The sequence below is a fragment of the Schistocerca gregaria genome, chromosome 9 (assembly GCF_023897955.1).
Source record: "Schistocerca gregaria isolate iqSchGreg1 chromosome 9, iqSchGreg1.2, whole genome shotgun sequence".
Lineage (NCBI taxonomy): Eukaryota > Metazoa > Arthropoda > Insecta > Orthoptera > Acrididae > Schistocerca > Schistocerca gregaria.
In genome coordinates, this window is record NC_064928.1 from 105,215,906 (window position 1) to 105,360,084 (window position 144,179).

Genomic DNA, 144,179 nt, shown 5'->3' on the forward strand with positions numbered 1-144,179 from the left:
GAATAGCAAGAGTAATTGAAACTTTCTATAATTAAGGAACTTTGTGCATTTGAACTACTTTCAACGGAGGGCGGCCCTTAATCTTGACCACTGTAGCAGAGCAAACTAAATACACTTTCAGTACACTAGAGAAACAAGTACTTAGCAAGCATGAACATATAACTCTCAACAGTTGCGGTTCTGAACTTTTACTGTAGCGAAACACAAATTTGAGATATTCGTTACATCCTTTCAACAAACAGTATAAATTTTAGTACACTCTGTTTCTATATCAATTTTAATATGCTTCCAATAAAGTACACTCGGTAAACACTTTAGCGTGGGAGAGGCCCTAAGTGGATATGTGACTGAGGATAAATCACGGTAGGTACAATGGTTCGGTCAAATTTTACCTTATATAAATTGCTGGACTCTGTCATTTCTTAGTGGCGATGATAGATATCAATTCCAGAATACACTCCTGGAAATTGAAATAAGAACACTGTGAATTCGTTGTGCCAGGAAGGGGAAACTTTATTGACACATTCCTGGGGTCAGATACATCACATGATCACACTGACAGAACCACAGGCACATAGACGCAGGCAACAGAGCATGCACAATGTCGGCACTAGTACAGTGTATATCCACCTTTCGTAGCAATGCAGGCTGCTATTCTCCCATGGAGACGATCGTAGAGATGCTGGATGTAGTCCTGTGGAACGGCTTGCCATGCCATTTCCACCTGGCGCCTCAGTTTGACCAGCGTTCGTGCTGGACGTGCAGACCGCGTGAGACGACTCTTCATCCAGTCCCAAACATGCTCAATGGAGGACAGATCCGGAGATCTTGCTGGCCACGGTAGTTGACTTACACCTTCTAGAGCACGTTGGGTGGCACGGGATACATGCGGACGTGCATTGTTCTGTTGGAACAGCAAGTTCCCTTGCCGGTCTAGAAATGGTAGAACGATGGGTTCGATGACGGTTTGGATGTACCGTGCACTATTCAGTGTCTCCTCGACGATCACCAGAGGTGTACGGCCAGTGTAGGAGATCGCTCCCCACACCATGATGCCGGGTGTTGGCCCTGTGTGCCTCGGTCGTATGCAACCCTGATTGTGGCGCTCACCTGAACGGCGCCAAACACGCATACGACCATCATTGGCACTAAGGCAGAAGCGACTCTCATCGCTGAAGACGACGCGTCTCCATTCGTCCCTCCATTCACGCCTGTCGCGACACCACTGGAGGCGGGCTGCACGATGTTGGGGCGTGAGCGGAAGACGGCCTAACGGTGTGCGGGACCGTAGCCCAGCTTCATGGAGACGGTTGCGAATGGTCCTCGCCGATACCCCAGGAGCAACAGTGTCCCTAATTTGCTGGGAAGTGGCGGTGCGGTCCCCTACGGCACTGCGTAGGATCCTACGGTCTTGGCGTGCATCCGTGCATCGCTGCGGTCCGGTCCCAGGTCGACGGGCACGTGCACCTTCCGCCGACCACTGGCGACAACATCGATGTGCTGTGGAGACCTCACGCCCCACGTGTTGAGCAATTCGGCGGTACGTCCATCCGGCCTCCCGCATGCCCGCTATACGTCCTCGCTCAAATTTCGTCAACTGCACATACGGTTCACGTCCACGCTGTCGCGGCATGCTACCAGTGTTAAAGACTGCGATGGAGCTCCGTATGCCACGGTGAACTGGCTGACACTGACGTCGGCGGTGCACAAATGCTGCGGAGCTAGCGCCTTTCGACGGCCAACACCGCGGTTCCTGGTGTGTCCGCTGTGCCGTGCGTGTGATCATTGCTTGTACAGCCCTCTCGCAGTGTCCGGAGCAAGTATGGTGGGTCTGACACACCGGCGTCAATGTGTTCTTTTTTCCATTTCCAGGAGTGTATATTAGGAACACTACGGATGTAGGTTGTGGACAGTTGGGAATGTGAGTCTCAGGAAAAGCGTGCAAGGAATAAAGCCCTGCAGTCACGCTATCCTTTGTGCCCTCGGTGGCTCTGATGGATAGAGCGTCTGCCATGTAAGCAGGTGATCCCGTTTTGGACTCCTGGTCGGGGCACACATTTTCAGCTGTCCCCATTGAAGTATATCAACAATACCTGTCTCCTGCTAAGGGTTTCGATTTAGTCTGAATTATTTGTCGAGAAACTTCAAGCAGGTCCTTTCTGATAGTTTCAATGCCACATCATCAACGTCGCTAAAATTCTTCTACATCTACATGACTACTCTGCAATTCACATTTAAGTGCTTGGCAGAGGGTTCATCGAACCACAATCATACTATCTCTCTACTATTCCACTCCCGAACAGCGAGCGGGAAAAACGAACACCTAAACCTTTCTGTTCGAGCTCTGATTTCTCTTATTTTATTTTGATGATCATTCCTTCCTATGTAGGTTGGGCTCAACAAAATATTTTCGTATTCGGAAGAGAAAGTTGGTGACTGAAATTTCGTAAAAAGCTCTCGCCGCGACGAAAAACGTCTATGCTGTAATGACTTCCATCCCAACTCGTGTATCATATCTGCCACACTCTCTCCCCTATAACGCGATAATACAAAACGAGCTGCCCTTCTTTGCACCCTCTCGATGTCCTCCGTCAATCCCACCTGGTAAGGATCCCACACCGCGCAGCAATATTCTAACAGAGGACGAACGAGTGTAGTGTAAGCTGTCTCTTTAGTGGACTTGTTGCATCTTCTAAGTGTCCTGCCAATGAAACGCAACCTTTGGCTCGCCTTCCCGACAATATTATCTATGTGGTCCTTCCAACTGTAGTTGTTCGTAATTTTAACACCCAGGTACTTAGTTGAATTGACAGCCTTGAGAATTGTACTATTTATCGAGTAATCGAATTCCAACGGATTTTTTTTGGAACTCATGTGGATCATCTCACACTTTTCGTTATTTAGCGTCAACTGCCACCTGACACACCATACAGCAATCTTTTCTAAATCGCTTTGCAGCTGATACTGGTCTTCGGATGACCTTACTAGACGGTAAATTACAGCATCATCTGCGAACAGTCTAAGAGAACTGCTCAGATTGTCACCCAGGTCATTTATATAGATCAGGAACAGTAGAGGTCCCAGGACGCTTCCCTGGGGAACACCTGATATCACTTCAGTTTTACTCGATGATTTGCCGTCTATTACTACGAACTGCGACCTTCCTGACAGGAAATCACGAATCCAGTCGCACAACTGAGACGATACCCCATAGCTCCGCAGCTTGATTAGAAGTCGCTTGTGAGGAACGGTGTCAAAAGCTTTCCGGAAATCTACAAATACGGAATCAACTTGAGATCCCCTGTCGATAGCGGCCATTACTTCGTGCGAATAAAGAGCTAGCTGCGTTGCACAAGAGCGATGTTTTCTGAAGCCATGCTGATTACGTGTCAATAAATCGTTCCCTTCGAGGTGATTCATAATGTTTGAATACAGTATATGCTCCAAAACCCTACTGCAAACCGACGTCAATGATATAGGTCTGTAGTTAAATGGATTACTCCTACTACCCTTCTTGAACACTGGTGCGACCTGCGCAATTTTCCAATCTGTAGGTACAGATCTATCGGTGAGCGAGCGGTTGTATATGAGTGCTAAGTAGGGAGCTATAGTGTCAGCGTAATCTGAAAGGAACCTAATCGGTATACAATCTGGACCTGAAGACTTGCCCGTATCAAGCGATTTGAGTTGCTTCGCAACCCCTAAGGTACCTACTTCTAAGAAACTCATGCTAGCAGATGTTCGTGTTTCAAATTCTGGAATATTCCATTCGTCTTCCCTGGTGAAGGAATTTCGGAAAACTGCGTTCAATAACTCCACTTTAGCGGCACAGTCGTCGTTAACAGTACCATCGGCACTGCGCAGCGAAGGTATTGACTGCGTCTTGCCGCTTGTGTACTTTACATACGACCAGAACTTCTTCGGATTTTCTACCAAATTTCGAGACAATGTTTCGTTGTGGAACCTATTAAAGGCATCTCGCATCGAAGTACGTGCCAAATTTCGCGCGTCTGTAAATTTTAGCCCATCTTCAGGATTTCGCGTTCTTCTGAACTTCGCATGCTTTTTCCGTTGCCTCTGCAACAGCGTTCGGACCTTTTTTGTGTACCACGGGGGATCCGTTCCATCTCTTACCAATTTATGAGGTATGAATATCTCCATTGCTGTTGCTACTATATCTTTGAATTTAAGCCACATCTCGTCTACATTCGCATAGTCAGTTCGGAAGGAATGGAAATTGTCTTTTAGGAAGGCTTAATGCGTTTGACATTCTGCTGCTCACTAGAAGAACAGTACAATACCTTTAATGAGTGAATTTACAAGCCTGTCTCTTCCCACGTCAGAAACATATTTTATTGTGGAGGTTTGAAAAGTAAGCTGGTACATTCTGAAAGGTGTCTGGCACAGTGTTTTCATTTAGTTTCGGTCTTAATCTAACAATTTTTTCAGTTCTCCTGAATCGTAACTGTCAGTTCAATCCAGTACTTTTCTACTTAGAATGAAAGTTAAATGTATTTCACTAACTAACAATTTCTCACTGAATTTTGAATAAAAGAAGTTACTGTTTTCATAGACAGTGGTCTTTCTATTAATTGTTATTTAGCATGGGCATAATAGACAAACTGTGGATCCTGTTACACCATTAATATGCAATTTTAATACATAAGAGGAACCCAATATTGTACAGAGTCTGATTTGAATAGCAAGAGTAATTGAAACTTTCTATAATTAAGTAACTTTGTGCATTTGAACTACTTTCAACGGAGGGCGTCCCCTTAATCTTGACCACTGTAGCAGAGCAAACTAAATACACTTTCAGTACACTAGAGAAACAAGTACTTAGCAAGCATGAACATATAACTCTCAACAGTTGCGGTTCTGAACTTTTACTGTAGCGAAACACAAATTTGAGATATTCGTTACATCCTTTCAACAAACAGTATAAATTTTAGTACACTCTGTTGCTATATCAATTTTAATATGCTTCCAATAAAGTACACTCGGTAAACACTTAAGCGTGGGAGAGGACCTAAGTGGATATGTGACTGAGGATAAATCACGGTAGGTACAATGGTTCGGTCAAATTTTACCTTATATAAATTGCTGGACTCTGTCATTTCTTGGTGGCGATGATAGATATCAATTCCAGAATACACTCCTGGAAATTGAAATAAGAACACCGTGAATTCGTTGTGCCAGGAAGGGGAAACTTTATTGACACATTCCTGGGGTCAGATACATCACATGATCACACTGACAGAACCACAGGCACATAGACACAGGCAACAGAGCATGCACAATGTCGGCACTAGTACAGTGTATATCCACCTTTCGTAGCAATGCAGGCTGCTGTTCTCCCTTGGAGACGATCGTAGAGATGCTGGATGTAGTCCTGTGGAACGGCTTGCCATGCCATTTCCACCTGGCGCCTCAGTTTGACCAGCGTTCGTGCTGGACGTGCAGACCGCGTGAGACGACGCTTCATCCAGTCCCAAACATGCTCAATGGAGGACAAATCCGGAGATCTTGCTGGCCACGGTAGTTGACTTACACCTTCTAGAGCACGTTGGGTGGCACGGGATACATGCGGACGTGCATTGTTCTGTTGGAACAGCAAGTTCCCTTGCCGGTCTAGAAATGGTAGAACGATGGGTTCGATGACGGTTTGGATGTACCGTGCACTATTCAGTGTCCCCTTGACGATCACCAGAGGTGTACGGCCAGTGTAGGAGATCGCTCCCCACACCATGATGCCGGGTGTTGGCCCTGTGTGCCTCGGTCGTATGCAGTCCTGATTGTGGCGCTCACCTGAACGGCGCCAAACACGCATACGACCATCATTGGCACCAAGGCAGAAGCAACTCTCATCGCTGAAGACGACACGTCTCCATTCGTCCCTCCATTCACGCCTGTCGCGACACCACTGGAGGCGGGCTGCACGATGTTGGGGCGTGAGCGGAAGACGGCCTAACGGTGTGCGGGACCGTAACCCAGCTTCATGGAGACGGTTGCGAATGGTTCTCTCCGATACCCCAGGAGCAACAGTGTCCCTAATTTGCTGGGAAGTGGCGGTGCGGTCCCCTACGGCACTGCGTAGGATTCTACGTTCTTGGCGTGCATCCGTGCGTCGCTGCGGTCCGGACCCAGGTCGACGGGCACGTGCACCTTCCGCCGACCACTGGCGACAACATCGATGTACTGTGGAGACCTCACGCCCCACGTGTTGAGCAATTCGGCGGTACGTCCACCCGGCCTCCCGCATGCCCACTATACGTCCTCGCTCAAATTTCGTCAACTGCACATACGGTTCACGTCCACGCTGTCGCGGCATGCTACCAGTGTTAAAGACTGCGATGGAGCTCCGTATGCCACGGCGAACTGGCTGACACTGACGTCGGCTGTGCACAAATGCTGCGCAGCTAGCGCCATTCGACGGCCAACACCGCGGTTCCTGGTGTGTCCGCTGTGCCTTGCGTGTGATCATTGCTTGTACAGCCCTCTCGCAGTGTCCGGAGCAAGTATGGTGGGTCTGACACACCGGTGTCAATGTGTTCTTTTTTCCATTTCCAGGAGTGTAGTTGCAGCTCTTTATCCATCCATTCGCGACATTGGAAAGCGGCACGGAAAGCCTCTCTCGGCACCAGCACTATATACAACTGTTGCATGTGCAGTTCACAGTTTGGTAGCTCGTCCCCGACTGATTCTTTGTTCCACATTTCTATCCGTGCCAACCACAATTTCGCGCGCTGCATGCTTGCACTCCCAAGGGAAACCACAACATTTTTTCACATGTAAAATAACTAAGAAACCGAAGTGAGGATCAGCAATTACTTAATAACAACCAAACATATTAATTGAAACAGAACATTTGCACATATTGGTGTTTCCACAAAAAATTATTTAAACAAAATTACAATTATATTCAGTAAGTTTTGTCTCCCTCCAAGTGAGACAAAGAATTTAAATGATAGATACACTACATTGCATAGAATCAAAGCATGACATCACAGTTTTTACAAAGGAAAGAGCGAACACATTTGTGCTACTAATGAAATCAAACAATATTTACTATATCCTAATGATAGAAGGTAGTACAGACAAAACATAAAAGTTTATATCAATAGATCATGGACCTCTGGTGTTACAAGTTCTTCGCGGTATGGCAGAGGATACTTTTTCTGAACGACTCATCTTTTCGGACGAATCGACGTTTCAGTTATCACATAAAGGAAACCGCCATAGTGTAAGTATTTCGAGATCACAAAATCCTAGCGCCGCTGTCGAACACGAAAGAGACTCAGCGAACCTCAATGTGTTTTGTGCCGTTTCTGTTCACAACGTTTATGGACCTTACTGTTTTGCGGAGGCAACTGTGACAGGAATGTCATACCCAGACGTGATGAGAAATTGTATACTTCCTCAACTTTACGAAGACTCCAATGATTTAATTTCTACGCATGACGCCGTCCTGCGTACCTTTCACTTTGAGGTGCGGCGGTATCCTAACAACACCATCTCCCAACGTTGGATTGGAAGATGTGAACAACAAGCTCTTGTTCATTGTTTGTAGCCCCCTGGGTCACAAGACCTCACAACTTGCGATTTTTTTCTGTGTGTGCGTGTGTGTGTGTGTGTGTGTGTGTGTGTGAGAGAGAGAGAGAGAGTATGCGTGGAGGGTGGGGGTGGGGGAAGGTGGGGTGGTGTTACATAAAAGAAAGTGTGTTTGCCTCAGTTATTACGGCTCTCTACAATAGCTAAGAAATCTTCTGGGTCACAAGACCTCACAACTAGCGATTTTTTTCTGTGTGTGTGTGTGTGTGTGTATGTGTGTGTGTGAGAGTATGCGTGGAGGGTGGGGGTGGGGGAAGGTGGGGAGGTGTTACATAAAAGAAAGTGTGTTTGCCTCAGTTATTACGGCTACTCTACAATAGCTGAGAAATCGTATTGTTGAAGCTGTTGGTCCAGTAAACAGGGTAAATTAAATGGACTACCATTTCGAAGCGAATTGGAATGTGTGGTATAGTGTTTATCTATCCGGTACAACGAGTAATGTGTTTCTTTCTTTCACAGTTTGTCTATAATAAACACGTTAAATCTGTTCTTTCTTTTTCAGGCAGCCTGTATTTTATTCTCTGTGAAAGACTGTGTTTGTTCATATACTCCCTCCTTCAATTAGTATGCAAAATGAAGAGCGAGCATGCAACTACCCGTTCTCTATATCGCACAGGGTACTTCACAGGGCACTTCACAAAGTTACAGCGACTCTTTCCGTAGCTCGCCTCATGACTCACTGGTGACACACTATGCAGACACGTCCAGATGGTGTACACTCTCCACAATGTACGTTAGCACTACGTGGAATGTAGGTTGTTGTTGTTGTGGTCTTCAGTCCTGAGACTGGTTAGATGCAGCTCTCCATGCTACTCTATCCTGTGCAAGCTTCTTCATCTCTCAGTACCCACCGCAACCTACATCCTTTTGAATCTGCTTAGTGTATTCATCTCTTGGTCTCCCTCTACGATTTATACCGTCAAATACAAAATTGGTGATCTCTTGATGCCTCAGAACATCTCCTACCAACCGATCCCTTCTTCTAGCCACGTTGTGCCACAAACTTCTCTTCTCCCAAATCCTATTCAATACCTCCCATTATTTACGTGATCTACGCATCTAATCTTTAGTATTCTTCTGTAGCACCACATTTCGAAAGCTTCTATTCTCTTCTTGTCCAAACTGTTTATCGTTTCACTTCCATACATGGCTTCACTACATACAAATACTTTCAGAAACGACTTCCTGGCAATTAAATCTATACTCGATGTTAACAAATTTCTCTTCTTCAGAAACGCTTTCCTTGCCATTGCCAGTCTACATTTTATACCCTCTGTACTTCGACCATCATTAGTTATTTTTCTCCCCAAATAGCAAAACTCCTTTACTACTTTAAGTGTCTCATCTCCTAATCTAATTCCCTCAGCATCACCCGACTTAATTCGACTACATTCTATTACCCTCGTTTTGCTTTTGTTGATGTTCATCTTACATCCTCATTTCAAGACACTATCCATTCCGTTCAACTCCTCTTCCAAGTCCTTTGCTGTCTCTGACAGAATTACAATGTCATCAGTGAACCTCAAAGTTTTTATTTCTTTTCCATGGATTTTAATACCTACTCCGAATTTTTCTTTTGTTTATTTACTGCTAGCTCAACCTACGAATAATACTAACACAAGAAACGCATATGTACAGAATCTACGCAAATCTCTGTACACAGTCCTGCAACTATACGGTAGTGGCTGCGCTCTTCCAGATGGGGGAACTTCCTCCACGACTGGAGCAGCTCGCTTTTCAGTTGACAGACTGTATTTACGCAGCACTTCTTGTCGATTTCTCTCATGTGAATAGGCAAAACAACTGCACTGGGCTCGTGTTTATGAACAGGAGCTCTTTTCGCTTTATCACTCGTAACTGAGTATTTCCCTGTAGTTGATAAGTGAGCTATTACGTAAAAGAACGCAACAGCTGCAGCTTTCAGTTGTGTACCACACTGAACAGCCTGCCCAGAGTGTAAATTCTGCCAACATGCATACGACGATGCCGATTTCATTGTGTCCACTATCAGTGGCTGGGTTACTTTTCGTAGCCTGAGGGTATCAAACGCATTACGCCAGTTTCTGCTCTCCCAACGTCTGAAGAAGCCCAGGCGCGTAATTTGACTCCCTCTGCAACAGAAGTACGTCAGCTAGGTGTTAGGAAACCCCAGATATTTCAGGACGAGCTATGTATTTCAGCAGATTCTGTTATATAGTTAATGAGTAGTCATATTTTATCACGTTGACAATCGAAATGCCGTGGATGTGTAGTAAGTTCTTCCACTCAGTGAAACCCACTCAATAAGTCCCAGAAATTCCTGAATGGAAGAGATTTATGCGGTCTACTAGTCACACAATTCATGGTGAGGGAAGAGCAGTTACTTTCTAGCCAATCATTCATTCAACGTCAAGTGAATTCATTATGGTCACACAACTTTACGGTGTGTTGTGAATGACGGACAACAGCAAGATGTCGCATTTTCCAATCCAATTCCTTTCCCACGAACACTACATAGGTCACTGCAAACATCTCACTTACAGAATGAAATTTTCACTCTGCAGCAGTGTATCCGCTGATAGGAAACTTCCTTGCAGATTAAAACTGTGTACAGGTCCGAGACTTGCGCTCGCAATCTTTGCCTTCCGCGGGCAAGTGCTCTACCATCTGAGCTATCCAAGCACAATTCACGACCCCTCCTCATCTACATCTACATCTACATACATACTCCACAATCCACCATACGGTGCGTGGCGGAGGGTACTTCGTACCACAACTAGCATCTTCTATCCCCATTCCACTCCCAAACAGAAGGAGGGAAAAATGACTGCCTATATGCCTCTGTACGAGCCCTAATCTCTCTTTTCTTATCTTTGTGGTCTTTCCGCGAAATATAAGTTGGAGGCAGTAAAATTGTGCTGCAGTCAGCCTCAAACGCTGGTTATCTAAATTTCATCAGCAGCGATTCACGAAAAGAACGCCTCCTTTCCTCTAAAGACTCCCACCCGAGTTCCTGAAGCATTTCCGTAACACTCGCGTGATGATCAAACCTACCAGTAACAAAACTAGCAGCCCGCCTCTGAATTGCTTCTATGTCCTACCTCAATCCGACCTGATAGCGATCCCAAACGCACGAGCAGTACTCAAGAATAAGTCGCACTAGCGTTTCATAAGGGGTCTCCTTTACAGATGAACCACATCTTCCCAAAATTCTACCACTGCCATTACATGCTTGTCCCACTTCATATCGCTCTGCAATGTTACGCCGAAATATTTAATCGACGTAACTGTGTCAAGCGCTACACTATTAATGGAGTATTCAAACATTAAGGGATTCTTTTTCCTATTCATCTGCATTAATTTACATTTATCTATATTTAGAATTAGCTGCCATTCTTTGCACCAATCACAAATCCTGTCCAAGTCATCTTGTTTCCTCGTATAGTCACTCAACGACGACACCTTCCAAAAGATCATTTATGTAGATAGAAAACAACAGCGGACCTACCACACTTCCCTGGGGCACTCCAGATGATACCCTCACCTCCGATGAACACTCACCATCGAGGACAACGTACTGGGTTCTATTACTTAAGAAGTCTTCGAGCCACTCACATACTTGGGAACCAATCCCGTATGCTCGTACCTTAGTTAGGAGTCTGCAGTGGAGCACCGAGTCAAACGCTTTCCGGAAGTCGAAGAATATGGCATCCGTCTGATACCCTTCATCTATAATTCGCAAGGTATCATGTGAAAAAAGGGCGAGTTGCGTTTCGCAGGAGCGATGCTTTCTAAAGCCGTGCTGATGCGTGGGCAGTAACTTCTCTATCTCAAGGAAATTCATTGTATTCGAACTCACAGCTTTAATTCCATCTGTACCTCGTCTCCTACCTTCCAAACTTCAAAGACATTGCAGAACTAGTTTTAATCTCCTAGGAACAACACTGCTGCAGAGGGAAAATTTCATTCTGGAAACATCCCCCAGGCTGTGGCTAAGCCACGCCTCCGCAGTATGTTTTCTTCCAGGAGCGCTTGTTCTGCAAGCTCTGAGGGAGAGCTTCTGTGAAGTCTGGAAGGTAGAAGACGAGGTGCTGGCGGAATGAAAGGTTTGAGGAAGGGTCGTGAGTCGGTCTTGGGTAGCTCTGATGGTACAGTACGATCGCGAAAGGCGAAGATTCAGAGTTTGAGTCTCGGTCCGGCACACAGTTTTAATCTGCCAGGAAGTTTAATCATACTTACAAATTAAGCACTTCTCAGCCATTTTTATAGGAAATTATTATACACAACAGCTCACTTAACAAATGAAAATAAGTGCTCAATAAACGTAAGTAGCTCCACTATATAAACACGAACTTACGAAATTATTTTGTCTACTTACATAAGAGGACGGGAAATGCTGGGCAGGTATAATCTGCAAGTGAACTGAAAAGCGAACAGCGCTCGTGTGGGGAGAGTTGCTTTTCCTGGAACAACACTACACTCCCGTAACTATGAATCAGTTCCTGTGTACCTTTGTAGAATAGCGTGCGAAGAGTTACGTACATTCTGTCCATATGCACTTCTTGCGTTGGTACTATTAGTAATTCCTGTCTATATCCCACGTAGTATGAATACAGTTTGCGGAAAATAAAAGCATGCCCGGACACGCTGTGTCACAAGTGGTTCATAAAGCTACCTTCGGAAAGATCGCTATAATTTTGTGAAACACCCTGTAGTTGCTGTTTGTGACGTAGTGAGGTACAGGAGGGAAGTGCATGGCCACAATCTGGCGACCATCAAACTTCCAACATCCACCCCCTCTTACCACCCTGTTACACCCCCATAACACAATTTATCCCTTAATATGATTCTGCTGCGCTTGGACGCGCTGCCCACATTTAATTTTTGTACTTACGTTTAACAATAAACACCAAGTTTACGATATTATATACTGTTGTTAATAATGAGCGATTTTCCCGTCTCCTGGTGAAAGTTTACCGTCTACCTCCTTGCCTAGGGACGCCAGATGAAAGTTGAATCGAAACTGCGCAACGGATAACTGGGGAGGGGAGCTTGAGAGCGCTACCTAGAGAGCGTGCCCTTTCTGTACGATACTAGGCAAGGGGCTGGAGGGCTCACACGTTGATTCTATATCTTTTATTTTAAATGAATTCCTTTAACTTGACTCCTTTGTGATTTTTACGGTATGTTAAAGATTGATGACAATTGATTACGTATTTATTTTAAACATTATCACTCGATTTTACAGCGATTGCAACAATTGTTCCAGTTTACAGATATTACAATTTTGCAACTAATATCTCGGGTGTATTATATAGGAATCTGCACGCACTTTTCTACGGGCGAGACGGAATTGCGTTGGCCAAATGTATACCACCAAAGCCTCCCAATATTGTACATGGGGCATCCACTATGTGAGGAGGAGAACAGACAAACTGGGGACCAGATACATTAACACAGGGGGTCAAATTTACGAAATTAAACGAGAACATTCATTTCCTTACACAATCCGAAGCTGGAAATAAAAGAATTTGTACAAATATTCAAATACCTCTCTTCCATACGTGAACATCGAGACAGACGCAGTGAGGGCACGTCTGCTCACTTACCCGTCTTCTGTAACACCCCCAGAATATGGCGGGCACCCGGAGGTCTTCCTGGGCCCCGGTGGAGGGGGTGGCCGAACCACTTGGCTGTGACCAACCTCTAGACCCAAAATTTTGGGACACTGGAAAGTCTTGGACCTTTACCTGCCTGTGCTGTCTCTTTGATCCCCTAGCCAGGAGTAAGGTTGCCACTACTATACTACAGAACTACTTCCCAACAAAGATTTGGCCACGCTTTACGGAAAGATGTGAGGAGGATTAGGAAAGTTCATGTGCAGATTCACATCCACGTACAAGAAATGCATGATACACGACAGATATAAATACGTATTAAGGAGCGTGACACGTTTCCTTCCACCCGTCCACATGGGTTCTGTTGCACCCGCGGCCGGCCGCGTCGTGCAATAAAATTGGCTGCGGAGGCGCCTCTGTTTCTATTTCCCGGTGCGAGCGAGCAGCGAAACCTGCTGCTTATAGAGCGGAAACTACTGTACCGTTTCACTGGAACGCGGAAACTGTTAGTCTTAGACGAAAACAATTATTACAATTTTCTTTTGTAGAAAATTTGTTGTAATCTGCTTTTGTACTCGGAAACATTTTCGCTGCAAGCTGCAATTTTCGAGAGATATTCGAGAAAACCTAAAACAGTTAACTTTGAACGGCAACCAGCCCCATGCTCACAACCCACAGACAGAATTTTTTCCACCTGCCGACATTTTTTGGTCTCCGTTGACTGGGCTATTATTTGTGTGTGTTTGTGTGTGTGTGTGTGTGTGTGTGTGTGTGTGTGGGTGGGTGGGTGCGTGTGTTTTTACGTGTGTTTCAACGTTCAATTGTGTGTGAAATCTTATGGGACTTAACTGCTAAGGTCATCAGTCCCTAAGCTTACACACAACGTAAATTACCCTAAGGGCAAACACACGCACCCATGCCGGAGGGAGGACAGCCCATGACTGGAGCGCCTCAGGCCGTTATGTGTGTTTATGAGATAGTGTTGCCTGACAGTTCTTTGAGGGCATAAAACACAGGGAGATTTGTATTCGTTTTATTATTTCGTTTCCCTCAAGTATGGCTTTCTGTATTTGGTAGCTATTCTCAATTACGAAGGGAGTTCAAAAAGTTTTGCACAGTGGTCTCTAATATTTTTTTTATTTTTTGCAGGAGGAGAAGGATATTTTTTGTGAACATACTTGTAACATTTACCTATACATTGCGCCTACTCAATGTAGCCTCCATCAGCCATGACGCACCTGGTCCAACGTTCTTTCCATGATGTAAATGCACTTTGGTAAAATTCTGGGGATTGACTTTTACACCATCGCTTGACACAGGAAATAAGGTATTTCTCACTATCAAATGTTTTACAGCGCAGGTAGGCCTTCAAACGACCAAAGAAGTAAAAATCAGACTGAGCCAAGTCCGGACTGTAGGGGGGATGAGGAACAATTTTCCAAACCATTTTCCTGATTTTCTCCTGCGTCATAAGGGCTATATGGGGTTTGACATTGCCATTGCGTATCATGAGCTGACCATGAAGCTGTGATCTGTGGGTCTCGATGGCACGTCGCAGCTTGTCCAAAGACAAACAGTAACGGTCCCGGTTAACTAAGAAACGAGGTTCCAAAAAATCAATGGAAATGATACCAGGCTGATCCCAGAAGAAGGAAGCCATCACCTTTCGGCCTGCTGGTCATGAAATTCTTGGTCTCTTCTTCCGAGGGTAACCCGGAGGTCGCCACTCCACGGAATAGGGTTTGGTCTCAGGAAACAACCATGTTTCACGAATGAGATTTTCACTCTGCAGCGGAGTGTGCGCTGATATGAAACGGATACTGGCAGAAGTAAAGCTGTGAGTACCGGGCGTCAGTCGTGCTTCGGTAGCTCAGATGGTAGAGCACTTGCCCGCGAAAAGCAAAGGTCCCGAGTTCGAGTCTCGGTCGGGCACACAGTTTTAATCTGCCAGGAAGTTTCAACCATGTTTCATCCTGGGTAATGACGCCGTCAAAACACTGTTACCACTCTTCAGTAAAGGTCTTCATGAGACCCTCGCACACATTCTTCCGCATCGTTTTCATTTCCCTGGTCAATAAATTAGGCACCCAACGTGCACAGATTTTTCTGTACCCTAGTTACTGTAACAGTGATACCACACTACCCAATAGCAAACGAGTCATTTCAGCAAGCTGTCGTGTCGTCACACATCTGTCATTTTACATTGATCAATGGTCTCCTTATTCACGTCACTCGCTGCCGTCGATGGCCTACCGCATCGTGGATTGTCCAGTAGAGAAAAATCACCTCCTTTAAACATCTGCAACCACCGCTGGATACTGCTGCGATCGAGTGTGTCCTCCTCACAAACAAGGAACAAATTCCTGTGAATCGATGTGGCAGAGTCATCGCCGGTCTTGAAGAGGAACTCCATCACCGTTGTCGCAACCTGACATCTACTTCACGGTCCATTATGGCTCACCTATAAATAAAATAAAATGCTTTTATATACCAACTTATAGGTAATGTTCCAAGTATGTTCACAGAAAATTTCGTTCTACTCCTGCATAAAATAAAAAAAAATTATAGACGACTGTGCAAAACATTTTGAACGCCCTTTGTAATAGTTTTTGGGTGATTGTGTATGTGTGGGTGGGGGGGGGGGGGGCTGTTATTGCGTTTGAGAATTTTTTCGTCGGTGTTCATGTCTGGTGGTTTGCGGTCCATAACCATAAAGTGTCCTGCCAATATATAATGAAAATTGTTACTCTTTAGTATGTTTCAGTGTATTCTGTACCTAATACTGAAACTTCTTCTGGTCTGTCTATTATAAATTGGATGGGTCCTGACACGTCAGCTAGTAAGTATCAGATCTTTTGTGTTTCGCTGTTGATATGTTGTTCTTATCTTTCTCTTATTGTGATATCTGTTCTGTATCTTATGGCTGGAGGACAAATGTAAGGATGTAGAGGCTTATCTCACTAGGGGTAAGATAGATACTGCCTACAGGAAAATTAAAGAGACCTCTGGGGAAAAGAGAACCACTTGTATGAATATCAAGAGGTCAGATGGAAACCCAGTCCTTACCAAAGACAGGAAATCAGAGAGGTGGAAGGAGTATATAGAGAGTCTATACAAGGGCGATGTACTTGAGGACAATCTTATAGGAATGGAAGAGAATGTAGATGAAGATGAAATGGGAGATACGATATTGCGTGAAGAGTTTGACAGAGCACTGAAAGACCTGAGCCGAAACAAGGCCCCGGGAGTAGTCAACATTCCATTAGAACTACTGACGGCTTTGGGAGACTCAGTCCTGACACAACTTTACCATCTGGCGAGCAAGAAGTATGAGACAGGCGAAGTACCCTCAGCTTCAAGAAGAATATAGTAATCCCAATCCCAAAGAAATGTGTTAACAGATGTGAAAATTACCGAACTATCAGTTTAATAAGTCACAGCTGCAAAATGCTAACGCGAATTCTGCACAGACGAATGGAAAAACTGGTAGAAGCCGACCTCACGGATGATCAGTTTGGATTCCGTAGAAATATTGCAACACGTGAGGCAATACTGACGTTACGACGTATCTTAGAAGAAAGATTAAGAAAAGGCAAACCTATGTTTCTAGCATTTGTAGACATAGAGAAAGCTTTTGACAATGTTGACAGGAAATCAGAGAGGTGGAAGGAGTATATAGAGAGTCTATACAAGGGCGATGTACTTGAGGACAATCTTATAGGAATGGAAGAGAATGTAGATGAAGATGAAATGGGAGATACGATATTGCGTGAAGAGTTTGACAGAGCACTGACATAGAGAAAGCTTTTGACAATGTTGACTGGAATACTCTCTTTCAAATTCTGAAGATAGCCGGCGTAAAATACAAGGAGCGAAAGGTTATTTACAATTTGTACATAAATCAGATGGCAGTTATAAGAGTCGAGGGACATGAAAGGGAAGCAGTGGTTGGGAAGGGAGTGAGACAGGGTTGTAGCCTCTCCCCAATGTTATTCAATCTGTATATCGAGCAAGCAGTAAAGTAAACAAAAGAAAAATTCGGAGTAGGTATTAAAATCCATGGAGAAGAAATAAAAACTTTGAGGTTCGCCGATGACATTGTAATTCTGTCAGAGCCAGCAAAGGACTTGGAAGAGCAGTTGAACGGAATGGATAGTGTCTTGAAAGGAGGATATAAGATGAACATCTACAAAAGCAAAACGAGGATAATGGAATGTAGTTGAATTAAGTTGGGTGATGCTGCGGGAATTAGATTAGTAAAAGAGTAGTAAAGGAGTTTTGCTATTTGGGGAGCAAAGTAACTGATGATGGTCGAAGTAGAGAATATCTAAAATGTAGACTGGCAACGGTAAGGAAAGCGTTTCTGAAGAAGAGAAATTTGTTAACATCGAGTATAGATTTAAGTGTCAGGAAGTCGTTTCTGAAAGTATTTGTATGGAGTGTAGCCATGTATGGAAGTGAACATGGACAATAAATAGTTTGGACAGGAACAGAATAGAGGCTTTCACACACACATACACAAATAATGTGGTGCTACAGAAGAATGCTGAAGATTAGATGGGTAGATCACATAACTAATGTGGAGGTATTGAATAGAATTTGGGAAAAGAGGAGTTTGTGGCACAACTTGACGATAAAAAGGAACCGGTTGGTAGGACATGTTCAGAGGCATCAAGGGATCACCAATTTAGGATTGAAGGGCAGCGTGGAGGGTAAAAATCGTAGAGGAAGACAAAGAGATGAATACACTAAGCAGATTCAGAAGGATGTAGGTTGCAGTAGGTACTGGGATATGAAGAAACTGGCTTAGGACAGATTAGCATAGAGAGCTGCATCAGTCTCAGGACTGAAAACCGCAACAACAACAGGATGTTATTTTAGTCCTGTTATTTTCAGTCTGACGACAGTCCTGTGGGGCCTTTGATGTCGTAACTGAGTGTACCATTTTGTTGTTGTTGCGGTTGTTTCTTGCTCATGCGTGTTTGCATGTGTGTTCTGCTGTGCCTGGCTGTGTTCGTATGTTGGTGAGATTGATTTGTTGTTGTCTGCCAGGTATCCATTTCGTTTATGTTTTAATTTTTTTGACTCAGTTTATCTCCCTTTTCTTTTACTCGCTGAGTTGAATTTCATTCCGTCTGTGCAGTATTTACTGGAAACTTGCTTGTCTGTGGGTATGCGGGTACTTTAGGGTTTTGTGGATGGCTGCGCTACTATGGTAATTTTCCTGACTATGCAAAATCGTTGATGGTTGTTCTGCCTGTGTTCAGTGAGATCAAGGATATCTAACATTTTATCATTCTCTGTCTCCGCGATGAATTTTAATTTTTTGGGTAGAATGTGTTTATGTTATTGTACAGTTGCTGGTAGAGACATGTAGAAGGTATATCGTTTCATCTACACACGAAGGACAACACACTACCCATAAGGGCATCCACAGGCAGCGTCGATGGGAGCGCACCTCCCCACATCCCCTCCCCCTCCCCCCCCCCCCTACTTCGCAAGGAAAGGCAAATAATAGTGTAGTGAGGTGGTTTTCCTTTCAAGATAAATATTTAAGAGACTGTATGAGGCAGGTTTTTAACAAGGTAGGAACTGTAAATTTTTCACAGCTATTTAAAAGTCGCCATTCATCCTCCAAAATATTAAAAATATTCCATAAGCCCAAATATAGATCCGTCCACCCCATACAAACCATTGTATGTGCGCTCTTGACTACCCTATATTATTTGCGCCTTACAACGGTTTCAAATATTATGTTGTCACTGAGATTAAGAAAGATGGTCGCCAAGAGTCGCTGACTGATGACCCCAAGGGAAGCCCACGTTGTCGAAAATGGAACTGTTTGCCAAATGAGAAGTAGTTTTACTCTGTGTGAGTTGTTTAAGAACGTTTGTTATTTCATTTATGTAGGGTTTGAAAACGTCTTTCTGTCGTTATGCCTTGTTTTCTTAGTTTACAAACAATGTCAGTGCACGTTCATAGCTTTCCCCATTGAAGACAATGGGGAAACCAGAAAGAGTGAAACATATTGCATGCACAGACACCGCCTCCGCTCACACACTGTCTTCCACATACAATATAAAATTTTAAAAATAGTGTATCCAGGTGGAAATCGTCTGTGTAAGTAACTTTCTATGCCCAGTTTAGTATGGTTGTAGATGGGAAACCGTGAAAGAAAACAAAACTGCACCGCAAAATCCACAGCACATGGTAAAAGGTATAAATAAAAATTTTTGTCTGCTCAAATTTGTGAATAATTTATTAAAAACTCAAATGTTTGTACCCAGTACCTATATAGAGATAAGTTAGTGCAATTTTCCTGTTATTTAATAAAAAGAAATTAAGGAGTGTTGTTTATGCTGTAACTTCAGTAAACGGTATCTAGGTAAGGAAAGCAAAAAGTGTTTCCTCAAGACTAATCCCATATAAAAACAAATTTATTTGTAAGCTAACGCGGACACAAGAGCTTAAAATGAATATATTGTAATTGTTGTGATATTTCTTGCCGTTCACATTCGGTCTCACCTTTTCATTTGTCAATATCACTTTTCATATTCCCTGTATGAAACTGAAATCCATGTTTCCTACGAATTATAAAACAGTTACAAGTATAAACACATAAACATATCTGATAACATAAAGTGCATCTAAGAGCAGCCTTCCAGCTTTCTAATTGCTCATAATACTATTTTCCGCTGGGCCTTTCTTGGCTGTTTCAGTGTAGAAGGATGTACGGGATATACATAAGGTCGGTACTACACTAGAAAAACGTATTTTTAAAAAGAAAATTAGGTAATACAACATTGAAATAATTAGTACAAAACATCCGTTTCCCGTAGCACTGCTGGTGTAGTGGTATCATGCAAGATTCCCATTCTTGCGACCCGGGTTCGATTCCCGGGCAGTGCAAGTATTTTTATTCGTAATTCATTATGTCATTTTGTTGCGAATGACTCTTTAATTTTGATTTCAAACAGATTTTAGTACCACGAAAAATATATATATCGTAATACAGTGCACCATCCCTAGCTGTGACGTAAATGTTTCCATTCGATTTTGTGGTTTTCGGTAATGTTTTTGTTTTATTTTTCTCGTCAGGCATTCTTTACCATCCCTTATGAGCTCACTTGAACACTACTGTCTCTCCCGCCGTTTCATTTTCAGGTGTCTTAAAACATATGAAGAAAGGCAGACCTAAATGGCCTTCTTCTTTCGTGCATCTGTGCGAACAATTGGAACCGCCTCACTTTTTGCTATAACAAACGGTGAGCCTCAAAATACGTTGGCAATCGACTGTATTATTCTTTGACCTATTGAAGTACGCCACATTTATGTTCAAGAAGAACAAAGAAGCAAACCACATTCATCCAAGCAAGATAGACATGTGGTGTCACCGCCAGACACCAACCACACTTGCTAGGTGGTAGCCTTTAAATCGGCCGTGGTCCGGGAGCATACGTCGGACCCGCGTGTCGCCACTATCAGTGATTGCAGACCGAGCGCCGCCACACGGCAGGTCTAGAGAGACTTCCTTGCACTCGCCCCAGTTGTACAACCGACTTTGCTAGCGTTGGTTCACTGACAAAATACGCTCTCATTTGCCGAGACGATAGTTTAGCATAGCCTTCAGCTACGTCATTTGCTACGACCTAGCAAGGCACCATATTCAGTTACTATTGATATTGTGAATCATGTACCGTCAAGAGAGACGATCATCATTAATGGATTAAAGTAAACTATTCCACCAGCTACGTCCGTTTTTCTAAATTCTAAATTCCTTGTCCTGTTCCAGACTTCACGCCAGCCTGCGTGAGCTACAACGCGTGCATTTCGGCCTCCTCTAGTAACACGGTGTTGGCTCTTCTGCCAACTACAACAAGAAAATTCTTCCATCTGTCTCAGTCACAACAGAAAAATTTATGTAAGAACGTACATGAGTAACTGCAGGAAGATGAATTATCTGCAGTGAATATTAGCTTCATGATAAAGCATTCAAATTTTCATTACCCTCCAGAACAAGATCGTATGGTTTTAAGTACTGTTAATAAGGAGAAAACATCTGCATCCAGGACGTACCAGTCTTTCCTTTGTAGAGATGTATTTATTTCACATTTCTTTGATGCAGTATAAGTCCTAAACCGAATACTCCTAGCTACGAGAAAGGTGTGTTTTATCTGTTAAAATTCGGTCAGTTGACATATTTCTACCTTCCAGTGTAGATGCAGAAGCGGACTTAAGTACTTAGACACTTTCTGGATCTCTGGAAGAGATTTAGCAAGAGTTCGCTGTCACTGTTGGTTTACACGAGTTGTAGGCCCACATTAAAAGTTGACCCAAGGTATGTAGCACGGAGATATGAAATGGAACGATGACATGGATTCAATGCAACATTATAAGATGCTACTCATTGCTAATATATAGGGAACAGCTGGGCGTGGCAAGTATTTCATGTACACCAGTGTCTTGAAAGGAGGATATAAGATGAACATCACCAAAGGAAAACGAGGATAATTGAATGTGGTCGAATTAAGTCGGGTAATGCTGAGGGAATCAGATTAGACAATGACACACTTAAAGTAGTAAAGGATTTTTGTTACTTGGGGAGCAAAATAAATGATGATGTTCGAAGTAGAGAGGATATAAAATGTAGACTGGCAATGACACGGAAAGAATTTCTGAATAAGAGAAGTTTGTTCACATCGAGTATAGATTTAAGTGACAGGAAGTCGTTTCTGAAAGTATTTGTATGGAGTGTAGCCATGTATGGAAGTGAAACATTCACGATAGAGAGTTTCGACAAGAAGAGAATAGAAGCTTTCGAAATGTGGTGCTACAGAAGAATGCTGAAGATTTGATGGGTAGATCACATAACTAATGAGGAAGTATTGAATAGGACTGGGGAGAAGAGAAGTTTGTGGCGCAACTTGACCAGAAGAAGGGACCAGTTGGTAGACAATGTTTTGAGGCATCAAGGGATCACTACTAATTTAGGATTGGAGGGCAGCGTGGAGGGTAAAAATCGTAGACGGAGACGAACAGATGAATACACTAAGCAGATTCAGAAGGATGTAGGTTTCAGTAGGTACTGGGAGATGAAGAAGCTTGCACAGGTTAGAGTAGCATGGAGAGCTGCATCAAACCAGTCTCAGGACTGAAGATCACAACAACAACAACAATCTACAAACAATCTGCTCACATTTTGTCCGAAATCTTTTACATGGGTAATAAATAACAAACAGCCTTCATTTCACTTTATGACTTTCCGCCATTTACAATCATCTGTGACCTTTCTGGCAGGAAATCACTCATCTAGCCGCATAACTGAGTCCTTACCCCATAATAATGCAACGTGATTAGATCCTGCCTGTGACGCACTGTTTCAAAAGTCCTCTGAAATCCGATCATACGCAGTAGTATTCACTTTGATCATTCTGTACAGTTTTCCTGAATCAGGTACGTTTTGCTTTAATTTAGTTTTTCAGTCTTACGTTATCCCAGAACAACGTATTTAGTAAAAATATGAACTCAGCCATAAAACCTTAGTTGTTCTGGGGACGGTCAGAGGGAAAACACATCAGTATTCAAACAAAGACATATTTTTGTTCAACTTTTTGTGGCGTGAGCCCTTTCGGGGGGGGGGGGGGGGGGGGGCAGACTAGCTATCTTGAGAGTAGAGTAAATGAGACCCTGCTCTGTATGGTTAACCTAGAACAGGGGTGTCCAGCCTGCTGCCCAAAGCAACTATCAAAATGTGGCCCAGGAAGTGGACATCTATTACACGACCAGAAGAAAAATATCATAAGATCCCGTTTATGTGAAGTTATGAGAAATTTAATAATTTCAATTTGAAGCTCGCGCCATACAATGCTGTTCTCTCAAGAGCCTATCCCGTTTTTAACATTGCCATCCATGCTGTACCTGAACCCCTTCTTGTAACCGGTCAATCCCACAGACGCGCTGGTCTTTTATCTCCTGGCTGCTTCAGTTGCTGTGAAACTAGAGATTTATAGACACATAATGAAATTAATTTACGGATATACAAGGAAATTCCGTGTTACTACAGTAAAATTGTGATAAATAACCTTTTTCACCGTAGTTCTGATCACTGTAAGTCGAAAGAAATTACAAAAACTCATGTGGATTGCAATTATTGCCAGTATTTGCTATCTAACAGTACCGTCTTTCTATTATAACAGGTTTAATTTGATGTAAAATACATCCTACAAATAAGAACCACATTTGAACACGAACGTCTGTATAATGGGCTACCACAACATCTTTTTACTTTAGTATGTAAGTTCTACCACGGCAGATGATCGGTATAAATCAAAATGTGTTAGTACTGCACGTGAAGGGGGAAGACATCATGCTTGTTTCTCATCCCATGCACAATAGCGGAAGTTCTTCACAACGTGGTTTACTATACTGTCTGGCAGCAACAGTTTGGCCCCTGTCTCTGGTCGGTATATGTCGGAAGCCATCGTCTTCGAACTACTGCCAATCGATGTGAACGAACAGTGCGTAGATCTGCATTATTACCAGCTTGTTTGAGTTATGACTGAAGATGAGAGACCACTTGTAAAGGTCAGTAGCTAATCGTAATGTCAATGATGCCGCATAGGCTTGTTATTCACAGCAAGACCCATTAAATAATACAGAATGCGGCCAAATGCTGCTTCAAGAAATTAGGTAGGAATTGCAATCGTTGGTACAGCATTCGGTAGCATATAAGAACGTGACAGCAGAGCGATGAAAAGTATTCCGCAGTTTGACCGAAATAATCCACGCATGTCACTAAGCACTCAAGATAAGGAGAGAAGTGTTCTGCTTGAATCCAATTTCCTCATTCAGCATCTCAACTACTTCGATCGAACCTGATACGATACATTGGTTTCCTGAACTAGAAGTCAAATTCCACATTAATTCTACGATTTGTAATTAGCTGTGCACAAAATTACTAATGGACTCTCATATATAAATGATAAATTAAGTCCATTATGTTCAAAGAGTCAAAAATATTGGTTATTTTATTGTGTTAACTACATAGCTCTCATCGTTTCTTCCTTTTCTTTTCTCAGCGGCTATTGTTGGTTTTAAGAACATTATTTACGGCCAAAATATACTCGTCTTCTTCCGCTAAAACATTGGATACGCCTCGCTTTCTTTAAACTCCCGCCGTACGTACTGTAATAACACTTCACGAGTGGTTAAATTGACGGGCAGCGCCTGCAGAACAGTATTTCGGCAACCCGCGAAGCGCGCGTGTTTTGCTGACAGCCGCAAGCCTCTACATGACCTTGGCAGTGGATGAAAACAAGGATAGTGTGTCGTTAATCGCTGGCGCCTCGCACGTTAACGAAATGGTCCGATAAATTACCGCCGAGAGCGCGCGCTCGTTTCAGATAAGTGGAGAAGAAAACACGCCGACTGCGAAGGGACGCCAAACGACGTTTCCAATGAGCCTATCAGCTGCGTGTAGCAACACGGGGACCATTCAGAGCTGTGGGCGAAAGCGACGGGCTAGTCACGTCGCCTGCCAACGCAACTAACTAGCTGACTTATCACTTTCCTTTGTTATTTTTCCGTCACTGAGAACTCTAGAGCCACGGCACTCGTATTTCTCCTGCTTCTGCAACACTCGGCAGTTGTAACAATCTGTATGGGTTACTCATTTATTACCAGCGTCTGTGAAACGCAAGAAGTGCTTGCTCACTTTCTTTTTAAGCGCCCTCTTCACCAGAGGAAATGATAACGAACACGAGCGAACGAGCACTCGTAAACCATTCGCCATTGTTCACTTGTATCCATGGACAAGTAGAAGGAGCGGAAGAGAAATCAAGGTAACGAATCCAAACTATGGTCGCTGCCAATTGTTTTTGGCGTTAATAATCGGTACACAGGATACAGCACTACATACATTGGTGTGTAAAACTTTTGCATGACCTCTTACTTAAAAGTAACGTAACTCAAAGAATCTTGGGCCGTACATAGAAAGCCGACGCGAAGTATAGTACAGAAGGTAAATGAAAGAAATACACAGTGAGACGAACAGATGTGACAGTTTTATTCCGTCAACACCTATATCATCTACTTGACTACTCTGCACTTCACAGTTAAGTGACTGGCAGAGAGTTCCTCGAACCACTTTCACTGTATTTCTGTACTGTTCCATTCTAGAACAGCGACCAGGAAAAAGTGAACACTTAAATCAAAATATTTTCTTATTCCGGTTTGAAAGCTGAAGACTGAAGTCTACTGAAAAGACCTCCCCACAACAAAAAACGCCTTTCGTTTTAATGACTGACATTCCAACTCTCTTATCACGTCGGAGATGGTCTTTTTCCTACTTGGCGATAGTGGAAAGCGATCTGCCCTTCTTTGGTATTTTCCGATGTCCTCTTTCAGTCCTAACTGGTAAGGATACCATACCGCAATGAAATACTTCAACAGAGAACGGAAATGTGTAGTGTACGCAGTCTTCTTAGTAGATCTATTGAATCTTCTAAGTGTTCTGTCAATAAAATGCAGTCATCTGTTTGCCTTTCTCACAAAATTGTCTATGTGATCGTTCAATTTAAGTTGTTCGTAATTGCAATTCCGAAGCATTTAGTTGAATTAACAGCTTTAAAGCTCATTCACTTATAGTGAACCGAAACTTAACGGATTTCTATTCATACTCATGTGGACGACCTCACACTCTTCGCTATTGAGACACAACTACCAGTTTTCGCACCGTACAACAATTGTGTTTCAATTATTTTTAGCTGTAATTCTTCAGGCTTTCCCGGTGATATAATGACATCTTGTGCTGACGGGTGTTCTGCCGGATATCAGCTCCGTACTAGCACGATATTTCGGTAGCGTAATTCGTTATCTTCATCAGATCCGATCAGTCTCAGAACGGACCTGATGAAGGTAACGAATTACGCTCCCGAAATATCGTTTACGTACGACTCTGATATCCGGCAGAATACACGACGACACAAGATGTTATTTTTTAGCTGTTTTTCATCTTCTGATGACTTTACCACACATTAAATGACAGTATCATCTGCAAAAAACCTGAAAGCGCTGTTCAGATTGTCTCCCAAGTCGTTTATATAAATTGGAAACCCAGGATATTAACTCAGTGATGTTCCGTCCATTGCTACGTACTGCGACCCATCTGACAGGAACTCAAGAATCCAGTCGCAAAACTGAAGCGATATTCCATAGGTATGCAATCTGAATAGCAGTCTCTTGTGCGCAACGGTGGCAGCAACGTCATGGAAATCTAGAAAAATCGAATCAATTTGAGATCTCCTGTCGATAGTACTCATTAATTCATAGTCGTGTCTCGTAAGAACGATATTTTCTGAACCCGTGCTATATATCAATAGTAAGTTCCACGTGTTGTATCACTGCCAAGTAACATAATTGGATAAAATTTCGATCACAGATAAAAACAATTGATACAGTATAGCACGAAACGGAACTGAAATAAACACGCAATAAGTCGAACAGAAATCACACTTTTATTCAAAACTGTTGAGGGTATTAGATAAGGAAATGAGGCACTTGAAGTAGTAAAGGAGTTTTGATATTTGGGGAGCAAAACAACTGCTGATGGTCGAAGTGGAGAGGATATAAAATGTAGTCTGGCAATGATAAGAAAAGCTTTTCTGAAGAACAGAAATTTGTTAACATCGAGTATAGATTTAAGTGTCAGGAAGTCATTTCTGAAAGCATTTGTATGGAGTGTAGCCATGTATGGAAGTGAAACGTGGACGGTAAATAGTTTGGACAAGAAGAGAATAGAAGCTTTCGAAATCTGGTGCTAAGGAGAAGATTAGATGGGTAGATGACATAACTAATGAGGAGATATTGAATAGAGTTGGCGAGAAGAGGAGTTTGTGGCACAACTTGACTAAAAAGGAGGGATCGGTTGGTAGGACATGTTCTGAGGCAACATCACGAATGTAGTATTTGAGGGCAGCGTGGAGGCTAAAAATCATAGAGGGAGACGAAGAGATGAATACACTAAGCAGATTCAGAAGGATGTAGGCTGCATTAGGTACTGAGATATGAAGACACTTATACACAGGATAGAGTAGGATGGAGAGGTGCATCAAACCAGTCTCAGGACTGAAGACAAAAACAACAACAACAACATTCAAAAACGATAATTAAACTGAAGTAACTGTGGTTTATAATGGTCGCCTGGATTTTACAAAAAGCGTGGTTCTTAGTAGCGTGTATGATCACGAGGGATGGCAATCCATGCTCTGCAAAGTGCTTTCATGCAGGCAACAAGATTGCCAAGGATTTGTTATGGAAGGGTGTTCCATACATCCGGCAGACGGATTGTCGTTCGTGCATGTGGGCGTGGCGCAACACGTGTCCCCAAGGAATCCCACACGTGCACTGTGGAATTTAAGTCGCAGGGACGGCCAGGCCAGTCCATTCGCCGAACATCATCTCATTTCCTCCAACCGCAATGGTCGATGCGGTGGGGCACTGACTTCGACAAAAATGAAGTTACGACTGAATGCACCTCTGTAAAGACGCGAACCGGGAAGGAGAGCAGTGTTGCAGTAACGTTGGCCTTTAAAATTGCTACACCACGAAGATGACGTGCCACAAACGCGAAATTTAACCGACAGGAAGAACATGCTGTGATATGCAAATGATTAGTTTTTGAGAGCATTCACACAAGGTTGGCGCCGGTTGCGACACCTACAACGTGCTGACATGAGGAAAGTTTACAATCGATTTCTCATACACAAATAGCAGTAACCTGGCGTGAAACTTTGTTGTGATGCATCACGTAAGGAGGAGAAATGGGTACCATCACGTTTCCGACTTTGATAAAGGTCGGATTGTAGCCTATCGCGATTGCGGTTTATCGTATCGCGACATTCCTGCTCGCGTTGGTCGAGATCCAATGACTGTTGGCAGAATATGGAATCGGTGGGTTCAGGATGGTAATACGGAACGCCGTGCTGGATCCCAACGGCCTCGTATCACTAACAGTCGAGATGACAGGCATCTTATCCGCATGGCTGTAACAGATCGTGCAGCCACGTCTCGATCCCTGAGTCAACAGATGGGGACGTTTGCAAGATAACAACCATCTGCACGAACAATTCGACGACGTTTGCAGCAATACGGACTATCATCTCGGAGACCGTGGCTGCGGTTACCCTTGACGCTGCAACACAGACAGGAGCGCCTGCGATGGAGTACTCAACGACGAACCTGAGTGCACGAATGGCAAAATGTCATTATTTCGAATCAATCCACGTTCTGTTCGCAGCATCATGCTGGTCGCATCCCTGTTTGACGACATCGCAGTGAACGCACATTGGAAGCGTGTATTCGTCATTACCGTACTGGCGTATCACTCGGCATGATTGTATTGAGTGCCATTGGTTACACGTCTCGGTCACCTCTTGTTAACATTGACGGCACTTTGAACAGTGTGAGTTACATTTCAGATGTGTTACGACCCGTCGCTCTATCCTTCATTCGATCCGTGCGAAACCCTACATTTCAGTAGGATAATGCAGGACCGCATGTTGTAAGTCCCGTACGGGCTTTTCTGGATACAGATCTCTCACCAATTGGAAACGTCTCGTCAATGGTGGCCGAGCAACTGGCTCGTCACAATACGCTAGCCACTACTCTTGATGAACTGTGGTATCGTGTTGAAGCTTCATGGGCAGCTGTACCTGTATACGTCATCCAAGCTCTGTTTGACTCAATGCCCAGGCGTATCAAGGCCGTTATTACGGCCAGAGGTGGTTGTTCTGGGTACTGATTTCTCAGTATATGTGCACACAAGTTGCGTGAAAATCTAATCACATGTCAGTTCTTGTATAATATATATGTCCAATGTGAGCCAGTTTGCCGTGGCATACGGAGCTCCATCGCAGTCTTTAACACTGGTAGCATGCCGAGACAGCGTGGACGTGAACCGTATGTGCAGTTGACGGACTTTGAGCGAGGGCGTATAGTGGGCATGCGGGAGGCCGGGTGGACGTACCGCCGAATTGCTCAACACGTGGGGCGTGACGTCTCCACAGTACATCGATTTTGTCGCCAGTGGTCGGCGGAAGGTGCACGTGCCTGGGACCGGACCGCAGCGACGCACGGATGCACGCCAAGACCGTAGGATCCTACACAGTGCCGTAGGGGACCGCACCGCCACTTCCCAGCAAATTAGGGACACTGTTGCTCCTGGGGTATCGGCGAGGACCATTCGCAACCGTCTACATGAAGCTGGGCTACGGTCCCGCACACCGTTAGGCCGTCTTCTGCTCACGCCCCAACATCGTGCAGCCCGCCTCCAGTGGTGTCGCGACAGGCGTGAATGGAGGGACGAATGGAGACGTGTCGTCTTCAGCGATGAGAGTCGCTTCTGCCTTGGTGCCAATGATGGTCGTATGCGTGTTTGGCGCCGTGCAGGGGAGCGCCACAATCAGGACTGCATACGACCGAGGCACACATGGTCAACACCCGACATCATGGTGTGGGGAGCGATCTCCTACACTGGCCGTACACCTCTGGTGATCGTCGAGGGGACACTGAATAGTGCACGGTACATCCAAACCGTCATCGAACACATCGTTCTACCATTCCTAGACCGGCAAGGGAACTTGCTATTCCAACAGGACAATGCACGTCCGCATGTATCCCGTGCCACCCAACGTGCTCTAGAAGGTGTAAGTCAACTACCCTGGCCAGCAAGATCTCCGGATCTGTCCCCCATTGAGCATGTTTGGGACTGGATGAAGCGTCGTCTCACGGTATCTGCACGTCCAGCACGAACGCTGGTCAAACTGAGGCGCCAGGTGGAAATGGCATGGCAAGCCGTTCCACAGGACTACATCCAGCATCTCTACGATCGTCTCCATGGGAGAATAGCAGCCTGCATTGCTGCGAAAGGTGGATATACACTGTACTAGTGCCGACATTGTGCATGCTCTGTTGCCTGTGTCTATGTGCCTGTGGTTCTGTCAGTGTGATCATGTGATGTACCTGACGCCAGGAATGTGTCAATAAAGTTTCCCCTTCCTGGGACAATGAATTCACGGTGTTCTTATTTCAATTTCCAGGAGTGTATTTCGTAAAGCACATCAAATACTGACGAATTGATTCCACAGACCGAACGTGAGGAGAGGGGCTATTGTAATCGGTTAATACAAACCATACAAAAGTGCAGGTAAGTATGTTTTTTAACACAAACCTAAGTTTTTTTAAATGTAACCCCGTTAGTTTTGTTTGCACATCTGAACATTTAAACAAATACGTAATCAGTGCTATTTGTTGCATTGTAAAATGTTACATCCGGAGATATTGTAACCTAAAGCTTACCTAGCTTACCACTTAGCGTGGAAATGGTTGAAACATCCGTACTGTCTTCTGAAGCCCCCAGGTTGTGAAACAGACATTCTAAAAAAATATGCCCCTGGCCCTGTAAGGCAGCTAATATCAGGTGTGGATCGTAACAAAAATCATTAATAATGCAGCTGTCACGTACCTAGAATGCATCAACTAATAAAAGTGAAATTTTGGGGTCTATCCTAGAAAGATAACACAGCTGTTCCCTTTTTTACTACGCATAATTTATCAACTGTTGCTTTCAAGGGTCAAGTGATAAACAAAAATTATGTTCAGTTAGTTTTGACACTCAATAACAAAATATTTAATGCTTGGACATATTGAAATGACGCTTATTAAAATCGTTATCTCTAAACATGAAAATTTTTTATCACAGGAAAGAATGATTATTAAAATCCACTTCAGCTCATTTAAATCTATGTTGTCATAAATGGTCAGTGCACTGAGTTTTTGAAGAATATATTTACTTTTAGAACCAATTTTTAAAAAAAAATCATGTACTCAATGTGAGGGTAGGTTAGTATCCTATTCAGTGGTCAAAGCGTAGGCAAATTGGAGTGCAGAATCTAGACTCAACATTTACTGTGGCCTAATGCATGATGGTACTTTACCAAGTGGCATGTGCAACGGCGTTCTCTCCATGCTGGATCTGAAACGCTAATTCCCTACTCTGGCTTTGACTGATTTAACTCAGTCGCAACTTCCCTGCGTTCAATAGAACATTAATCTTTCCCTAGTCGAAATAATGGCTGTTGCACACTCGCTATGGGTTGGAGCGACTTGCACAATTTCTTTGCCCAAAAAAATTCCCAAAGGAACAATTAACTACCACTTTGTTATCTGTCGCCATGATATGTGAAGTGTATCATCCTCGATTTGCAGAAAGCGAAGTTCTCAATGACCTGGGTCGCAGCCTATCCCTGTTAATGACGTGCAGCCACTTACGCTCGGACCCTGCCTTATTTACGTTAAAAGGAATAATGTATTGTTCTGGCCTTATCCTTTTCTGTGCTGAAGCTCACCGTACTCTTCGCCGTTCTCTTGCTAAATGGGATTTTTACGACATCATTAACCACCTGCTCTGTTCATCTCCAAAATGCGTTTCACTTTAGCTTGTTTGTTCTTCGCAGTTCGTATATTGGTAGACATTGTTTTGTTAGTTTTCAGTATAACTGCAGTTGCCTTTTGTTGATACAATATAATTATTATTTTCTAACAAGGGAACCTCCCCACCGCACCCCCTCAGATTTAGTTATACGTTGGCACAGTGGATAGCCCTTGAAAAACTGAAAATAGATCAATCGATAAAACAGGAAGAAGTTGTGTGGAACTATGAAAAAAATAAGCAAAATATACAAACTGAGTAGTACATGCGCAAGATAGCCAACATCAAGGATGATGTGAGAACAGGAGCGCCGTGGTCCCGTGGTTAGCGTGAGCAGCTGTGGAACGAATTGTTCTTGGTTCAAGTCTTCCCTCGAGTGGAAAGTTTACTTCTTTCATTTTCGTGTTCACTGTAATAAGTTTAGTGTCTGAGTTTTGCGACCGCACCGCAAGACCGTGCGATTAGTAGGCGAAAGGACGTGCCTCTCCAATGGGAACCGAAAACATTTGATCGCAAGGTCATATGTCAACTGATTCCTCCACAGGAAAACACGTCTGATATGTTCTATACGACAATGGTGACGGCATGTGCGTCACATGACAGGAATATGTTGTCGACCCAACTAACTTGTACACTTGGCAAATGGGTCAAAAGATTCTTCTACCTTGCCCGATTTAGGTTTTCTTGTAGATGTGATAATCACTCCCAAAAAAGTGATGAAAACATAAGAGTTTGTGACATAAACTGCAACAAATGAATGCAACAGTTTCACAGTCGCACAGTTTTCCCTGTGCTCTGTCAAAACATATGTTTTTAACGTTTTCAAATTTTTCCGTGTTTAGACCGTGAAATCCTGCATATGTCCAAGCAAATCTGAACATGTCCTGGAATTTTGGAGAGAGAAGTTCATTATGTGTGAGTGCCTAAACTTTGATAATTATCTGAGAATAAAAAATTAAACTTTTCCCTGGGGGGAAGATTTGAATCAAGGACCTAACACTCCGCAGCTGTTCACGTTAACCACGGGACCACGGCAATCCGGAACTTACACTTACCTTGATGTTGCCTATCTTCGCATGGACTACTCAGTTTGTATATTTTGCTTATTTTTTTCATAGTTCCATACAACTTCTTCCTGTTTTCTCGATTGATCTGTGTTGAGTTTTTCAAGGCCTATCCACTGTGCCAACTTATAACTAAATCTGAGGGGGGTCCGATGGGGAGGTTCCCTTGTGAAGATGTCATACTGTATCGTCCTGTCATTATGGATCAAGCTCACGTAAGGTCCGTAAAATCCGGACGCCTTACAAGCTATCCAGTCTAAGATAATGTGCCAAAGATGCTGGCAGTGAAGGCTACAATGGAGTTGCAGATAGTTTCGCGATATCACTGCACCGCATGCAACAGTAATTCATAGTAGGCAATGCAAACATGGGCACTCTTGTACATAATTTTAGCCACTCTCTGAGTAACATACTTATTGTGTTGCAGAAAGTCCGTTTTCTCGCCTAGAAGAATGCCTAGGTACCTGGAAACAGTGTTGCATCTTGATGGTGCCACAGTACTGTCGAAACCTGTTTGTACAATCCGACACTTTATGTGTGTGCAGCTGGAGTCACCATGACACACATGTCAACAACGGACCCCACCACCCCCGCAGCCTCAGTGATCTACTAGATCCGCCCCCTGCACACCAGGGTAGCCAAGGCATGATCTCATTCCTGCAACTCCTGTTTCTCCGAGACGACCCATTCCATGTGGTGGTGCATCTGGAGCAGCCATGAGCTCGAGCAGCCATCTTCTCACTGACAATAAGCGCCAGGATCTTACTCGCTAGGAACGGGTGATTAACCGCAAGTAATCGATTAATCTAATTATTCTGATGACTGGTTACGGATATACCGATATTTCTCTCGGATTAGTTAATTTTTGACAGTCGATTACCCTTGCATCTAATTAATTCGATGTTTTCTTCTTTGGTTTGAAGACTGTTGAGTGACGACTTACCATCTACATCATGATTACGGTAAGAAGTCCGATTGGCTCCTAGTACTCATCGTGTAACATTGAAAAGATGGAAACTGTTTGGATTATGCAACATTCTAGATTGTCGCTTCAAGCAGCTCCATTTTCAAGAACTCTTGGCAGTAACTATAGTCACTGAGACATAAAACGCCATTGTTCAGAAGAAGCAGGCGCAGAAAGCAGCCGCAGTCGGAAAATCACGAGTACAGTTACCGGCACCGGAGAACGTGATGGAGCATTCGCGAGATATCAGTTTCAATGCAGCAGGTGGAGAGTTCTACCAGATATACAGTAAACAGTCCGTTTTTAGTCCCTAAAATTCGATTCTATTTACACCAACCTCTAATTGACCGAAAATAATCTGTGTAATTCTGGATAAAATACGAGTAAATCTATCCTATTCTGCACGGTGTGATCGTAAGTATTTGGGAATAGCGCTTGCTTCTGTACCTTCTAAACGATCGATTTCTGCAGAAGGGGAAACAGAAACAACGCGCAATTCGAGAGGAACAAGATTTTTCAAATTTGAGTTCTTCAATCACTTTCTTGGAAACGTCGGCACTTATCATTATTATTATTATTATTATTATTGTTATTATTATTATTATTATTATTATTATTATTATTATTATTATTCTTTATTTTATGGCCTTCATTAGACCATTCTAGTCAAAAATACAAAGTTGTAAACAATTTGTTACATACACAGGGATACAATTCGGCTCAACAATAACTTAATATGATATTTAGGTAATATAATTATAATTATACTAAATTCTTATATGAAAGGTGTTTTGCTCTTCTGTCTGCCCAATATTTCTTCATTCTTTCATATATTTTCTTTATTTCTTCATCTGAGACCACTTTTCCTGTACTCCTTTTATTGATTTTCATTGGTTTACGGATCTTGCAGTATTCTGGTATTCTCTGTCTTGCTTTTTAGGTCATCTACTGTAATATGGAGTTATTTTATATCTTCCTTAATTTCTTTGATCCATTTAATGTCGCTCTTGCTATTCCACAATTTTTGTATTATTTTTTTACTAATTCTGTTTTCTGGAGTTCTCATCAGATGTCCAAAGAATGAGATGCGTTTTTTCCTGATCGTGCTCATGACTGGTTCTATTTTCTTATCTACTGTTTCATTTGATGCTATTCTCCAGCGTCCATTTATTTTATACTGTTTATTTATACATGTCCTAATTATTCTTCTTTCTATTTTTAGTATTCTGTCAATTTCTGCTGTATTAGTTGTTTTGTAGATAGTTTCAGCTGCATACCTTATTTCTGGTTGTGTAACTGTTTTATAGTGTTTTAATTTTGAATCAATAGATAGGCTTTTTTTGTTGTATGTATTTTTGGTAATGTAATTTGCGTAGTTCAGTTTTTTATTCTGTTCTGCCATGATGAAGTCTCATTTAGGTTGTATGTTATTATTTCGCCTAAATATTTAATTTTATCAACAATTTTGATTTCCTGTTCTCCTATTGTAATTTTGTTTGCGAGTGGTGGATCAGTTAGCATAATCTCCGTTTTTTTCAAATCATAGTCTAAGGCCTACTTTCTCTTCTATTTCTTGTAGTGATTTCACTTGTTGCCTGGCTTCTTGAACGGTGTTGGCTAGGAAAATCATCTGCGAATCCCAAGCAGTTTAAGCTAATATCATCTATTGCACTTCCAATTTTTACCATCTTTGGATTGTCCTTGTACCATTCTCTCATTATGTATTCCAGTGCACAGTTGAACAGTAATGGTGACAGGCAGTCACCTTGTCTTAAGCCTGGTTTTATGAGGAATGGTTCCGATATTTCTCCCCTAAACTTCGGTACTTATAAGCATATCTACTACAATATCTGTCTTAAAAACAGCCATGTTAATTGACTTTACTGATAAAAGTGAAATGTATGTATTATCCCTAAAAATAAATATAAATTGATACATAATGATGTGTACATACCTATGAGGACAGTAAAATGAAATTTGGACACCCGCCGTAACACAATGTCCGCGTCACGGGTGGTCCCAGTGTCGTTGCGTTGCAATACTTTTACGTCTGTGGTGGAAACGGCGTAGTGCCACATGAAAGGTGCATCCTGCTCCTGTGTTGTGGCCTTGGATGTTGACGGAGCGTCCAGCTGCCATCGTATCGTGCACTAGCGCCTACATCTCGGCTACCCTTCAACCAGCTGTGTGGCGAACGTTGCCTGCATTCCTCGTCCGCTCGCTACACGGATCTCGGCGATCACATAGGACCAAGTTTCTCGGCCGTGAAACTACAATCGAACGAGACTACGCTTAAACGGTTTGGTTGAGAACAGTACAACACCTTCCGCAAGCCGGTCTCTTTCACCGCGTGTTTTTCACGTCTCTAGCGACATGCGCGGACGTTGGTTTTAGTCTGACGAAGAAGTACAAGACTGGGTGCGTTTGCGGATCCGTCAGCGAACAATCGCGTTCTACGAAGCAGGAATTGATCGTCTCCTCTCCCAGAGGCCGACGTTGTGGCGGGTGTTCGCTTTTCATTCGACTGTTCCTCATAGGTACAGTATTTTACGGATTATAAAACGCATGTTTTTCTTCAAAAAATTTCCTCAAAATTCAGGTGCGTCCGATACTCGAAATCAAAACAAAATAACCAGTGTTTGATTTAAAATTTCCTCCCGTCTTAAAAATGGTAATATATTTGATGCCGCGGTAAACCTACAATTAAACAAGCGCGTCAGATAAAAGAGTCGTTGTCTAAAATATTTCAAAAAGTGCGGCATAAGCAAGACCGTCTAATGAAACTTCCTGCAGATTAAAACTGTGTGCCGGACCGAGACTCGAACTCGGGACCTTTGCCTTTCGCGGGCAAATGCCCTATCAACTGAGCTACCCAAGCACGACTCACGCTCCGTCCTCACAGCTTTAATTCCGCCAATACCTCGTCTCCTACCTGGTAGAGCATTTTCCAGCGAAAAGCAAAGGTCCCGAGTTCGAGTCTCGGTCCAGCACACAGTTTTAATCTGCTAGGAAGTTTCATATCAGCGCACACTCTGCTGCAGAGTGAAAATTTCATTCTAAGGCCGTCTAATGTATGAGGAGGACAACAGTCGACGAAGAGAAGGAAGAACAAAAAGAATGAGAAGAGGAAGAAAATTCAGATAACGATTTTCAGGGATTTTAAAGGTCAGTTCGGTATTATTAACTAAGAACTTTTTCAGTGCGCCTTTGCTCTCTAGCAATCAAAATGGTAAAAACGTTATTATTTTTAAAAAAAAGCTTAAAAATTAAGGTACGTCTTGTAGTCTGTAGCATCCGTAAAATACGGCACATATTTCTGCTAAAAATAGAAAAAAGGCTGACTACTCTGTATTTTACTATACAGAGCGACTATTGTTTGTTACAAATCAAGGAAAAACGTACGATAGCAGGGTTTGTTTTATGGAGAATATTTTTTTGTTACTTTTAAAAAAGTAATTTTATGGGGATGTCTTACGAACCTAAAAATAAATAAACAACGTGACAATTAATGTAATAGTCGATTTTGGGACACAACTAAACGATACGATTAATCACATCCATCTACTAATCGAAAAGATCAATCAACTGACACTTACTCAAAATCGGCCATCCGTAGCTACCTACCCGTTAATTCATTACGTCACCCCTCTACTGTCACGAGACTGCTTTGTCTGTACAGCCCCTTCTGTCAAGCGGTGTGGCAACCAGCGATCCCAACTCGTAGTTCGGGTTGCCTAACCGACAGGGTTTCAGATCATTTGTGTCCTCGGCTCAGAAGAACGCGCACGTAGGTACGTAGCCGCTGGTCGAGTGACGTGGTCTAAACAGGGCGGTACACGAGGTTAGACTCACGTCATCATCATTTTCACCTATCTAAAGCATATACTCCGCTTAAGAAAAGTCCGGGAGATACTGTAAGATTTCAGTTAAATTACATTAATCTTCAGCTCGCGACATCGGTATGTATGTCTGAACGATGGTTGTTTGTGTTGGTTTACTGCCGACTCTGATACAACACCTTATCACTGAATTGTTCATAGTAACACACTCTCTGCGCTACCTTCCTGTTCATAGCGAATCCTACTTCTGTTATACCATCTTCTGCTGCTGTGGTTATTACTGTATATTCATCTGACCAGAAATCTGCTTCCCATTGTACTTCACTGGTCTCTACTATGTCTAGATTGAGCATTTGCATTTCCGTTAGCAGATTTTCTGGTGGTTTAGGTGGTGGTGAGATTCGAACCCGGAACTGATGACGTTTTGATTTGTAGTCAAAGACGCTAGCTCTAGACGGGAAATAGTATTAGTAGGAGGTTTATCGCTATCTGGTTATGGCTCTGTTTTTCGCGACAATACAGATATGCTATCATGAAAAATTAATTTAATCTATACTTCCCTGTATACCTATTCCTTACCTAATGTGTTCAGGATGAGTGTAGGGAATAGTTATAGTGAAATAAAAAAAAGGAGGATTCAGTGGATAAAGGTTCAATCATAAAATAAACGGGAAAGGGCAAATACCATAACCTTGAGAACTATTAACGCTATCCAAGGCTGGCACCATAACATGGAGTACTATTTACCCTATCCAAGGCTGGCACGACACCTAGCGCTTTAATAGCATACTCTGTTAACTCCGACAAGAACACTGCCAAGGTTGGTACCGTTATCCTCTTTGTTAGTTCCAAGTTTTACATGTACATCTACAAACATACTCCGCAGTCCACCACACGGTGCGTGGCGGAGGGTACCTCGTACCACAACTAGCATCTTCTCTCCTTGTTCCACTCCAAAACAGAACGAGGGAAAAAATAGCTGCCTATATGCCTCTGTACGAGCCCTGATCTCTCTTATGTTATCTTTTTGGTCTTTCCGCGAAATGTAAGTTGGCGGCAGTAAAATTGTACTGCAGTCAGCCTCAAATGCCGGTTCTCTAAATTTCCCCAGTAGTGATTCACGAAAAGAACGCCTCCTTTCCTCTAGAGGCTCCCACCCGAGTTCCTGAAGCATCTCCGTAACACTCGCGTGATGAACAAACCTACCAGCAACAAATCTACCAGCCCGCCTCTGAATTGCATCTATGTCCTCCCTCAATCCGACCTGATAGGGATCCCAAACGCTCGAGCAGTACTCAAGAATAGGTCGCACCAGCATTCTATAAGCCGTCTCCTTTACAGGTGAACCACATCTTCCCAAAATTCTACAAATGAACCGAAGACGACTATCCGCCTTCCCCACAACTGCCATTACATGCTTGTCCCACTTCATATCGCTCCGCAATGTTACGCCCAAATATTTAATGGACCTGACTGTGTCAAACGCTACACTACTAATGGAGTATTCGAACATTACAGGATTCTTTTTCCTATTCAGCTGCATTACATTGATCTATATTTAGAGTTAGCTGCCATTCTTTACATCAATCACAAATTCTGTTCAAGTCACCTTGTATCCTCCTGCAGTCACTCAAAGACGACACCTTCCCGTACACCACAGCATCATCAGCAAACAGCCGCACATTGCTATCCACCGTATGCAAAAGATCATTTATGCAGATAGAAAACAACAGCGGATCTACGACACTTCCCTGGGGCACTCCAGATGATACCCTCACCTCCGATGAACACTCACCATCGAGGACAACGCACTGGGTTCCTCCACCTAAGCTGGCGTAGACAACGAAAAGCTAGGAGAGACAAACTTTACACTTCCAAAATTAACTCGATGTGCAAATACAACCCAAGTGATCAAAAAATGTGGATCTTCTACGTCGTAGAAGACTGGCTGTGCAGTGGAGATGCAGCGTGGCACCCAGAAAATAAGTACACTTACACAAAGGACGTATAATTGCGTCCGAAAGCTCCTACCGTTGGAGAAACTGAGTTATCGCTATAGCTTACGAGACACTGCAGTCTGCTCGCCAACGTTCGCCAGGAGCAGAAGTGTGTCCGGTGCACAACCGTAATTGAGCACTTCTCAATAGCAACAGCGCCGCAGTGAAGTACCAGAGAGAAACAGGTTGCTCGTTCATCAAATAGTGGAGTCAGCACAGTACTAAGTAAGGCAGAGACCAGTCACTGTGTAACACCACAGCTCTAATACTCTACTGTTTTATTTTGCCGTTTGTTTTATTCAATGTTACATCGTTGAGCTTCTGTTAATGTGTTTGATTGAATAGATAACACAAAATTGTATACTCCTTTCTTTGTAAAAACTTTGATGTCATGATTTGATTCTATGCAGTGTAGTGTATCTGTCATTGAAATTCTTTGTCCCAATTGGAGGGAGACAAAAACTTACTGTATACATTTGGAATTTGTTTAAACAATTTGTTTTAGAAATGTCAATATGCGCAAATGTTCTGTTTTATTTAAAATGTTTGTTTGCTGTCATGTAAACTGCTGACCTTCGCTTAGGGTTCTTAGTTAGTTTGTATGTTAAATGTAGTGTGATTCTCCTCGGGGACGGAACTGTGTAGCCCGCGCAAATTGTGACAGGCTAGGTAGAATAGGTGGAAACAAGAGTCAGTAGGGGACGAGCTATCAAACTGTGCACTTCCCATGTAAAAGTTGCGTATTGTGCTGGTTCCGAGAGAGGCTGTTCCTGACGCTTTCCAATGCCTCGGATGGATGGATAAAGAGCTGGAACTATTCTCAAATTGGTATCTGCCATCGCCACCAAGAAGTGACAGAGTCCAGCAATTCTACCTGCAATTCCATCTACCAACATGCAATCGCCACCACATTGCGCAATCACTGTAACGGAACACTACAATAATGTACAGTGAAGGATCAGTTTATTGAATGTGTTAGTGTGCTCAAATGTAAGGTAATTTATAACTGAATTTATGTACCTACACCTGATTCTTTTTCCCTTATCATAACACCTCTCAGGTCCCACTCCGTTTGAACTAAAGCGATTACCAAGTGTCCTTACTGAAAGAACATTAAAGTCCAGTGTTTCACTAATTAATGTCTCTTGAACATAGTAAAATGAAATTTAAAGTTAATGTGGCAAGAAAGTGAACTAAAGTTATTGATGCTTGCAGAAAATAATTTTTGTATTAAAACTGCTTATTAATATGTTGTTGCTAACTTCAAAATAAAAAAAAGTTCTTAAGACTGAGGCTTATAAACTTTTGCTTAGTAAATCATCACATTGCTGCTTGTTGCAAATCGAAAAAGGCGAGCCAGTATCTTACAAATATCATAATTTTGTGTCTCACTGTAGTAAAAGTGGAAAACTACAATAGTGGAAAGTTATATACTCAGGCTTGCTAAGCAGTTGTTTCTTTTGGGTATTGAAAGTGCATATTTATAGTGTAATAGCACCCACATGTTATCCTTTATGCTCATGATAAATAACAATTAGTAGAAAGACCATTGCTTATGAAAAGAATAACTTCTTTATTCAAAAGACAGTGAGAAGTAATTTGTTAGTGAAACACATTTAACTTTCATTCTAAATAGAAAAGTAATTAGCTGAGGGAACATAACCTCTGACCAGTTCATAATTCTGCAGTAACCAATATTTACAATTTTTTGTCAGGTAGGAAAATGTTTGAAAGGTAATGCTGAACCTATATCCAACCTATGATTCTACAGTGAATATTAATAGTAATGTTATACAGACAATTCAGGTTGAATAAGCCCTGAAAGTAATAGTGTGTATTGTTATCTGTTATATTTATGTAAATAGTTTGTTCTGCTCTAGCTGTTAGTTCTAATCTTAACGTTAACATAAGCAGGTGTCAGAGTTCATTGAACTCGCGTGTGGCAAAGTATAGGTTGGGATTGTCCGTTAAAGTTACTCATACTTTTTTTTTGAACAAGAATGTCAAACATTCTCTTGCCTAATTAGGCTAGCGACCGTTTTCTTTATTTTTTAAACAGTGGAGCTACGTAAAATATTATTTGTCACTGTTCGAATATTTACATAATTCTGACTTTAATTTCTGATAAGCCACCTCCGTCAGGTACAACACGGTCAACATATCGAAATTGCTCCCAGAGGGTAACATTGCTCTGTTGCGTTATACCATAATTGCTTTAATAAGATAGTTTTATTTCACGACCTGCCTCCAACTTTAAGGTTATGGTATAGCAGTAGCAGACGGTAGTGTTATAACTGCACACATTGCCAGCACCGTCCTAGAGCAGCCTCGCTCTGCGACTGTCCTGTTCGCTTCATCTCACTAGACTAGACCGGACTGCACCCCCGCTAGCAAGCCTCCGTCGACCGAGAGCCCGTTTTGGATACAGTCACTCACGGCTCTCCATTCAACACGACTTTTTCCCACACTCGTAGGATGTAAGATCGCTCTCCAGCCCAACACAGCTCTGCCAGAGCCTTCCAGCTGTTTCTGGAAAGATTCAAGCAAACGCATCGGAGGTTGTAAAGAGTAATGCAACTGATAGAAGTTGCTGGTTACTGAGAAGTAGCACTTACTGAAATAACCGCTCTTTTAATACCAGCAGTAGCTGCCAACAGTGTCTAGTGCCATCTCTTTACCGAAGCTCGTACTACGCTTTCGCGTCATTTGCCGTAAACGAGAGGGATATACCGTTTGGAAGTTGATCTATAGGTCATGGAAATAACTGTGAGACTACACATCATCTGTTCGTATAACTGCGTATTACTCCTTCGTGCTGTCTCACTAGCCACTACTTTCAGCACAAACTAGTTGATGTCAGAGCGGTGGCTGATGGGAACAACCACAAAGGCATTTCGCATGCACGGTCGTTGCCTTGAGCCACCGAGCTGTTTTCCAACTTAGTTTCGGCGGGTAGGACCAATAGCAAGCACAAGGAATTCGAGATACTGTGAGACATCGGTATTTTTCAGTGGCAGTTATCATATTCGCATTCGCTAACAGTTTGTATTCTCTTGGTAGCTGACGGGTTACCACTACAGGTAGCCTAGAAGTTCTTACAGTGTGGCCGAGCGGTTCTAGGCGCTTCAGTCTGGAATCGCGCGGCCGCTACGGTCGCAGGTTCGAATCCTGCATCGGGCATGGATGTGTGTGATGTCCTTGGGTTAGTTAGGTTTAAGTAAAGTTCTAGGACAGGGCTTCCCAAAGTGTGGTCGGTGGACCCCTTAGGGGCCACATTTCACCAAATCATGTAGAATAATGAATAAAATTATTGAATAAAAATGTGAAAATCAAATTCATCATTTCTTTTTTTTCCTGTGAAAAACATGTGTTCTTTTACTTCAGGTCGTATTCCCAAGCAGCCTTTGCGGTTCCTAAGTGAGAACGAATACACAGTTTAGTGCTGGAGAATGCGGCTTCTCTAATCGACTGTTTCGCAACAATGCGGGGATCGTTTGTGCGCCGGCTCACGGCGGTAGATGCGCTGAAACCTTTTACGCATGATCGGAGCGAGCTTTGTCGGATTTATTATGTAAAAATTTGCAAGTACTCCATTGGTTGCAATATCCTGCGGAAGTGGAATAACCAAGAAGCGTAAGTACAACGAAAGCTATTTAGAATTGTGCTTTATGGAGACAAAGGAGGGTAAAGCTGAGTGTGTAATTTGTGCGTGAGTCCTTCTGAAGAGTTCAATGGTTCCATTTAAATGGTTCAAATGGCTCTGAGCACTATGGGACTTAAGTCCTGAGGTCATCAGTCCCCTAGAACTTAGAACTACTTAAACCTAACTAACCTAAGGGCACCACACACATCCATACCCGAGGCAGGATTCGAACCTGCGACAGTAGCGGTCGCGCGGTTCCAGACTGTAGCGCCCAGAACAGCTCGGCCACTCCGGCCGGCGGTTCCAGTTAAATTGCATCGTCATTTTGAAGGTACTCACCCGGATTTCCAGGTTAGACATCGATTTTTTTCAAAAGGAAGAGTGCTGAACTAGCTGCTTCTCAGCGTTGCATGAAAACTCATGCAAAAACAATTAATAAAAATTCATTAAAATCTTCTTTCTTGGTTAGTTATCGAGTGGTAAAAACAGGCAAAACTCATACCATTGCAGAAAATCTCATAAAGCTGTGTGTTAATGATATTGCTGGATAGAATGCTGGACGAATTGGGTACATGGCACGTGGATTAAGAAGTTTCCAGTTCCAATGGGTTTCGCTATGAAATTTAAAGTTACTGTGCTCTTGATTGACGAGCGGTCCGCCATGGATTTTCGACTGGAAAAGGGGTCAGCCAGCTGAAAAGTTTGGGAAGCCCTGTTCTAGGGGACTGATGACCTAAGATGTTAAGTCCCATAGTGCTCAGAGCCATTTGAGCCAGGCATTGAAAATGGCTGTCGTTCAACAACTGTATACTGGTTTCAACATACGATCAAACAATCAACCGGTTGCACATAAACTGTAGGTACATTGACTAGGTTTCGACACCTACTAGGGGTGTCTTCATCAGAATAAATATTAATAAATCGTAAAATTACGTTGTTAAAAAAGTAACACTTCAAATTATGACTACTGCTTTGTGCGAATGTAATTTTGAGATTTAGCAACATTTATTCTGATGAAGACGCCCATAGTAGGTGTCGAAACCTACTTTTACTTACCTACCAGTTACGTGCAACCGGTTGGTTGTTTGATCCTGTGCTGGAGCCTACAAGTTCGTAACAGTTCTTCTAGTCAAGTTGCGCCACAAACTCCTCCCCAATTCTATTCAATATCTCCTCATTAGTTATGTGATCTACCCAACTAATCTTCAGCATTCTTCTGTAGCACCACATTTCGAAAGCTTCTATTCTCGTCTTGTCTAAACTATTTATCGTCCACATTTCACTTCCATACATGGCTACACTCCATACAAATACTTTCAGAAACGGCTTCCTGACACTCAAATCAACACTCGATGTTAACAAATTTCTCTTCTTCGGAAACGCTTTCCTCGCCATTGCCAGTCTACATTTTATATCTTCTCTACTTCGACCATTATCAGTTATTTTGTTCCCCAAATAGTTAAAATACTTTACTACTTTAAGTGTCTCATTTTGTAGTCTAATTCTCTCAGCATCAAACGATTTAATTCGGCTACATTCCATTATCCTCGTTTTGCTTTTGTTGATGTTCATCTTATACCCTCCTTTCAAGACACTGTCCATTCCGTTCAACTGCTCTTCCAAGTTCTTTGCTGTCTCTGACAGAATTACAATGTCATCGGCAAACCTCAATTTTTTTATGTCTTCTCCATGGATTTTAATACCTACTCAGAACTTTTCTTTTGTTTCCTTTACTTCTTGCTCAATATACAGATTGAATTGCATCGGGGAGAGGCTACAACCCTGTCTTACTCCCTTCCAAACCACTGCTTCCATTTCATGTCCCTCGACTCTTATAACTGCCATCTGGTTTATGTACAGATTGTAAATATCCTTTCACTCCCTGTATTTTAACCCCTGCCACCTTCAGAATTTGAAAGAGAGTATTCCAGTCCATATTGTCAAAAGCTTTTTTGTAAGACTACAAATGCTAGAAATATAGGTTTGCCTTTCCTTAATCTTTCTTCTAAGATAAGTCGTATGGTCAGTATTGCCTCACGTGTTCCAACATTTCTATGGAATCCAAACTGATCTTCCCCGAGGTCAGCTTCTACCAGTTTTTCCATTCGTCGGTAAAGAATTCACGTTAGTACTTCGCAGCTGTGAATTGTTAAACTGATAGTTCGGTAATTTTCACACCTGCTTTCTTTGGGTTGGAATTACTATATTCTTCTTGAAGTATCAGGGAATTTCGCCTGTCTCATACATCTTGCTCGCCAGATAGTAGAGTTTAGTTAGGCCTGGCTCTCTCAAGTCTGTCAGTAGTTCTAATGGAATGTTGTCTACTCCCGGGGCCTTGTTTCGACTCAGGTCTTTCAGTGCTCTGTCAGACTCTTCACTCAGTATCGTATTTCTAATTTCATCTTCATCTACCTCCTCTTCCATTTCCATAATATTGTCCCTAAGAACATCGCCCCTGTATAGTCCCTCTATATAGTTCTTCCACCTTTCTGCTTTCCCTTATTTGCTTAGAACTGGGTTTCCATCTGAGCTCTTGATATTCATGCAAGTGGTTCTCTTTTCTCCAAAAGCCTCTTAAATTTTCCTGTAGGCAGTATCTATCTTACCCCTGGTGAGATAAGCCTCTACATCCTTACATTTGTCCTCTAGCCATCCCTGCTTAGCCATTTTGCAATTCCTGTCGATCTTATTTTTGAGACGTTTGCATTCCTTTTTGCCTGCTTCATTTACTGCATTTTTGTATTTTCTCCTTTCATCAATTAAATTCAGCATTTCTTCTGTTACCCAAGGATTTCTACTAGCCCTCGTCTTTTTACCAACTTGATCCTCTGCAGCCTTCACTATTTCATTCCTCGAAGCTATCCATTCTTCCTCTTCTGTATTTCTTTTCCCCTTTCCTGTCAATTGTTCCCTTATGCTCTCCATGAAACTCTGAACAACCTCTGGTTTAGTCAGTTTATCCAGGTTACATCTCCTTAAATTCCCACGTTTTTGCAGTTTCTTCAGTTTTAATCTACAGTTCATAACCAATAGATTGTGGTCATAGTCCGCATCTGCCCCTGGAAATGTCTTACAATTTAAAATCTGGTTCCTAAATCTCTGTCTTACCATTATGTAATCTATCTTAAACCTTTTAGTATCTCCAGGGTTCTTCCATGTATACAATCTTCTCTCATGATTCTTGAACCAGGTGTTAGCTATGATTAAACTATGCTGTGTGCAAAATTCTACCAGACGGCTTCCTCTTTCATTTCTTCCCCCCAATCCATATTCACCTCTTACGTTTCCTTCTCTCCCTTTTCCTACTGATGAATTCCAGTCACCCATGACTATTAAATTTTCTTCTCCGTTCACTACCTGAATAATTTCTTTTATCTCCTCACACATTTCTACAATTTCTTCGTCATCTGCAGAGCTAGTTGGCATATAAACTTGTACTACTGTAGTAGGCGTGGGCTTCGTGTCTATCTTGGCCACAATAATGCGTTCACTATGCTGTTTGTAGTAGCTTACCTGCACTCCTATTTTTTTATTCATTTTTAAACCTACTCCTGCATTACCCCTATGTGATTTTGTGTTTATAACCCTGTAGTCACCTGACCAGAAGTCTTGTTCCTCCTGCCACCGAACTTCACTAATTCCCACCATTTCTAACTTTAACCTATCCATTTCCCTTTTTAAATTTTCTAACCTACCTGCCCGATTAATGGATCTGACATTCCACGCTCCGATCCGTAGAACGCCAGCTTGCTTTCTCCTGATAACGACATCCTCTTGACTAGTCCTCGCCCGAAGATCCGAATGGGGGACTATTTTACCTCCGGAATATTTTACCCAAGAGGACGCCATCATCATTTAATCATACAGTAGAGCTGCATGCCCTCGGAAAAAATTGCGGCTGTAGTTTTCCCTTGCTTTCAGCTGTTTGCAGTACCACATCGTGTTTCATTTGCTACATAATCCGGAGAACAATGAAGTATTGCAAAGCGTACGCAGAATATCAGTATCTTTTTACAGATTTTTCACTTACTGTAGTATTTGTCGTATGGTAGGTGATCTGAAAGGGAAAACATCTGACTACCTTCTCAAAGCTTACTATATCCTAATTGGCCACTGACTTGGAACCATTTTCTACAAGGTACAAGGCTTGTCCAGAAATTAAGTTCAGTCGCGAAATGGAAACTAGATGGAAAATCAGTAATGTTTTATTTGCGACAGTTGGCTCCATCTTCCAGCGACTTCTCTACATAGTCGGCGCTCCATCTAGGACATCTGTCGCACCTTTACACCAACTATCCAATACCTTTGTCATAGAAGGCAGCCGCCTGTTCTTACCGCCAATTCTCTACGCTCATCTATATCTCTTTGTTTGTGTGAAAAAATTGTCTTCATAGGCAGTAGCTAATGTGACCAGAGATGAAACACGAAGGGAGAACATTACGGGTTGTTGTGCGGGTGATCAAACTCTTCCCTTCGAAAACGCTGCAGGAGTATTTTCATTGCCCGTGGAGATTACGACCAAGAATTGTCACAAAGTAGGAACCGTATGACAGTTCTGTAACGTGGGCTGCATAACATCAGGCGAAATCTCTCACTAGGACTTCATAATTGGCGGGGGTCGCTATTTTCTACGCATCTTTATGTGCTCACCATGCGCTCAGAACTGAAAACAGCAAAGTGATGCAACCGACTGCGATGCTAGAGACACTGTCGAACACATATGTGCAAAACTGTATTTGATTTTCACAGTGGTTTCCATTTCTTGACCGATCGGAACTTACTCTCCGATTATCCCTCGTATTAAGCCAACTATCGGAACTTACTCTCCGAATATATTCGTTACATCATCAGTCCACCGTATTTTTAACATTCGTCTGTAGCACCACATCTCAAAGTATTTGATTCTCTTTTGTTCCAGTTTTCCCTCAGTCTATGTTTCACTACTATACATACAATGCTGTGCTCCAAACTTATATTCTCAGGAATTTCTTCCTGAAATGAAGGTCTATGATTGATACTTTCAGGCTTCTCTTGGCCAGGAATGCCCTTTTTTCCAGTGCTAGTCTGCTTTTTATGTCCTCTTGGTACTGTCCGCCACTGGTTATTTTGCTGCCTAGGTAGCAGAATTCTTTAACTTCATATACTTAGTGACCATCAATCCTGATGTTTAGTTGCTCGCTGTTCACATATCTGCTACTTCTCATTACTTTCGCTTTCTTCGATTTCTTGGCAGTCCACATTTCATACTCACTAAACTGTTCATTCCATTCAGTAGATCATGCAATACTTCTTCACTTTCACCCAGAACAGCAATGTCTTCACCAAACCTTATAACTGATATCCTTTCACCTTGAATTTTAAGTCCCCTCCTGAACCATTCCTTTTATTTCCATTATTGCTTCTTCGATGAACAGATTGAACAGTAGGGGTGAAAGACTACATCCCTGTCTTACACCCGTCGTTATCCGAGCACTTCGTTCTTGGTCGTCTACTCTTATTCTTCCCTCCTGGCCCTGAACATATTGTGTATTACCCGCCTCTCCCTGTAGCTTACCCCCATATTGCACCATTTGACATTGTCGAAAGCTTCTTCCAGGTGTCCTGTTTTTCCTCTGTCTTGTCTTCATTATCAACCGCAACATCAGAATTGCGTCTCTGGTGCCTTTACGTTTCCTAAACCCAAACTGATCGTCGTCTAAAAAATCCTCAATTTTCTTTTCCATTCTTCAATATATTATTCTTGTCAGCAACTTCAGTTCATGAACTGTTAGTCTGATTGTGCGATAATTCTCACACGTGTCAGCCCTGGCAGTCCTCAGAATGGTGTGGATGATATTTTTCCGAAAGTCAGATGTTATGTCGTCCGACCCATATATTCTACACACCAACGTGAACAGACGTTTCGTTGGCGCTTTCCCTGCCTCGGGCATGGATGTGGGTGATGTCCTTAGTTAGGTTTAAGCAGTTCTAAGTTCTAGGGGACTTATGACAACAGCAGTTAAGTCCCATAGTGCTCAGAGCCATTTGAACCAATGATTTTAGAAATTCCGATGGAATGTTACCTATTCCTTCTACCTTATGTGATCTGAAGCACTCCAAAGCACTCTTACATTCTGACTCGTATGCTGAATTCCTTATCTCTTTCAAATCAACTCCTGTTTCTTATTCTATCACATCAGACAAATCTTACCCCTCATAGAGGCCTTCAACGTACTCTTTCCACCTATCCGCTCTCTGCATTTAACAGTGGAGTTCTCGTTACACTTTTAATGCTACCACCCCTGCTTTTAATTTCACAGAAGTTTGTTTTGACTTTCCTATTTGCTGAGTCAGTCCCTCCGATAACCATTTATTTTTCGATTTCTTTACGTTTTTAATGCAGCCATTTCGTCTTAGTTTCCCTGGACTTGCCATTTATTTCATCCCTCAGCGACTTGTATTTCTATATACCTGAATTTCCCTGAACATTTTTGAACTTCTTTCCTCGATAAGCTGAAGTATTTCTTCTGTTACCCATATTTTTGTTTTAGAGTTACATTCTTTGTACCTATGTTTTTCTTCCCTGCTTCTGTGATTCCCCTTTTCAGAGATTTCCAATCGTATTCAACTGCCTACTGAGCTATTCCTCATTGCTGTATCTACAGCCTTAGAGAACTTCAAGCTTGTCTCGTCACTCCATAGCATTTCCGTATCCCACATCTTTCCATATTGATTCTTGCTGACTAAGCTCTTAAACTTCAGCCTAGTCTTCATCACTACTATATTGCGATCTGAGTCCATATCTGCTCCTGGGCCCTCGGAATAAATTATCTGATTTTATCATCTTTGCCTCACCATGATGTAATCTAACTGAAATCCTCCTGTATCGTCCTGCCTTTTGCAACTATAGCTCCTCTTGTGATTCTTGAACAGAGTATTCGCTGTTACGAGATGATATTTATTACAGAACTGAATTAATCTTTCCCTACTGTGTTCAAGAAAAGGCCGGGAGATACTCGAGGATTCAGTACATTGGCATGTACTCGTATATCTGAGATATTGTTGTTGGTGTCGGTCTGCTGTCGATTCTGATAAGAACAACCCTATCACTGAACTGTTAAAAAAAATGGTTCAAATGGCTCTGAGCGCTATGGGACTTAACTGCTGAGGTCATTAGTCCCCTAGAACTTAGAACTACTTAAGCCTAACTAACCTAAGGACATCACACACATCCATGCCCGAGGCAGGATTCGAACCTGCGACCGTAGCGCTAGAGCCTCTCGGTGGGCCTCGGCTCGTCGGCGGCCGCATGGTTCCGAACGATAGCCGGGGTCTAGGGACCGCATGGCTGAGAATTCCATGGTGATGCTGTGTCGATGAAGGAGACATGCTGGGAGTGCCAAAGATGGACTTCGTAGAACCTTAATGGCACACATTTCACAGTTTGTATAGAAATTAATAGTAGCCAGACAAATCATGATACCTCAAAATGAAACATGCACCTTATCATTATTTGCACGACGATGGTGTAATCAGATTTTCAATATCTTTATTAGTTTAAAGTTTAGTATCTGACGATAAATTATATAAGTAAATCCAGCAACGAATTTTGCAAAATCTAAACGGTTAATCCGAATTTGTCGATCGATATGTCTTTAGAAAGCTATTAGTGTAAACCTAAATTGCTATAAATTACAGGCGTGTAATGTCATTAGTACATGAGTTATTGGAGATCAAAGTGGCCGATTGTTATCGATCGCGTCAGGCCATACGAACTCCACAGTTACACGAAAAAAACGGTAGCAGCATGTTTATAAATATATTAAAAAACTAAAAATCCGCCTCGATTGCGAAGAAAGCACCTAGTGTTAACCCAGGTTTCGGCCTAGATAACTACACCTTCTTCAGAACAACAATAAAACCTACAAGTGTCTAAGAAGACCTTTGTCAATGATTAAAAGAACACCATAGCTACACATTCATAAACGAAAAAGTAAAGGAAACACAAACAGTACATATATATACAAACTCAAAACCACTACTTAATAGTGTACGTTCCACCTCACACCGGCCTGTGTGAGGTGGAGCGTACACTATTAAGTTAAGTAGTGGTTTTGACTTTGTATATATGTATTGTTTGTATTTCCTTTCGTATACGAATCAATAGCTATGGTGTTCTTTTAATCATTGACAAAGGTCTTCTTAGGCACTTGGGGGTTTTATTGTTGTTCTGAAGAAGGTGTAGTTATCTACGCCGAAACCTGGTTTAACACTAGGTGCTTTTTTTGCAAACGAGGCGGGTTTTTAGTTTTTTAATGTATTAACCAACGATTGCTGATGCGCTGCGATGTTGAAGGTTTATAAATACACTCCTGGAAATTGAAATAAGAACACCGTGAATTCATTGTCCCAGGAAGGGGAAACTTTATTGACACATTCCTGGGGTAAGATACATCACATGATCACACTGACAGAACCACACGCACATAGACACAGGCAACAGAGCATGCACAATGTCGGCACTAGTACAGTGTATATCCACCTTTCGCAGCAATGCAGGCTGCTATTCTCCCATGGAGACGATCGTAGAGATGCTGGATGTAGTCCTGTGGAACGGCTTGCCATGCCATTTCCACCTGGCGCCTCAGTTGGACCAGCGTTCGTGCTGGACGTGCAGACCGCGTGAGACGACGCTTCATCCAGTCCCAAACATGCTCAATGGGGGACAGATCCGGAGATCTTGCTGGCCAGGGTAGTTGACTTACACCTTGTAGAGCACGTTGGGTGGCACGGGATACATGCGGACGTGCATTGTCCTGTTGGAACAGCAAGTTCCCTTGCCGGTCTAGGAATGGTAGAACGATGGGTTCGATGACGGTTTGGATGTGCCGTGCACTATTCAGTGTCCCCTCGACGATCACCAGAGGTGTATGGCCAGTGTAGGAGATCGCTCCCCACACCATGATGCCGGGTGTTGGCCCTGTGTGACGGTTGCGAATGGTCCTCGCCGATACCCCAGGAGCAACAGTGTCCCTAATTTGCTGGGAAGTGGCGGTGAGGTCCCCTACGGCACTGCGTAGGATCCTACGGTCTTGGCGTGCATCCGTGTGTCGCTGCGGTCCGGTCCCAGGTCGACGGGCACGTGCACCTTCCGACGACCACTGGCGACAACATCGATGTACTGTGGAGACCTCACGCCCCACGTGTTGAACAATTCGGCGGTACGTCCACCCGGCCTCCCGCATGCCCACTATACGCCCTCGCTCAAAGTCCGTCAACTGCACATTCGGTTCTCGTCCACGCTGTCGCGGCATGCTACCAGTGTTAAAGACTGCGATGGAGCTCCGTATGCCACGGCAAACTGGCTGACACTGACGGCGGCAGCGCACAAATGCTGCGTAGCTAGCGCTATTCGATGGCCAACACCGCGGTTCCTGCTGTGTCCGGTGTGCCGTGCGTGTGATCATTGCTTGTACAGCCCTCTCGCAGTGTCCGGAGCAAGTATGGTGGGTCTGACACACCGGTGTCAATGTGTTCTTTTTTCCATTTCCAGGAGTGTATATTTATACGGCTATGTATTTGTTTATATCTGATATATATACTATTCACGAAGAAATTAGTTAAATATTTACTGTGTTTTAGAAAGCACAGAGACATTAGGCTACTGGTCTACATTTTGTTGCTGTTCCTTTGATATATGTTTATTTGATTTGTTTATGTATTTAATATTGTGTTAGAGCGTGTTTATGGTCAAGCCGTAGGAATATTTATTTAATTTCAAGTTATTTAAATGTAAGTCCAGTATTTAGAATGTGTATCAGTATCTTTTTGTGTGTGTGTTGGCCTGCAGACATGACGAGAGCGCCATCGAGAATCACAGTGTTCGGTACTGAGGGAGGCAGGACGCCACAGCGCGACGATCGCACGGTTGCGGGAAAGAGTTGGAGAGTGGAGCTGTTTGCGCGTGGTCGCTAGAAATAGAAATACTTCGGAGTGCTGACTTGTGGACTTGTGAGATTTCCGTGCTTTCTACAATGAAGACATCGTATGAATTTAGAAGTGAATATCTCGCGAGCTATGTTGTCGTTCATAACTAATTACCTGCAGTAGGAATCTATTGTTTCTCTGTTATTCAACTTATATTTAATTTAATTGTTAGACCATCAACACCAATAAGCGTTTTTCAGAAATATGCGGCGTTCTCAAATCACTTCTGCTATCGTGCTCATCATTTAAAGTCGTTAAAACAGTACGTGCAGATTTTATTTAATTGCAGTCTTTCATTTATAAATGTGTATGTCAACTTCGACCATTCGATTCATGTGCATATAGGGTGAAAAGTATTTAATCCGACAAACTCTGGAAGGTTGTAGGAGACATCAAAACAAATACATTTCCCTAATGTCATTTTTTCCTATGAGGATTATTTAAACCGGTTTATCCCGTATTACGATCTTCAGTTGTTAGACGGCGTATTACGGTCTTCAGTTGTAGGCAACTGCTGTCCACCAGTGTAGTAGTGCATTGTCTCTGTTTACTAATGGAGCGATACACCTGGAGTGAGTGCATTGATATGGTTGGTGCATACTACGTAGCGCACCACAACGGACGAGCTGCACAGCGGGTTTATCAACAACAATATCCTAATCGCCGTATCCAGCATCATACGACCTTTGCTGCTGTGTACCAACGTCTGCGTGAGACCGGGTCATTCAGCAGGTTACCTGGACAGGGACGCCGTCGCACGGTGAGAACGCTGTAATTTGAGGAAGCTGTCTTGCAGCATGTGGAGCTGGATCCTTCAGTCAGCACTCGTGCAATTGCACGTAACATGGGGACGAATCAGACGAATGTAAGAACAGTCCTTCGAGAGCAATTGTTACGTCCATTTCACTTACAGTGTATTCACAACGTGGAACCAGTTGATTATCCACCCAGAAAACAGTTTTCACAGTGGTACCTGGAACACTGTGAAATGCGTCCTACATTTCCATCCTCTGTGCTGTTTACCCATGAAGCAACGTTAGGGCGTGATGGAGTCTTCAACATGCACAAGTCGCTTGTTTGGAGTGGAGATAGCCCACACGCCACAGTTACTACAGCTCATCAAGTGCAGTTCTTCGTGTGTGGTTCGGTGTTATTAGGGACTGTTTAATTGGGCCGTATCTGCTACCTCTAAACATTCATGGTGGTGTCTGTTTGTTCTATATCGTGTCTCCCTACCACTTTCGCGCAACGACGCTCTGAGTGTGTTTTTTAGGGAATTAACTAGTTTGAACCTGGGACCTGTTGCTGGTAAGGAGACGCCAGACCACACATGACATGTAGAATTCAGAAGAGTTCAGTGAGACTAGCGATGATATAATCAAATGCTTAATGATCTCAGCGTCAGCTCCACTGCACTCCCTGTAAAAGAATCTTAATACTAACTAAATTTAGTGGAAGGGGTTCAAGGCTTTCCTATTTTTAGTTAGCTGGTAAAATAACGTCGAAAAGCAGTTAAGTTTACTATTGGAAATTTATTCTAATCACAAAACATCGTTTATAAATTGCACTATTGATAAAAGGAAATGTTTTAATACAGGATAGTAAAAACCAACTACGTTCAACAAAAATGTGAACGAATATTCCCTGAATGGGTTTCCAAGTTCTACAATCAATCGAAGGATGACCTATGCCATATCACATCTATAATCTAGGTATAATTAAGTTTCACAAAAGAGAAAACTATCAAAATGGTCTACAGTCAATTACCTTTAATTACTTTTCTAACCTGTCGTAAATTACAGTGGCTGATGTGGCTTCTCTATAACTATATAACAGAGAAATCATCGCGTTTCAGATCTTTACTTCAAGTGGCAAATGTGAACACCATGAGTTTTGATGAACGATCGACACTAGTATTACGCAAAAAGGGGGTGTAAGAGATGAGACTTCTGCAGTTCTGAGTGAAGCCTTATGCGCTCAAAAATGCGGCATCACGTGCGTTCATTACCTTGTCGGTGTTTAGGCAGCGACAGGGCAACAGCGGCCGGCGCAGCAGCCATCCAGCTCGCCGTCTCGGCACTAACCCTACTCTTCTCCTTACTACAATTTACCGAAGTTAGTTTAAAAAAACTATCTGGCTATGTTTTCATCTGACCAATGAGGGTCTCAATGTTAACCTTAAGCTCCGCCTACAAAAATTCTGTCTATCCAATGAGAAACGTTATACTTTTGGTGGTGGGGCAATGTTTTTAAAGTTTGCAACGTAACAGAGACGCTAAAAAGTCTCACGCTAAAACCTGCAGCTAGTGTTGTCCTTTTAGCGTTATCGTAAGATCTATTCTGTTCTTCTGGAGGGCTCTATCTTTTAACATGGGCTTGGGGGTGGTCCTTGACGTACCTGAGACGCGAAAAAGGCTCACGCCAAAACGTTCGGGTGGTAGTGGCTCTTTTTGTGTTATCGTAAGATCTATACTGTTCTTCTGGAGGGCTCTAGCTTTTAGGCTTTTAACATGGGCTGGGAGGTGGTCCTTTACGTAACAGAGACGCGAAAAAGCCACGCTAAAACGTGCGGGTTGTGTAGTCGTACAGGTAGGCTGGCGGCGTGGGTGTCCAGCCCCTCCCTTATCGTAGGGCCTTCTAGCTTAACACGGTTCTGCTCTCGGCTTCTGTTCTCGTTTCTCCTCTCGGAACTGCGTCTGCCTCACGGTGGGAAGGTACGACATGCATTTAGGCATTCTTGTGTTAGTCTGTGGCATTCCATTTGCTCACTCGTTACTTGTATTACTTATGTTAATTTAATGTCACGATTTATTCGGAGCTAAGTGACATACTACTGGATTTGCTTATCATGTCAGGGTTTTCATGGAAGGTGTTGGATTTGCCTGACACCTTACATACCTAAGCCATTAAATAGCATGCACTATTACAATTTTCTCGCCAGTGCGTTGCCAGAATTGCTGGAAGACGTGTCGCTCCCTACAAGACAACGCATATGGTTCCAACGTGACGGGACGTCGGCACATTTCAGCCGTCGATTCCTGGATCGACAGTAGCGAGAAACGTGGATTGGCAGAGGTGGTCCTGTACCATGGCCTGCTCGATCCCCAGATATTTCCCCTCTGGATTTGTTTGTGTGGGGAGAGATGCGCAACCTTGTTTACGTAACTGTTGTTGCATCAGAAGAGGATCTGATTGCCCGAATAGTAGCAACAGCAGGTGCAATTCAGGATACTCTTGGGGTTTTTTTCCGTGTCAGACAGAACATGATCCGACGTTGTAACCTTTGTTTACGTGTCAATGGAGGCATTTTTGGAAATGTACTGTAATGAATTTGGGTTGTGTTAATGTGTTGTCTCTTAGTCATAAAGAGATGAAAAAGTGTTTGTTAGTTTAATTAAGTTGCCGCCAGAGAAATCTTCCTCTACCGGTTTAAATACTCCTCATAGGAAAAAATTACATTAGGTAGAAATATTTGTTTTGATGCCCCCTACAACCTCCCAGAGTTTGTCGGTTTAAATATTTTTCACCCGGTATACATATTGTATTCTGTAGACTCAGCAGTATTTGTCTTGTAACACGGCAACTACGTATCCCAGCCCCTAGACAACGAAACCAGCCAAAACCTTTAATATTTCAACTCTGAGTCAGAGGGTGCGTAGTTGAGGTCCACACCATATGATACCTTATTTTCGTATTTGAAAGCCCGCACACTCATCGCTCAGTGCCGAGAGAACCAAACTGTTGGCATCCTCCACGGTTCTTACATGTTCGTCTCAAGAGTCTCCATTTACAAGATCCATTGGCACTAACTGCTGCCGTCAGCAGGTTAAATGTCATCGTCCAGAAGGAGCAGACACAATGAACCTCGAGTACGGTTGCCAGCTACAGCAGAAGACGGTTTGTGGAGCTGTCCTGAGACATCATTTTCAATACAGTAGCAACAGAGACCACAGTAACCGCAAATAGCCACGGCTTTTTCTTCGAAGTTCGATTATATTTACATCAACCTCTAATCTACAATTGAATCACGTCTGTAATTCTGGAAAGACAAAGAGGCAGCACATCCTGTTCTGCAAAGTGTAGCTCGTAAACATCTGTGAAGAGTGGCTTCCTCTGTTCTTTCTAAAAGAACGTTTTCTACAGCACGGGATAGAGCAACAGTTTGTCGTTCGACTGGAAAGATATTTCCTTAAATTTTCTGGAATCTGCCCCACAGCCTCAACAAAATTTTAGTGAGGCTGGTTGATCCATACTTACTACGGATGAACTTGCGGGCCCTCCCATAATTAGTAGTTCAAACGGAATAATTTAAAACACTGCCCGATGGCTTAATACTCTTAATTCCCTCAGTTTACTTCCCTGAAAATTTCGAAGGCTTATAGGCATATTCACTAAAGTATCTGTGTTAAATACAACGATATTAATTACCTTTACTAACAAACGTTAAAAAGTTATACATTTCTGCTCAAAATAATAAAAGAGGTAGCTAATTGCGAATTTCATGAAACACAGCAACCGTTGTTGTGTCAGAACGATAAATGTGTGCCATAGCATAGCTTCATTTTTTGTAGAACAGATCTTTTTTATCATTTAACAAAATAGTTTTGCCGAATGCTTTACTGAACTAAAAATAAGACGCACAAAACACTTGATCGAATGATTGATTATTCCAATGCAATTAATCGAGATGATTAATCGGTTCAGTCAAATAATCGAAGAGGAGTATTCCTCATAATGGTCCAACCCTACCCACCAAATTATTAGCTCGTCTCTCTCGACAGGCGATTGCTTTGGCCGTCCAGCCCCTGTTGTTGCACAGTAAAGGCAACCGTGATGCAAGAACGTAGTTTGGGTTGCCTAAGCGACAGGGATTCAGAGCAGATGCGTCCTCGCTTGGGAAGAACGCTCGCGGCAGGAGCGTTCCTGCAAGGCGAGTATCTTGGTACAGACAGGATAATACGTGCACTTCTAAACACTTTTTCATGACAGCAACTACATCAAAACTGTATCTGCGAGAGACCTAAAGAGGTTAGTTCAACGTAAATATGTCAAATCGTCTCACATCTTCGATGTACTGGTACTTCAGTTAATCCTATATAAATAGTTCATTATACTGATACTGCGTATGCAACTAGTAAATTTTTTTTTGTTACGACACACGTTCCGTTATAATCAGTTAAACGATAGAAAATGATGGAATTTCTTCCTCAGTTTGTTGCTTTTAATGTGACTGTGATGCCTGCATTCACGTATCGTTAGAATTTCACCCTTTTACTATGGAGCTGTAAAAAAATGAAAGACACTATTAGATTATAGTCGCTGAACGATGACACACAGCAAGGCTCACAACCCAGTGTACTGGTTAGGTAACAATTTTTGACGGTCAACAACACAGACCATCAGCAGCCGCAAAGCGGAAGAGAGGGAGGGTGAAAGATTGCTTGAGATTGAACTGCATGCCTATATATGTGATATACTATATGTATTGCCAGGAGCGAGTGATGTTGCTCACTCTGGATCTACGTACTTCAAGTTCACTTTTCCAGGCATAATCTGCACAGATTTTTGCTGAGAATCCAAAGGTTTGCCCCGATAAACAAGTATCAAATGATCAATAATAAAATTATTTAAGCACGCAATGGATAGGCGAATGTTGATCTCCATCATTAATTACAGGCGTGCGAAGATCTGTGAAGGGAAGGCTCCCTCTGAGCTGCCATAGCGTACGGATCTCCTTGCCGGCACGTTCACAGGAGCTCAGTCCGTCAGTTCACCTGATGATGGCGACATGTATGATCGCCGAAATATTGTGCCCGTTGGACGCTGTAGACCGGCAGTACACCCGTGGATATTTTGATTATCAAATACGCCGGGAGAAAGAATCACAGAGAAATAAAAGTTTTGGTCAATGTTCAGATGTGCATGATAGAGATACAGTATCAGACAGGATTATATACAGCAGAAATAAAATTAGTCTGAAGGTTTTGACTTAGTAAAGTACCGCAGTTTGTAGTGATAAGTAAGTTTATTTACTATATAAAATACTACAAAAGTAGTTTCATTTCTTTTAGACTCACATTAATTAACAGAACTAAAATATTTTGTAGTAGCTGTTTGTGTAAATACAGCTGAGTTGTAAAATTATGTCATCTGCCAAAGGCATTGCAACATTTACTCACTGAAACTGTTACACAGACACAATTATCACTTTTTCAGATGAGTAGAATATTGAACACAGGTCCAGTGGTAACTTATTACCAGAGAAGACTTGTTTTTTACATATCGTCTTTTTTTACATAATATTCCAGATAGATATAGAAGATGGATACATTAATGTTATAAAGACAATATACAGAGGACACGATGTAGAGTTGGAACACCATTGGGGAACTCTGAATACTTCTAAATAAGACAAGCACCTAAGCAAGGAAGTATTCTATCTCCTGCACTTTTTAATGTTGTGATGGAGGGAATGAATAGGGCAGTTAAAGCTATAGTAAAAGAAAAAGACAAAAAGATGATTTTTGCAGATGATATGGTAATATGGGGTGATAAAGAGGTAGATTTACAGTTACAGCTTGGTGCGTGGAAGCAAATAATGAAAAGGTATGGATTAAAAATAAAGATAAGAGTGAAGTAATGGTATTTGGAAGAAAGAAAAGGATCAATGGAAATGTTACCTTGAATGGAGAACCCCTCAAAGTGGTAGAAAGTTTCACTTATTTAGAGAGTTAAATGTCTAGGGATGGAAGAATAATAGGAGGTTACAGAAGGGAGGTAATTTCTACCAAACAATAAAACACCTGATTTGGCATAAAGAAGTTCCAGAAAGAGCAAAACTCCTTATGTATAAGAATTATTACGTCCCTATTGTCACCTATGGTGGAGAAACATGGACAATGACAGAAAGGGACTCTAGCAGACTGCAAGCAGGGGAAATGAAATTTCTCAGAGCAGTTAAGGGAAAAAACAAGAATGGACAGAGTAAGGAATGTAGAGATTAGAAAGGACCTCAAACAAGAAAGTATGAGAGAAGAAATTGAAAGAAAGAGATTAAGATGGTATGGGCATGTTAAGAGGATGCATGGGCAGAGACTCCCCAAAATTACGGAAGAACTAAAGATGGATGGGAAAAGACCTTGAGGGCGCCCAAGAACACGGTGGAACACGGGAGTGAGAATATCTGTGGAAAGGAGAGGTGTGACCTGGGAGCAAGTGGAGGAAGAAAAGTGGTGAGAGGACAGATCCAGATGGAGAGGACTCATCAGCACCCAGATCCTGCAGTAGCTGGAGTGGGATTCGGATATAGATAGATAGATAGATAGATAGATAGATAGAATATTCCAGCAGGAATATTCAAGTGTGAGAGCGGTAGCTTTCCATCCTCGCCTCTGCTCCCTGCAGAGTCCAAGTAAATGTGTTGCTCATCTGAGCTATAGGTGAAACAGCATTGCTGAGACCACACCCAGGTAGCAGGTCAGACAAGCCACAGAGACTGCGTGCGGCAGCAGCATCGTCGCTGAAGAGACGCATGGGACACCGCACTTGGTTCCTGTGAAGAACGAGTGGATGGCCTCGCTTATGGCTCCCTGCGGCGCTTCGCACAGTTCTGACGGCCGAGTCGCCTTCACGTTGCAGGCAGAAGCTGCAACCGCTATCTGGCTGTAAAACAGGTCAAAAACATTAACCCAATTTCAAATGCCAAGAGACGTATCGTTGCAAAATAACGACATTCATTTATTTTATGGAAAGGCCTTCCAAATTGAAAGCACTATAATGATCACTGACGTCTCTTGTTTTTCTAACCCACCAGCTTAGCCGACAGACTGAAACACTTTTTAGTGAAATACAGCTACATAGAGGCAAGGATCCCTGAAAAATACATCATGAATGTCAAAGAACTTTACAATAACTTGATGAAAGACAAACCCAGAAACGGCGTAGAACAAAAGTATCCTCGTTACAACTAGGAAACAATATGGCAAAATATTCACTGCCGGAACCTGCCAACCTATGCCAGATCGACCTGGTAATATGCTGTAAACAGTAAAATTACGACGAACTCTAAATTTCACTCTATTCGATAGGCCGAGTCACCGCTGCGTACATTATGTAATATACCCGATACCGAAGAGCATAGATTGTTGTGTGACAAGGTAAAAGACATATGGGTCTACATAAGACAAGAGACAGCGTGCGTCAGCAGAACTACGCCCAACGCCGTTACGCCTGTTGAATTTTTAAACCCTGACAGTATACCTTACCCTAAAACAAACCGAAACGCAATCAGCTGGATGAAAGGCCAAACGATGCATTACATCCTAACAAAATAGTCAAGCAATAGGGAGGACTTTTGGGTATACCTTACAACTGAGCACCAAAAGTTGATGTGTACTAAAAAATACAAAGAAAACTACGCAAATGTTTTAATTACATCAATACTGTAACCAATAGAAGTGCGTAATTTACATGAAGCATTTCGTATATTAGACGAATGCTTTGTGGTACAAAGTTGTACTTCACGTAGCAAGAGGAGGATATCCAACAGCAAGTAATCAGAGAAGATCATAAATATAAACCAGTTAAGCCTATATGTATATATTACTTTGTTTTGAGGGAAGCATACGACACAGTAATGAAACTGGTATTTACCCTTTATTTAGTTTCTTTCTGTCATTCCTTCTTTTCACATGAAGACATATTTATGTTATTTATGTGTAAAATCAAGCAGCAGAAGCCTACTTTAATTCATTACCTTTCTGAAGAAGAGAATTTTACTGATCAGCAATAATGAGTGCTTCTTTCCGTTTTTCCACGCACGGAGAAAGAAAGTTATAGATGCAGCTGCGTTTTCATAACAAATATGTGTATGCCTTCTCAATGGAATTTACATTTATTTTTATTCAAGCCATGTTGCAAAGAAAGGCATACTTCGTTTTTCGTTCAGAAGAAGCATGTTTCCACACCATCAAGTTACATTCCCTCTTTAAAGGCGGAGAATACGGGCCGAGAAGGCAAAAAATTGACGAGCGTAAAGGACGGGTGGAAGGGGGAGGAAGGAGACCCGACAAAAAAAAAAAAAGCGCTAACACGCTGCTTCCTGAACTCGGATCGAATCCACCCGGCGGATCAACGACGAGAGCCGATGTGCCGGCCAGCCTGGATGTGGTTTTTAGGCGGTTTTCCACATCCTGCTAGGTGAATACTGGGCTGGTCCTAACGTTCCGCCTCAGTTACACGCGTCGTGGACATTTGAAACACGTTCGCCCTATTCCATGGGTTACACTAGTAGCGGACAGTTGGGGTACACTGATTCTGTCCTGGGGGGCATGTGGTGGCGGCCATACCTAACAGTAACACTGCCAAATCCGTTGTAACCACACCGACCCTGCAATCGCTGCGGGACTATGGCGTCAGCGAAGGAAGGAAAGAAAGAAACAAATTACTAACTTTCTCCTAAAGGCAGTGTCATACCTTATGACTGGTCTGAAATTACAGTGATGTAGAATTTTATCTGTGCTCATATGTGTGGTACTGGATAATATTTGCACTTCAAATGCAAAGTTACCTAATTTTGTTGGTAGGCTTCACAACACATATTACAGTTTAAATCAGTCAAATAATTATCCGTCTTGATCGCTACTCTTTGCATAGAACAAAAGGAAGACATAGAACATTTAGGACCTTAAGACCCTGTACCTTGTCAATTCATCTGTATACTCTTACCATGAATAGAGCAGCTTAGTGAGGCCCCCTACCTTCTACAATAATCTGCTGTCTTTGGATGGCGTTAAGAGCAATTGTACTTAACTAAAATTCAAGTTAACGTCTACAAAACAAGCATGTAGCAACAAAAAAGATTACATTGTGGACTCGTTTTGCAAAGACTAACAAAGCTAGACAAAGTGTTTCACATCACTTTGTTGAAGCGTAGTAAACCTTACCGACATTGCCACGACAAAACAGAAAATTGTTTGAAAATCAAAGGGTTTCAGGTTAAAATAACTGCTCAAATAGATTTCAAACTAATGAAGACTACTATCGCAGAAGTCAAAAGCGCATGTAATGTGGCTAAGTTTTATAGGTGTCAACAAGAAGACATAAAAGGGTGATATTCAGTAAAAAAAATCAAATATTAATCGGGAACAACACAGGTGTTCAATAAAACAGACAAATAAGAGCAATTTCATCATATGTATGAGGACGGCTATGTACAAAGAACCAACGAAATTTTTCAATAATAATGTCATGGATGTTTAAGAAAATGTAGTCATCAAATTTTACGACATTAAACAGAAAGTTTCCAGGAGTAATTTCTTGTTCTGTGGCTATAGATATAAAAAGATATTGATCAAAATGAATGCAGTTATTCCAGAACTAAGAGCACAAGATAAACTACACTCCTGGAAATTGAAATAAGAACACCGTGAATTCATTGTCCCAGGAAGGGGAAACTTTATTGACACATTCCTGAAGTCAGACACATCACATGATCACACTGACAGAACCACAGGCACATAAACACAGGCAACAGAGCATGCACAATGTCGGCACAAGTACAGTGTATATCCACCTTTCGCAGCAATGCAGGCTGCTATTCTCCCATGGAGACGATAGTAGAGATGCTGGATGTAGTCCTGTGGAACGGCTTGCATTGCCATTTCCACCTGGCGCCTCAGTTGGACCAGCGTTCGTGCTGGACGTGCAGACCGCGTGAGACGACGCTTCATCCAGTCCCAAACATGCTCAATGGGGGACAGATCCGGAGATCTTGCTGGCCAGGGTAGTTGACTTATACCTTCTAGAGCACGTTGGGTGGCACGGGATACATGCGGACGTGCATTGTCCTGTTGGAACAGCAAGTTCCCTTGCCGGTCTAGGAATGGTAGAACGATGGGTTCGATGACGGTTTGGATGTACCGTGCACTATTCAGTGTCCCCTCGACGATCACTAGAGGTGTACGGCCAGTGTAGGAGATCGCTCCCCACACCATGATGCCGGGTGTTGGCCCTGTGTGCCTCGGTCGTATGCAGTCCTGATTGTGGCGCTCACCTGCACGCCGCCAAACACGCATACGACTATCATTGGCACCAAGGCAGATGCGACTCTTATCGCTGAAGACGACACGTCTCAATTCGTCCCTCCATTCACGCCTGTCGCGACACCACTGGAGGCGGGCTGCACGATGTTGGGGCGTGTGCGGAAGACGGCCTAACGGTGTGCGGGACCGTAGCCCAGCTTCATGGAGACGGTTGCGAATGGTCCTCGCCGATACCCCAGGAGCAACAGTGTCCCTAATTTGCTGGGAAGTGGCGGTGCGGTCCCCTACGGCACTGCGTAGGATCCTACGGTCTTGGCGTGCATCCGTGTGTCGCTGCGGTCCGGTCCCAGGTCGACGGGCACGTGCACCTTCCGACGACCACTGGCGACAACATCGATGTACTGTGGAGACCTCACGCCCCACGTGTTGAGCAATTCGGCGGTAAGTCCACCCGGCCTCCCGCATGCCCACTATACGCCCTCGCTCAAAGTCCGTCAACTGCACATACGGTTCACGTCCACGCTGTTGCGGCATGCTACCAGTGTTAAAGACTGCGATGGAGTGTATATATAAATAATATTCTTATTCAGCCAATAAGTAACAATATGTCATGTCTTAATTATAAAATTCATTGGAGATGTAATAAGAGAATTCGTTTCATACTTTTGAAAGACCATTTAATGTGAAAAGTAATTACCAATTCGCCGACTTGGTCAAATATACTGAGATTCCAGAAGGTACAACTCTTGATTCCTTTGATACAGAAAACTTACATATAAACATACCAATCAGTGAAATCTTGAAGGTGTAAAGGAAACGGTTAGTTGCAGTGAGTTCCTTGAGCTCATGGAAACTTTAAAATTGTGATTTTTAACTATTTCACATTTAATGACAAAATATTTTATCAAGAAAAACGGTTAGCCATAAGAAATAGTTTATCAGGAACTTTGGCTGATATTTTTATTAATGAAGTAGAGAACGGCTTTTTTGATTCAGATCCGCAAGTATTTGACTGAATTATCTGTTATACAACGACGTCATACTGGTCTACAAAAGTCATCGGGATAACGTCTGCATTGTAGCCGAATAAAATGAGTGCAATGCATACAAAATTGAGTATATAGTGGAGTTCGAGAAAGAGAATAGCATGTTTCATTAAATGTCTCTGTGACCAAAAATATATGGTAGATGTTTGCTTGTGATGTTCAGGAAACCGACTAGCACCTATATAATTACAAGCATTAACTCGAGCCACTCAAATAGTATAAATGGGCCTATTTTGGATCAGCGACCCACACATTTCTTAAGCTTCCACATGAAAATGACGACATTGAGAAACAGTTGAGTATAATGAGACATGTCATGTGGGCCAACGCATAAGAAGTGAATGATGTGAAAAAAAATGCAACAAGCTGAAAGAACAAAAGGGAACTAATGACTGTAAAAAGGGTGGTCGCGGTAATAAATACGTAGCAGTGGCGTACTACATTGGGGAACACTACGAACGAATCGTGCATAGGGTTAAAAAAGCTAAAATGAACATGGGCTTTAACATCAAAAGAACCTTTGGAGTAAGACTACGGCACAGAATAGGCGAGAAACGTAATATATTCGTGGATTCTGGAGTTTATAAAATAAACTGCCTGGAGGATGATAAATTGTGTGTTGTCCAAATGGGAAGATACTTCGCTATTAGATTAGGGAGCACTCATGTTATAGATAGAAGAGTGCTATCGGTAATCATATGAAGACAGATATACGTAAAAATATATCATATACAAGATAATTTTGAAATTTTATGAAGGCTCCTACAACTATTAGTGTAAATTGAAGTCTTCGTTCAGAGCATAAGAAAATCACACCGCCTAACGACCAAAATTAGTTTTCTTTAAACTGGCTCTTTGACATCGTCTAAGACTTATTTACGTAGCAGTGCTGCGAAGCAGACGTGTGAGCATTTGTGGCAGGCCATGGCAGGTATGACCACATTTTGCAGTGTCAGCACAAGTAAACACAAGAGACGCGAGATGGTGACGATACCTAAATCGACAGCTCCTATGTTAATAGGTTGATGCTTTTTTTCCTTTATTGTAATTTTCATACCTATACAGATACATAGGTAGGCTGGCAGCAGCATCGTACGCTGCTCTTCAGCCTTCCATTTTCCAATGATAAAAAACAGTAAGAAGATACATAATAGTTAGACGGGTAAAAAAAACAGTAGACATACAAAAATACAAAACACGAAGCCGCTCACACTCGATGAAAATTACACTGAAACACTTTGGCACGGCGCACAAACACTGATGATTCGAGGGCACAGGTGAACGTAGCAGTGTGACGGTGAACACTAACAGAAACACGACAGCACACACACGAGAAACTGATGGCGATGATCTCAGGCGCGCGAATGTCCACATAACGTGTGCGAGTCCAGGGACCTGCCAAGGGGGGAAGAGGGGTGAGGGGGAGGGAGAGGGGAGAGCAGAGACGCCAATGGCATAAGAGATGGGAGGAGAAGTAGAGGGACAGGGGTAGGGGAAGCCCAGGGGAGGAGTCGAGAGAGAGGGAGGGAAGGGGGAGAGAAAGGAGAGAGGGTGTCCAAAGGAAACAAACACAGGAAGAGGGAGGGAGGATCAAAGTTGGTAGGAGGGGTAGATGGAAGGGAGGAGGGCATCGTCAGGGAGGGGGAGCTGGCGGAAGTCACCTTGGGAGAGGGTGTGGAGAGATGGAGAGCAGGTGGGATGTGGAAGTACAGGTCTGGCAGCGGACGGGGGCAGGAGTGGATGGAAGAGACCAGCGGGTGAAAAGGATCGAGTTTGTGGGAGGTGTAGAGGATCCATATCTGTTCGAGGAAAAGGGAAAGGGAATTAGGTCGTACAGGATCCGCATGGGGGAGGGGAGACAGATGCGATAGGCGAGGTTAAGAGCATGGCGTTCCAGGATCTGAAGGGATTTGTAAAAGGTAGGGGGAGCGGTGATCCAGGCAGTGTGGGCGTAGCAAAGGATAGAGCTAATGAGGGATTTATAGGTATGGAGGATGGTAGAGAGGTCCAGACCCCAAGTTCGGCCAGAGAGGAGTTTGATGAGACAGAGGCAGGAGCATACCTTGGCTTGGATCGTCCAGAGGTGGGGGTCCAGGAGAGGCGACGCTCAAGGGTGACGCCAAGGTACTTAAGGGTGGGGGTGAGACCAATAGGACAGCCATAGATGGTGATGTAGAAGTCGAGGAGGTGGAAGGAAGGAGTCGTTTTGCCTACTATGATCGCCTGGGATTTGGCAGGACTGACCTTAAGCAACCACTGGTTGCACCAAGTGGTGAACCGGTCAAGATGGGATTGGAGAAGGTGGGGGGAGCGCTGCAGGGTGGGGGCAAGGGCAAGAAAGGCAGTGGCATCGGCGTACTGGAGAAGGTGAATGGGGGGGGGGGGGGGGGTGAAGGCGGCGGCATGTCCACTGTATACAAAAGGTACAGAAGAGGGGAGAGATCGTAACCCTGGGGCACACCGGCAGAGGGGAAAAAGGTGTAGGAATCCATATTGTGGATGGTGATGTAGGAAGGACGGTGGGAAAGAAAGGAGCCGATCAGACGGATGTAGTTAATAGGAAGGGCGAAGGTTTGGAGCTTGAAGAGGAGACCGGAATGCCACACGCGGTCATAGGCTCGTTGAAGGTCAAGGGAGAGGAAGATAGCGGAACGACGGGAATTAAGCTGTTCGGAGAGGAGATGAGTGAGGTGAAGAAGAAGGTCATCGGAAGAGAAGGATGGCCGAAAGCCACACTGGGTAATGTGTTGTTGCCCACGTCACTACTTTTTATATGCTCAGTCTAATTAAAGGTTCCAGTACAGCTTTACATAACTTACAGCAGGGATACAGTCGTATTAAACTATGACAGTAAAGCCATACATAACACTGTTTAACAACATTATTGTACATTTTATTTTTACAGATTCCTTTTACGAAATTACTGTATGCTAATTTTTATAAAAGGTCTACATAATCAATTCATTATATTTATAGATAGTTTTTTAGTTGAGTGTATGCTGAATTTGTAGACGTTAATTTGAATTCTCATTGACAAGTCCAATTGCTTTTGACGCCCCCTAATAGCCATAGATTGTTACATAAGTTAGGCTGCCTCATCTAACAGCACTAGTCATGGCACAAGTGCACAGATGAACTGAGATGACACAGTGTATGAAATTTTTGAGTGTGGTATGTGTTCGTTTTGTTCTAAATAATGTATTACTGTATTTCTGAGAGAAATATTACTTATCATCTGTGTGGCTGTGGCACAAAGGCGTTAAGGTACATATTTTTAAACAATACAAAAATGTGATCAGGATGGGTTGACTAGTTGTAATGCCAACAGACTCATAGATTGGTTTTATGTCATTTGTAGACAAAGACTAATTTAAGTCCTAGATATTTGATAGATTTCCCATCTGGTATGCACATTTTTGTCACATTTTAATTAACTGGACTTTGAATTGATGGGTCCTGAACAGCATGCATTTCTGATAATTTTGGGGTCAATCTAATTATCTGTAACCATATTTCTAATCAACCAAGTTTATTAAAGAGGCAAGCAGGGTTATTTTTCTGCCTGGCAATTTTCAGTTAATAAAGAGGGACTATGTACAAACAGAATTGATGTTAATGTTCAAATCTGTAAGATGGCAAGAGCTATTAGCCTTACATGAAGTCATTAAAGATCACCTAATTCACGTTGAGCAAACAGTAGGGCTGAACAAAATGACTGACAAGGCACAATGCATCTTGTAGAGGGTATAGTATGGACATATTGGAATAATTAATGTCGGGTGATGGTTTCAAAGTAATCCACACGACATGAAAACTTTGTGGAAACGAGTCGACTTACTGGACTCTAGTTGACCCCAGGGAAGTATTTAGAGTTGACCATAGCCGGCTTGGGAACGGCGAAGGGAAGCGACAATAGGCAGCTTAGGGCGGCTCAAGCTCTGAGAAAGCGGTAACACGGAGCGGCCTCCAGCCGCCTTAAGATGAGTGACAGCATTGGTGGTTGACCCCTACCACATACTGTTGTACCAGGAAGCAGACGGAGAATTTGTACACCTGTTGATAAATGTCTGTCGTCCCGTTTTCAGGGAAACATGCGAGGAAGCTGCGCAAAGCTACCGTGGAGCGGTCAACATAGGTCAAAATATGCGTGTTTGTGACTACAGCAACTTCACACTGAATTCACGGTCCACAGAGTCTGAAGTAAATAAAGTGAAGAGTGACAGAATGAAATACGCCAGCCTCCAATGGGAACGTAGGACCAAGGAATGTGAAGTACTCTCCTGGGAGTCAGAATTCCGGAAAACTTGGTGTTTGTGCAGACGCTAACCTTGATGGGTGGCCTGGAGGAAGCTAAATAGAAGAAGTTGAGAGGAAAGGAAATTTTGTGGGAATTTGTTCACTACCCAGAGCAGGCATTTGTCGGCGCTGGGAAGCGACGCATAATTAACGCGACTTGCGCTGCAATTAGGGTAAGTGATTTTGCTGGAGGGGAAACCGAGGCGAAGAGCGGACTGGGAGAAGTCCCCATAGAGATCTTCCGTTCCTAGCTTGCCTAGAGTGCGGACGTGGTGTTCTTTACTCAGCTTGCCTGAGAAAGAGTCAGCATCTTTGCAGTTTAGGAACGATGGAGCTTGGAGATAGGAAGTTTTGGTTCAGCTATGTACTGAGCAAAAGACCTAGGAGTGAATAGACGAGCGCAGCCTTGCAGGACCAGGAGGTCGGCCGACGTCCACACGACACCGCTCCGCCACGCTGTATTCGGTGATATTGCGCCCTCTCCAGCCATTGATTAATTTTCTGGATCACGTCGGCAAAGTTTCCACGAGGGTTTCATGGGCCGTGTATTGTAGAATTCTTCTCACACTTCGCATTACGCCTGGGTTAGTCGATTGAAATTACTTTTGACTTATCGCGCTTTACTCCACGCAAACGCAATTTATTACCACTGCCTGTTAGGAGAGTCATGTAATGTGATGACCGAAGGTTGTGAGTTAAAATAAATCTGTGCTAATCGACTGCATCTGTTTTCAATCAAGTAGTTGAAATCCCAAGTCACTTTCTTAATTTTATGTTCAAGATTTGCATGTGTGTTCAATAGCTGAATATAACATCAATGTACACCCCTTTTTAATTAAAAGGGATCAATTCTGAACCAATTAATGTCAACACAGCCACCGCAGTTCAATCAGGAGTCACAGGGCCTTATTACTTTGTGTTATCCGACATTGTGGCAGTTTTGCACTCTGTTGATCTGTTAGTCAATTACCTGGGGTGAACACACACCAAAACCAGGTAAGTGACGAGTGGGGTGTTACAATTCATTGACATAAAACAGAAAGAGAATAGAAGCAAGAATAGAGCCTTTGGGGACATCTTATGGCAACTACTGTTCTCTATTTTAAAGGATAACTTACTGTGTCTGAGGAGACATTAATCCTTTTTCCTTCTGTTACATAGCTGTGAAGTACACCATCACATTACGGTTTATGTTACTGCACATTTTACATAAAGAGCTGAAACTCATTCATAACTTACCCAACCAGGATAGTAACAGAATATGCTTGCAACTAATTCACAGCAAACAGCTTAATTCTCAGTCTTACAGCCTTAAAAAAACTATGCAATACTAGACAAATAAAAACTATTTGCATGGAGCAGAAATTCAGGTCATAGAGCACATATTAAATGAAACTCCACGAGCGAAATTTCCAGCCATCCAGATATTAAACGAACTGAGTTAGCGCCAGAAATATGGATAAGTGAACCAAAAATCTTAAATCTGCTGCTTTTCACTTCGAAATGTTCTCGCCCTGTTGTCCTTTAAATGACACTTCTCATGCATTTTACTTATTTTTACTCAATACTGTCTTGTAGTATTATTTTATTGGCGAAATGTAATTATGTCAAAAAATAGTACTCTATAAAACTGCGTTGTATCAAAATTGTGTAGAGTTGTTAATCGAAAATTTTGCATATGATTCTTTATAGACCGTGGAATTCTTGCAATTATGTGCCAATACGTTTTCTCTCCAAAATAGTATTTGAACACATTAGTAATTTAGGAAAAACTGTAAATAAATATGTATCCCTGTCTAGAGAATTTTACATACTCGTGAAGAATCTTTAGCATTATGCCAGACAACATCATGACGCAAATTCTAAATCCCTGGGCGTTAAACATTAAGTAAAGGAGTGCCACATAAGCTACAGCTTTCATAATTAACCTGAATTTTTGGAACAAGTTATGTAACTTACAATCAACACTAATGATCATATTAAACAGGGAGCAATTTGTCCTGTAGATAGGCATTTGAGCTCTGTTAGATACATAGTATGTGTTTCACAAGAGAAACCCACTCAGTGTCTTACAAGAAGTAGTTCACTTACTTGCACATAGCCAAATCCAGGGGCACTCTCATCAAGTCCACGGTACTGTTCACCCTTATTGTCCTCTCAACACATTTTAAGAAAAAGATGCTGTTCCAACAGTTAGGAGCTGCAACCAGAACTGGAAAAGAAATTCTAAGTTAGACACAGTTTCAAATTATGTTTGGTAAACTTTCTCATTGTTCCTTATTACTACAACATCACTTTTGAAGAAGTGTGATCGGCTGCTGTGGCACTGGTCCTTTGCAGATAACATTGGCCCAGAGGTGGTAAAAAAAGTTTCCATGCCAAGACGCTCAACAAAAATGGATGTTTCTTGCCTTAAACGACAGGTAACAGCTACGTTGCAGTTGCACTCTTTCTGCAGTTCACGGATTTGCCGCTGCTGCCGTACCGGTTATGTCACAGGTCTGTTAGTGAAGGTAGAAGAGTGGTGTTCCAACCTTCATTTGTTCGTTTGATAGAAAACTATATTTAATGTTTCTAAGGTGTGTTTGTTAGTCCTTCATTTGTTTAGATTGAAGTATAAAACAATAAATTTCTCAATCTTCATTGTGGTTCGATATACAAACTACATTTCGCAATTGAATAACGTGGTCCTGTGTTCTGATGTTAACTTTGGCTCAGATCATTTTAGGCTAAGTTTTTGTCTATTTTGTCACTTACCAGAATTTATTTTAAAAACGTTATACCCTTTGAAATAAAAATCTTTCCCATCATGCTTACATGTTTTTCCTGTGCTACTAAATGAATTGATGCAGGGCCTAAAACGGAGCATTACCCAAACCTTTGTCTCCGAGTTTTAAAAGTGTGGGCTTGTATTACTACAGCCAAAAGTTTCTTGAATGCTTGCCAATGAGCAAACATGACGCTGATATGATACCAGTGGAAGTCTTAGAATAGCTATAAAAGATGTATTACCTGGAGAATGTTGTGCACAATGAACCAACCCAAAAAATTTCTATAACAAACGCATTTTCTGTTACTGTACTGGATAGCTATTTCTAATCGGTTTTGTTGACATTTAAACTGCGTCATTATTTCAAATGACTGACTTACTAAAAGTAAACTAATCATTTTTTTCCTTGTTCATTTTACCTCTTTAAATTTTAGTTGCTTACCTCAGCTTTTGGAAAGAGGTGATTCAATGAACTTTAGTGTGACAGTATTAAATGTACGGTCATTTTTTGTGGGTTTAACATGGAACTGGTGAATTTTTTTAGTTTATTGTGAACAGATTAGGGTATGTGGGACAAAGTCATCCCTATTTCTTGAAAATTTATTTTGCGGATAAACAGTTTCCAGAATATGATAACATCCCATTGATTTAGTCACACATGAGGGGCAGATATTAAAAAAATATATATTATACTACGTTTTACCAGTACCCTAAGTGCTTAACATGTCAAAGAAGATGGAAAAGTTGTCCAGTGTTACTCCAGCTGACGGTAATGTAATGCATTGACACAGATGGATAGCGTTATACCATTAATGTCTTTTGTGCATGATAACGGATGGATACTCCAGTATTTCCATGCCTGGGGGACATGTTGATAAAATTTTATCCTAATGAGAGCCTATTTGTAGAGCAGAAAAAAGCCATTCCTGAAAGCGAAGAATGATGTCAGTACCTGACACCTACTGTGTGTGTGTCTAACGCTGGTGGAACTTCTTAGATGGAGATCACAACGCAACGGAGAAAGAGGACAAGCACGTGCACCTTATCGCCATCTTTCAGACTTTGAGCAAGAACGAATCAATGGCAGGAGGGATGTGGGAGCCTCACACCAACCGTCTGCACCGACTGCTCGCTACAGTAACGTGACTGCAGAACGATCGGTGACGAGATAGACTCAGGACAACTGTGTCTCTAAAAGAATAGGCACGGTTCCTTCCAGAAGGCGTACGCCGTAAGAAGATCCTAGCATTGTTCAGCTGGCTCTTGTGAACAGATGGACGACAACCCCTGAAATTCGGGCAGAGTTTACAGGCACAGCGTCACCAAGAAGCCGTTGGGAACAGGTTGTTGGAAGCTGGGTTGAGATCTCGAGATTACATGCAATCATTTGAAGCTAACGCCTTCCACAGACAATGGAAAACTTGCATGGTGCAGTAAGAGTGAGCCGGAAGGCTGGGTGGCATTCTGAAATGCTTAGTGGCTAGTCGTGTTTTTATTTTTGGTGGTAAAATCGATGAACTAAGCATTTTGGCATTCGATGAAAGTGATGTGAGCTCTCTTTTTATTCGATGTGCGTGCACTGCACATGTTTCAAACAGAAGTATTAGTCGTTATGTTACGCCACAGAGGTTCTCAGTGCAAGCAGTGTGATCTTTGGTTGTGGTCGTTGCCTGCACAGTATTCAGTGAGAAGCGAGTGGCAGAGTCAGTTGTTGGTCACGCTGCAGACCAGTCTGGAAGTAACTAGTAGAACACAGGGGATGTTGCTTTTTGTTAAGATTGATTTGAAAAGTGTGAAGATATTCAGGTAATTTTGTCGTTGCAGTCTCGCGCGAAATTTGTGATGACTTTGAAAGAAACAAATTTTCATGTGTGGTGGTTCTTTGTTGGTTCGAGTCAGTTTGACTGTCGAGACGAAATTAGGCAAATTATCTTATCACATGATTTTCACTCAGAGTTATAGAGTCATTACTTCTTCACAATTTCGGTAACTAATGAAATGGCAGAATTAAAATTTTTATAAGAAATGGATTTTGTGAAGATTGTTGTAATCATTAAGAAATCAAAGTTTCACTATATGGCATTCGAATCCAAGTCTCCTTTACATCGTTCAGAAAGTTCAGTTACTTCTACCGTCTTTTCACGAAAGTCTGTTTTGAAGACGTGTGTTGCCACATTGCTCTTAATCGAATACAATCATTCGAAGTAAAGTATGGTGTTCTTACTATAGAGGTTCACATTCAATACAGACACGCACGAAAGTTACGACCACAACAAACAAACAACAGCAATAATGAAACAAAAAATTTACAGTAATATCGATATAAAGGCGTCCACAGAAGACCTTGTTAACTGTCACATCAATTCTCTAGATGGAGCTATTGCATATCAGAACAGGACTGGTTTTTGGTGCCTGCTGCAATAAGGCTGAATGCCTACAGCTTTGACAAGAATGGTGGAACCTGTTATCATATCCATTCATGAAGAAATTTCCAAATGGTATTTTCCAACAGGATAATGCATGATCCATCAATGCAGTTCCCCACACCGATGCCTCGAGAAATGTATGGATTCTTGACTCGCCTGTCTGGTCCCCTGAGTTGTCATCCAAACGACATCCTCGGGACGTGGTGAGATGCATCATCTTTCGTACCAACCTCCAGCCAACAATATTCCCGAACTGATACCATGTGAGTGTCAAGCATGGCACGAAATCGTTCAAAATGAGATTCAGGGGCTGTTTATTCGGATGTGAGAGTGAGTAAAAGAGTGTAGTTGTGCATGTGGAGGGCACATCTAGTACTGACGCTGAAGATGGCCTTCAGTTGAATGACATCAAAGTTTAATCATGTGGTAGTGTCCAATGACCATAGTGCCACATCAAAGTCGTCAACGCACACCAATCCCACAGACGCTGGCCAGGTCTCGCTGCAGTCCACAACTGCAAATGGAAGGCGATCCTGAAGCCACACCTCTCTCTCAGCACAACACCACCCTCACACAGTGGTCAATACAGAGCCGACCTGGGAAACGCTCTGCTCCAGTTCGTGACTTCGGCCAAAGTAGCCAGCATCATCAAACAGGATTAAAGAGTTATTCAGGTCTCAGATGGAAATGCATTTCTTGTAAATGTTAAAATTGTACTATATCATTGAAGGGATGCTTTTATAGTGAATGACAGCTTTAAATACTGGAGCAGTCCTATGGCAAAGAATTGTATCAAGTGTCTTGGTTGGTTGGTTGTTTGGGGAAGGAGACCAGACAGCGTGGTCATCTGTCTCATCGGAGTAGGGAAGGATGGGGAAGGAAGTCGGCCGTGCCCTTTCAGAGGAACCATCCCGGCATTTGCCTGGAGTGATTTAAGGAAATCACGGAAAACCTAAATCAGGATGGCCGGACGCGGGATTGAACCGTCGTCCTACCGAATGCGAGTACAGTGTCTAACTACTGCGCCACCTCGCTCGGTAAGTGTCTTGGTTGCACCTTTTATACAGCAGTCGGATCGCTCTCCGTAAGCTCGTGGGAGGCATTAAGACAGGGTCACAGTGCAAACTTTGAGAATCTGAATTTAAATAGGTTTGTCCCAACTAAATATGAGATATGGATACGATAGCTTACATAGATATTATGAGAAAGTCATCAGACTATGAAATAAAACTAAAGATCCTAATAGAAGCTTATTTATTACTAAGTTTCATGGACTTGGCTCTAATTATTAAGTGCACAATGGTTCAAATAAATTATAAAAGATACACTATAATACCTTGCCATGGGCGAACGGAATTGTAGGTGGAATAATACAATTAATTATGTCCCCATAAACTGTCACTAACTGCTGCATTAGTTACTTAGCCTAATCACATGCTCACTTCAGCTAGCTGATTATGTGAATTAATTGAGAAAAGCAAAACTAACTCGAAATGAATGACTTGGTGGTGCCCTCATCATGATGTACACAAGTGCGTTTCATGCTTACCATCGTTCTAAAACACAGGTACAGAAGTTCTCACTGCAGTTCCAAGACAAAGGTGTCTCTCGCCTTGACTATTTAAGACGAAGTGTATACCTGCTCTCATTCCCAAAATCTTACTCGTTTTGCCAGCACCGAATTCTCTTTAACGAATCAACTAGACCTTTCGGGTTGTGATCAACGAAAAACTTATCAAGATAGAAACAATCTCCCTTCTCCTAAAAAATCTGCTGTGATATACATTTCTCTCTAAGAATAAGGCAGAAAGCAGAAACTCTCTTCTACAATGAGGTTTGTTTGATGTTTCAGCAAATGATAGACAAAAAATAATTGTCGTGAGCCAATCTTGGACTCCCTTACAAAATTTTAACATCAGTTACTGCTGGGCTCATTTGGATCTAACAGCTTCTTCTCGCTCAGACTGCCTTGTGTTTGCACATCCCCTTGCATATCTCTATCTCTTCAGAAAACATTATTTTCCATACTTCTCACAATGGAAGTTTACAGTTTGCCAAATGTCGCTTCCAGCCCCCTGTGAAGCCCTTATCAGAAAGTGTGAGACCAGCTCTTGCAGTGCTCTTCCATCCAGCGCGTACCTGGCCGGGACCCTTGCTTTCAGCGAGACACATTTTTACTACTTACTTGTAGTTGTGTCCCAACGATCCCTACGTTCCTCACATTCAGCTAGTAGACCCTGTTTACAGAAAACAATTACACATATGAGACTTCCTGGCGGATTAAACCTGTGTACCGTGCCGATACTCAAACTCAGGACCTTCGTCTTTTGTAGGCAAGTGCTCTACAGACTGAGTTATCCAAGTACGACCCATGGCTTATGCTCAAAGCTTCACTTCCGCCAGTACCTCATCTTCCACCTTCCAGGCCTCACAGAAACTCTACAATGAACCTCACAGAGCTAACACTACTGGAAGAAATGATATTGCAGAGACATGGGGGATGTTGGCAGAGTGGTTTTATTCTGATTACACATATCCTTCAACTTGTAGCACATTGTAACACATTGTAACACATTGTACTCATAAATGTCGCACACTGTGTTGGTCTACATGGCAGACTGCTAGCACACTTCACACACATTCTATGGGGCAAACTTCAATAGCAAGTAATCTTCAGGAGCAATATAGCTAAGATGAAAACGACATATATGCTACAGAAGTACGCAAAAATAATGTTGTGCAAAGTTAACACGTAAACATCCTAAAGAAGAGTGGGTCTTAGCAATTTCTGAACATACGAGTTGACATATTCCATCTATAATAGTGTTTCTGGTCATCAGTAAGAGTGCATTCATGATGAACTGTTTAATCAGTAGTCTAGTGCTACAAGCAAATATAATCCTCATTAGGCTACGTATCCTTCTCTTCATTTCCTTGTGAATTTTATATACTAGTACAACCCGTAGTCTAAGGATACCCGGCACAGTAGCTCAGCGTGTTCGGTCAGAGGGTTAGCAGCCCTCTGTAATAAAAAAACTGAGCTAATCGATCAAAAAGGAACTTAAACGGATGTCTTACAACGTCCGCCCCGAGCAGATGCAACGAACAAAAGCGAACAAAACGAGGTTTAAAAAAAAAAGGGGTGTAGCGTCTTTGATTAATAATCAAAACGTCTTCGGTCCCGGGTTTGATCCCCGCCACTGCCTAATTTTGATAAATTATCAGCATTGGCGGCCGAAGACATCCGGCATAAGAAGTCAGCCTCATTCTGCCAACGGCCTTGTCAAAGAGGGCGGAGGACCGGATAGAGGTTCAGGGCACTCTCTTGTCCTAGGGGTGGGAAATTGCCCCTAAAGGCGGAAGAATCAGCAATGATCAACGACATGAGGATCCAGAAGGCAATGGAAACCACTGCATTGTCTTTTACGAATGTATTTCTGACCATAAAGTGATTCTGATAGCTGGAGTTCAAGTTTTTTGTTAATGACACCTTTTGCTTTCTTGTGGTGCTATTTCCATACAAACCTTTTATCCCCTGACACATTTTTCTTTATATCTAACTGGCAAGTGGAATATCCATTTACATAAATTTAGCTTTATACTTTCTTTAATGAAACAGAATATTTTCTTAAGCATTTTCGTCCCTATCTCACCCCTTTAAAGGTTTTGTTTCTAAAAATGGGGAATGCAATGCCGCACGAAAATTGTTATAGATTTAGCTTCAAAAATGCTTTTATGATGGCGTAATTATACTAAACCTTTCATCCCCTATATCCAAAAAGAGAATAACTTGATTTTTTTATTTCAAACTGAAAATCCAAATACAAAACTTAATAGATTTAGTTTTAAAAAATCCTTTCATAATGAAATATGTTCATAAAGCATTTCATTCCCTACTTCACACCCTTATATGCTGAATTTCAGAAAATATTCAAACACATGTTATTATTTGTAACCAATAAATCAGTAACAATTATCATAGACGAAGTATTGAAAGTACTGTAGTAGTTCTTTAATAACGATCTATTTTTAAAATATGTCACCCTCTATTTCACCCCAATTGGAATTAAATTTGCAAAAGTGCTTAAATAAATATTTCATTAGATCTGAGAAACCAAACACCAATTTTCGTAAATCTAGCTTCAGAACTGTCTTAACAGCAACATTTTTCGAAAACCATCTCCTACCTCATAGCATTAGTGGTTTAATGTCAAAAAAATCATTTCTCAAAGATCCATACATTATATGCTCTACACCCTCTCCTAATTACAAGTTCCTATCTTAGCGGTTTGGGCTAGAGGATGGTGAGTCTGTCAGCCAGGACATTGTCTTTTCTGCTTTTATTTACATAGCGTGGTTGTGCACGACTCCTTACCACTTGATGGACAAGTATATAGTACAGCAGAAATCAGTTTGAAACATACTGCATGCCACTGCCATGGTATTGTAATTTCAATGGCCAGCAAGTTATAGAAACATCACATAGCATTCTATGTACATTTATATTATTGGCATTTTTTGTAGGGGTATGGCAACTAATCAGCTGTGAACTCACATGAACAGCCAGCACTAATCACCAACTGAATGCTGAACATGCTACACACAATCACACAAATGGGTAAAACAGTTGCTGCAGTACCTGCTGCATTGTGAATGTTTCTTAGCGACTATCCTCCCCCCTCCCGATCTACACAGGAGATAAATGCGCCTGCCTCATATGCTCTGACATCAAAAGCCTCTCGAATGAGTTTCCATTAGTCAGCATACTAGGTGTGCCCTTCGCACTAATGTTTCCTCAAAAATTCCTTTTCTGCCATCTTCTGCTCCATTTTCCTTCTGTACCAACATTACAGCCCATAATAAGATTTTTACTCTGCAGCGGAGTGTGCGCTGATATGAAACTTCCTGGCAGATTAAAACTGTGTGCTCGACCGAGACTCGAACTCGGGACCATTGCCTTTCATGGGCAAGTGCTCTACCATCTGAGCTACCGAAGCACAACTCACGCCCCGTCCTCACAGCTTTAGTTCTGCCAGTATCTCGTCTCCTACCTTCCAAACTTTACAGAAGCTCTTCTGCGAACCTTGCAGAACTAGCACTCCTGAAAGAAAGGATACTGCGGAGACATGGCTTAGCCACAGCCTGGGGGATTTTTCCAGTTCGAGTCTATCTGTCTATCTGTCTCTCTCTCTTACAAAAAAAAAAAAACAGTAGGTGTGAAATGGTAACTTTGGTAACTGAAGGAGCCGTGAATTTTCTGATGGCAGTAGCTTTCATCCTCATGAAAGTGACGTTTCAATGCACACAGAAACGTTGCATGTGGAAAGTACTGATAATAATCTGCAGAGAAAAATAGCTCCCCCGTCTTTTTTTAATTTGGTCAAAAATTTTATCAGTAGCAATTAATGTCAAAGTTTTCTTACTGTGTCCGAAACAGGCAGTCACGATGTTATCATCTGAAATGTATTTCGCACTATCTTGTGCTGCAAGACCTGCTGAGTGTCCCTTGTGTAACGAAAAAGTTTTCAAAGTAAAATAAATAGAAATTTGAATGCAGCGTTTTGCTTGCTTTTTGTGCGTTATTTTTCGATTGTACTGGTATCCCATAACATCCAAATTTCCTGTAACCTTGACTTATATTTTGGAAGGTTCCCTTTTCATGAGATCTGCGTGACATGACGGATAAATGAATGAACTATGTTACTTTACATATTGATGTTTGTCAAGATAATACACTATTGTGAAACACACGTAATTTCAAAAGTGTATCAACATAGAAGTTATTTAAGGTTCATGACAATCCACCTTGCAACCTTGGAATTAGCTTGCTTTTGTTCCTTACGACATCCTGACAATTTTGAAATTAAACTAGTGAGCATGAAAGAACATAGATGGTAGGTTCATTGCTGGTAGGTATATTCTGCAACCACAGTACTTTCTTACTAACACCTGATGGTAAGCGTTAGCAAGCTAGTGCCAGACTAGTTAGGGTGGGAATGGTTACTGGTTTCTGTATATAGACGACCATTTCTCACCGAGATTGTGCTTCATTTTTATTTAATATATTAGTTTGCATCATCATATGTTGCAGAGAAAATTAATTGTGCTATACTCGAAATATTGTTTCAAGTACATAAAAACATTCCACCTTTGGAGAAAACATATAATAATATCATAACAATCGTATTTACACTGTGGGTCATTTTGTTCAGATTTATATTCTTCTATACGAACAAACGAATTGTCGTTCATAAAAATAAATCCTGAAAACAACAATGTAATAAGGAACTAGGTAATGCTGAAAATTTACCTCAGAACCAAAGTGCAGAAGGATAAATTGAACGTCTTATTATGTGCTGTAATTGACTTACATCAACACGCCATTCATTTGTCACCTTATTCCTCAAATCCAGTTTTTGTTAAGTCTTTTACACATTACCTTCTGTGCGAGGCTATCAGTATATGCTTTATCCCTATGAACATCAACTTCAAGCTGTTTTATAAACTATGCATCCTGCATGAAAGGCAAGATATCTTTTCCTTGGCTCTGTTTAGAGACTGAAGCTTTGCACTGACATTAAGTTGGTGATCAAAAGAACTGAGCAGAATCAATGGTGGTTCGCAATTACACTTTTGAAATTTACTGAACTTACCTGCGCTTCCTTATGAAGTGAACCACTTACTTATGTGAAAAGCAACTCATTTAGCTTTTCTCATCAACAAATTTGCTTTCACATGATCGCATCTTGTGGTGTCAAACATAACTGTACCTTTTCTCGTTGCTTACTCACCTCTTAGCAGTTGTTTCTCAGCTGTGCAGAAGGTCTTGTATACATTGCGGAGGCCACTGATCCAGGCGTCAAAGACATCAGACCCTTCCGCAATTGTGCAGTCACCATCGACAATAGCTACGGCACAGTCCAACGCATCTGAAGCAGCACTGAAAAGAAAAAAGATTCATATACGTTCAATCCTTATTTACTTTTCACATTCGTGATTGTAGTCTGTACAAATATGTTATCTACAAGTAACGCCTCAACCAGTCTTCCAGTTCTTACTTAAATAATGATTACAGCTAGCATCATAGGCCCATGCCAGCTTGACGTGTAATACAGTGGAGCGGCAGCGCTATCTTTGAAGCTACTCCTAGCGTATACGAACGTAAACAAATACCTTTCTGTTCATCTTTTCAGACCACAACATCTAGTAGACGCTGAAATGCTTCATGGAAGCAGTTTCGTTCATTTTTTATTGTATTGATTTGCCGAAAAAGTTTGATTTAAAATTGCATATACTCCAAAAATTTTGACTCTCCGCTGGTTAACTGACCTACACTGACCATAAACATTAAGCTTACTAATTATTGCAATGTGTCTGAGTTTACCCTGTATACAATAGTTCTGAAATTATTCAAACTTAGAAGTTTCATTGCTCACATAAAAGTTTAATAATGAATACTGTTTGAATTTAAGTTAAATAGTGAATACTACTTAAATTTCACTTCAGAAAGAGAAGACACGGTTAATACTTATGAATGCATAAGAATGACTATGGGATACAAAATGAATGGTAACTACACTCCTGGAAATTGAAATAAGAACACCGTGAATTAATTGTCCCAGGAAGGGGAAACTTTATTGACACATTCCTGGGGTCAGATACATCACATGATCACACTGAGAGAACCACAGGCACATAGACACAGGCAACAGAGCATGCACAATGTCGGCACTAGTACAGTGTATATCCACCTTTCGCAGCAATGCAGGCTGCTATTCTCCCATGGAGACGATCCTGGAGATGCTGGATGTAGTCCTGTGGAACGGTTTGCCATACCATTTCCACCTGGCGCCTCAGTTGAACCAGCGTTCGTGCTGGACGTGCAGACCGCGTGAGACGACGCTTCATCCAGTCCCAAACATGCTCAATGGGGGACAGATCCGGAGATCTTGCTGGCCAGGGTAGTTGACTTACACCTTCTAGAGCACGTTGGGTGGCACGGGATACATGCGGACGTGCATTGTCCTGTTGGAACAGCAAGTTCCCTTGCCGGTCTAGGAATGGTAGAACGATGGATTCGATGACGGTTTGGATGTACCGTGCACTATTCAGTGTCCCCTCGACGATCACCAGAGGTGTACGGCCAGTGTAGGAGATCGCTCCCCACACCATGATGCCGGGTGTTGGCCCTGTGTGCCTCGGTCGTATGTAGTCCTGATTGTGGCGCTCACCTGCACGGCGCCAAACACGCATACGACCATCATTGGCACCAAGGCAGAAGCGACTCTCATCGCTGAAGACGACACGTCTCCATTCGTCCCTCCATTCACGCCTGTCGCGACACCACTGGAGGCGGGCTGCACGATGTTGGGGCGTGAGCGAGAGACGGCCTAACGGTGTGCGGGACCGTAGCCCAGCTTCATAGAGACGGTTGCGAATGGTCCTCGCCGATACTCCAGGAGCATCAGTGTCCCTAATTTGCTGCGAAGTGGCGGTGCGGTGCCCTACGGCACTGCGTAGGATCCTACGGTCTTGGCGTGCATCGTGCGTCGCTGCGGTCCGGTCCCAGGTCGACGGGCACGTGCACCTTCCGCCGACCACTGGCGACAAAATCGATGTACTGTGGAGACCTCACACCCCACGTGTTTAGCAATTCGGCGGTACGTCCACCCGGCCTCCGGCATGCCCACTATACGCCCTCGCTCAAAGTCCGTCAACTGCACATACGGTTCACGTCCACGCTGTCGCGGCTTGCTACCAGTGTTAAAGACTGCGATGGAGCTCCGTATGCCACGGCAAACTGGCTGACACTGACGGCGGCGGTGCACAAATGCTGCGCAGCTAGCGCCATTCGACGGCCAACACCGCGGTTCCTGGTGTGTCCTCTGTGCCGTGCGTGTGATCATTGCTTGTACAGCCCTCTCGAAGTGTCCGGAGCAGGTATGGTGGGTCTGACACACCGGTGACAATGTGTTCTTTTTTCCATTTCCAGGAGTGTATACTGTGTTTGTAACTAAATTTACAGTAGCGCAAACTGTATGAAGGAATCCTCGGAAGCAATTCATGAAGCACTGACTTAAATATTTTCCAACTTGCTTTATATGTAGAATCATGAATCAAGTTCATGGAGGTGGACTGTTGTTGCTGAAAGGTGCAGAACAGAGTTGTTAATACTATTATTAAGAGTGGCGACTGTAGGTTTGTATTTTGGTCTATGAATATCACTTGACATCTAGTGAACTACAATATGTTACGGTTTTGTGGTAGTCTTTGTGATGTTTTTGTCCACAATTCTAAACAAAAATTGCGTGACTGAAAATTAAGATTTGTGTGTAGACTACACGTCTGTGTATTATGTTCCAGACAGTCATTCACCAGAGTGCTTACTGTTGAATAAATGGCTTTGAAAAGTGGAAGCTTGTGAAATATTGAATTTATTATTCATTAAAACCGTTATCATTAACAGTGCACTTACAATATTCACAGGATGGGACACTACAAGATGAAATGTTATATACATAGAGCTGTGAAATAACATGCAAAATGAAATCATTGTTTCATGAAGACAATATATCAAAGCATATAGTTTTGTTGTATACACTAGCAAAGATATTCAACAACAATCAAGGAGAAATATTCTTGCTTCAGAAACAACTGGAGAATTTACCTCTATAGGTACCTCAGTTATCTCACACGACTATGTTTTGTCGATGTTGCATTATCTATAATTCTAGAGCCAGAATCGGTTCCTGAAAGCCATATCAAAATATTTAAGTCTTCTTCGCAACATTGTTTAATTTAATAGCTAGTATATTAACGAAACAGGCTATCTCTGCAATTGGCATTGGCACAAAACAGCACCCCATGACCATGGTATAGCATATCATATTCTGTCACGAGATACGAGTTTTCTGTTACCCAGACTTACGATTGCCCGTGCAGTAGCGCTCGTAGCTACTGATATTTTGCCTTTTACCGATCCTTTTACGAAGAAAACTAATATTGAGTCTTTGTGTCGCTCGTGGTAGGACATATATATGTGTGTAACGTGGGCAAAGAGATTGGCATCATCATTATTTTAAACAGATAAAAATAAATGTCTACACTGGTTTATACTGAGATATGACTTACAGTGGTTTTTTAAGACTGTAAGATTAACTGTTTTTCATTCCAGGATAAAAGCTTTGTGACATGTTGCGGTAATATCGGAAGACTGCAGTCGCGGACGAGTTTAATCTCATTATTTCGTACTAACCGCTTCTAAATTCCATCCACGTTTCGAAATTTCATCCACGATACCCATCACCTGTGTAATCATGTGAGCATTGCACGAGTCTCCGCTATATAACAGCCACTTAAAGGAAAACTCATTCAACTTAAAGAATACAGAGATGTTCTTTAACAGTCTTCAGTAAGTCTGATCTGTATACATATAGTAGACAAAACCAAAGAAGCTATCGTTATGATAAAGACCGAAAAATATACCATTTTCACATGCTGTTTCGAGGAAATGGACAATAGTCATTTAGTTAAAGCCGAACTTAAGAAACATTATCAGTGTCAATTATCACTCGCGACAGCAGCTGGCATTACCACGCCGCTTCCATGGTGGATTAACGACTACGGTCGATGTGCCAGTTAACTTGGATGTGGTTTTGGGCATTTCCCACATCAGGGCTGAAGAGTCAAAGAAACTGGTACACTTGTCTAATGTCATGTAGCGTCCACGCGATCATGTAGAAGTGGCGCAACACGATGTGTCATGGACTCTACTGATGTCTAAAGTAGTGATGGAGAGAACTGACGCCATGAATCCTGCAGGGCTGTCCATACATCCGTAAGAGTTCGAGAGGCTGGAAATCTCTTCTGAACAGAACGTTGCAAGACATTCCAGACACTCTCAGTAATGTTCGTGTGTGGGGGTTTGGTGGCTAACGAAAGCGTTTAAACCCAGAAGGGTATTCCTGGAGCCACTCTGTAACAATTCTGGACGTGGGGAGGGTGTCGCATTGTCCTGCTAGAATTGCCCAAGTACGTCGGAATGTACACTCCTGGAAATTGAAATAAGAACACCGTGAATTCATTGTCCCAGGAAGGGGAAACTTTATTGACACATTCCTGGGGTCAGATACATGATCACACTGACAGAACCAAAGGCACATAGACACAGGCAACAGAGCATGCACAATGTCGGCACTAGTACAGTGTATATCCACCTTTCGCAGCAATGCAGGCTGCTATTCTCCGCCGGCCGCGGTGGTCTCGCGGTTCTAGGCGCGCAGTCCGGAACCGTGCGACTGCTACGGTCGCAGGTTCGATGTCCTTAGGTTAGTTAGGTTTAAGTAGTTCTAAGTTCTAGGGGACTGATGCCCATAGCAGTTGAGTCCCATAGTGCTCAGAGCCATTTGAACCATTTTTTTTGCTATTCTCCCATGGAGACGATCGTAGAGATGCTGGATGTAGTCCTGTGGAACGGCTTGCCATGCCATTTCCACCTGGTGCCTCAGTTGGACCAGCGTTCGTGCTGGACGTGCAGACCGCGTGAGACGACGCTTCATCCAGTCCCAAACATGCTCAATGGGGGACAGATCCGGAGATCTTGCTGGCCAGGGTAGTTGACTTACACCTTCTAGAGCACGTTGGGTGGCACGGGATACATGCGGACGTGCATTGTCCTGTTGGAACAGCAAGTTCCCTTGCCGGTCTAGGAATGGTAGAACGATGGGTTCGATGACGGTTTGGATGTACCGTGCACTATTCAGTGTCCCCTTGACGACCACCAGAGGTGTACGGCCAGTGTAGGAGATCGCTCCCCACACCATGATGCCGGGTGTTGGCCCTGTGTGCCTCGGTCGTATGCAGTCCTGATTGTGGCGCTCACCTGCACGGCGCCAAACACGCATACGACCATCATTGTCACCAAGGCAGAAGCGACTCTCATCACTGAAGACGACACGTCTCCATTCGTCCCTCCATTCACGCCTGTCGCGACACCACTGGAGGCGGGCTGCACGATGTTGGGGCGTGAGTGGAAGACGGCCTAACGGTGTGCGGGACCGTAGCCCAGCTTCATGGAGACGGTTGCGAATGGTCCTCGCCGATACCCCAGGAGCAACAGTGTCCCTAATTTGCTCGGAAGTGGCGGTGCGGTCCTCTACTGCACTGCGTAGGATCCTACGGTCTTGGCGTGCATCCGTGCGTCGCTGCGGTCCGGTCCCAGGTCGACGGGCACGTGCACCTTCCGCCGACCACTGGCGACAACATCGATGTACTGTGGAGACCTCACGCCCCACGTGTTGAGCAGTTCGGCGGTACGTCCACCCGGCCTCCCACATGCCCACTATACGCCCTCGCTCAAAGTCCGTCAACTGCACATACGGTTCACGTCCACGCTGTCGCGGCATGCTACCAGTGTTAAAGACTGCGATGGAGCTCCGTATGCCACGGCAAACTGGCTGACACTGACGGCGGCGGTGCACAAATGCTGCGCAGCTAGCGCCATTCGACGGCCAACACCGCGGTTCCTGGTGTGTCCTCTGTGCCGTGCGTGTGATCATTGCTTGTACAGCCCTCTCGAAGTGTCCGGAGCAGGTATGGTGAGTCTGACACACCGGTGTCAATGTGTTCTTTTTTCCATTTCCAGGAGTGTATCTGTTCTTTCGGACATAGATACCCGACCATGCAGCTACTTAGAATGAAATTACAATGAAATGAACACCTTAAGCTGCATACAGGCGTTGATATAAGTGAACGGGGACAGTTGAAAATGTGTGCACCGACCCGTACCCGAACTTGGGATATCCTGCTGACATGGCAGGCGCTCTCTCCATTTGAGCCACCGAGGACACAGAGGATAGTGAGACAGCAGGGACTTAGCCAGGCCTCCGGTGAGACCCACATTCGCAACATATTGTCCCGTACTATATTCATAGTGGCCCTGCCCATTATATTCATTACTCGCGGCTTTACTGCCGATTCCCGTAAGAGTTCGGGCACTGTTTGTGCATTTGCCTAGAAGAAGATGGCCAAATGGCTGGTGAGCCTTATATATATATATATATATATATATATATATATATATATATATATATATATATATATATATATATATATATATATATATAAAGATGGTATCTAGTATTTTGGAAACGATTTTCTCAAAAACAGCAACATTCAGATATCATTTCTGAACGACAAACTTACTCTGTATTCTTTCTTTACTTACCGGATGTAGGTGGCCTTTCTCGTATGTACTAGGCCTATTCGGAAATGACAGCGTTCACGTATGTTTGCTTCAATGTTTCTCTAACTTTACAAAAACTGCTCTGAAAAAGGAGGTTTTCAAACATGTGAAAAACTGGTCCGAAGTGCAACATGACCATCTACCTAGGAATAATTACACCCTTGTCTGATGCTGTATTCAATAATCCACCTGTTCCATAATTACCCCACTGCATACCATTAGCCAGTGTGTTCAAATTAAGTAGAAGTATTATTAAAAACCCGTTGCAAGTTAGTTACATACTGAAATAGAACCTGTTGACAGCTAACACAAATTTCTTTTTTCAAAGGAGGTAAAATTTTTGGAAAAAGAAACTCTGCTCATTTTCACATTTAAGGGGTGATCAAAAAATTTGCGTTTGAGGGCGTTTCTGCGCGGTATGTGCATCTGCCGAGCAGCTCCGGTGCGGGTATATAAGCACCAACGTCTAGGCAAGGCATTGGTATGGCAGTCGCGTCTTTCGGACATGTGTGTGAGAAATGCTACAACATGAACCATGGCGACGTTATTGCCACATGTATCTAACAAGAACAAATGTGCTGTAATTCTTTTCTTGGCTGCCGTAGAGATCCATCGGAGAATCAAGAACATGTATGTGGCAGCATGTCTACAAAAAACACCGCTGTGGAATGGTGTACCAAGTTCCGTGCTGGTCGCGATTTAAAGGGAGTTAAAACAGAAAAAAAAATTTTTTTCACATTCTCGGACTTCTTCACGCTGCAGTCCACGGCGATTCACCTCACTCGTTGTCCTCAATCTGGTATGTTTATGGGACTGGCTCAGTGCTCATGGCGATATCTGATTCACATACCAATTCTGGTCTATGGCCTTCGAATGGGAACTCTGCAATCGCCTCTTACATAACATGCTTCGTGGTATAAGACCTACTTCAGTTTCAAGAAACAAGATGGTGCACAATCAACGAAGTATGGCTTAATAGTCCATATGTTATGTAACTAGCAGCAAAAATATGTAGAATTTTAGACGCCATAAGATTCTGCAAATGGATACGTTTTTTAATACTTTTAAGATTCCAGTACTTAAACATGGTGCTGCACAAAGCACAACATTATGTCTCACAACCTAAACAATAGTGTAAAACTCCGGAAACTGACTTGCAAATGGGAATAGATTTATTAGATTAGGTTTGTGAAGAGCATAATTTGATGATTTCAGAAAAGAACACGAAATCAGTGGCTTTCAAAGAGAATTTTGATTAACAATAGATCAGGTCAAACATTTTAATTATTTAGATAGTGATGTCACATTTAAGTATGACAAAGACAGAAAGAGGAAATTAGCAAAGCTTAGAAATATATCTGGAACAATAAACATATGGTATAAAATATACAACGAGGTAAGAAACAAAAGAATAAAATTTTATAAGACAATAACAGCTGCATTGCTTGTTTATGGAAGAGAATTGTTGATGGTAAGTATAAGTAAAGAAAGTCGCGTACAAGCAACTGAGATGAGGTTTCTAAGAGTAGTGAAAGGATGCACAAGAGCCGACAGGTTTAGAAAATCAGAAAAATTAGGGAAGAGCTTAATATCTTTAACATAATTAATAAAATTCAAGAAAATACACTGAAGCTCCAAAGAAACTGATAAAGGCATGCGTATTCATGTACACAGATATGTTGTAAGTAGGCTGTTTAGGTTTTCTTATTGGTAATGCCCCATAGCGCTCTGTATGAAAAATCACTGGCTGTGCTGTGCGGAGTCTGTGGCTAGTTTGCATTGTTGTCTGCCATTGTAGTGTCGGGCAGCGGCAGCTGGATGCTAACAGCGCGTAGCGTTGGGCAGTTGGAGGTGAGCCGCCAGCAGTGGTGGACGTGGGGAGAGAGATGGCGGAGTTTTGAAATTTGTAAGAATTGGTGTCATGAACTGATATATATATTATGACTATTAAGGTAAATACTTTGTTTGTTCTGTATTAAAATCTTGCATTTGCTAACTATGCCTATCAGTAGTTAGTGCCTTCAGTAGTTTGAATCTTTTATTTACCTGACAGTAGTAGCGCTCGCTGTATTGCAGTAGCTTGAGTAACGAAGATTTTTGTGAGGGAAGTGATTTGTGAAACGTATAGGTTCATGTTAGTCAGTGCCATTCTTTCGTAGGGATTTTTGTAAGTCAGATTGCGTTGCGGCAAAAATATTGTGTTTCAGTTTAAGCACAGTCTTGTATAAATTTTTCTAAGGGGACGTTTCGTAATGTAAACAGGTAGAATACGGCGCTTCTGTCGGCAACGCCTATATAAGACAGCAAGTGTCTGGCGCAGTTGTTAGATCGGTTACTACTGATACAATGGCAGGTTATCAAGATTTAAGTGAGTTTGAACGTGGTGTCATAGTCGGCGCACGAGACATGGCACACAGCATCTTCGAGGTAGGGATGAAGTGTGGAGGCCGCATCTCGTGGTCGTGCGGTAGCGTTCTCGCTTCCCACGGCCGAGTTCCCGGGTTTGATTCCCGGCGGGGTCAGGGATTTTCGGTGCCTCGTGATGGCTGGGTGTTGTGTGATGTCCTTAGGTTAGTTAGGTTTAAGTAGTTCTAAGTTCTAGGGGACTGATGACCACAGATATTAAGTCCCATAGTGCTCAGAGCCATTTGAACCATTGAAGTGTGGATTTTCCCGTATGGCCATTTCACGAGTCTACCTTGAACGTCAGAAATAAGGTAAAACATCAAATCTCTGACATCGCTGTGGCCGGAAAAATATCCTGCAACAATGGGACCACCGACGAATGAAGAGAATCGTTCAGGTGACAGAAGTGCAACCATTCCACAAATTGCTGCAAATTTCAATGCTGGGCGTGCGAACCATTCAACGAAACATCATCGATATGTGTGTTTGGAGCCGAAGGCCCAACCCTGTACCCTTGATGACTGCACGACAAAAAGCTTTACGCCTCACCTGTGCCCGTCAGCATCAACATTGGACTGTTGATGACTGGCAACATGTTGCCTGGTCGGACGAGCCTCGTTTCAGATTGTATCGAGACAACCTCACGAATCCATGGACCCTGCACTTCAGCAGCTGATGGAGGCCCTGTAACAGCGTGGAGAGTAGTGATATGAGAGCCTTGATACATCCAGATACGACTCTGACAGGTGACACGTACGTAAGCATCCTGTTTGATCACCTGCATACATTCATGTTCAGTGTGCATTCCGACGGACTTGGGAAATTCCAGCAGAACAATGCAACTCCCCACACGTCCAAATAGCTACAGAATGGCTCCAGGAACACTCTTCTGAGTTTAAACACTTCCCCTGGTGACAAAATTCCGCAGACAGGAACAGGAACATTATTAAGCAATCTGGGATGCCTTCAGCGTGCTGTTCAGAAGAGATCTCCACCCCTCCCGTCTTCTTACGGATTTATGGACAGACCTGCAGGATTCATGGTATCAATTCCCTCCAGTACTACTTCAGACATTACTCGAGTCCATGCTACGTCGTACTGCGACACTTCTGCACGCTCACGGGGACCTACACGATATTAGGCAGATGTATCTGTTTCTTTGGCTCTTCAGTGTAGAAGAAACTAAAATGAACGCTTAGACAGAATAAGTGGAGAAAGGTTCCTTCACCAGATAAGAAGATTTAAGTCAATTAGATGAAGAATTCAAGGAAGATTGAGGAAGCGATGGGTATCGAAACAGGCAAAAGCAACCTTTTTGCTTGAAGTGAAGATGATGATGATTATTATTGTGTCCAGTTGATGAGCTGGATGGCCAAAATCTCGAGCTGCTTGGAAGCCCTGCACATAATTCCACAAGATGTACACTACTGGCCATTAAAATTGCTACACCAAGAAGAAATGCACATGATAAACGGGTATTCATTGGACAAATATATTATACTAGAGCTCAGATGAGATTACATTTTCACGCAATTTGGGAGCATAGATCCTGAGAAATCAGTATCCAGAACAAACACCTCAGCCGGTAATAACGACCTTGATTCGAATGGGCATTGAGTCAAACAGAGCCTGGATGGCGTGTACAGGTACAGCTGCCCATGCAGCTTCAACACGATACCACAGTTCATCTAGTGACTAGCGTATTGTGACGAGCCAGTTGCTCGGCCACCATTCACCAGAAGTTTTCAATTGGTGAGAGATGTGGAGAATGTGCTGGCCAGGGCAGCAGTCGAACATTTTCTGTATCCAGAAAGGCGCGCACAGGATCTGCAACATGCGGTCGTGGATTATCCTGCTGAAATATAGGGTTTCACAGGGATCAAATGAAGGGTAGAGCCACGGGTCGTAACACATCTGAAATGTAACGTCCACTGCTGAAAGTGCCGTAAATGCGAACAAGAGGTCTGTAGCACCTCATCTTGGTGGTGTAGCAATTTTATGGCCAGTAGTGTACTTTAGCAAGGATGAAGCGGGCGGCCATTGTATTGCTGAAGTGTTAGCCTAGAACAGCTTGCCATGAAGGGCAACGAAACAGGCAGTAGGATATCAGCGACCTACCAGTGGAGCGCAGCATGGAGGGTAAAAATTGTAGAGGGAGACGAAGAGATGAATACACTAAGCACATTGAGAACGATGTGGGTTGTAGGAAGTGTTGGGAGATGAAGAAGCTCGCACAGGATACAGTAGCATGGAGAGCTGCTGCATCAAACCAGTCTCAGGACTGAAGACCACAACAACAACAACCACTGTACTGTAAGGGTGTTGCGGACGACATCCAAAGGGGTCCTGCGTGCTATGAAAACAAATGGCACCCCACACCACAACTTCTGGCTCTCGGACCGTGTGGCGGACGACAATCAGCTTGGTATATTACCGTTGTTTGCGATCTCCTGACATTTCTCCCGACTGGAATCCCACTGACTACAGAAGTATCTTCAGGTACGAGTGCCACTTCTGTTTCTCGAGGACCAGCGAGGACATGATTGGAGACACCCCACACAGCGGTGGGATGCGAAGCTAACTGTCGCACTAAATATGGCCCGACAGCCACGAGTGATGGTCTAGGATGCCATTCCTTTTCATAGCACTACCCCTTGGTGGTCACCTGCGCCACCCTCACAGTGCCGCGGTACGTCGAATGTATTCTGCGCCCCGTTTTGTTGCCCTTCATGGCAAGCTTACCTTTGATCAAGATAATGCCCTCCCAGACATGGCGAACGTTTCTACCGCTTATCTTCGTCTCTGCCAAACCCTACTGAGCCGTGTATCGACTCGTGCTACACCTTGTGTTTAAATGGCATTGGTTTTGCTTTTCTTCCCCTAACATGTTTGTTTGATATGTTGTCTGTCATTAAGTGGCTGCTTAGTTGTTTTTTCCCTCTGCTATCGATATCTGCGTTTTTGCTTCCGGGTAATTGCTAAGGAGGAAGTGAGATCTTTGACCGGTTGTATCCTCGTGTGCTGGTGCGGAAGTAGGGGCGTTGCGCGCGGAGAGTGTGGTGGACACGGGAGGGCAGTGTGGCTCTCCAGCGCGAAGCAGGCGTGGTCGGTTGTACCGAGTCGCCACGTGATGTATGTCGGTTGTGTGTAACGAGCGGGTCGAGTTGACGGAAGAGATCCCCGCGTGTTGGTTGTGTACAGAATCGCCCCACTAGTAGTTGCTCTTCATTTCGCCTTGGTGGGACGTTAACAAGCTTTTTTAAATCCTCCGTTTCAACACTGGAGTTTAAAAGGAGACAACTAACGTGAAGGAGCGGTCACTACCCGTCAACGTTGCAGAGAAGACGTGAGCTCCGGTGACAGAGCGTGTTGTCGCGAGACCGTGGCGTGTTGGGTACGATGGCGACGCGTGCGCGGTCGGATGTGTGGATCCTTGCCATCGGAGGTCGTGTACTGCCTCTTCGAGCATAATTGCAAGTTAACTTCGTGGAAGGTTTAATCATTTAGTAGTAATTTTGTGTAACCAGCGTCTCTTCTGCCTTGTGGCCTCCGGCGACCGGGTTTCCTGTCCCTGGCACTGGTGTAATTGAAGACAGTGATCTTTCCTCCTCCTCTCGTTACTGTCCGATGGGATGTGTAGTTTTGGTAGTTTAATTCTTTCGCTATTCTGTCGTGAGTTATAAGTAAATTCATGCTTCTTGTTGGTTGATCATGTGGTCGCTCATTCAGGACTGTCTTGTGTAATGTTTCCATGTACGAGGTTAACTCTAATTCTGTCAGCAAGTTAAGCCGTCTTATAACAAGTTTTCGGTGGCTAAAAGTCGGTGCAGTGACCAGCGTGAGAGCGGCAATTGTGTTTACGAGCGTATTTAAATTGGTCAGTATTCTGTCTAGCCTGAGCATCCCTGAGTGGGCGATTTGTGGCCGCCTTACAGGGGTCCGTCATATCTGTTATGTTCTAATGATATTCCAGGACACTTTTGTTTAATTTTTTTGTAGATTCCTTTTATTGTCATTAACCGAGTGTGTACTGAGGCTTGTTTAATTTTTTTTAATGCCGGTGGTAGCTTGACTACCTCACCGTACCTTATTAACAAAGTTCTGTATTTACTTTAGTAGCCTGTTTAGTAATGTTCTTTATTTTTTTTAATTGTTGTACTACTATAAATTACTTTGGTTGGCGTTAGCTGTGTTCAAAAATGGCTCTGAGCACTATGGGACTCAACTGCTGTGGTCATTAGTCCCCTAGAACTTAGAACTACTTAAACCTAACTAACCTAAGGACATCACACACATCCATGCCCGAGGCAGGATTCGAACCTGCGACCGTAGCAGCCGCACGGTTCCGGACTGAGCGCCTAGAACCGCGAGACCACCGCGGCCGGCGCTAGCGGTGTGTTTTAAAACGAAGTTATTACCGTACTGCTATCTTCTATGTTTTTAAAAAAATATTTTTACTGTTGTATTGCTATAAATTACTTGATTGCCGTTAGCGGCGTGTTTTGAAAGGTGTTTTGCCGTACTGCTAGCTCCTGTGATGTTGTAATTTTTTTTTAAATTGTTGTATTTCTATAAATAACTTGATTGCCGTTAGCGGTGTGTTTAAAAGGCTGTTTATTGCCGTACTGCTAGTTTCTATAAGATACGAATAAAACATTTGTGAGTGAAATTCTCAACTGGACAGTAGACTACTAGAAATTTGGCCCCGTTTTCCTTCTTGTGGTGTGGCATGTAGTATCCGTAACCACTGTGTGTGTCACCTACCTTGTCCAACAAGGTCACACTCTCTCCAATAGAGAATGTTTGGAGCATTATGGGCAGGGCCCTCCAAACAGCTGGAGATTTTAAAGATCTAAGGCGTTAGCAGCACAGAGTTTGCCACGATATCCCTCGAGAGGACAGCTAACAACTTAGTCAATAATGCATAGCCAAAAAAACAACTTGTATAAGGTACAGTGGTGGGCGAGTGCGTTATTGACCTGTTATATTTGTGAAGCTCGTTATCTCGAATAAACCGTGCAATTTTTCTGAAATAGTAACAATTCGGCCGGCCGGAGCGGCCGAGGGGTTCTAGGCGCTTCAGTCTGGAACCGCGTGACCGCTACGGTCGCAGGTTCGAATCCTGCCTCGGGCATGGATGTGTGTGATGTCCTTAGGTTAGTTAGGTTTAAGTAGTTCTAAGCTCTAAGGGACTGATGACCTCAGATGTTAAGTCCCATAGTGCTCAGAGCCATTTGAATTTTGCAATAACAATTTGTTTGTCTGTACATGTACAGCCTATCTACCGATTTTCGTCCTATTCAGATAATTCTAACGCTACACGTTGCCCCACCACCTACCTTCTTACGTACACAACAGCATACGCGCTGGAGCGGATTCGCAATGTCAACCTTCGCTGCCACTGAGAGATACTATACCATATACAGGTTGAGTCACCTAACATTACCGTTGGATATATTTCGTAAACCACATCAAATACTGACGAATCGATTCCACAGACCGAACGTGAGGAGAGGGGCTAGTGTAATTGGTTAATACAAACCATACAAAAATGCACGGAAGTATGTTTTTAACACAAACCTACGTTTTTTTTAAAATGGAACCACGTTAGTTTTGTTAGCACATCTGAACATATAAACAAATACGTAATCAGTGCCGTTTGTTGCATTGTAAAATGTCAATTACATCCGCAGATATTGTAACCTAAAGTTGACGCTTGAGTACCACTCCTCCGCTGTTCGATCGTGTGTATCGGAGAGCACCGAATTACGTAGGGATCCAAAGGCAACGGTGATGGACTTTATTTACAGAAGAGACTGGAACAGCACATTACGTCCATTATTGGTCTTTTTCACTGACCCACATGTACACTACCACGAGGGATGAGGTACACGTACAAACGTGGTTTCCGTTTTCAATTAGGGAGTGGAATAGAGTGTGTCCCGACATGTCAGGCCAATAGATGTTCAATGTGGTGGCCATCATTTGCTGCACACAATTGCAATCTCTGGCGTAATGAATGTCGTACACGCCGCTGTACATCTGGTGTAATGTCGCCGCAGGCTGCCACAATACGTTGTTTCATATCCTCTGGGGTTGTAGCCACATCACGGTACACATTCTCCTTTAACGTACCCCACAGAAAGAAGTCCAGAGGTGTAAGATCAGGAAAACGGGCTGGCCAATTTATGCTTCCTCCACGTCCTACGAAACGCCCGTCGAACCTCCTGTCAAGGGCCAGCCTAGTGTTAATTGCGGAATGTGCAGGTGCACCATCATGCTGATACCACATACGTCGACGCGTTTCAAGCGTCAAATTTATCTTACAATATCTCCGGATGTAATTAACATTTTACAATGCAACAAACGGCACTGATTACGTATTTGTTTATATGTTCAGATGTGCTAACAAAATTAACCTGGTTCCATTTAAAAAAACGTAGGTTTGTGTTAAAAAACATACTTCCGTGCATTTTTGTATGGTTTGTATTAAACAATTACACTAGCCCCTCTCCTCACGTTCGAATCGGTTCGTCAGTATTTGATGTGGTTTACGAAATATATCCAGTGGTTAAGTGACTCACCATGTATATACTAAGGTGGTATCCGCCCTTTCGGACATATCCGAAAGGACAGATACCATCTTAGTATATATATAGTTAAGGCTCACCGGCCACTTGACCTTCTTCTTCTGTGTGAATGCAGAAACAGTGCCCGAACTCTTACGAAAATCGACAACGCGCCGCGAGTAAAGAGTATAATGGATGGGGGCACTACGAATGTAGTGCGGGACAATACGTTGAGAATGTGGGTTTCGCGGGAGGCGTGCCAGAGATAAATCCCTGCAGTCGCGCTGTCCTCTGTGTCCTCGGTGGCGCAGATGGATAGAGCTTCTGCCATGTAAGCAGGAGGTCCCGGGTGTCGAGTTCCGGTCGGGGCACACATTTTCATCTGTCCCCGTTGACGTATGTCAACACCTGTAAGCAGCTAATAGTCTTCAATTCATCGTAATAGACACCATACTTACTCGCAGAAGTCGTCCACATTCTTCTTGACGCAGTCTGGCAAAGAGCTCGGGTCGACGTGACACAGCAGGTTCTCGAAGACGTCTTTGAAGCAGCGGTCTGCTATCTGCGGGAGGCACGGGTTTTCGTCGTATTCCTCGTCGCTGCTCTGAGCGTAATCGTAAGCAGACGAAAGTATTGCTGTTGTGAAGAAGAATAAAGAAGACAGATCAGAACACGGTCGTTAATCATCATCAAAGTGGAGTGAGATTTTCACTCTGCAGCGGAGTGTGCGCTGATATGAAACTTCCTGGCAGATTAAAACTGTGTGCCCGACCGAGACTCGAACTCGGGACCTTTGCCTTTCGCGGGCAAGTGCTCTACGAACTGAGCTACCGAAGCACGACTCACGCCCGGTACTCACAGCTTTACTTCTGCCAGTACCTCGTCTCCTACCTTCCAAACTTTACAGAAGCTCTCCTGCGAACCTAGCAGAACTAGCACTCCTGAAAGCACTCAGCGCACACTCCGCTGCAGAGTGAAAATCTCACTCTGGAAACATCCCCCAGGCTGTGGCTAAGCCATGTCTCCGCAATATCCTTCGGATACTGGCAGAAGTAAAGCTGTGAGTACCGGGCGTGAGTCGTGCTTCGGTAGCTCAGTTGGTAGAGCACTTGCCCGCGAAAGGCAAAGGTCCCGAGTTCGAGTCTCGGTCGGGCACACAGTTTTAATCTGCCAGGAAGTTTCATGATCAAAGTGATTTATTGCAAAGAGCAACATGAACCAATTAACTTAACGACGTCTGTAAGTCTTAGTAGCATCGGAGAGCAAAGCTAATCCAGATATCTCCTTCTATAAATGATTCTACGCGATCGAGACTTGTGATAACCTCTTAGTTCCCTTTGCTTTTTTTTTTGTTCTAATAAAACCCCTTGTCATTCCCAGCATGTGTGTCAATTTTTACCTCTCTATCTACATTACTCCGTGGTTTATTAAGTTTTCAAATTTATACTGACTTTTTGATCACCCAGTACTTGGCGGGAGACACTTTTGTCTTAGGCCTTTCTACGTGATCACGTTGTGCTCAGAATGGAGAAGAGCGATATGAAGGGATAGACAGGCGCACTAAAGAGGCTGCCCAACACATCTGTGCAAAGTTTCATCGGATTTTCACAGAGGTTTCCACGTCACGCCTAATCGGACCTTAATTTCCTAATACGCCTCGTACATACATTATTTTGTACTCAACTGAATGTTCTTCAAGTAGGTCAAAGGCAAGGGTTTCCTGTTGTTATTGGCAAGTGAAAATTTTTTTGTGAATAACAGAAACATGTTTTATACAAGCGTGACAAAGTATTCAAGCGATGTCTGATACGTTTCCGGTTTGCAGTATTTTTTTTTAAGTTAACCTTTTTGTTTGAGGATGCGTTTTGTCACATCATATGGGTACAGCGATATTGTCCTATAAGGCCTCTCCCAGGAAAATTCGCGACCTCACATTTCACCAGCATATGCAAAATTGTCCTGGCTGCGTACAGACAAACGCAGAGATTTCCATACACTCTGTGTCATCTACTGCCTTATAAAAGTACACTGTCCCTCATATCTCTCCTCGTCCTTAACGCTTATGTCGGAACAACATGACAGAAACACACGTTCCCATCGTAATAAAATCTTCTCTGTTCCACTGCATCGCTCAGTCACCTTCTCCAAGTCCTTTACAGTAGCGGGAACCCGACTCTGGAATAACCTCCCTTGTTATTTTAGAGAACTTAAAAACATGGCCGGCTGCATAAAACAGTTAATGACGTATCTGCTTATGCAACAGTAATGCCTTCCTCTATACATGAATGCAATTCACCTCGTTACTTCCCTCTTCCCCCTCCTTAAATCTCTCTTCACAAAAACTCGCTATACCAGTAAACGTCTACTTTACACACCAAGATATTAATGTACATCTACACAAATCTTCATTACTATTACCAATTTTTCTTATGTTTATCATTACTATTTGATTCTTTTTACTGTTATTATTATTGCTTTTATCATAATTTGTATGTATAGCACCTGATGTAAAAATACTGCTAGCATTTACTTTATTAGGTCTTAGTCATTACTCTTTATTAATATTGTCGCTAGAGTAATCTGATATTCTTATTTAAACAATTGTTATGATGTAGCTCTGATGTGTGAAATGCTGCATGAGTGGAACACTGGTCCGATGTAAGAGGGTCTGATGGCCCTAATCTGATCAGGTTAAATAAATAAATTAAAAAAAGTGCGTATTCGTTTTTGTTTTTATACGCATCCCACAGGTACACGTTGCAAACCAACAATAAAACTAGAATGAAACATTGACAGTTTCAGTTTTGCTATAAATAATATTTATTTTTAAGTAAAAGACAGGAGAATGATTATGTAGAAGAAAAATATTCCGTAGGTTACGCTGCTCTTTATATATCCTAAGTAATTCAAGCCTGTCTGTTTCTCGGAGAATGTAGTAAATACACATACAATGCGATCGAAATGAGGTAACGCGCGACAGATATACAACATTCCTAACATACAGGTAAAGCGTATACGATGTTAAGTGACCAGGGCTGCTAGTAAAACTACCGTAGTCTGTTCTTACTTATGATAGTCTACTTTGGCCTGCGCTAGTTTTAAAAGTCTTCATTCTCTTCAGACCACTCCACCCCACCTGGAACATTACAAGTTCTGACCGACACTCTATCACTCACGTCAATAATGTCAATAACACAAGCAGGCAAGACAGTGGACGTTTCTGTACTGCTAGTGCCGAAGCGGAGAAGGCAGGAAATTCCTTTGCGTAATCGTTAAAAGACCGACAACCAGCGAAATACGAACGAACACAAGTGCGAACCGAACACGACCGAATGCAGTTCTCTCGCGCCCGCCTATCGTTTACACCTGAGATAATTCTCGTTCGCTTGTATTCACTTCGCGCTAATCTCTAGATACACCACCAGACTTTCGGGATAGTATAATCCACACAGTCCCTAAGACATAGCTAACGCACCCTATTTGCTGACAGGAATAGTACACACAAGAATTGAAAACAGAACTGTGTATGTGGTAGATAGCGATTAGTTTGGCTATAGGAAATCTGAAGGGAGCACAGAGAAAATTCTGACGTTAGGTCTCATTATCGAAGCAACATCTGAGAGGCATCAATACACTTTCATAAAGTTATTCGAACCAAATAAAGCTATGTTAGATATTTGGAATTTTTTGAATAACAGTTACACGCTGCATGGGTAAAAATATAAAAAGACTAAAAGAAACAATAATTATCAATAATATCTGAAGATGAAGAGAGAAGCGGTAGTTTGCAAAAGGATGTAAGCAAAGGATGCATTGCTTCCGTTCCACTGTAGAAGTTGTATGATGAATAAGCGATAAAGTAAATAAAAGGAAGTTTCAGAAGTTGGAATAATAATGTGGGTGAAATGTTATCAATCGTAAGATCTGTGGATGACATTCCTATCCTCTGTGAAAATGACAATGATACGGGAACAGTCCAGTTAGATTACATCATGGCCAGGCAGAGATTTCGAAATCTGATATCGGATTGTAAGGCGTATGCAGAAACAGATATAGACTGAGATCACAGATTAAGACTAGCCAGGGAGAATCATTGCACAAAGAAACGGGATACGGAAATACTAAACAATGACGAGATACGTTTGTAGTTCTCTAAGGCTATAGGCACTACGGAAATGATTAGCTGACTAGGCAGTTCAGTTGAAGAGCGTGGACACATCTAAAACGGGCAAACACAGAAGTTGCAAAGAAAATTATAGGTACGAGAACGGTAACTGCGAGGAAACAACAGCAAACAGAAGAAATCAAAAAAATGGTTCAAATGGCTCTGAGCGCTATGGGACTCAACATCTGAGGTCATCAGTCCCCTAGAACTTAGAACTACTTAAACCTAACTAACCTAAGGACATCGCACACATCGATGCCCGAGGCAGTATTCGAACCTGCGACCGTAGCGGTCGCGCGGTTCCAGACTGAAGCGCCTAGAACCGCTCTGCCACTTCGGTCGCTCAGAAGAAATCCTTCAGTTAATCTACGAAAGAAGGAAGTACAAAAATGTTCAAGGAAATTCAGAAACAAAAAAATACAAGTCACTTAGGAATGAAATAAATTTGAAGTGCAGGAGATCCAAGGTGAAATGACTAGTTAAAAATGTGAAGAAATTGAAAAAGGATAGGCCCATCATGTAGAAAACTCGAAACAACCTTCGATGAAATTAAAGCAAAGATGGTAACATTAAGAGTGAATTGGGAATTTCACTGTTAAGATCGCAAAGGTGTAATAAGCGCATTAAAGGCAACTATGAGGTGGAAAATTGTCCGATGACGTGAAGAAAGAAAAAAACAGTAGTCAATATAGAAGAGATAGGGGATCCAGTATTAGAATCAGAATTTAAAACAGCTTTGGAAGACTTAAGATCAAATAAGACAGAAGTGAGTGATAAGATCCTTAAATTTCTAAAATCATTGGGTGAAGTAGCAACAAAACGAGTATTCATACTGGTTATGTATGAGACTGACGACATACCAGCTTAACAGCTCATTCATCCAAGTTGCTGACAGGAATGGTGTACAGAAGAATGGAAGCGAAAACTGAGAATGTGTTAAATGATAATCAGTTTGACTTTAGGAAAGGCAGTTTCGATGTTGCAGTTGATAATAGAAGAAAGACTGAAGAAAATTCATACGTATGGTGGATTTGGAAAAAACGTTCGACAATGTGATATTTTGCAAGAAGTTCGATATTCTGAGTAAAATGTGGGCGAGACATAGGGAAAGGCGGGTAATATACGATATGTACAAGAACCATGAGGGAACAAGAATAGTGGGAGACCAAGAACGAGCTGCTCGGATTAAAGTGGGTCTAAGAAATGGATGCAGTCTTTCGAACCTAATAATCAATCTATACATCGAAGAATCAATTGCGGAAAGAAAGACTAAAGAACGCAATCAAAATTCAGGATCAATGGTTATCGCTGAAAAGATTCGCTGATGATATAGCTGTCATCAGTGAGAGTGAGGAAGAACTGCACGACCTGATGAACGCTGAATGATCGGTCTAATGAGTGCGAAATATGGACTGAGAGCAAATCGAAGAAAGACGAAAGTAACGAGAATCAGCAGGAACGAGGAAAATTTAAAGGCAGCAAAATAATCCATGACCGTCGGTACAAGGAGGACATGAAAAAATGAGTAGCTCTGGCGAAAAGAACATTTATGGCAGAGAGAAGTCTGGTAGTATCAGACATAAGCCTTAATTTTAGGTTGAAATTTCTGTGAATATACGTTCGGAGCAGAGCACTGTAATGTAGTGAAACCTGTACTGTGGGGAAATCGGAGTAGAAGACAAACGAAGAATTTGGGATGTAATGCTACAGACGAATGTCTGAAGACTGACAAACAAAAGAGAAATTAAGGAGGACGGTGGTTTTTCGACAATGATACAACATGCGCGCATTCACGGGTGCAACAGGATATTGTGGACAGACAGTGCAGTATCTTAAGTATCCTCCACCACACACAATAAGGTGCCCTGCCGAGTGTAGATTCAGTTTTTTTTAATCACTCGAATGTTCTGTAATAAACGTTTCAGTATTAATCGAATTGGGAATAATGTAATTTATGGGACACTTTACAAAAAGAATTCATCGGGTGACAGAACACTTTCTGAGGCACCCAAAAATCGTCGGTTTGGCAGTGGAGTGAAGTGTGGGACTTCAAAGCTGTATACGGATACAAAGGCTTGAGTAACGTAAGGAGAGTCAAATGGATGAAGAGATGGTTCAAATGGCTCTGAGCACTATGGGACTTAATATCTGTGGTCATCAGCCCCTAGAACTTAGAACTACTTAAACCTAACTAACCTAAGGACATCACACACATCCATGCCCGAGGCAGGATTCGAACCTGCGACCGTAGCGGTCGCGCGGACGGATGAAGAGACTGGCACAGATTAGACGAGCGTGGAATCTGCATCAAACCTGTCTACGGACTGAAGAACAGAACAACAATGTGAATGCAGCAACCGGTCACTATGTTTAGGTAACTTAATCCATCAGCATTAATTTACTACTGATGTTTTTCCATCACCACTCACTCGTCTTCGGGAACCATAGTAATGCAATCACATCAATATTATAAACGTTACTAACATCATCAAACATATTATCGGTAATCTTAATTGCATTTTGCTGCATAGGCTCATAATGCAAACGTTAAAACCCTGGGAGTTCAGGTATTTTTATTACGTCACAACTGGTTTTTTTTCTCTAAACGAACACCCTCATATGGTTCCTAAAGAAATTCTCACAAACTAACAGAAATGTGCCGACGTGATAACTAAAAAGAAAGTATTTTTTGATGGGGTCATCAGTTACCAGACTGGTTTGATTCGGTTCGGCACGACTTCCTCTTCTGTGCTAATCTCTTTTTGTAAGAGCAATACATATATCAGACGTCCTGAATTATTTGATGGGTATATTCCAATCTCTCTACGTCGCAAGTGGTTTGAAACCAACTTCGTGCTAATAGAATACCGTCACAGTTATGAATCTGGATTCCTCACTTGCTGTCAGAGAGGTCACAGTTCCTAGTAAATGACGGAACGTTATCGAGGAAAAACAAGTAATTTCTGGCGTTCCCCAAGGTACTGTTCAGGCGCTCTGCTGTTCCGTATGTGCATAAACGACTTAGAAGACAATCTGAGCAGCCGTTTTAGGTTGTTTGCGGATGATGCTGTCCTTTACCGTCTAATAAAGTCATCAGAAGATCAAAATAGAGTGGAAAACAATTTATAAATGTGTATCGTAGGAAAATTTGTAATTCACCTTAAATAATGAAAAGTGTGAGGTCGTCCACATGAGTGATAAAACGATTCCGTTAAGTTTCGGTTATACGATAAAGCAATTCAACTAAATGCCTAGAAATTGCAATTACGGACAACTTGATTTGTCAAGAATGGTTCAAATGGCTCTGAGCACTATGGGACTTAACCTCTGATGTCATCCGTCCCCTAGAACGTAGAACTACTTAAACCTAACTAACCAAAGGACATCACACACATCCATGCGCGAAGCAGGATTCGAACCTAGCGGTCGCGCGGTTCGAGACTGTAGCGCCTAGAACCGCCCGGCCACTCCGGCCGACTGATTTGGAAAGAACACTCTGAAAATATTGCGGGGAAGCCAAAGCAAAGACTGCGATTTGTTGGCAGAACACTTAGAAGGTGCATCAGATCTACTAAAGAGATGTCTAAAACTACGCTTGTCCGTCCTCTTTCGTAGTACTGCTGCACTGTGTGCGAGCCTTACCAGATAGGTTTAACGGAGTGCATCGAGAAAGTTCAAAGAAGAGTAGCGCGCTTTGTATTATCAAGAAACAGGGCAGATAGTTTCATGGACATGATACAGAATTTGGGGTGGACATAATAAAAGCAAAGGCGTTTCTCGTTGTCACGAGATACTCTCACGAAATTTAAATCACAAACTTTCCCCTCCGAATGAGAAAATATTTTATTGACACCGACCTCCATAAGGAGAAACGGCCATAATAATAAAATAGTAAATCTGAGCTCGCACGGAAAGATACACGTGTTCCCTTTTTCCGCGAGCTGTTAGTGACTGTAATAATAGAAATTTATTGTGAAGATGGTTGGATGAACCCTCTGCCAGGCACTTACGTATGGTTTGCAGAGTATCTATATAAATGTAGATGAATCTGTTTTGTCCCACAATTTTTATCCCCCACTGCGTCCACAAGCAACCAACACTTGTATTTTCATTGGCGTCGCCTTAAAATTAACCTCACTCAAAATTACATATGTAGAAAGGTAATAACGTTAAATAAATTACTTGTCTCTCTAGTCTCAGGGACACCGAGAAAGTCGGGAAGCAGACTTTTTTATATTAGAACAAATAAGCCCTCGGTCACAAATATTAAGTCAAAATTGACCAGGTTTCGATGCTACTATGAGCGTCGTCTTCAGGATTAGAGTAACTGTTCTAAAACATATTAGGTATATAATACATTAATAAAATTAAAGTCTGTAGTGACTGGAGAAAGGTGCAGTACTTACAAGTCACATATTAACAAAAGATCTAAGCCGGAAAGGCGACATCATGAATAGTTGTAAGTAAGATGGCGAGCCGCTAAGGGCTGCTCTTACTTTAGTGAACAAGGGTTGCAACAAGACTGAGGTGCCCACGTTAGAAAGGGTGGACAAGTAAACGTGTTGTTGCTACGAGCGCCTCTAGTAGCCGCCGAAACAACTAGGGTACCGGACATTCAAAATTAGACACATGAAATTGTGATGAAGCTGATTCAAGCATAACATAAGCACTAACAATAATAGGATGAAGTTACATATTTATCTGCTTTAAACAGAGATACATTTTGCAACGTAAAAAAAAACGTTGGTTATGACATACAAGAAAATAGCAAAGTTGTAACAGGAAAACAACATTTCGGTAAACTGCATGAGGAAATCTGAATCAAAGATCAAGCAACGGCTTTATACAGTCGAAAAAGATTTTATTTCGCAGCTGCAGCTGTTCGTTGAGAATGAGGCCATCATGACGAGATAGATGTTTGAAAATGTCCAATTCCTCTAAAACATCTAACCTACACCCCTTCTTTTCGATATGGAGAATATTTTTATCGCCTATGGCCTTAGGTACGTGTCCATTAATTAAGAGATGATCGGCAAAGAATGAATTTAGGGTACTGGTGCCGTTCTTTCTCAAAAGATGTTCTTTATATCTAATGGTGAAAGGACGTCCAGTTTGCCCTATGTAATAGGAGGAGCAGATGATCTTATGATCTTTTAAACGCCAGAACTTTCTGTTGGGGAGCGAATCGATTTCAAATTATGAATGAAGTTTCTCTTTAGATAATTATTAGTAGAGAAGGCAACATTGCAGTTGTATTTGTTGCGAAGCATGCGATGAATCTGATAGGAAATGGGTCCTATGAAGGGAATAGAAAAACTTTTTTTGCGTTAATTTCAGTGCATGAGGTGTTGAGCGTGGTAGTTCTTGCAGTTTTCTTTTTTAGGATATCGTCCACTATGTTAGGCGTATATTCATTATTGACTGCTATGGTTTTAAGTAAATTAATCTCCTCATTAAACTTTTATGTTGAAAGAGGTATAGAGGTGGTTCGGTGGAGGGCAGAGTGAATAAAGGCCACTTTTTTACTATCATTTATAGCTGCATTAGCTAATAAAATAAATGTACTATCGTGCGTTGTTATTACATGTCAATAATAACGCCCGTCTACTTAATTTAATGTTAAGGCAGTTACATGTAACGCACAAGGATGCAACACGGTATTACGAATTTTTTGACCAGTGTCAAAACCAGCTCGGAACCAGTAGCAATATAATAATGTTTATGACAGTAGCTGAAAGTGTATGTACAGTAAAAGCTGTAGCTGTGCATCACCTTAGTGTTTAGTTATTGGTACTCCTGAAGATGAGCACGGCAGTTGGAAACGCAGCACTCACCTGCGACGTGGGCCAGAGTGGCCACGAACAGGCAGCGCCTCATGTCTGCAGACTGGACCGCTCGCCCGCGTGGCTGGCACTGCCAGATACCAGACATCACCCCGGCCGCTTCCGGCCCCCATATCGCCCCTTCCTGTCGCTGCCACTCGCTGAGCGTGACGTCACAGCCACTCGCCCCGAATAAACTAACCGAGCTTCCCGTGCGTACTAGCATACTCTGGGACTTCCGCAGAAATAATTTATCCCGTAGTTTGCGGGGAGGAGTGGGCGAGGCAGTCAAGGCTCTAAAACTGCCATATTTTGTACTGGGTGTTACAAAAAGGTACGGTCAAACTTTCAGGAAACATTCCTCACACACAAATAAAGAAAAGATGTCAGGTGGACGTGTATCCGGAAACGCTTAATTTCCACGTTGGAGCTCATTTTAGTTTCGTCAGTATGTACTGTACTTCCTCGATTCACCCCCAGTTGGCCCAACTGAAAGAAGGTAATGTTGACTTCGGTGCTTGTGTTAACAGGTTAGTGCATCACGAACGTGGTTTTGCAGTCAGTGCAATGTTTACAAATGGGTAGTTGGCAGATGCCCATTTGATGTATGGATGAGCACGGGGCAACAGCCCTGGCGCGGTACGTTTGTATCGAGACAGATTTGCAGAACGAAGGTGTCCCGACAGGAAGACGTTCGAAGCAATTGATCGGCGTCTTAGGGAGCACGGAACATTCCGGCCTATGACTCGCGACTGGGGAAGACCTAGAACGACGAGGACACCTGCAATGGACGAGTCAATTCTTCGTGCAGTTGACGATAACCCTAATGTCAGCGTCAGAGAAGTTGCTGCTGTACAAGGTAACGTTGACCACGTCACTGTATGGAGAGTGCTACGGGAGAACCAGTTGTTTCCGTACCATGTACAGCGTGTGCAGGCACTATCAGCAGCTGATTGGCCTCCACGGTGTGATAAACCTTTTGCATTTCCTTAATGTTTTCGTCTTCTTAAAAGGCAAAGAGAGAAGAGAGAAGTGGTAGCCCTTCATTGAGCCTATGCCTACCGTCATGTACTTTTGACTTTCAGTTGTTAAAAAACAGAGGATTTTTTATGGTACCAGTAAAGGAAGGAAGGATTAGCGCTCAGGTAATGAACGAGTGAGAAGCACGCCATTTTTAGCGAGTAATTGTAGACCGCCATTTTGGGGTCGCTATGAGTAAGTGAGGAGTATGTATTTCATATGTGCACCGTTTAGAAAAATACAGTATTGTTTTATTAACAGAAAGGTCGTGTGAGTTGTTATTTCAAATAGTACGATAATTACAAGAACTGAAGCCCACCTGTGTACTTTGGAAAACTACGAAGATCCAATAAGCTCAATGGTCACACGGTCAAGACTTCAAAGGTGAACACGGCGACCAAACGTAGCATTATAAAGAATGGTAAGCACAAATCTACAGCGGAGAAAGAAACTACTTCGCCCTGCAAAATTATGTAACTAATACGAGCTTATTTCCAGTCATAGCTCAGCTTATTGTGCTTGTCACTCATGCCGAAAAATTAATCTCATTAATTCAATACATTTTAAAAAGCCACGCATTTCAACATTTTATTATCATCTATTCCATTACCTTATTATATTATAACGGGTACACTGCCGCGATTGGTTCATCCAACAATGTGTCAATCCTCATTTCAGTGCAAATGTTCTCTTTACGGATGAGGCTTCATTCCAACATGATCAAATTGTAATTTTTCACAATCAACATGTGTGGACTGACAAGAATCCGCACGAAATTGTGCAACCACGTCATCAACACAGATTTTCTGTGAACGTTTGGGGAGGCATTGTTGGTGATGTCTTAATTGGGCCCCATGTTCTTCCACCTACGCTCAATGGAGCACGTTATCATGACTTCATACGGGATACTCTACCTGTACACCTAGAATATGTGCCTTTACAAGTACGACACAACATGTGGTCCCTGCACGATGCAGCTCCTGCACATTTCAGTCGAAGTGTTCGTACGCTTCTCAACAACAGATTCGATGACCGATGGATTGGTAGAGGTGGACCGAATCGGTCCACCTCTACCAATCCATCGGCCTCCACGCTCTCCTAACCTCAACCCTCTTGACTTTCATTTACGGGGGCATTTGAAAGCTCTTGTCTACGCAACCCCGGTACCAAATGTAGAGACTCTTCGTGCTCGTATTGCGGACGGCTGTGATACAATACGCCATTCTCCAGGGATACCATGCCACGGAGGGTGGATGCATTTATCCTCACTAACGGAGGACATTTCGAACATTTCCTGTAACAAAGTGTTTGACGTCACGCTGGGACGTTCTGTTGCTGTGTGTTTCCATTCCATGATTAATGTGATTTGAAGTGTGAAACCTTCCCGTCTCCTCTATAGCTCTTTTGTTACTGATAACCTTCCCTTTTACAACGAACTATGTAATCTTTTCTTAGGATTTCCATCTCTTGCTTAATAATAACAAATTAAATCTTCCCTTTGAAATTTATTCTCTTTCTCTATCTTCGCATACAAATTTAATTGCTGATTATTAAAAGTTCTTTTCTGATTATTTCGACGAAACATAGAATGTGTCGTCGTCTTGGCCCTCAGTGGTTATCTGCAATAACCCAAAACTGTTCCTTACCTTTTTTACTGTTACTGGATCGCCATCTGACTGCTACATCGAACTGCGACATGAATATGCTTCCTCTGGTTTACTATACTCTATTAGCTGCTGGTGGGCTGTCATAATAAGTGGCTGTATTTATTACCAAAGCTGACGTTATTCTTTAATAGCAAAGCTGACGTTACCCTATAATTAATTTGACTGAAATTACGCAATTCATAGTTAAACTTTTTCTTGACAACAATAAAATTTTGCAAAGTTTTACGTTGATATTTTTTGGGATGAATTATAATTAGAAATGCAATATTGCTGGCAAAAGTTATTATATTCTGAATGAAATGATTTTACAAACGTTAAAATGGGACTTACTTTTTACAATAGTCTTACAACTAGCAATGTGCAAACATACTCTCAGTAGTGTTGAGTTTCTCAAAAAAATTAATTCAATAATATTAATTCCTCTTATTACAATAGTTAGCTGATGTCTCTGTACATCCGTTTATAATATCCTGTAAATCATAGCTGGTGGCTAGCAGGCACACGGCTCCTCTCGACCTCTCGCTTCAGACCTGCTACCGACTCGTTTCACTTCTCGCTTACTACTGGCTTCCTACGAACGCTAAAGTGCGGTCTCTCCTGCTAACAATGCTTTCTGGTGCAGACAATCCCTGCTACCATTACAAAATGTATCAATGCGCGGTCTTTCAGGCTCTTTTCTTGAAATGTATCCATACGCGGTCTCTCCCGCCCTTTTTAAAATTATATCAACAATACTCTGGTGCAGACATTCCCTGCTACCACAATTATTTCCAACATGACAAATATTAATTATTCCTACTTAATCCTATTAATAAAATATAAACATATTTCACAAACTGTGATTTGACAATAAACAATAGAAATATACGCGTCCCCATGTGAAGTAATAAAATGAGCTCTAACATGCAAAGTAAGCGTTTCCGAACACACGTCCACATAACATATTTTCTTTCTTTGTGTGTGAGGAATGTTTCCTGAAAGTTTGGCCGTACCTTTTTGTAACACCCTGTATAAAAGAGTTGGTCATCTCCGCGAAGCTTCACTGCGTTCAGCCGTGTCGTGATCCAACTGGCTAAACGAGAGGTTTCGCAGAGTCATGGCAAATCATTTCGAAAAGAGTATGAGAATTCTGTAATGAATAAAAACACTGTTCTCCTTGTTCTATTCTATGTAACTGCCCCCTGTTGGTCCCTATCTGTGGAGGCCTATGTAGCAAATCTGTGCTAAGGTCAACAGACAACATACGCAGCTAATAAAAATACACTGAAGGACCAAAGCAATTGGTATAGGCATGGGTATTCAAGTACAGAGATATGTAAACAGTTAGAATACAACGCTGCGGTCGGCAACGCCTATATAAGACAACAAGTGCCTGGCGCAGTTGTTAGATCATTTCAGCTGCCACAATGGCAGGTTATCAGGATTTAAGTGAGTTTGAACGTTGTGTTATTGTCGGCGCACGAGCGATGGGACACAGCATCTCCGAGGTAGCGATAAAGTGGGGATTTTACGGAACGACTTTTTCATGAGTGTGCCGTAATATCAGGATTACGGTAAAATATCAAATGTTGACTGGAATACTCTCTTTCAAATTCTGAAGGTGGCAGGGGTAAAATACAGTTAGCGAAAGGCTATTTACAATTTGTACAGAAACCAGATGGCAGTTATAAGAGTCGAGGGACATGAAAGGGAAGCAGTGGTCGGGAAGGAAGTGACACAGGGTTGCAGCCTCTCCCCGATGTTATTCAATCTGTATATTGAGCAAGCAGTAAAGGAAACAAAAGAAAAATTCAGAGTAGGTATTAAAATCCATGAAAAGAAATAAAAACGTTGAGATTCGCCGATGACATTGTAATTCTCTCAGAGACTGCAAAGGACTTGGAAGAGCAGTTGAACGGAATGGATAGTGTCTTCAAAGGAGGATATAATATGAACATCAACAAAAGCAAAATAAGGATAATGGAATGTAGTCGAATTAAGTTAGTCGAATGAAGTCGGTTGATGCTGAGGGAATTAGATTAGGAAATGAGACACTTAAAGCAGTAAAGGAGTTTTGCTATTAGGGGAGCATAATAACTGATGATGGTCGAAGTAAAGAGGATATAAAATGTAGACTGGCAATGGCAAGGAAAGTATGTCTGACGAAGAGAAATTTGTTATCATCGAGTATAGATTTAAGTGTCAGGAAGTCGTTTCTGAAAGCATTTGTATGGAGTGTAACCATATATGGAAGTGAAACGTGGACGATAAATGGTTTGGACAAGAAGAGAATAGAAATTTTCGAAATGTGGTGCTACAGAAGAATGCTGAACATTAGATGGGTAGATCACATAAATAATGAGGAGGTATTGAATAGGATTGGGGAGAAGAGAAGTTTGTGACACAACTTGACTAGAAGAAGGGAACGGTTAGTAAGACATGTTCTGAGGCATCAGGGGATCACCAATTTAGTATTGGAGGGTGGCGTGGAGGGTAAAAATCGTAAAGGGAGACCAAGAGATGAATACACTAAGCAGATTCAGAAGGATGTGGGTTGCGGTAGGTACTGGGAGACGATGAAGCACAGGACAGAGTAGCATGGAGAGCTGCATCAAATCAGTCTCAAGACTAAAGACCACAACAACAATAACAACAACATCAAACCCCCGACATCGTTGCGACAGGAAAAAGACCCTGTGAGAAAGGGACCAGTGACGGCAGAGAAAATCGTTCAACGTGGCAGAAGTACAACCCTTCCGTATATTTGCTGCAGATTTCGATGCTGGGCCATCAACAAGTGCCAGCGTGCAAACCGTTCAACGAAATATCATTCATATGGGCTTTCGGTACCGAAGACCCACTCGTCTACCCTTGATGGCTGCACAGCACAAAGCTTTACTCCACGCCTAGTCCCGTCAACGCCGACATCGGACTGTTGATGACTGCATGGTCCGACGAGTGTCGTTTCAAACTGTATCGAGCGGATGGACATCTACGGGTATGGAGGAAGAGGAGGAGGAGATTAGTAACGTCCCGTCGACAACGAGCTCATTAGAGACGGAGCGCAAGCTCGGCTGAGGGAAGGATGGGGAAGGAAAACGGACGTGCCCTTTCGAAGGAACCATCCCGGCATTTGCCTGAAGCGATTTAGGGAAGTCACGTAAAACCTGAATAAGGATGGCCGGAGACGGGAACGGGTATGGACATAGGAATCTATGACCCTGCGTTTCAGGAGAGGACTGTTCAAGCTGGTGAAGGCTCTGTAAATGGTGTGGGGTGCATGCCGTTGGAGTGATACGGGACCCCTGATACGTCTAAATACGACTCTGACAGGTGACACATGCTTAAGCATCCTGTCTGATCACGTGCATCCATTCATGTCCATTGCCCATTCCAACGGACTTGGGCAATTCCACCAGGACAATGTGACAGCCTCACACGCCCAGAATTGCTATAGAGTGGCTCCAGGAACACTCTTCTAAGTTTAAACACTTCCACCGGCCACCAAATTCCCCTAACATGAACATTATTGAGCAATTCTGGGATGCCTTCCAACGCGCTTTTCAGAAGAGATCTCCGCCATCTCTTCTTCTTACTGATTATGGACAGCCCTGCAGGATTCATGGGGTCATTTGCCTCCATCACTACTGCAGACATTATTCGAGTCCATTCCACGTCGTGTTGCGGCATTTCTGCGTGCTCGCGGAACCCTACACGATATTAGGCAGGTGTACCAGTTTCTTTTTCTCTTCAGTTCAAAACCTTAATTATTTACACTGCATTGAAGAAACATCGAGGAGCCCGGAATACATGGTCGGATGCCAATGTAACTTCATCCACGTAACAAATGGTTCAAATGGCTCTGAGCACCATGGCACTTAACTGCTGAGGTCATCAGTCCCCTAGAACTTAAACTACTTAAACCTAAATAACCTAAGGTCATCACACACATCCATGCCCGAGGCAGGATTCGAACCTGCGACCGTAACGGTCGTGCGGTTCGTGAATGTAGTGCCTAGAACCGCTCGGCCACCCCGGCCGGCTACACGTAACATCGTCGCCATGTTTGTAAATGACTGTGGTTACAATTATGTGTGACAAGTAGAAAGGGCACAGGAGTGCATTAATGTCGTTCGTGTTTAGAGCTGTTATTATCCCTAAAAGACTTTTTACATGAAGCGTATCCGAAAATAAAGTTCCAGTTTCGAAACGCTGTAGAAAGAAAATTTCTGTTCAGAGTGACGTCAAATTTGAGCAGCATATTATCGACGCACGGTAAAACGTCATGGGAAAATCTAATGAAAATTGGATCAATAGGTGGCACTGTAAACGTCAGAATATGAACACCATCAGATGCGTCGTACACGGGTGTTCCCCAGTTCGTGACCCCCAAGGTCACTGGCACCCTGAAGGTTGGCGTGTTATTGCTAAAGCTCTTTTACAAGAACCCCAATAGACCTGTACAAATTGCGGACACTCAATAGTGCAAAAAAAAAAAAAAAAACGCATTGGTCCCATGCTAGCTTTGTTCGAAAAGACAAGTTCCTTTGAGAAGTAATGTGGCAGAGGGAGGAAAGCAGTTAATCCTATGTCTGTCGAAAATGTGGCCACGCAGTGCGTGGGGAATAGCCAGAATGGCGAGTCTGCGTGCACAGTGCATAAAGTCCTACACAGTTCATTGCCATCCATACAAAACGACCCATGTCACGGAGTTGCTCTCTCCTGATCGGCCAGCAAGACACACGGCCGCTCTGGAATTTCTTCCTCGCGCTGAAATGGACAATGAAACCCAATATTTTGTGAAACATGCAGTTTCTCGATTTCAACGTGTGACAGGAAACACTGGCCAGCATGTTGAATATATCTTGCGCCAGTGCCGGTTTGCTTTTTGTGCGGTTTTGGGCCTCATGACAAATGCTTCTTTTCTGGTTTTGGCCCATGTCAATAAAAACCAGTGTCATCCCTTATACAGGATTTGGCCTCAGAACAATTCAACACTGATTTTTCCCGTCTGATGTGGTACGACCTTGCCGTGGCGGATAAGCTTAGCTCATTAACAGTGGTACGACTGTTGACTGCCTGGCTTTTGCAGTCATGCAAATTCGACAATACTGATGGTGGTATAGTGCAGCTCAAACCATAGCCGTCGTATTGTGATACATCTGTCATTTGTTGCGGACCCAATTTACATTAAGAGGCTTACAGCGCTATCTACACACATGAAAAAAGGTTTTACATCACCCCGGTTCCTAGAAGTCCTGTGGATATTGTATCACAGACACAGTCCCTTTGCAGGCCGGAGTGGCCGTGCGGGTCTAGGCGCTACAGTCTGGAGCCGAGCGACCGCTACGGTCGCAGGTTTGAATCCTGCGTCGGGCATGCATGTGTGTCATGTCCTTAGGTTAGTCAGGTTTAATTAGTTCTAAGTTCTAGGCGACTGATGACCTCAGAAGTTGTCGCATAGTGCTTAGAGCCATTTGAACCATTTGTGCTCAGCACCGCAGTCAGAATTTGGAGTTGGTATCTTCTCCATTTCCAGACGGTGTTAGCACTTCTTCCGTGACTAGCGATTAGTGGTTCAAAGTTCTCCACACTTTGCATGACTGGTTCAAACTTGGTGGTTTCTCATTTATCATCAAGCTTTGGTAGGCAGTGTTCTTTCCATCTTTTTTTTTCCAGACAGTGTTAACGTCAAAGTTGGAGGTGGTCATCTCTTTAGCAGTAAGCAATGGTGCTCTTAAAGTGTCAGATTCTTGGGGCCTTCAGCCGATTTTGAATGGAAGTTGTCCTGCTCTTAACGTGTTAGATAGTTTGGGCCTTCAGCCTAATTAAAAAACTATTTTACGTGAAGCCTTTGGCATTTTTAAAATTAATGTTATTGGGTGTTATTTTGCATTTAAGTTGTTTGCTCTTCAAGTGTCAGATCCTTTGGGCCTTCAGCCTAATTAAGGAACTATTCTAAGATAATGATTTGCCTTTTAAATTTCAGATTTTGGTTGAGCTTCAAGTTATTGGCTTCCAGCCGTTTTTAAATTAAAGTGGTTTTGACCTTCGGCCATGACATTGTACTATTTTACGTGAAGCCTTTGGCATTTTCAAAATTAATGTTATTGGGTGTTATTTTGCATTTAAGTTGTTTGCTCTTCAAGTGTCAGATCCTTTGGGCCTTCAGCCTAATTAAGGAACTATTCTAAGATAATGCTTTGCCTTTTAAATTTCAGATTTTGGTTGAGCTTCAAGTTATTGGCTTCCAGCCGTTTTTAAATTAAAGTGGTTTTGACCTTTGGCCATGACAATGTACTATTTTACGTGAAGCCTTTGGCATTTTTAAAATTAATATTATTGGGTGTTATTTTGCATTTAAGTTGTTTGCTCTTCAAGTGTCAGATCCTTTGGGCCTTCAGCCTAATTAAGGAACTATTCTAAGATAATGCTTTGCCTTTTAAATTTCAGATTTTGGTTGAGCTTCAAGTTATTGGCTTCCAGCCGTTTTTAAATTAAAGTGGTTTTGACCTTCGGCCATGACAATGTACTATTTTACGTGAAGCCTTTGGCATTTTTATAATTAATGTTATTGGGTGTTATTTTGCATTTAAGTAGTTTGCTCTTCAAGTGTCAGATCCTTTGGGCCTTCAGCCTAATTAAGGAACTATTCTAAGATAATGCTTTGCCTTTTAAATTTCACATTTTGGTTGAGCTTCAAGTTATTGGCTTCCAGCCGTTTTTAAATTAAAGTGGTTTTGACCTTCGGCCATGACAATGTACTATTTTACGTGAAGCCTTTGGCATTTTTAAAATTAATGTTATTGGGTGTTATTTTGCATTTAAGTTGTTTGCTCTTCAAGTGTCAGATCCTTTGGGCCTTCAGCCTAATTAAGGAACTATTCTAAGATAATGCTTTGCCTTTTAAATTTCACATTTTGGTTGAGCTTCAAGTTATTGGCTTCCAGCCGTTTTTAAATTAAAGTGGTTTTGACCTTCGGCCATGACATTGTACTATTTTACGTGAAGCCTTTGGCATTTTCAAAATTAATGTTATTGGGTGTTATTTTGCATTTAAGTTGTTTGCTCTTCAAGTGTCAGATCCTTTGGGCCTTCAGCCTAATTAAGGAACTATTCTAAGATAATGCTTTGCCTTTTAAATTTCAGATTTTGGTTGAGCTTCAAGTTATTGGCTTCCAGCCGTTTTTAAATTAAAGTGGTCTTGACCTTCGGCCATGACAATGTACGCCGCCTTCAGCCGCTAATTAGGGTCCAAAACTAAAGTTGAGTCTTTTTTGAATTTTTTTCGTGGTTCTTGTAATGTTTGATAAAATAAAGGGTTGTATGTTAGAGTGTAACTGACGGCCGCTTATTTTGCCCCCTTTCCACAACTTAAACTACCTGTCCTGTTCTGTGGGCTTAGCAGGGCATCTCAGTATTATTACACTAGTGAGACAATACAAAAAAAAGAACAGATAAGAGGGCTGCCTCATAATGCCCCACAATGCCCTGTATGAAACATCCCCTTAGAAAAATTGTACACGACTGGTCTATGTGAAACGTCCTCTTTGAACAATTATACACGAATGTGCTTAAACTGACACACAATATCTTTAGCGCAAAGCAATCTGACTTCCAAAAATCCCTACGAAAGAATGGCCCTGACTAACATTAATCTATATGTTTCACAAATCACTTACCTCACAAAAATCTTCGTTACTCGAACTACTGCAATACAGAGAGCGCCACTACTGCCAGCTAAATAAAAGATTCAAACTACGGAAGTCACTAACTACCGATAGGCGTAGTTAGCAAATGAAAGATTTTAATAGAGAACAAACAATGTATTTACCTCACTAGTCATAATATATATAGCAGTTCATGACACCAATTCTTACAAATTTCAAAACTCCGCCATCTCTCTCCCCACGTCCACCACTGCTGGCGGCTCACCTCCAACTGCCAAACGCTACGCGCTGTTAGCATCCAGCTGTCGCTGCCCAACGCTACAATGACAGACAACAATGCAAACTAGCCACAGACTGCGCACAGCACAGCCAGTGATTTTTCATACAGAGCGCTATGTGGCGTTACCAATAAAAAAACCTAAACAGCCTACTTACACCTGTAATGCATGACCTGTGTGTACACATTCTGTGCCACACACGTTCGTAGACCTACCATGGACTCAACCCACGCCATTCTTAGTTGGTACTGTTTTGTGTTCCAAAAGTGCACCAACATCGTTGCTAAGCAGTTGGACATCATGTTTTGGGTGATTATTGTACACCGATAAAACAGATTCAGATGCCTGCAACTACTATTTGACTTTGTTCGTGCATTATTTATATTATGTAGGAAATAAATTCAATTACGGGAAGACTGATAATCCATACCAATCGAGATACAGCCATTGACACACACAGTGGTTACGGTTACTACAAGCCACACCACAAGTTGGGAAACGGGGCCAAATTTCTAGTAGTTTACTGTCCAGTTGAGATTTTCACAAATGTTTTATTCGTATCTTACAGAAACTAGAAGTACGGCAATAAACAGCCTTTTAAAACACGCCGCTAACGGCATACAAAGTAATTTATAGCAATACAACAATTTAAAAAATTTAAAGAACATTAGTAAACAGGCTACTAAAGTAAGTACAGAACTTTGTTAATAAAGAAAGGTGAGGTAGTGAAGCTACCAACACCGGCATTAAAAAATTTAAACAGGTCTCAGGAAACATACGATTAATGGTAATAAAAGGAATTTACAACTTGGAGGAACTTAAAAAATTTTTAAACAAAAGTGTACTGGAATATCATTAGAACATAACAGAAATGACGGACCCGTGTAAGGCGGCCACAAATCACACACTGAGGGATGCTCAGGCTAGACAGAATACTGACCAATTTAAATACGCCCGTAAACACAATTGCCACTCTCAGGCTGGTCACTGCACCGACTTTTAGCCAGCGAAAACTTGTTATAAGATGGCTTAACTTGCTGACAGTATAAGAGCTAACCCAGTGCAAGGAAACATTACACCACACAGTCCTGAATGAGCGACCACATGATCAACCAACAAGAAGCATGAATTTACTCATAACGCACGACAGAATAGCGAAACAATTAAACTTCCAAAACTACACCTCCCATCGGACAGTAACGAGAGGAGGAGGGAAGATCACTGTCTTCAATTACACCGGTGCCAGGGAGTGGAAACCCGGTCGCCGGAGGCCACAAGGCAGAAGAGACGCTGGTTGCACAAAATTATTACTTAATGATTAAACATTCTACGATCTTAACTTGAAATTATGCTCGAAGAGGCAGTACACGATCTCCGATAGCAAGGATCGACACATCCGACCGTGCACGCGTCGCCACCGTACCCGACACGCCACGGTCACGCGACAACACGCTCTCTCACTGGAGCTCACGTCTTCTCTGCAACGTTGACGGGTAGTGACCGCTCCTTCATGTTAGGTGTCTCCTTTTAAAGTGCAGTGTTGATACGGAGGATTTAAAGGAGCTTGTTAACGCCCCACCAAGGCGAAATGAACAGCAACTACTCGTGGGGCGATTCTGTATACAACCCACACGCGGGGAGCTCTTCCGTCAACTCGACCCGCTCGTCACACACACCGGACACACATCACGTGGCGACTCGGTACAACCGACCACGCCTGCTTCTCGCTGGAGAGCCACACTGCCCTCCCGTGTCCACCACACTCTCTCTGCGCGCAACGCCCCTACTTCCGCGCCACCACACGAGGTTACAACCGGTCAAAGATCTCACTTCCTCCATAGCAGTTTTCTGGAAGCAAAAACGAAGATATCGATAGCAGAGGGAAAAGACAACCCAGCAGCCACTTAATGACAGAATACATATCAAACAAACATGTCAGGGGAAGAAAAGGAAAACCAATGCAATCTAAACACAAGGTGTAGCACGAGTCGATACACGAAACGGAAACCACTGTTAAAATCCCATGCAGTTTTGTACAGATGTGTTGGGTAGTATCTCTAGTGCACCCGTCAATTATGTCACGATCCTCTTTTCGAGTCTGAGCACATAGTGATCACATAAAGATGTCTAAAAAAAATAGCGCCTCCCGCCAAGTGTGAGGGCCTGGTGAGAGATTTGGTCCGATCTCATGCAGCGCACTTAACGTGACTATCATGCGTTTCGTTCTTCGTGACCGTTCTCAGCCGCACTTCGTGGGGGCAATGAAGGTGCACCTGCATCGTTTTAGACGGGAAGTGTTTGGTCATCCACAGCGTAGACGATAATCGGCTCGTCTTGAGTTTCATCTCTGCTCACATGGACCGCGGGGTATGAAGACAACATTTTCACTGTAGACGAGCGTAGAGAATTGGTGGTACGCACAGATGACGGTGTTGGGAAGTTGGTACCACTCTACAACAGATGTCTACGTTAGAGCCGGAACTATGTAGAGAAGAAACTGTAAGGTGTAGCTTACTCTTGCAAATAAAACATTTTTGTGTTTCACAGTGGTTTACATTTCGCGACCGATCAGAACTTATTTCCCGAATAGCCCTCGTATATTCTTTCCGCGACGAAGTTCCCGTGGCATACTGTGCCACTTCGGGGTGGCATCGATACCTCCTTCGGTGTTAAAAGTAGCCACATTGCATATCGGCTTTCAGCTTACCATCACCTCTGGAGTACATGTCTCCAAGAGTTTGTGCGGAGTGCCGGAACACCTGAAAGACACTCGAAGAGAACTCTGGTGAGTATGGTGGGTATTGGAGACATTCATGTTGTATATAGCTACTGTCGGCCGAGAAGTACGGAAACGAGCCTTGTGTTGTAAGAAAACACTGCAGTGACAAGTCCGCGTCGTTTGCTAGTGACTGAAAAGAAAGAATCCCGTAATATCTTAATACTCCATTAATAGTGTAGTCACGCCGATTAAATATTTGGGCGTAACATTGCAGAGCGATATGAAGTGGGACAAGCATGTAATGGCAGTTGTGCGGAAGGCGGATAGTCGTCTTCGACTCGTTGGTAGAATTTTGGGAAGATGTGGTTCATCTGTAAAGGAGACCGCTAATAAAGCACTAATACCACCTATTTTTGACTACTGCTCGAGCATTTGGGATCCCTATCAGGTCGGATTGGGGGAGGACATAGAAGCAATTCAGAGGCGGGCTGCTAGATTTGTTACTTTCAGGTTTGATCATCACGCGAGTGTTACGGAAATCCTTCAGGAACTCGGGTGGGAGTCTCTAGAGGAAAGGAGGCGTTCTTTTCGTGAATCGCTACTGAGGACATTTAGAGAACTAGCATTTGAGGCTGATTGCAGTACAATTTTATTGCCGCCAACTTACATTTCGCTGAAAGACCACAAAGGTAAGAGAGATTACGGCTCGTACAGAGTCACATAGGCAGTCATTTTTCCCCCGTTCTGTTTGGGAGTGGAACAGGGAGAGAAGATGCTAGTTGTGGTACGAGGTACCCTCCGCCACGCATCGTATGGTGGATTGCGGAGTATGTATGTAGATGTAGATGTAGACTGTAGGGCTAAGGTGATTTCGTAGCCGGTTTGAGTTGAATTACTGGTCATTGGAAATCTCCTGTCTGCGTACGAGGCCTGTTCTAAAAAGTTGAGAACACTGGTAGTTTCCCGTCAATAGTGTGCTAGAGCGAAATGCAACTGACATCCCAGCACACGCCTGTTTACTGTGTAAAGTTTCATTGTTGTATCTCTCTCAGTTATTGTTCAGTGTCCTATTGAGTAGAACGTTGTGTCGGGCTGCTTGTGAATTTCGAGATGGCAGAGTCAGAAGAGCAACGCGTGAGCATTAAATTTAACATAAAACTGAAGCACACCTTCACAGAGACACACCAAATGATACACGAAACCTACACTGATCAGTGCTTAAACCGCACTCGCTGTTACGAACGATTCATAGTTTAAAAATGGCTGGAGGCCAGATATGACCCTCGTTTTGGACGTCCGTCGACGTCTGCCGACGACACTCATGTCAGAAATGTCAATGAAATTGTGCGTTGCCAATCAAAGACTGACTGGCCGAGAGATTGCAGAAGAACGTAACATGTCGGTTGGATCATTTCATGCAATCTTGGCAGGGCATCTTGTAAGGCATCGTGTTTCCGCCAAATTCGTCCCTCGTCTAATGAGTCAAGACCAGAAAAACCTTCGCCTCGCAGTCGGGGAAGAGCTTTAGGATCGCGGAAATGAGAACGAGTTGTCCCTTAAGGGAATCATAACTAAAGTACGCGTCATTTACAACGACGGCCGAGTTTCGGTTCGTTCTGCGCATCTGACGTCACAAAAAAACAGTTCACCAATGAACCGAGAACGACGTTGCCAGAGCTCGACAGCAGTGCAGAGCACGGACGAGTGTCTTCAGTTTTAGAAACGTTCAATCATAAATAAAGTAAGTGAACAAAAGCAATGTCTTGATAGCAGACTTCCTTTTATAGAAAGTTTGGAAAAAGCATTCTTTATACCAGTTGCTTCATATTCTATTAATTAATTAAACCAAACAAGCAATAAGGCTCCTAATTCAGGCGATAGCAAAGAAATTCATTCTCACTAACCGCTTTTTCGCAATTAAGAACAGCGGTATTTGTTTAATGAGTAATTCATAGTCATACCAACAGTGTTTCTCGGTATTTTCCGTCAAATCTTGAAGTCCTCCACGAGTTCCATTGAACGATGAGCTGTGTTAGTGTAATGGTTGCCGGCACGGTAGCTCAGCGTGTTCGGTCAGAAGGCCAGCTTCCCTCTGTAATAAAAAAAACTGACTTAATGGATCAACAACGAACTAAAACGGGTGTCTTTCGATGTCCGCCTGGAGCAGATACAACGAACGAAAACGAACAAAATGAGATTTAAGAAAATGGTTTGGGTGTATGGCTGCTAAGTGAAAACTTCTGAGTTCAAATGTTGTGCGGTGCTTAATATTTTCTTTATATGAAACAATATCGAAGTGACTTACTTCATGGATTTTATTTGTTTGAATGTAATTTTTGGAAATCTCTAGTGGCAACTAAAATCGAGCATACGGAAAGTTTACGCTATGGACTTTTACCTCTGCAAACTCTTCAAAATTTCGTGCAATAGTTTATTACATTTAATGCTGCACAATAACTGCGTTGATCATCGAAACAAAATTAAGTCATTTATGGGGGGAAGGTATCAGTCAAGAAGATGTGTAAAAATCAAAATTTTGGACCAAATAGTTTTTATGAAATCGAATGATGCCAAAGCAGTCGGAAAACCATGTGTCTGCACAGGCGAGCAGTGCAGTGATGACAAAATCGCGCACAGCGCTGAATGCGGGGAGCACGTCTCTGTAGCAGCGAAAGGCTTAATGCGGCCGTGGTGGCTGTACTTCATAAACTGCGCGCTACCCCCTAAACGTAAGTTTACCAACTATACTATACTATACTATGGCGCTGCTTCTCTTGGTGCGTGCAACTTGGCAACGCAGCAATCTCGCAGCGTCTGGGCGGGCATGCGCGAGCAGCCAAGGTAAAAGAATTGAATAGAGTAATGAGACATGACTCTACGATCATGGTGTTGAGACTAAAGGTCGGCCTTTACAATGGGTCCAAGACTAAAACAAGCTGGTAAGGCAGGTCAAATGTCAATGCCATGATGATAGCCTCTTTGACGTTGAAGGATTAGTTAACAATAAATTCGTGCTAAAAGGACAAGCTGTTAATCGAGGTTTTGCGGCGCCTGCGAGGAAATGCGAGAAGAAAACGGCCTGCAATATGGCGAGACAATTCGTCGCTCTTGCATCACGACACCGCACCCACAAATTCATCCCTGTTGGTGTGTGACTGTTTTCTTTTGTTTGTTTTTTTTGTTTTAAAAAAAAGCGAAGTCGCTGTGCGCTGTGCAGCCTCATCCTACGTACCCTCCATACCGGGCCACTACGGACGTTTTTTATTTCCAAAGCTGAAAACTCCGTCGAAAGAATGAAAATTTGCAACGATAGGCGAGTTAAAAAAAAAAAAAATCGCAGAAACCGCTCCGCGCGATCCAACAAGAGGCGTACCAAGACCGCTTCCTGAACTGGAAACGGCGTTGGTTGCGGTGTATCTTTTGTGGTGGAGAGATTTCGAAGGAGACAAAGGGAAGTGTAGAAAACGTTTGTGGACAAGGCTCCGGAATTCTTTGAACGGACCCCGTAATGCTCCAAAATTACTCGTTTTGCATCCAAAAACTACACTACTGGCCATTAAAATTGCTACACCACGAAGATGACGTGCTACAGGCGCGAAATTTAACCGACATGCTGTGATATGCAAATCATTAGCTTTTGAGAGCATTCACACAAGGTTGGCGCCGATGGCGACACCTACAATGTGCAGACATGAGGGAAGTTTCCAACCGATTTCTCATACACAAACAGCAGTTGACCGGCGTTGCCTGGTGAAACGTTGTTGTGATGCCTCGTGTAAGGAGGAGAAATGCGTACCATCACTTTTCCGATTTTGATAAAGGTCGGATTGTAGCCTATCGCGATTGCGATTTATCATATCGCGACATTGCTGCTCGCGTTGGTCGAGATCCAATGACTGTTAGCAGAATAAGGAATCGATGGGTTCAGGAGAGTAATACCGAACGCCGCGCTGGACCCCAACGGGCTCCTATCACTAGCAGTCGAGATGACAGGCATCTTATGCGCATGGCTGTAACGGATCGTGCAGCCACGTCTCGATCCCTGAGTCAACAGATGGGGACGTTTGCAAGACAACAACCGTCTGCACGAACAGTTCGACGACGTTTGCAGCAGCACGGACTATCAGCTCGGAGACCGTGGCTGCGGTTACCCTTGACGCTGCAGCACAGACAGGAGCGCCTGTGATGGTGTACTCAAACATGAACCTGGGTGCACGAATGGCAAAACGTCATTTTTCGGATGAATTCAGGTTCTGTTTACAGCATCATGATCGTCGCATCCGTGTTTTGCGACATCGCGGTGTAAGCACATTGGAAGTGTGTATTCGTCATCGCCATACTGGCGTATCACCCGGCGTGATGGTCTCGGTCACCTCTTGTTCACATTGACGGCGTTTTGAACAGTGGACGTTACATTTCAGATGTGTTACGACCCGTGGCTCCACTCTTCAGTCGATCCCTGCGAAACCCTGTAGTTCAGCAGGATAATCCACGACCGCATGTTGCAGATCCTGTGCGCGCCTTTCTGGATACAGAAAATGTTCGACTGCTGCGCTGGCCAGCAAATTCTCCAGATCTCCCACCAGTTGAAAACGTTTGGTCAATGGTGATCGAGCAACTGGCTCGTCACAATACGCCAGTCACTACTCTTGATGAACTGTGGTATCGCGTTGAAGCTGCATGTGCTGCTGTACCTGTACACGCCATCCAAACTCTGTTTGACTCAATGGTCAGGCGTATCAACGCCGTTATTACGGCCAGAGGTTGTTGTTCTGGGTACTGATTTCTCAGGGTGTATGAACCCAAAATGAGCGAAAATGGAATCCCATGTCAGTTCAAGTATAATATATTCGTCCAAGGAGTACCCGTTTATCATCTGCATTTCTTCTTGGTGTAGCAATTTTAATGGCCAGTAGTGTATATAGCTCTATATGGAAGAGGTAGTGGCGAACGAGGGCTCCGTACAGCCTTATTTATGGGTGTAGACAGTTCATCCATTCCAGGAATCAAGGATTTTGAAGATTTTTGCTTGTTACCGACACTGATGATCGCAAGATATCGATCCCAGGGAATCGAAGACTTTCGTGAATCTCTTAATTTTGCGTCTGAAGTTGGATAACAAATGACAAAAGAAATAGTTTTCTTCGTGTGGTATAATTACAAACTATCGATTTCCTAAATTTCTCCGTTACTTGTGCTGTGAAGCCTTTCTTCTGGCCAAATTTCATGATTCCACTTTAAGGAGAAGTACGCTATAGTTTTTAATGTTAGAGTTTGCGAGTATCAAAATATTTGACATAAAAGACCGTATCTTTTGATTGCATTGACTTAGAAGTTAACGTACCACCATGGAACCATATACTTTAGTACGCGACATAAATTTCCAACTTTATACTTCTCTATGGTCCTGAGAAAAAGGGGTGTTATGAGACGGATGGACAGTTAAATAATCTGATAACAATTAACAGAAGCTTCTTTTTCGTGTCATATAATTACAAATTAACAATTTTCTGAATTTTCCCATTAGTTGTACCGTGAAATCTTGCTCTTGATGAGTGAGTTTGCGACTATCAAAACATCTGACAAAATGGCCGTATCTTTTGATTGTATTGAATTAGAAGGTAAAGTTTCCCTTAGTATGTGACATGAATTAGATGATGATACGTCTAACTGCTGCTGAGAAAAGAGGTCTTGACAAATGGATGCACAGACAGACATTCTGATGAAAAATGTTTCTTTTGTGAGCGTAAAAGCAAATTAACGAATCTCGGATTTTTTCCTGTTGTCCTATTGTGTAACGCTGCTACTTGACAAATCCCTAGGTCAACGGAAAGTACACTGCAGGTTTTGACGAATGATTCTCCGAGTATCAAAATACGCGACAAATGACCGTATCTTTTCACTACACCGACTTAGAAGCTTCAATTTTTTTACATCACCCAGTGACCTTAGACCTTAAAGTGTGAAATAAGTTTCACCTTTATACGTCTACATCTACATCTACATGGATACTCTGCAAATCACATTTAAGTGCCTGGCAGAGGGTTCATCGAACCACCTCCACAATTCTCTATTATTCCAATCTCGTATAGCGCGTGGAAAAAATGAACAGCTATATCTTTCTGTACGAGCTCTGATTTCCCTTATTTTATCTTGGTGATCAAGGTCAGTGTCAACAAAATACTTTGATTCGGACGAGAAAGTAGCTGATTGGAATTTCGTGAGAAGATTCAGTCGCAATGAAAAACGCCTTTCTTTGAATGATCTCCAGCCCAAATGCTGTAACATTTCTGTGACACTCTCGCAAATTTCGCGACAATACAAAACGCGCTGCCTTTCTTTCAACTTTTTCGATGTACTCCGTCAGTCCTATCTGGTAAGGATTCCACACCGCGCAGAAGTATTCTAAATAGGACGGACAAGCGTAGTGTAGGCATTCTCCTTAGTACGTCTGTTACATTTTCCAAGTGTCCTCCCAATAAAACGCAGTCTTTGGTTAGCCTTCCCCACAACATTTTCTATGTGTTCTTTCCAATTTAAGGTGTTCGTAATTGTAATACCTAGGTATTTAGCTGAATTTTACAGCTTGTAGATTAGACTGATTTATCGTGTAAACTAAGTTTAACGAGTTCTTTTTAGCACTCATGTGCGTGACCCCACACTTTTCGTTATTTAGGGTCAACTGCCACTTTTCGTACTATTCACATATCTTTCCTAAACCGTTTTGCAGTTTGTTTTGATCTTCTGGTGATTTTATTAGTCGATAAACGACAGCGTCATCTGAAAACAACCGAAGACGGCTACTCAGATTGCCTCCCAAATCGTTTATATAGATAAATAACAGCAAAGGGCCTATAACACTACCTTGGGGAACGCCAGAAATCACTACTGTTTTACTCGACGACTTTCCGTCATTTACTATGAACTGTGTGACCTCTCTGACAGGAACTCACAAATCCAGTCACATAACTGCGACGATAATCCATAAGCACGCAATTTCACTACGAGCCGCTTGTGTGGTACAGTGTCAAAAGCCTTCCGGAAATACAGAATCGATCTGAAATCCCTTGTCAATAGCACTCAGCACCTCATGTGAATAAAGAGCTAGTTGTGTTTCACAAGAACGATGTTTTCTAAACCCATGTTGACTATGTGTCAATAGACCGTTTTCTTCGAGAAAAATCATTATGTTCGAACACAATATATGTTATAAAATCGTGTTGCATATCGACATTAACGATATGGGCCTGTAATTAAGTGGATTACTCCTACTACCTTTCTTCAATATTTGTGTGACCTGTGCAACTTTCCAGTCTTTGGGTACGGTTCTTTCGTCGAGCGAACTATTTTATATGATTGTTAAGTATGGAGCTAATGCATCAGCATACTCGGAAAGGAACGTAATTGGTATAAAATCTGGACCAGAAGACTTGCTTTTATTAAGTGATTTAAGTTGCTTCACTACTCCGAGGATATTTACTTCCACGTTACTCATGTTGACAGCTGTTCTCGATTCCAATTCCGGAATATTTACATCGTCTTCTTTCGTGAAGGCATTTCGGAAGGCTGTGTTTAGTGACTCTGCTTTGGCAGCACTGTCTTCGATAGTAGCTCCATTGCTATCGTGCAGAGAAGGCATTGATTGTTTCTTGCCGCTAACATACTTCACATACAACCAGAATCTCGCTGGATTTTCTGCCAGGTATCAAGACAAAGCTTTGTTGCGGAAACTCTTATTAGCATCTCGTATTGAAGTTCGGGCTAAATTTCGAGCTTCTGCAAAAGATTGCCAATCTTGGGGATTTTGTGTCTGTTTGAATTTGGCATGTTTGTTTCGATGTTTCTGCAATAGCGTTCTAAACCGTTTTGTGTACCAAGGAAGATCAGCTCCGTCGTTTATTAATTTATTTGGTATAAATCTCTCAATTGCCGCCGATACTTTTGAATTCAAGCCACATCTGGTCTACACTTACATTATTAATTTGGAATGAGTGGTGATTGTCTCCCAGAAAGGCGTCAAGTGAATTTTTATATGCTTTTTTGAATAGGTATATGTTTCGCTTATTTTTCGAGGATTTGGAGATTACAGCATTCAATCTCGTTAAGACAACTCTGTGTTCACTAATCCCTGAATCGGTTTTGATGCTCGTTATTAACTAAGGATTATGTGTTGCTAAGAGGTCAAGTGTGTTTTCACAACCGTTTGCTATTCGCGCGGGCTCATGAACTAACTGCTCGCAATAATTTTCAGAGAATGCGTTTAGCACAATTTCGGATAATATTTTATGCGTACCTCCGGAATTAAACATGTATTTTCGCCAACATATCGAGGGTAAAATAAAGTCATCACCAACTGTTATCGTATGAGTCGGGTACGTGTTCTCACAGGAAGTATCTACTTCAACTTCGCGACAAGATAAACTACTTCCGACAGCAACAAACACGCCACCGCGAACCGTGTTTAGCCTGTCCTTTCGGAACACCGTTAGGTTCTTCGCAAAAATTTCGGCTGAGCTAATATCCGGCTTTAGCCAGATTTTAGTGTCTATAACGATTTGAGCATCAGTGCTTTCTATTAGCGCTTGTAGCTCTGGTACTTTCCCAACACAGCTACGACAATTTACAACTGTTATACCAATGGTTCCTGTATCTATGTTTTTCTTGAGTTCAACCTGCACCCTTTATGACTGAAGCCCTTCTTGTGTTTTCCCGAGATCCTCTAACCTGAAAAACCGCCCAGTTCACGCCCCACAGCTCCTGCTACCCGTGCAGCCGCCTCCTGCGTATAGTGGACACCTGACCTATTCAGCGGAGCCCGAAACCCAACCATCCTTTGGCGCAACTCGAGGAATCTGCAGCCTACAAGGTCGCAGCACCGTCTGAGCCTCTGATTCAGACCCTCCACTCGGCTCTGCACCAGAGGTCCGCAATCGGTTCTGTCGACTATACTGCAAATGGTCAGCTCTGCTTTCACATTGTAAGCAAGACTGGCATCTTTTACCACTTCTATCAGCCGCTCAAAACCAGAGAGAATCTCTTCTGATCCAAAGCGACACACATCATTGGTACCGACGTGAGCCAACACCTCCAGTCCTCCAGTTGGCTGCACCCTGTGCTCTTCATGGCATCTGGGAGGACCCTTTCAACATCTGGAATGACTCCACCCGGTATTCACACGGAGTGCACATTGGATTTCTTACCCTTCTTGTCAGCCAAATCCCTAAGGTGCCTCATAACGAGCTTAACTTTGGAGCTCCCAACTACCAATAATCTCTGCAATTGCCCGGATCTTGCAGGCTGAGTGGTTACCTCTGGAACAGGACAGGCGACAGCATCTGGCTCAGCGACAGTGTCAGCCGCAGACAGCACCTGGAACCTGTTTGTCAGACAAACGAGGGAGGCCTTAAGTGAGACCGCCTGGGAACTTCGGTTACACGATAAATCAGTTTAATCTGAAAGTCGTAAATTCAACTAAATACCTAGGTGAACTACAATTATGAACTACTTAAATTGGAAGGAACACATAGAAAATGTTGTGGGGAAGGCTAACCAAAGACTGAGTTTTATTGGCAGTTCACTTACAAAATGTAACAGACGTACTAAGGAGGGTGCCCACACTACGCTTGTCCGTCCTCTTTCAAAATACTGCTGCGAGATGTGGGATCCTTACCAGATAGAACTGACGGAGTACATCGAAATCAAAGAAAGGCGGCACGTTTTGTATTATAGCGAAATATGGGAGAGAGTGTCACAGAAATGATGTAGGAATTGGACTGGAAAACATTAAAAGAAAGGCGGTTTTCGTTGCGACGGAATCTTCTCACGAAATTCCAATTACCAACTTTCTCCTCCGAATGCGAAAATATTTTGTTGACACCGAGTTACATAGGGAGGAACGATAACCATGACAAAATAAGGGAAATCAGAGCTCGGAAAGATATAGGTGTTCATTCTTTCCTCGCGCTATACAAGATTGGAATAATAGAGAATTGTGAAGGTGGTTCGACGAACCCTCTGCCAGGCATTTAAATGTGATTTGCAGAGTATCCATGCAGATGTAGATGTAGATGAGACCATTCAGATCATAGACCCAGACTGAGACAAGAATGTTGATGGTTGCGCGTGCTTGCCTTATACAGCTTGCAGCGATGTGAATTTCTGAGGTGGGGATTTGGGATTGCTCAGTTCACACGACCGGACTCCACCAAATTAACTATTGTACATGAAAGACACACACAATATGTGGATTACTACATGCATATAATAATGAAATACAATAATACAACAATTACTAATTGTTGGCACTCCTGTACTCGGACGACATTTTAATTTTTTTGTTAGATGATCATAAATATTATTTATTTATTTATTATTATAAATAAATATTCTGTATGTATGCTTTTATTTTAATTATTGGTTTAGCTTTAGCTTTTAGTAGATTTAGTTAAGTTCCTTATTTCCTTTTACTTTCACTCTCCTGAAAACCTGGAAAATACAAATATTTCATTTTGAATGCCGCGCGAGAGCAAGAAATGTATTCCGCAGCTCCGATCTCGCTGAAATTCCTCGTCGTTATCTGCTCCACATTAAATCTCTGAAACTTTTACTCGCTGCGCAGATCGTTCGGCACAACTGTGTGCTATGTTTTTTGGGTGATAGGTCCAACAATTTAGCAAGTTAATTAATTCCGAGATAATCTCTCGACGAATTAAGACGGTGGAAGATGCAGGTTCGCACTATCGAACCAAACTTCACCTCCGAGCGATCTACGTCTCGTAATATCTGTACTGTTACAACTAACTAACTTCGGTATGGAGATAAACATACCTTGAATACTTGATATTAATTATTGGATTTTATTATGTGCAAAAAACTATTTGAAGATTTACTACACACCGCAATGGCGTCTCACAACAATACAATCTCTCTCCTTCTCTGACACGTCCGATCTCTCCGTTTTCTTCACCATTTTTCACAAATCGTCCCTAAAAAAAAAGAAAAAAAACATTGGTTCAGTAAGACACAGAGATGCGTTCGTAGCACGGAACGTTCGATTCTCGCAGTCGGTATGTGCACTCACCACCTTAAGTAACCAAATAATTTTTTTCTACTTGTCTCAATTACTTCAATTATTTAATCATATGTGGAGCTTGCTAATATATGAATTCGAGCTACTTTGGTAGGAGTGTGCTTTTATCTATCATAGCTACAGTAAAGTATTCATTAATTGTTCATGGTGGTATTACGGTATCGGATGAGAACGTTTCTTATCTGTTCATGGTAGTATTATTGGTATCATCTGAGGATGAAAACGTTTCCTGTTAACGTGAATTGGACTCGGAGTTTCACTGCTTATTCTATGTTCCTTGTGCTTATCTTGCCATGTAAACGAATACACCACACTCGTAGGTATGCCACTTAGCTTCGGTCTTTTCTTTCTACCGATGTTAAAATGTTCTTTGTCTTTTCTTAAAAGGCTCCTTCCAATCCGATTAATTGTTGAGTGTGATTTTGTCACGTATATTTTTGTTCTAGTGATCCCACTATGAAAGAGAATCTTCAAAGAAATGGAACAAGTCAAAGTTATAGTGGGCATTCAAAAAACGTGTCGAATACTTTGAGAGATGGTAGTAATCATCAAAATAAGTTCAATAAAGATTGGTCCAGAAATGCATAAATTCTGCGATACACAAGTGTTTACAGGAGGAGCACAATGTGGCTTCCGTTCATGACAATGCACCATTCTGCCCTCCAGCGTAAGGAATGATGCGCACCCCTTGATGTATATCCAGTCGTTGTTGTACCTGCTGGCACGCACTGAAAAATGGCTCTGAGCACTATGGGACTTAACATCTATGGTCATCAGCCCCCTGGAACTTAGAACTACTTAAACCTAACTAACCTAAGGACATCACACAACACCCACGCACTGAAGACGCCACGCTGTAGTGTCTGCGTATCATCGACTGGTGTATGCCATTTCGTTCAAGTGTCCCCATAACCAAATGTCTATGCGATTCAGGTCTGGGGATCGAGCAGGCCAAGGATGTAGGACCCACCTGACCAATCCAGTGGCCGTGAAATATCCGCATCAAATGCACGCGCATATTCTGACGGTGCCCTAATGCGCCATCATGCATGAACCAAATTCGTATGTGTTGTTGCAGTGGCACAGTCTCCAGCAACGAGAACTTCCAGAAAATGTGCCCTAGCTAACCTTTGTGGTAGCATGTATGGCCCTATTAATCTGTCGCCATGTAAGCCTGCCCATACGTTGATTCTACATCTACATTTATACTCCGCAAGCCACCCAACGGTGTGTGGCGGAGGGCACTTTACGTGCCACTCAGAAGTAACTGCTACCAGTGTTTGTTCCGCTGTCATACAATCATACAATAAAGGATCCTTCCTTCTATGTATTCGCAATACATTACATTTGTCTATGTTAAGGTTCAGTTGCCACTCCCTGCACCAAGTGCCTATCCGCTGCAGATCTTCTCGCATTTCGCTACAATTTTCTAATGCAGTAACTTCTCTGTATACTACTGCGAAAAGCCGCATGGAACTTCCGACATTATCTACTAGTCATTTATATATATAGTGAAAGGCAATGGTCCCATACCACTCCCCTGTGGCACGCCAGACGTTACTTTAACGTCTGTAGACGTCTCTCCATTGAGAACAACATGCTGTCTTCTGTTTGCAAAAAACTCTTCAATCCAGCCACACAGCTGGTCTGATATTCCGTAGGCTCTTACTTTGTTTATCAGGAGACAGTGCGGAACTGTATCGAACGCCTTCCGGAAGTCAAGGAAAATGGCATCTACCTGGGAGCCTGTATCTAGTATTTTCTGGGTCTCATGAACAAATGAAGGGAGTTGGGTCTCACACGATCGCTGTTTCCGGAATCCATGTTGATTCCTACAGAGTAGATTCTGGGTTTCCAAAAACGACATGATACGCGAGCAAAAAACATGTTCTAAAATTCTACAACAGGTCGACGTCAGAGATATAGGTCTATAGTTTTGCGCATCTGCTCGACGACCCTTCTTGAAGGCTTGGACTACCTGTGCTCTTTTCCAATCATTTGGAACTTCCTTCCCTCTAGAGACTTGCGGTACACGGCTGTTAGAAGGGGGGCAATCTCTTTCGCGTACTCTGTGTAGAATCGAATTGGTATGCCGTCAGGTCCAGTGGTCTTTGCTCTGTTGAGTGATTTCAGTTGTTTTTCTATTCCTTGTACACTTATTTCGATGTCAGCCATTTTTTCGTTTGTACGAGGATTTAGAGAAGGAACTGCAGTGCGGTCATCCTTTGTGAAACAGCTTTGGAAAAAGGTGTTTAGTATTTCGGCTTTACGCGTGTCATCCCAGAGTGTCTGGGTATGCTGTTTCGATCCACTTACTGATTTAACGTTATACCATAACTTCCTAGGATTTTCTGTCAAGTCGGTACATAGAATTTTACTTTCGAATTCACTGAGCGCTCCACGCATAGCGCTCCTTACGCTAACTTTGACATTGTTGAGCTTCTATTTGTCTGAGAGGTTTTGTCTGCGTTTAAATTTGCAGTGATGCTCTCTTTGCTTTCGCAGTAGCTTCCTAACTTTGTTGTTGTACCACGATGGGTTTTTCCCGTCCCTCACAGTTTTACTCGGCACGTACGAGTCTAAAACGCATATTACGATTGCCTTGAACTTTTTCTATAAACACTCAACATTGTCAGTGTCGGAACAGAAATTTTCGTTTTGATCTGTTAGGTAGTCTGAAATCTGCCTCCTATTACTCTTGCTAAACAGATAAATCTTCCTCCCTTTTTTTATATTCCTGTTTACCTCCATATTCAGGGATGCTGCAACGGCCTTATGATCACTGATTCCCTGTTCTGCGCTTACAGAGTCGAACCGCCATTGCGGTGTGTAGTAAATCTCCAAATAGTTTTTTGCACAAAATAAAATCCAGTAATTAATATCAAGTATTCAAGGTATGTTTATCTCCAAGAGACCGTTCTCTGTTTAATTGCTCGACGCAATTTTCGGATTGAGAATCGGTGTTGTTGTCCTCCTTCCTGAATTGCTTGGGGATTTACATCTGCCCATAAATGCTGGTTGCGGAAATGCACAACATAATCTCTTGTGAAACCTGCGTCATTAGCAAATAAAATCTTGGATGTGAACAATAGATCTGCAGCACACTTCTGCAACAGCCATTCACAGAATCGTCGTCTGCCATGATGATCCTGTTTCCTTAGCGCCTGAACGCGCTCTAGATGATATGGGTACAGCAATTGTTCATAAAGTGAGACATCATTTCTGCTGCTGATAATTGTCGCACACTGGTCCCAGGGGTTTCTTCCAGCGAACGTAGGCCACGCTTTTCCATGTCAGTCTCTTGTAGATCCTGCAGGGCCTTCCACTGTCAGTCTTCTGAGGTTGCAAGGACACCTGGTTCCCTCAGACCCTGGAAGTGTTTGCTGAACCGCTTCTCAGTGGGCTGTGGACATTTTTCAACGAAGAGGGCATGGGTTCGCGGTCTATGTCCATTTGCCAAAGCATAGGAGAGTATCATATTCACCCTTTCACTTGTCGAGTACTAGGCTTCCATTGCTAACAAGTGGTGGAAGAGAGAAAATGTGAATGTATTACACCATTTGTACGCACAATCAGGGTAGCAACAGCAAACATGTAAGTGAATCCACGTTCGGCAGAAGACAAAACTCCGTGATACGTACTCAGGGTTGACAGTACTGTACAATAAAGCACACAAACAGGACGAAAACAATCATAACCTACAACAGGACTCGAACCACAAAACTGACTGCACACCACCGAATTGTTGGTAGAGTTCTGTAAGTAAGACGTTGTAACGCCCTGCCGACACATTTGACGGACCGCCGATTCAACGAATGTGCCAATAAACGCAACCAAGTTTAACGCAGCCATTCCTCTAAACACTTGCTTACCTCGGAAAGTATGTTTTTCTGGACCTATGTTCATTGGACTTATTAATATTGTTTCGGCGACTACTACCGTCTCTCAAAGGATTAGACATTTTTGTGAGCTCTCTGCATATTAACAGAGAACAGTATAGTCGGAAGTTAAATCTCACTAACAGCTAACAATCATTTCAATACTGTCTTCTGCCTACATCTGAATAATTATTATGCAAACGATTGTGCATTCCATAGTGAGAGATGTTAGTGTGTGTCACGCAAGCACGTGTTCATGAAGCTTCATAGAAAATTAAATGTACTTTGCAAATGTGATTAATGTTCAAATTGATGGCCTTCAGCATCAATACATTTCTGAGTACGAGTCACCACTGATTCCGTACATCGTACCAAAGTGTCCAATGAGATTTCTTCGCACACCGCCTGAATCTCATTCCAAAGTATGTCCAGGTTACATGGTTTACGTTTGTACACCTCATCTTTTTCTGTGCCCATGAGAAGAAATCCAGCGGCGTGAGGTCTGGAGAGCGTGCAGGAAACTTGATTGGTCCCCTGCGTCCTATCCACTGGCCTGTCACATTGTGATCCAGGTATGCTCGTACGTCCCTATGATAGTGCGGCGGGGCGCCATCTTGTTGGAAATAAAACTCATCATTACCGAATAACGCACAAATGGCAGGGAATATGGAGTCAGCAAGCATTGTTAGGTACGTTTTTCCAGTAACAGTACCTTCAAAGTGGGAAGGCCCAATGAGTCCCCTTGCAGATAAACCACAGCAAACATTTACACCAGGCAAATTCACAGCCTTTTCAACTGTAATGTGAGGATTATCTTCAGCCCAGTACACACAATTGTGCCTATTGACAGTTTCATTGAGTTTGAAATGGGCTTCATCCGACCAAATTATGCTACCCATAAATCCCGGTTCACGTCTCACCATCTCCAGAACCCATTCACAAAATTCTAACCTTCGATCTGGATCGTCGTCACTTAGTTGTTGCACCAGTCTTGGAATGTACACACGAAACTTACCTTTCTTCAGAATGCATAGAACTCTACTAGCGCTTACATTACTCTCACGTTGAAGATTTTTGAGGCGAACGCTGAAACAGTTCCGAGAGCGCAGTTGTGGAATCATCACTTGTAGCTGTACGAGGTCGCCCTGATCGACCTTTATGCACGTCACACACTGTTTCACGAATTTCGAATTTGTCTCGTAGACGTGTAATTGCTAACCTTGAAGGTGGTTGTGTACCATACTCACTTCTCCACTGTCTTCGAACGCAGCTACATTCTCAAAAAGCCAGTACCACTTTTATTATCTGCTTCCGCGCTTCAAAGCTCAAACGCACGTCTGCCATGTTGCAGTTACTTCCTTGCCACTGCTGCCACCTGTTGAAGAAACATAACATTACTTTCTCACAGATATTTAACCTTGTAGAACGGGAAATCAATTGTCTATGACAGTTCAAAATGTTTATACATTTTTTGACGCTTATGGCACTGCTTGCCGGGAGGCCCCATTCGGGGGAGTTCGGCGGTCGTATTGCATGTCCTCAGGTGACGCCACATCGGCGACTTGCGAGTCAATTATGATGAAAATGATGATGAATCTGATTTGAATATGATATAAGAAACAGTCACACAGCACACACAATCTTAAATTCGCTACGGCAGGAAGAAATAAGAGAATGCATATCATGAGACTGCACGTGGTGTGAATTAATTCGTTTATGTTACTGAATACAAAGCCAAACAGATAATTGCAGCATCCAAGAAGAAATCTTGGGAAGACTTTGGAAACATGTTTGAGACTATTGGTCAAGCTGCTGGAAAACCATTCTGGAGTGTAATTAGCAGTCTTCGAAAGGGAAGTAAGAAGGAAATGACAAGTATTTTATACATGTCAGGAAAACTGTTGGTGAATCCTGTGGATTCCTTGGGCAGATGGAGGGAATATTTTGAAGGTTTTCTCAATGTGGGTGAAAATACGATCAGTAATGTTTCAGATTTCGAGGTACAATGGGATAGGAATGGGGATAGGAATGATGATGGAAATACGATCAAATTTGAGGAAGTGGAGAAAATGGTCAATAGATTGCAGTGCAATAAAGCAGCTGGGGTGGATGAAATTAAGTCAGAACTCATCAAATATAGTGGAATGACAGGTCTCAAATGGCTACACAGGATAATTGAAATGGCCTGGGAGTCGGGACAGGTTCCATCAGACTGGACAAAAGCAGTAATCACACCAATGTTTAAACATGGAAACAGAAAAGATTCTAACAACTACAGAGGTATCTCTTTAATCAGCGTTGTGGGTAAAACCTTCTCAAGTATTGTTGAAAGGAAGTTGCGAGAATTAGTTGAGGACCAATTGGACAAAAATCAATGTGGGTTTGGGCCCCTTAGAGGTCGTCAGGACCAGATCTTTAGCTTTCGGCAAATAATGGAGAAGTTTTATGAGTGGAACAGGGAACTATATCTATGGTTTATAGATCTAGAAAAGGCATATGACCGGGTTCCAAGGAGGAAGTTATTGTCTGTTCTACGAGATTATGGAATAGGAGGCAATCTTTTGCAAGCAATTAAAGGTCTTTGCATGGATAGTCAGGCAGCAGTTAGAGTTGACGGTAAATTGAGTTCATGGTTCAGAGTAGTTTTAGGGGTAAGACAAGGCTACAACCTGTCTCCACTGTTGTTCATATTATTTATGGATCATATGTTGCAAACAATAGACTGGCTGGGTGAGATTAAGATATGTGAACACAAAATAAGCAGTCTTGCATATGCGGATGACTTAGTTGTGATGGCAGATTCGATTGAAAGTTTGCAGAGTAATATTTCAGAGCTAGATCAGAAATGTAAGGACTATGGTATGAAGATTAGCATCTCCAAAAAGAAAGTAATGTAACTGGGACAGAGATATAAACGGATTGAGTGCCAAATAGGAGGAACAAAGTTAGAACAGGTGGACGGTTTCAACAAAGTACTTAGGATGCATATTCTCACAGGATGGCAACATAGTGAAAGAACTGGAAGCGAGGTGTAGCAAAGCTAATGCAGTGAGCGCTCAGCTACGATCTACTCTCTTCTGCAAGAAGGAAGTCAGTACCAAGACTAAGTTATCTGTGGACCGTTCAATCTTACGACCAACTTTGTCGTATGGGAGCGAAAGCTGGGTGGATTCAGGTTACCTTATCATTAAGGTTGAGGTTACGGATATGAAAGTAGCTAGGATGATTGCAGGTACTAGTAGATGGGAACAATGGCAGGAGGGTGTCCACAATGAGGAAATCATAGAAAAACTGGGAATGAACTCTATAGATGTAGCAGTCAGAGAGGAGGCTTAGATGGTGGGGTCATGGTATACGCCTAGGAGAAGCAAGGTTACCCAAGAGACTCATGGGTTCAGCAGTAGAGGGTAGGAGGAGTCGGGGCAGACCAAGGAGAAGGTATCTGGATTCGGTTAAGAATGATTTTGAAGTAATAGGCTTAACATCGGAAGAGGCACCAATGTTAGCACTGAATAGGGGATCATGGAGGAATTTTATAAGGGGGACTATGCTCCAGACTGAACACTGAAAGGCATAATCAGTCTTAAACGATGATGAGTAATATCCTAATCTGTGATACAAGCAGGCCTACCTTTCCAACAGTAGCTTATTTTCTTATTTTCTCGGAATATTTCTTGTCATTGTACCTATCAGTTTTCCAGGAATAGCCGGCCGGTGTGGCCGAGCGGTTCTAGGCGCTTCAGTCTGGAACCGCGCGACCGCTACGGCCGCAGGTTCGAATCGTGCTTCGGGCATGGGTGTGTGTGACGTCCTTGGGTTAGTTAGGTTTTAGTAGTTTTAAGTCCTAGTGGACTGATGACCTCAGATGTTAAGTCCCGTGGTGCTCGGAGCCATTTGTACCATTTTTTCCAGGAATAACCAAACATGTCACAATGGGAACATACGTCTAATTTGAAAAATTACCTGACTTTAAATTAAACAGCCGAAGTGCCTATAAAGGCCCAAAGGACCGACCGGCCGCCCTGTCATCCCCAGACACAGGCTTCACTGGATGCGTATATGGAGGGGCATGTGGTGAGTACACCGCTCTCCCGGCCGTATGCCAGTTTACGAGACCGGAGCCGCAACTTCTCAATAAAGTACTTGACTTTACCTTTGAATATCAGTTTGAGGTTTTCAAAGTACATAAGCCTTTACCATTTTTGTGATACATCGGAAGTTAGTTGGTTTCATGTTCCATGTATCATCAATAAATCGTAATGTTATGTAAACATTTTATATTACCATCAACTTTTTTGTAAATACGCCTCCGTGTTGACCATTTATTAGTTCTTTTTTTAATTAAAGACAGGCAGACGTTAGTGATTCCTACCCATCACCATTTACACATTACAATAATAGATAGTCTTGTGCGGAATTGGAGAAGTAGTAAAAGATAAACGTTCCCAGTTCAACTTCAAATTTTACTTTGCTGTCTGTCGGGCATTTCGTATCTGTTGCAGCGTAGTCAACCTCTGCATGTGTTACAGACAACCTCATATGTGGCGCAACGAATGTAATTTTATGTTGTGGTATTGTAATTACGTACATCATTGTTCCAGTTAAAGTGCAGTGGATTATTTACAACAATATTCACGAGCGAGTATCTACACTGCAAAGCGGGTAATTGCCATTCACATACCGAGCAACAGGCAGGCACGACGAAACGAGTGTCCACTATAGTTTTGGGCCAAAGCCTTCTTTAGAAAGAAAGCGAAGCAACAGCTACGCACAACGAAACGACCGTTCCCCAGAAAGGAAGCAAACCACATACACAAAAACGCACACACAAATGACCGCTGTCTTCGGATATTCTAGCCAGAAGTTTTGTTAAAGAGCAAAGAAATGTAAGCAGTTGCTACAGCGCAGGTGCCATTTTGGATACAAGCAGAGGCGTCGATGGATGGCTCCAACGGTCGGGGCTGCACACGGGAGGGTCGCTGTGAGCGTGGGAATGGGGTATGTAATGTAGGGGCAGCGCTGTATCATCGAACTTGCATGCGTCACTGTTAATCGGAATCATGTAACTACGGTGCTTGTTGTGAGCTTTACGAGGCGATAAACTGATGCGCGATCACCTCCATCAAAAACTGTACGTATGGAGTAAGATGACTGTCATTGTGTACTGTTACTACATACGCTACTTAGTACATAATATTTGTTGCTACAAAGTATATTGGGTATGAAGTAAAGTCATCAGAAACAGATGAAAGACATTGACGCTTTTTGAAATTTGTTAACAAACTACAGTAACAATTTCATTTTGGCAGTTTTGATATTTATAACTTCCAGTATTTTCACGAAATCCGTTTAATTGTAAAAGTAAAGCAAATCGTTTTGTGCCCTGCTCCCAAGCGGAGCGTTAAGTAACTAGCACACTGTTTCCAGTGTCGCCGAAAGGTGGCAGCTCAATTTCCTGCCGTAGAAAACAAGACGCTAGGACGTTGCCGTACCAGCTTGAGCCTTGAGGTAAAAGGTAATGAACCCACCACACCGTCCACACGTCGCCCTTCCTCCTTCACCACTCCGATAATCCCCTCCCTATGGCGCGTGGCGGAGTTGCCATTGGTCACCACCGCCAGATCCCAGTACGGCTCCAACCTCTCCTTCCCGACCCCACCGAACACCTGATCCTCAGTCTCTTCTTCCCTGGCCTTACCGTCACCTGCGCCACCATCTATGTCCGCCCTAACGTCCCTATTCCCTTCGACTTCCTCTCCCACACTGACCATACCTTCTTCTCCTACGTGATCGCCGCCGACCTCAACATCCAGTTACGGCGGTAGCATCGGTTCCTCTCCTCCCTTCAAGGGGACCTCATCCCCATCCCCCAGCACACCCGTCCCGAATCCAACTCCACTCCCGATGTTGTCCTTTCCTCCCCCAATTTCCTTGGCCGCATAACGGTGGATGTCCTGGAACCTATTGGTAGCGACCATCTCCCTGTCCTCCTCACCGTTTCCGACGGTCGTCGCCCCCGCCCCGACCCTCGTTATGACCCTCCCCCAAAGTACGTCCATGACTATTCCCGTGCCAACTGGAATGCCTACCGGGATACCCTCTACACCCAGGTCGATAGCCACCCCTTCACCTACCGCCACCCTGACGATGTAACCCATGCCGCCTCCTTTCTCCAGCAGACCTTGTCTGAGGCCGTGGAGGCCCACGTCCCTACTGTCGCCATCCATCCCCACCGTCCTACCTTCTGTGATGGCATCAAATTAACGATTACTGAGTCGAACCCTGATTGAAATCTTGAATGCTCTGTAATTTGTATACATCGTTTGTTTGAAAATTCCAAATCCAATCTCTTCGATTATCTCTGCTGGCTTTACAAACGCTGTCTGTCAACAACTTTTTTACTGATTAATATTTTTTTAATTTAGGCGACAGTATCTCACAACCTTTACAATAACTAGGGCCCTTATTGCGATGTGAGTATTCCAATTACACTTATTGTATTGTGGAATGATGACAGCTAGTGTTGAAGTCGGTCAATAAAATTGTCATGTTAGGTTGAAACTGTGAGACGAATAGATACATATATGAGCCAGGCAACACAATGTTCAAAACTGTCACTGAAAATCTACTCTATGCTCAACATAAACTTCAGTGTATAGTATAAAAGCGTTATGTGAAACATTACTTCACATTTACACCTTCATTCACTCTCATAACTAAGCACAGTTGTAATAGTAATTAATAAACAATTAGAAAATTAAACAAACAGAACCTGCAAATAAAAATGACAATATTTTGACTGCACTTCGAACAGTGTCCATCAGCTAGTGATCTCTACTACCAGATCACTTAGAATCTACATACACACTGGCATCTGATGCCATTTGCACGTGACTCATACCACACGTCTGTTCACAGCTGTTGCAATTCCAGTAGGCACAATGTAAGGTGCTATGTCTCACACTACATAGATATGCTAAATACGTGCATTCTCATTGTTTTTCCTGTCCAAAAATTGTACTTGGAGCGAGTGTTATTTAATACAATCTTCTGACTAAGATTCACATTCTAGGGAATCTGCGATGTTTTATTACAGTATGTAAGGGCTAATGCTGAGCACATGATAAGGGCTCTTTGTGTATGATGTTTCTGATGCAGATTATCATGTCAGTTACACTGAAAATATATGACGACACAAAATTCAGCATTTGATTCCATAGTTTCCGTACGTTCCAAAACTTCTCACCAAAATATAACATCAAGCCAAATGTGAGAAATATTTACAAAATCTACATACTTTACCTCTTTTTACATGTTAGGATATTTTTTTGCACTGTTCGACTATGCATTTTGCTATGGCAGAGTATGTTAGGACCTCCATGTTAGATACACCCTAAAAGAGGAAATACGGAAGCGTCCGATCCCGCCCGTCTGCTTTGAACCATGACGTCACAAATATGGCGGAAACGACCATAAGCCACGATTCCAATATGGCTCATATAAAGTCGTTACGTACACATTATGAGGACGAAAATACATCGAAAAACACACGCACACACGCTTGACACATTAGTGTCATCAGGCTTTGCGCACGTTTCCACAAAAAGCCTGATGACACTAATGTGACAAGCGCGGGAAATAGGGTGTTTTTGGGTGGGGACAAACTAAATATAAACAGATTTAGACACCCACCCCCATACAAAACCACGCAAAACGACGATAAAAACCGACATCACAGAACCCCCCAAATACCATAAACACAATGTCTGGAATCGGACACTTCCTTTGACCTATATAGCACAACAGCAGGTCCCAATCCCATGAATTAGGACCTAACACTTCCCTTGACCCATACACCTCAAAAACATCTCCCGATACCAATACCAACAGCCACACATTGGGATCGAACACTTCCGTTGACCTCTTAATCCTTAAGATATCTCCACATACAGCCAGCCGTCCCTGGTCCGAGACGCCGGAACTTTAAGTAAGCCTCATTTCTTCACGACATACTGAACACTTCACGACTTCATCCAACAATCCGAATAGCTGAAGAAATTTTATTAGAGACAACCAAAAACTGTTGACCCTGTCAGTCATATCCATACCTCCCAAAGACATAAAAAAAAGCAATTTACCAAAATTCACACACGACGCCACACTCGCAAACTAAACCAAAAACATCACCTAACACACCACCAGAGAGCACCACCGATCGCATAAAAATGACACCTACAAACACGCCACACACACAAACTAAATTCTGCGCCGTCGTGACGTCACACACCACAACAGCCTTACGTCACGGGTCAAAGCCAATGGGTGGGATCGCACGCTTCAGTCGACCCCTAAAAGATTATATCATTTATAAATAAAAGAGCATTTCTGCCCTCTGATTCCACCTCCTTGATGTATTTCACTATGATATTGATGGGTGTGATGAAGAATAATGGGGAAAGGGAAGCACTCTGTTCTAAAGCACTTTCACTGTCTGACTTCTTTTTGTACACAACAACTGCGGAAATGGATAAAACTACCTTAGTGAGAACTGCATCAGTTACAGGAAGTGTGAGATTATGGACGAATAATATCCATGAAGTTACTAGTGCATAAGATCACATGGGTACTTGAGGCATGCCAAATATTGTCTGTGATGGTGACTGTTCTAAGATAATATACTGTATTTTGCTTACAAAGAAATCCTCAGACCAAGTAATGTCTCTTTAGATATTCCATGCACACACACATTTTCTTCAGCAGACGTTAACTGGTAGCAAATAAAAATATTTCAAAGTCAAGTAACACTGAATCCATCAAATTACCTCTATTCATTGCAGTTAAAAATATGCTTGTGAAGAGCACAGGCTGAGTGTAACATGGCTGGTGCTTTTAGAATGCATGCAGGGTTCCATATAGAATGTCATTT

At 42.7% G+C, this 144,179-nt stretch overlaps 1 protein-coding gene and 1 non-coding gene across 2 annotated transcripts; one reads left to right on the forward strand and one right to left on the reverse strand.

Annotated features, from left to right (window-relative positions):
* The first annotated feature begins 20,046 nt into the window (after positions 1 to 20,046).
* Trnag-ccc (transfer RNA glycine (anticodon CCC)) lies at positions 20,047 to 20,117 on the forward strand. The gene has a single exon. It is a non-coding gene; the product is annotated as a tRNA-Gly (tRNA).
* A 39,057-nt stretch (positions 20,118 to 59,174) lies between these two features.
* Positions 59,175 to 107,043, reverse strand: LOC126292097 (uncharacterized). The gene is made up of 5 exons (XM_049985920.1): positions 106,966 to 107,043; positions 97,425 to 97,602; positions 81,540 to 81,688; positions 71,644 to 71,764; positions 59,175 to 60,830 (listed from the first exon to the last, which is right to left on the reverse strand). The coding sequence occupies exons 1-5, from the start codon at positions 107,006 to 107,008 to the stop codon at positions 60,602 to 60,604; spliced, it is 720 nt and encodes a 239-aa protein (XP_049841877.1). The 5' UTR covers positions 107,009 to 107,043; the 3' UTR covers positions 59,175 to 60,601.
* Between the last annotated feature and the right edge of the window lie 37,136 nt (positions 107,044 to 144,179).

What these genes read in the sequence shown, in the direction of transcription:
- LOC126292097 (XM_049985920.1), bottom strand. Translation starts at nt 107,008, where the DNA reads ATGAGGCGCTGCCTGTTCGTGGCCACTCTGGCCCACGTCGCAG. An exon ending in CACTCTGGCCCACGTCGCAG is followed by an intron (nt 97,603 to 106,965) that starts GTGAGTGCTGCG and finishes TCTTCACAACAG; the next exon opens with CAATACTTTCGTCTGCTTAC. An exon ending in AATGTGGACGACTTCTGCGA is followed by an intron (nt 81,689 to 97,424) that starts GTAAGTATGGTG and finishes TTTTCTTTTCAG; the next exon opens with TGCTGCTTCAGATGCGTTGG.